Source organism: Macaca nemestrina, chromosome 6 (assembly GCF_043159975.1).
Source record: "Macaca nemestrina isolate mMacNem1 chromosome 6, mMacNem.hap1, whole genome shotgun sequence".
Taxonomy (NCBI): domain Eukaryota; kingdom Metazoa; phylum Chordata; class Mammalia; order Primates; family Cercopithecidae; genus Macaca; species Macaca nemestrina.
Genome location: NC_092130.1, coordinates 73350791 through 73494969, shown reverse-complemented (window position 1 = coordinate 73494969; position 144179 = coordinate 73350791). Strand labels below are relative to the sequence as shown.

The 144179-nt window shown below is 35.5% G+C and overlaps 1 long non-coding RNA gene across 1 annotated transcript; it reads right to left on the bottom strand.

The window, feature by feature from the left end:
• Positions 1–43822: 43822 nt before the first annotated feature.
• On the bottom strand, positions 43823–114215 carry LOC105471087 (uncharacterized). The gene is made up of 7 exons (XR_980977.2): positions 114149–114215; positions 108584–108809; positions 92478–92525; positions 84536–84797; positions 80642–80688; positions 61457–61533; positions 43823–44038 (listed from the first exon to the last, which is right to left on the bottom strand). It is a non-coding gene; the product is annotated as an uncharacterized lncRNA (long non-coding RNA).
• Between the last annotated feature and the right edge of the window lie 29964 nt (positions 114216–144179).

Below are 144179 nucleotides of genomic sequence, written 5' to 3'. Positions count from 1 at the left end.
CCATAACAAGAGGAAGATTCTTTAGAAAAAAACTTCAAAATCAGTTCCTCTTAAGTTGAGGTTAAAAGAAACCCCATTTTACCTTTTTGAGGGATGTTACTATAGAAAGAAAAAAGTTAAATTTATGCTAAAAAGCATGAATGAAGACATTTGGTTAATTTGAGCAGATAATGAATTTTTAACATGAAATGTTGTGCCTACCCATTACACAAAGTGTCACCTTATCTAAGTTTCTTTGATTAAATGGCACCAGAGAGTATTCGAATTGGTTTCTGGACCGTTTCATTATCATTCTTCAGAACATTAGGGAATGTATTAGATATATTCTTTGACCTTTTGAGTAACATATTGAATTATAGAATGAAACACAGTACAAGCAGCCATAATTTTTTTTCATATTATTAAGCTATATCACATTTCATTTTTCTTCTTTTATCCTGATTAATCCTTACAAAAATGAACATGCTGTGTTTCAAAGACACGAAGAAAGCATTTCTCTTGAATATAGACACTTACAAATTCATCTCCAAATATCAGGCAGAAAGGGGGACCAGTCACTACGTGTAAGTGGCCAAAGTGATTAAAGGGATGTGTACAGGGTATTTAGATTACTGCTTCTCCAACTTTAGAGTGCCTAAGAAACACCTGGGATCTTGCTAAAATTCAGAGAGTAATTCACAAGGTCTGGGGTGGGGTCTAAAATTTTTTAATTTCTAACAAACTCCCATGTGAGAAAGGCTATTTTCAGTCACCCACTTACTAAGTATAAGCACTATTCAGACAGAAGGATACACAGGGCTAAGATTCTCATCTGCATCTTTGAAAGAAAGAGGTGGCATCTAGGTCAGTATGAAAGTTTTCATAAGTCCCTATCAATACTGGAGAAGCTCTCTATGAATCTTCCCACAGGCTTTTCAACACAATACTACTCACAAATACTCTCTTCCAGCATAAATGCATGAACACCATCATATCATAATTACTATTAGCTAGTATGTATTCTGCTATTCCTAGGTGCAGGAAATGGTAATAAGAACACAAGCAGAAAAGAAGTACGTGGAAGCCCTTACCCTCGGGTTCTTAAAAGCCAAGTGCCTGCGTGTGTTCCAGTTGTGGATATGGGTTCTGCCATTGGAAATTTAACGTCTAGTTGCAGAAACAAACAAAAGAGGGTAGCTATTAATATGAGATTGTTCATGCTAAGGACCAACTGAAAGGGGATATGGTACTTGACTGTGAAGGAGAAAAATGGTAACTGAGAGAGAATAGTGGTAATAAGGAATCAGAGACACAGAGAAGGTGACTGGGACTGGATACAGATATTAAAGAAATGGTGAGACTTGGTTAAAAAAAAAAGAACACAAATATGTCTTTATAATATATGAGAGCTATTATGTTCTATACTTTTAGTACAATTTTACCAAGAAATACATCTTCCCACAAGATACTGCTTAAATGTCCTATTTATTCTATAACAAGGCAACTGTAAAAGGAGAGATTAAACAGCCTTCTTATTGAATGGGCACTTTCACTATACCAAAAATGTGTCTTTTGGGAGTATCTTAGACTTTTCTTTATGAGGAAAAGAATGATATGCAAGATAGACACAGAGACACAGAGACGACAGTGAGTCAACTTGCGGAAGAAACCCAAAGTCTCCAGGGAGAGGAAGGACTGATCTCAGAGACCTAAGGAAAGGAAACCAGGATGTGGACCAGAGTGGAGTGATAGGAATTCTCAGGCAGAAAAGGCACCAAAGATGCAAGAAGCCATATCTATTAAGAGGACATTGGGAATTGAGTTTGGAGAGCTGGGCTCTTTGGGCAATGTGATGGCTTATTAGGGTGGCTGATGGTGAAATTCATATAGACCCAGACACCCTGGAATAGTGGTTTTGTTAAGGGAGAAATAGCTGAACTTAAAATATGCACCAAAACGAGGTATAGTGCTGGTCCCTGGAGTGAGGCACCACTGTGCCCTGAGCATCAGCCGAGAGAAGCCATTGTTCCCAGAATTCTGTAGGGCCACTCTGTATACACTATATGTCTGCAGAAAGCTAGCACTCGAATTGCTCTTGTTCTCATCATACTGATTTTTAAAAGCAAAATTTTATGCACCCACCCTCAATTAAATATGCTTCTGAAGTTCTTAAACAAATTAGAAGTTCAGGGGAAGGCATTAAAATAAGGATAATTGAATTTTCTGCTACTAGGACATGTATAATTAATTAGAAAAATTAAAAAAGATAACAGTATAATTATATCAGTTTATATAAATTATAACTTTTTTCATCCACAAATATATGTGGATATAGGCATAGTACTAAGTACAAAGATTAAGAAGAGAACAAGATAATGAAACACCTTATTTTTGTAAATTTTACTGTCTAGAGAACCTCTTCATGAGGCCGGTCCCGGAAAAGCTTCCAATCACATATGGCTATCTGGACTGATTAGCTGCTGAAAAAGAGCTAACATGCTCTCCTCCTGTCATTATGTAAAAGACTAGAGCCCTCAAGCACATTACAAACTCTCTCCCTTTAGGTCAACGAATGCTACTAATTCTGAAAAGGGTGATATTCCATATAGGAGAACCTAGACCCACAGTCCCTGCTAGAGGGAAAAATGAGGCAGGGAGTGTTAAGGTAGTCACATGGCAGGTAATCTTTTAACTTTGTGAAACATATATACAACCCATTTTCAAAGAATCAACCAAAATCAACATATTTATGAAAACACCAGAGGACAAAGAACACATGGAAGGACCAATTTGCCTTATAGCATGTTTTATCCACAGACAACTTTAGTCACTGAGATAAACTGTGCATATTAAACTCTCTCATAGTTACAAATATTTTTCTTTCTAAGGCTGCTGCCATCAACTGATATCAAATAATTAGTGAACTAAAAGGCTAGTTTCAAAGACTTGTAAAACGTTGGCCACTAAGGCACTTAATGACTGGCAGATGCTCAAAACTAATACTGCACGTCAAGCTACAATTTAACAAGTTTAAAACTAAATGAACACAGATTATCTTCTGCGGGTGGTGTGTCCAAAAACAATTTGAGTCATGCAATTTTTCATTTTCTGTGTCTGGTTTATATTTTTAAAGCATATCAAGTAGCAGCAGATAAGGAGACATTATGTGTTCTTTGGGTAAAAGGTTTGTTACATGCCAAGTTTCCACTCAATGAAAAAGACTTTTATAAAGGTGTGTGCTTACAGCTGGATATTTATTTTACTATATCCAAACTCAAGATTTGTAATTCAGGCTAAATAGCATAAGCCATTCTCTAAAGAATCTAATGTATCATTTGCAGACAGAAGAATAGGGATAGAGGAGTGGAGAAAGAGAAAACTGTGGAGGCATTTCCAGGCTCACAGACTTATGAGCCTTAATAATGAGACCAACTATGATAAGAATCCATTTCCATTGACAATAATCCATGGCTATCAAACCAGCTGGAACCAACACTCCTGTTGTTAAATGACACATTCTAATCATCACCTCAGAGAAGAATTACAGAACATATATACAAGCATAAGTGTCTTCTTAGCCTTCACAATATTCCCTTCACATTGAGATGCAAACTCAGCATCAGCACACAGCCTGCTATTTTCTTATTGACTTTAAAGTTTGCACATTCTGTGTAGGGCACAATACTCATTGCAACAAAATTAAGTAGTACACAATTTAGCTGATGGATTATGAATTCAGGTTTTGAAGATTTAATCTAACTTACATGAGATCAGGTCTGCCCTCTTAAAACCTATGTTGCTGATGGCCCCAATACTCTGGTGTCCCATTTGCCCCCTTTTATAATTACAATTCCAATTGGCACCCAGTACCAAAACCTGTATACACTGTACAAGTCCATCCAAAATAGCCAAGAGAGTAATGTGCATATTGGTTAAGAGCATATACTTTGCGATCAAGCAAACTGAGTTCAAATTTTGGTAAAGCAACATTGGTTGACATGGGGTAAGTCAATTAGCCTATCTATGCCTCAATATCTTAAACTTACAAAGGGAATAATTATGTCTCAAACGGTTGATTTGAGAATCAAATTGGACAGTACATGCGAAGCATTTAGCATAGTTCTTTATGTGAAGAATGACAATACTTGTTATTATTACAGCTCATACTAAGCAGACCAATGCTACTAGCAAGACTTTAATTTCTCTACACTCCCTCTAGTTTCCATTCCAGCCTAAGTTTTGTGTCATTTCTCCAAAGCTGTATTATTTGTGGACATAAAAAAGAAAAATAAAGCTTATCAGAGAATATGGCAACATGTTGTGGTGGATAATTTAGCAGTTGGGGTCAAAAACCTTAAAAATGTGCATAATTTTGTATCTAGTTAATTCATTGCTAAGAAATAAATATGAAGGTCAATAGAGGGTTTTTTTTGTAAGAGTGCTTTTTTGAGCATGTTTATAATAGAAAAGATTTAGAAAACAAATGTCCAATAATACTTGCTATGATGAATGAATATGAGGCACACTCAACAGCATACTTGGTAGCCATTAAAATGGTATAAAGAATATTTAGTGAATTGAATGGTATAAAGAATATTATTGAACATCATGAAAAGATGTTCAATAAATAAATAAATGGGGCATATACTATGCATGAGGCAAGTTTTGTAAAATAATAATCTGTGTGTAAATATATTTACCACAGGACAGAATTTACCTAGTTGGGGGACCAATTTTTGAAAACTCTAGATGGTTTTGTCTATTTTGCAGGGTTTTATAAAATAAACATATATTAAGGTTGTACGCAAAAATTTTGAAATTTTTTAACATCCTAGGCCTCTGGAATGCCCTTGTTAATGTGAACCTGATAGTGGGATTCTCAGACAAGGTACTGAAAAAAAGGATATTGGTTTATTTGGCTTCCCAAACTATATTGCTCCAAATCAGCCACAGTTCCAAGTCTAGCTCATTAATAATAAAAGTAGATGAATTCTATTATCACATTATATTCTGTATAAAATAGATGTTCTTGGAAAAATTAATAAATGCTTTTCTCTCATGAAAAGACCTTCTAAATGTCTTTAACTGAATACATTTGTTCTAACCACAATCTTAAACTCATTTAAATTTAGACACTCCTGCTATATTATTTTAACTAAGTTAAATGTTGATATAACCAATATATTTGAGGAATGTGATGAAGCAAGTCGTAAGTCATATGTATGGTCATAATAATGTTCCCTTTGGGGACAGTTTCATAAAATATCAAACATCGCCATCTCTTATGGCATCCTGAAGCAGATAAATTTGTTGACAAAATCTTATTGCATTAGGGACATGACCACCACTTCCAGGTGCTAATTCTTCACAGTGAGTCCTTCTTACATTTGCTCTTCCCTGAACCCCTCTAATTGAGGTGCAGTCCTACAGGTAAAGGAAGTATTAAAGTTTTAGAGACTATAACCACTGAAGAAGTTATAGTATCTTATATGTACACACACACCCCTCCATAAATAACTGTATGGATGTTCAACAAGGTTTGAATTTGTCTACAATGATGACTTATTTGATGTACCATTTGAAATTAACTTTATATCTAAATAATTTTTAAAATTTTATTTATTTTTGTTTTGGTTTTCTTATTTTCTTCCAAGAGCCCTGCTTTGTTAGTGTCCCAAATGTTCGCTTAGCTTGCCCACTGCATAAATTTAGTACTAGGCAGCCTGAATAGTAATTGAATAATGAACCTATGGTAATAATTATTTGAGACTAGGTATTTGGGGGATGGTAAGAGAAAAAATATCTTCCAACATTATTACATGTTGTTTAGGCAGTCATTCATCTAATGTTCAAATATGAAATGGACTGTGAATGGAGGAATGGTCAACCAGGAAGGAAAAAATGGAAATCATGTCCTCCCTTCCTTTTCAATGTCAGCATTCACTCAGTCGCCGGAAGGTCAAGCACTTCTATGCCAATCAGCTGCATCCAAGGGGTACTTAAGTGTCTCACATACATTTACCACTTTAAGCCTAGAGGCCCCTGAAATCACCTACTTTTGTAATATTTTAAGAATGCAACACCATGTTATATAGTGTTACAGTTAAGAATTCATTTTTCAAAGCCCATCTGCCCACATTTGAAACCTGGTCTCACAATTTTTTTTTTTTTTTTTTTTTTTTTTTTTTTTTTTTTTTGTGAGATGGAGTTTCATTCTGTCACCCAGGCTAGAGTGCAGTGGCACAATCTTGGCTCACTGAAACCTCTGCCTCCCGAGTTCAAGTGATTCTCCTGCCCAGCCTCCTAAGCAGCTGGGACTACAGGTGCATGCCACCATGTCCTGCTAATTTTTGTATTTTTAGTAGAGACAGGGTTTCACCAGTGTTGGCTAGGCTGGTCTTGAACTCCTGAACTCAAGTGATTCACCTGCCTCAGCCTCCCAAAGTGCTGAGATTACAGGTGTGAGCCACTGCACCTGGCCACAATTTATTCTTTAGAGGACCTCTCTGTGCCTCAGTTTTCTCAGGTGTAACACAAGACTCATGATAGTACTAATCCATAGGCTAGTGTGAGGGTTATAAATTACCTGAATCAATAGATAGAAAGTGTGAAGCATTGCCTGAAACATAGCAAACACAGAGAATAAGTGGACCACCACTGGATATTGCAAAAAGAAAAGTGATAGGAATTTAGTTGATTGAGGCAGGCAGGGTCTGGATCATATAGGGTTTTGTAGGGTCTGACATGAAATTTGGATTTTTTTCTCTAGTGTAATATGACTTTATTGCAGATTATGGGGTTAAATCAGATCATAAATACTAGGTATCTAGTATAACGCCTAAAATATTAAAGACATGGCTTTAATGATCAAATATAAGTTTAACATAATAAGTATGTGTGTGTGTGTTTGTGTATATCTCTGCCACCACACCGGCCAGCAAATAATTACTGCAGGTCATTGGAAACCTGCTAGGAACCTCTAGACCCGAAAGAAAATCAGTTGGTGGACTCTGAACGACTGATTGCTTCTTTTTGTTTTTTTTGTTTTTGTTTTTGTTTTTGAGACGGAGTTTCGCTCTGTCGCCCAGGCTGGAGTGCAGTGGCCGGATCTCAGCTCACTGCAAGCTCCGCCTCCTGGGTTCGCTCCGCCTCCTGGGTTCACGCCATTCTCCTGCCTCAGCCTCCCGAGTAGCTGGGACTACAGGCGCCCGCCACCTCGCCCGGCTAGTTTTTTGTATTTTTTTTAGTAGATACGGGGTTTCACCGTGTTAGCCAGGATGGTCTCGATCTCCTGACCTCGTGATCCGCCCGTCTCGGCCTCCCAAAGTGCTGGGATTACAGGCTTGAGCCACCGCGCCCGGCCGACTGATTGCTTCTTAACAGCAATAAGACATGGAGTACTGGCCTATCTGAAGATTCAGAGGTTGGATTCAGGAAACCTGCCTATTTACGTAAGGTTTTTGCCAATCCTAGTACAAGCAAAGGTAAATTCCATAATGTGAATGTCTACTCTCTTAATATGAACAGCTCCACAGGATCAAAGAAAAAGTGTTTTCTCTCTCTCTACTCAATCCTTTAACACAAAGTGCCTTGGGGAGCAGACAATGTTACTGCTTCCAGAAAGTGAAATGGCATTCCCATTTAACATAAATGGATCTTATTAGAAGGCAAAATAATGGCTATTTACAGTTATGCCAACTATTGATTAAAAAGAAACTATAAGCCCAGGCAACCTGAGCCTGCTGCGCACCAAGTCTCAACACAAGTGATCCGGTCAAAAAGAGCTGCAGGGTTCCCGGGACCTGCACTACTTTGGACATGAGAGGAGTGGTCTCCAAGCCTGGGACTATGGAGAGAGAATATGCCCACTTGAATGGTAAACACAACTCCCAGTTGCTCAGAAAATCAAGTTTGTGAAAGTCAGAAAGAAAAGGCAGGTCTGCATTGCAGTACTTTAAAAAAATGCACACAAACATTTTAAAATGAAAATTATACGGGGTCTCCCTACCATATAAAGTAGAATTTTAGAGCTTTTCATCTCAGAGATTATTTAAGAGTTTAGCCTCAGGAACAATGTGACAAACAAAACTTAGCAGTTTGTATTAATATATGAAGCAAGATTATGAATTACCAACAACTAGCAAAGTCTGAGTATAACTGATTTCTGTTAAAAAGTAAACTTTCATTTTCAGGGAATGTAAGTATTAATGATATTCAAAAGACAAACACAGATATATTATACAGGTGAGAAGACAATTGTAAAGATAATATTAATTGGTATGACATTCATCATTGCATTAGTCCTGATGCTGGGTAATTTATTAGGCTGGTGCAAATGTAATTGCCATTACTTTTAATGGTCAAAACCACAATTACATTTGTACTAACCTAACATAAAGGAAGGAAGTTTAGTTGACTCACAGTTCTGCATGGCTGGGGAGGCTAAAGGAAACTTGTAATCATGGTGGAAGGTGAGGAGGAAGCAAGGTTCTTCACATGGCACAAGAGAGAAAAGCACAAGCAGGGGAAAGGCCAGACTCATAAAACTGTCAGATCTCGTGAGAACTCACTCACTGTCACGAGAACAGCATGGGGGAAACTGTCCCCATGATCCAATCACCTCTCGCCCTCTACTAGTGAGAATTACAGGTCCCTACCTCAACACCTAGGGATTGAGATGAGATGTGAGTAAGGACAAAGAACCAAGCCATATCAATCAAATTTTGTTAACTACGAAAACAAGTTCCAGATCAGCACATATATCATACCCTCATGTTTAGAAAATACATTTCTTATAGATCTGCATAGGAGAAAGTCTGGAAGGATACACAGATACACATTGAATTATTAACTGTTCTTATCTTGTAGAAATGACATATCTGACTTTTTTCATTTTTTCTGTGTATTCAATAATATACACACACATTTATATGATGTAGTTAAAATCACAAACCTTTACATCAGATTGTAGATAGAAACTAAACTGTCCAAAAGTTTTGGAAATTTGAATTCCCAAATCAAATGAACAGGTTCACAATAGATTGAAATCCTTAATTGCTGCAGCATGAAAATATCCCGAGAATTCATTTAAGTGCCATACTGAATATGGATTCCTTCGTTTCATATTCCTGTGGCTTGGGCCTAGCGCTGTAACTAGAGATGACTGTGCTGTCGGGAAGACAGCTGCTGGCTGGCCAGACAGCATGCTCATCTGGCCATCTTGAGGGAAATGTGGTTACTGACAACGCTAGGAAATGCACACTGTGAGCCCAGGAAAAAGATCTGGATCAAGGCCAGCAAGTTCTTCTTCCCCAGATATCCGATGAATGCTAAATTAATACTTGCTGAATGACTGACTATTTAACCAAGATGTAATTGGAGAAACCTTAGACATTGCAACAGATGTACCTCTCCTCCAGTATGCCTTAGAGAGCTTTGTGATTTCACAGGCACCTGCCCATGCATGACACAATCACATGCTTTGCATCCACATGTACACTCAACTCTGAATGGCTTAAGTCAAAATCTGGTATCAATGGAACAGTGTAATCATGTCTACATCTTTTAGAACCCCACATCAGGGGGTATTGCTTACACGTGCAATCTGTGTTAATCTAAAATTCACATGTATATTGTTCAAACAAGCTCATTTTTCCACAAAACAGGCTTCTATTGCAGCTCCTAGAGAAGTCTCATTTCAGGATTTCCAGAAAAATGTATTAAATGTCTAGCAATATTAAGGAACTTTACGTATATACATTTCTTGCCTTTTAATATAGAAAATACAAAATTAAAATACTTTAAAAATAAAACAAGTAAAACAGAAATGTAAAAAGAAGAGTAAAATGTGTCCTCATTCACCCAGGGCTGCCACTATCCTGAATAGTATCTTTATGTGAATTTACAATATGTTACCTTTTCTCAAGGTAAAAACCAAAAACTTAAATTAGTGCTTTCTCACGCAATCTAAACCATATAACATGTTTAGGTAATGCCTGAGTATGGTTTGCATAAGAAATGTCCATACCAGTCTCTACGGATCAGTGAGGACGTGTTAGTGTGTGCTCCTGAGTGTGCATGTGAACACATGCGCCAGGCTGGGCTCTCCTCCACTACGCCAGCACTCAACCAAAAGTCCTGGAACCACCGAGACTGCCTGCACACTTTAACACATATAAGTTAAAATACGTGTACAATGTGACTCATAGCAGAGAAAATAGGAGTATATGTATAGATGAAGTCCTTTGTAATTTGGAAATTAATGACAGAACCCACCAGAGACTCTCTTTTGTATATGTAAAACTCCACTGGATCTACATTAAGGAAAAACAGACTTTTTAACACAATCTCTTTCAAAGTCTAAATGCCACAATGCAGCTTCAAGTGGCAGATGTTAACACAGCTTGTACTTTCCCCTACCTATACTTGAAACACACTTGCAAACTCAAGGGAAACTTTTCCATTCTATATTCAAATGGCAATAGGGAGATGTCGTAATACATGTCTGTATCAAATTTGGTGTGAAAATGTGTTTTGTGGAACTTGTGAAAACTCACATTTGAGGCATCTTTCTAAATAGAACCATGCGGAGCACATTTTATACCCACCAGGTTCTTAGACTTGATATCTCTAAGTGACAGCATATGGATTTCAGATCAAATTAAATAAAATGCTTAGGGTCTTCTTCCCATGCATTCTAAGATTCTATTTTCAATAGGAACATCAGAGCTTAACATTGCATTTCTATATGAATAAAATGAACCCTGAATGAATAAAACAGATAATAAATGTTTTGTTTTATCATTCTTTCTACTAAACCATCAGAAACCAGTTTCAGATATGTTTTATAAATGTGAAGAATTACTGAAATGAATTCTTCAAAATCTACCTCTACATGTAGTAAGGATGCAATCCAATGATTTCTCTCTCTCTCTCTCCTTTTTTTTTTTTCTTTGGTTTCTACTTTGTTATTATCTGGAAACAACCTAATTATCACCAACAGAAAAGTTTGTACTAAAACTCTTTGTAGTCGTGTAATAAAGAAAATCTTTGCATAGTTAATGTAAAAAAAATATATATATATATGCTGGCTATACACACACATACACACACACACACACACACGCACACACATATGCTGGATTCTTTTCTACTCACTTGTTTAGGAAAAGATTGATCTCAGATCTGGTTTTGAAAGAGCTCCTTTTTCTCACCCTGCCCCCTCACTAGCTCCCCACAGCCATTCTTTCCCTGATTCTCCTTCCCTCTCTCTCCTGTTCCGCTGGCCCTTCTGCTCACCTCCTCTTTCTCAGACACTTCGCCCCCTCCTCATTTCCTGAGGACTCCGACTTATGCAAGCTATTTTGATAAACTAATTCAGATTGAGGCAATTCTGATGAAAATATCAAAATGTGTTACTGCTCCAGCAACATTTAATTACATTTATCAGTGGCTAAAACTGGTTACAGCCAAAAAAAAAAAAAGTAATGTGAGGAATGTGGTGTCTTTATGTCTAAGGAAGAGAGAGATGAAGGGCAAAAGGCTCTTCAATTCAACACATACGTGTTTCACACCATCTTCATGGACACATCCGTATTTCTGTCTCAGGAAAGGCACTACTACTTTAAAAAATCACAGTATTTGATTTTCAGATTGAAAACAAGATTGGAGGACTTCCACACATTAGAGATTGGACCTGCAGACACAGGCAGTGAACCAAGACCAATTTTCATAGGTGGCATTCAGCATAAATGAACGCACTCGTCACAAGGACGCAGCCAGACACACCATTTAGGCTAATAATTGAAATAGATTGGATTCCTCTTCTGACTTGAATCCTAAATTCATAGAAATTTGGCAACTCCAGTCAGAGTGCTGGAGAAGCAATTTACTAAATGACACCCCAGTGGCCTGGAAGCAGGAATGTTTCTCCCAAAGCTCTGAATTTCCATCTACGTATTTCTTTACTTGGTACTTCTCATTAAATAGACATGATGGAAATACCAGTTACTCTTAGAGTCCTAATCTCAATATTTCCTGTTTTACTTCAATTATTATCTAAAAGTGACTACCACATGTTAGAGCTTAGTAATACAGGTAAGTTGAAATTGAAAAATTCAAATGCCAAACTCTCTACATTTGGATTCTTAGAAAAAGACTTATTCTGTACTTACCTATTTATCTGAAACCAAAAAATGAAATGCAACCACCACATTGTACAGTCCATGCGTGGAAAAGAAGTCAGGGGAGCAAAATCCAGCTCTCATATAATTAAAAAGGAAATCCAATATTTAATTCAGACTTCAAAGGGACATTAAAGGTAATCCAATTTTTACTTACAAAGACACCTAATCAAATCCCTTTTCCCCAAACCCATTTCTTCTGTAAACTGCAGCCACCTCAGACCTCGTCACCCTACAACCTCCAAGGTTTTAACCACTTTTTATTCTGCTCTCTCATCATTTCTGCCTCTTCCTTCTCTCCACTATGTCAGCTTCCTCTGCCTGGCTTCGTGTCCCCAGTCTCCATGCCACATCTCTACTCTAGTTTCATGCTACTCCTTCCTCTGGTTGTGTATCAAAAAACATTCAGAAACAAGGTTGTCAGGGGGTGGCTTAAAAAAAAATAAATAAATAAATCATATTCCTCTTCTCCATTTTTAAAATATACAAACTCAGGACGAAGAAACAGTCTCTCACAGCAGAAATTCAAATCATGCTCTGTCTTCAACCTAGCTCATTATATATAGTCTTTGGTCCTAGATAAGTCATCATAGTCATATTCCTATTAGTATTTACATAACACTTTTAACTGTTCTAAGTACTTTTGCATCTATCATTTAGTAATCCCGTGAGGAGGAAAGGCAGACACTGTCACCTGGGGTGAGACCAGGCAATACTTGGACAGAGAGGCTCTATGACATTTAGGCAGACACAGACATTGCCTTGGAGCTCAAATTTTTGCCCAATGGAGTTGTACTTTTCAGCTTACCCCTTGGGTGGAAGTTCCTTTGATTACTTTTCCAGCTGTTCTAATTATATCCCATTCGCCACCAAAAAAAGGTCAGATAAGGACACAGTGAAGAGGCACCAAAACCAATCCTGATATTCAAATAACGGCCTTTACTAGAAAGAAACAGACTACTTGGAAATGTCATTAATAAAAAATCATGTGCCAAGAGTAAACTTTAAGCAGATACATGAAAACATTTTGAGAAAATTTTGTTTAGTAGCCAGCCACCCCCCAACCCTTACCCTCAGGGAATAACTTCCAAGACCCTGAGTGGATGCCTGAAGCCACAGATAGTACCACAGTTTACATATACCATGATGTTTCCTATACATACATACCTATGATAAAGTTTAATTTATAAATTAGGCACAGTAAGAGATTAATAACAATAATAATAAAATAGCACAATTATAACAATATACTATAACAAAAGTTACGTGAATGTGGTCCCTCTCTCATTCTCTCAAAATATCTTATTGTAGTATATTCATAGTATACTCACCAACTTTAGGACCATGGGTGACCTCGGGTAACTGGAACTGCAGAAAGTGAAACTGTGGAGAAGGGGAGACTACTGTCACTGACATAGCAGGACCAAATTGTGCTTGACATAGCGAGGATGCCCATGAGTACCAGAACAACCCAAAAAGAAAAATAAGGGCTGGACTACAGGAGAGACAATATTTGACTCAACCACTCCTGGCTAAGTTTCCTACCAATACCTCATGAGGAAAACACAGACAATCATATAAGAGCTTAACAGTGTATTTATTTAATAAATAAGTAACTATACAGGTAACTAACATTATTCCACTGTTTTTATTCTGCAGTGTGAGTTCATCTATTCTCTTATCATCGTAAAGCCCTGAGCTAATAAATCCTTTATGTGTACAGATATCTAGACCAGAGGGGCTCCTCCTTATTTACCACTCTTACATTTACAGTGCACAACACAAAAAAAAGCATCATTCTTTAAAGAGTATTGCTTTCATGGTTTTTATTCCTATTTGAGTTTGCTGCATGTCACAGAGTAATGATTAGAAAATAAATTCATTCAACAAACATTTAATGGAAACCCATTACATGCCAGGCTTTATGCATGTCCTGGGGATACAGGCATGAGCCCTTCGGGAGCTCAGTGATTTTAAAGACAGACATGTACACAGGTAACTTATAGTTCAAGTTCTAAATGCTATGACTGAGCTACAAAGGCAATGTCACAGAGTAGAGAGAGTGAGGGGGACAAGGAGAGGTGGAAAGTTACTATAGAATTCCAAAAACAGAGACACTATCCCCTTGTTTTATTTTAGCCGTATCACTTAACACCAGCTTAAATTATTTTGTTCATTTTTAAGGATAATGTGTCATCTGTCTCTCCCAATTCATGGAGAGAGACAAATCCTCAATACCTGAATTTTAAGCTCCATGAAATAGCAGTCTCTCCCAACACATGGTGTCCTTGGCATCTATAACGGTGCTTGACACATAGTAGGAGCTTCTTATGGGTTGACTTGCATCCTCTAAAATACATACACACACATGCATGCATCTGTGTTTGTGTGTGTGTGTGTGTGTGAGAGAGAGAGAGAGAAAAAGAGAGAGACAATCCTAACACTTGAGATCTCAGAATATGACCTTATTGAGAGAAGGTATTTAATAAAAGTAATACAATTAAAGTGAGATCATTAGGGAGGGCCCCAATCCAACAGCAATAGTGTTCTTATAAAAGGGGGACATTTGGACAAAGAGATAGACATCCAGTCGAGGGAAGATGAAGAAATATAGGGAGAAGATGGCTATCACAGGCCTCAGAAGGAACCAACTCTCCCAAAACCCTGATTTCAAACCTTTTAGCCTCCAGAACTGTGAGACAATACATTTCTGTTGTTCAAGCCACCTAGCTTGTGGTACCTTGTTATGGCTTCTCTAGCAAACTAATACAGAGTTTAAGGTTTGTGAAATGAAGAAAGGAAGCAGATAAACTAAATTAGAGAAGATGTAGAGTAAATAGCAGATATAAAAGATAGTTCCAACTGGTCCTTGTGATAAATTGGGTCAGGGAGTTAGAGAGAATGAGAAGTCAAGTATAATTTAATACTAATTCCTATAGGAAAGATTAAGAATACAGAAGAGAAACAAGTTTTGGTTGTCTATGTGCATGTTTGGGTATGTTTGTAGGAGGTAAGGAGATTCGGTGCCCAGAGTTTAGCTATAGATAAGCACCTGCACAATTTCCATATGAATATATGCAGAAAGCAGTGGGGAATATGGGTCTGGTGCCAGGAGGATGAGAAATGTTGATTTGGGAGTCCTCCAGAATTGTAAATTGTGTTTGATAAGTGCAAATTAGAGTTACTAAGGAGAGCATACATGTTGTGAATAGAAGTGGATCAAAGGTGAGTCTTTTGGGGGAAAAAAATCTTATTATTCATGGATAGGATAAGAAATAAGGAGAAAGAAGAACAGAAGGAAGAACATGATAAATGGGAGAAAATCCTGTAAGACTCAAATAAAGAGAAGTTTTCAAGAAGTTAGGGATTGTCAGTTGTATCAAATCCTAAAGCTGGTTCATGAAGAGTGAAAATGTCCCTTTAGATTGGATTATATACCTGGATTATGCGTGGAGTGTTTAAGTCAGAAGCCAGTCAGTGGCGGGTGTGGAGGGGCGCTTGAGAAGTGAAGGAATGTGAGGAAAGACAAACCGTATCTCTAAAAAAGAGTTCTGAAAATTCTAAATTCTCAGACTAATAAAGACCAGGGCCAATTCAACAAGGAATCCGAGAAGATATAAGCAATTCCTAGCTTGTATTGTGTCCAATTGTATGGTATATGGTGTCCGATCTGGGACATTCTGCCAAAGTTTATGAACAATTCCAAAATGCTTAAAACATATTTGTCAAAGAAAATACTTCATCAATTTAAATTCAATGTGTGAAAACGGTTATGGTAACATCATTAGAAATTTGATCATTATTAGTATATGCATTTTACTAATTTTTCATGGGAACTTTTATTTCTTAACATGGAGAATCCAAAGACTTTCAAAATCTGAAGACTTTGAGTAGGACACTGGAGAGATAAAATTTAAAAGATCCATTATCATAAAAGTGTTTACAATATTTTTGACTAGTTTCAGAATAAATTATTTATTACTAATAAAGTTCCCCATTATAATTTTTGATAGTATACTCCATGAAGTCAGAAACCTCATCTGCTTAGTACACTATTATATTTACATAATGCAGAACCTGGCTCAAAATGAATACAAATAAATACATGGTGAATATTTATAGTGCTCACCTCGGTTACACTGTTCATTCACATGCATATTCTCATTGGGCCTAAATATATCTAAATTTTTTGTTTTAGAAAGAGTGAGACAAATAATTGATATGTAGTATATTAAAATTTATGTGTGTCCAGGCTTATCTACTAAAACATCAGAAAGCATAAATGAGTATTTGTAGAAATTTTATTGGCATCAGATTCCAGATAAAGTTTACCAAAGCAGAACAATATGAATCTAATTCAATTTTTAAACTTCAAGTTTCAATAAACAACATTAAATGTTACTGCAACAATATCATTCTCAGCACAGTATGACTTCTTATAGCATCGCAGAGAAAGATAACCAAATTTGAGGTCAAGATAGGTTTGTTTTTATTTTAAGTTTCATATAAAATTATTTCACTCAATACACTTAAGGTGAAGATGGTCATTTCAACAACCAGCTTTTTACTTTGGCTCCAAACTTAGTAGAAGACCTTTAACTTCCAACACATTTGATCATTGTATATCATTTCTACAAAGATAAATTGCACAAAATGATAATCTTTCAAATATGGATATGAAACAAAATAATAAAGATATATTTAAATTTGATAAAGGGCCAGGCACAGTGGCTCACACCTGTAATCCCAGCACTTTGAGAGGCAAAGGCAGGAGGCTCTCTTGAGGTCAGGAGTTTGAGACCACCCTGGCAACATGGCAAGCCCATCAACACACACAATTTAAAAGTTAGCTAAGTTTGGTAGCATGCACCTGTTGTCCTTGCTACTTGAGAGGCTGAGGTGGGAGGATTGCCTGGGCCCAGGAGTTCAAGGGTGCAGTGGGTCATGACCGAGCCACTGCACTCCAGCCTGGACAACAGAGTGAGACTCTGTCTCTAAAAAACAAACGAAACAAAGTGATTAAAATGTTTGTATCAGTCCACTCTCACATTGCCATAAAGAAATACCTGAGACTGGATAATTTATAAAAAAAAGAGTTTTCATTGGCTCACAGTTCTGCAGACTGTACAGGAAGCATAGTGGCTTCTGTGAAGACCTCGGGAAACTGAATCATGGCAGAAAGAGAAAAGGAAGCAGACACAACGTACATAGCCAAAGCAGGAGGAAGGGAGTGGAGGCGCCACACACTTCAGACAACCAGACCTCATGACAACTCACTCACTAGCATGAGAACATCACTCAGGGGAAATTTGCCCCGATGATCCAATCACCTCCCACCCAAACTGCACCTCCAACGTTGGGGATTACAATTCAACATGAGATTTGGGAGGAAACACAGATCCAAACCATATCAATGTTCAAATTTAATTCTGTATAACTCTGAGATGTCTTCAAAAGTATAGGTTGGGAAAGTAGTTCATTTTCACTTACACTTAAGAGCAAGGATAAAAACTTTGGGTGGAAGAACAAAAACATCATTATAGTCATTCTCACTATTTTATTCTTTCAGAGTGTATCAGGAGAAATGTACCACGAGAGTGAGAACAGTTAATAAAAAAGGATATGTTACAATGCAGTGTTCCAAATAGGTCCTGGAATTGTTGAACTATTTTTATGTTTTCTTTTAAAATAAACTGATATGATTACCCCCCATTGAAAATAAAAAATAATGTAAAACCCTTATTCAGTATGGAAAAGATAGAGAAATATATTACACATTAGGCACACTCAAACTTCTTTACCCCTTTATTAAACTTTGTTTGAATTGAGAAGCATGAATAATTCTTTTTTATTCACACTTTCACAGTGACTCATATTCTATCTTTTCTGTGCCATAAACTAGTATTATAGCATTTTCATGAATGGATGCATTAATAATAATATGGCCATTTATATTCAGACTTTAGCAAACCTCACCTTGAGGGACCTTTTGTCTCATTGACTTGATTCATTATTAGTCTAACTAACAGGATCCCAGTTTCTCAGTATCAGTGTCCTATTTAGTTCTAATTTGTAACATCATAACCTTTGCTTAACCTCTCATTCAGGGAAGTCTTACAGTTCCTCTTCTAGACTGAAACATTGCATAAATATTTAAATGTTAATTCAGAGTATGTAAGAATGATGTCAAAATGTCCCTTAGAGCCAAAATTTCGTTGGATTTGGAGTAGTAGCATTATGATATGATCTAAAAATTCAAAAGGTGTCAATTCTTCCCCTCTGGCTGAAGTAGTGTTTATTCATGAAAGATTTTTTAAATGCCTCGAAGGTCTGAGGGTGTTCTCCCTGTAGTCCTTTTATTTTAAAGACAAATGAGAACTTGTCAAACAGTTCAGAAAATTGTGCAAATAATTATGCAGATGCCAGTCAAGAAAGCTGCATTTCCTTACTTCTCAAAATGTGGCTTTGATAAGTCAAAAAACTTTTCTCCCTGCTTATCTTGTACATTACGCCCACAAAATCCCTGAACTAATCATAGCTTATGAAACCATGTTGTCAAAATAAAAAAAAATTATAAAGGTATATAGACTTGATATTAGATTAATTTCAGCAGTCATTCAAAGTAGTAATTTAAATACTGAATTTGAGATAAATGCTTCCAGTATTAGGTAGAGATCTTATTTTAAAAGAGTAATATGAGAATGCTTGACATGCCAAGAGATCAAGTTTAAAAGAACTATATATGAGAGTTTTCGATTTGGCAAGATTGCATACTCAAAAATAAATTGACATTCCACAAGAAAATTTATTCCAATAAAAATATTGTTGAACTCACCGATTTTCATCTTTTGCACTAACATTACATAGTGTAAGACCTTTTTGGTTCAAAATGATAGAGGTAATGATTGCTCCTACTTCAATTTTAAAGAGTCATTTCTCTTCATGTCTTCTTCAGGATCCTAGATTCTTACTGACCAAATTATGATTTGCAGGTTTGACAACTTGTGGTTTCTGTACCACATGCTCACGCTGTAATCCATGTTGGTTAGTGGTCACTGAAGTCCATTGTGTCACTGAAAGAATCAAATGACAGAGTTCAGATGAGATAAGAAAGTGGTAATGATATGATACAGTATTGTTGCAGAAGGTCAAGAAGGTACACTGAGGATTGCTTATGGGCACAAATGGAACTTCGAGGTTTAAAGATAAGTTAGCACTGGGTGGCTGACTAACCCTCTCTCAAAACTGAAATTAAACAACATAGTTAACAAGACACAGTCAACCAAAGTAACTAGTTGTATTTACGGAGCAGGAATACATGTGAGAAACTAGAAGTTATGTCATGAATGCAGTATTGCCTATGCACTTGGTACCAGACCTATTTCACAAATGAAGGAATTGAGACTTATACATGCTCAAGAACACATAGCTATTAATTGACAGAGCCAAATCAATCCCAGTCCTCCTGACAGTAAGTCCACTGCTCTTCCCACCAGACCACTTATCTTCATCCATGGATTCGAAAACTTCTCCAAAATATGTGGGAGGCCACCATAGCATCACTAATATTTCTTTTGCCAAGAACATTAAAATGCAAACAAAAAAGGCCTGCCTCCAATCATCATCAGTTCACAAAAGAAAGAACATTTTACTCTTTAAATAAATTTATTGTTGTGAAAAGTTGAGTATTCCCCCCTTTCTTTGTCATTTCACCACACATTGGTAAAATGTCTGCCTCGGAATGGAGTGGTTCATAGATCACTATCTAGGGTCCTGTCCTGTGCCACAGCTACCTTCCAGTATCAGCCCAGAATCAGTGCTGGAATTTTATTATAGCTGAATCATCTGCAGACAAATTTTGGAACACTCTCCAGAATATGTATCATATTTCTTTGATTCTAAATCACATTTTAATTTTTTAAAATTGGGATGTGACTAAAAATTTCAATAGACATTTAATATAATTATTGATTTTCCTCCACAAATGCTGTATTTAATTCAGCAATGCATCTTTATAATCACTGATATCATAGTCTACAAAAATGCTGTATGTTTTGAATGAACTGATGTATGTTCAGACAAAAAAATATTTAAAATATATTTAACAATTTCCAATTCTCAATTTCCAGTAACAGGAAAAGAGCACTCACTCAATAACTGTCTGTTACTTAGAAGTGAAATAAAGAGAGAGACAGATTTCTATGCCTCTCCAGATACCTTTGCAGGATTCTAATGTAGAACTAACATCCCCTAAGAAACTGAAGGTTAACAAAAAGCAGTCAGAACGTGAGGTTTAATTTATTTATTTTTGCCTATAAATAACTCTCTTATCTAGGGTATCGGGAAATGATGTGTTCTGGTTAATAAAATATTCTGGTTAATAGATTATTACCCTACTTAATTCCATGCATATATCACTGATTATGAAAAATTAAGCCACAATAATGTATACTTAGCACAAAATTAGACTGAAGTAAAGTATTATCTTTTCCTTGATGACTTAAGATGTACTTCAAAGCCTCAAGTTTATCATTATGGAAAATCAAGTGCTGTAGTGTATAGATGAACCAGGTAATAGAACTCTTCTGCTTAACAAGACATTAAATAAACTATATTTTTCAAATTTCATGCTCTTTAATAGATTAATCCAAAATAACATTGCAATTATGAAGAGTATATGATCTCAAAAACGGACTTTTTTCCAATTTTGTTTTCTTCTCTATATGTTTTGCAGAGATATAATGATCTATAATGTATCCTATATTTTTAACTGACTATTGCTCCACAAATATTTTCCAGGTTTAGTGGCAAAGTCTTGATATTTACAACTTTCAGTAACTGAATAATATTCCCTCGGGTTGATTCACCATTATTTATTCAAACTTTTCTCAATTTTTGGCCATTTTCATTCTGCTGACATGAACATCTTACCTTTCAGTACATTTCTTCAAAGCACTTACTGCTATCTGAAATTATTTGCTTAATGAATTGTTTTTGTCTTTATTAATAGAATAGAGTTTCCAGGAGGACAAGAACTGTGTGTATCTTGTTTATTGCTGAATCCCCAGAATGTAGTACAATACCAAAGATATCGTATGAGACCCAGAAACACATTGGAACATGAATGAGTCGATGAATCATTGTGCATATTTTTATTTGTTTAGGAATATTTCTCAAAAATGGGAACTTGGGCCTTGGTGTTTTTTGCTTTTAGTTCCATGTACACTCAAGTTACAAGTCTAGGTAGGAAAGTGGAAATCCTGAGTAGTTCTTTTTTTTTTTTTTTTTTTTTTTTTTTTTTTTTTTTTTTGAGATGGAGTCTCGCTCTGTCGCCCAGGCTGGAGTGCAGTGGCCGGATCTCAGCTCACTGCAAGCTCCGCCTCCCGGGTTTACGCCATTCTCCTGCCTCAGCCTCTCGAGTAGCTGGGACTACAGGCGCCCACCACCTCTCCCGGCTAGTTTTTTGTATTTTTTTTTTTTAGTAGAGACAAGGTTTCACCGGATTAGCCAGGATCGTCTCGATCTCCTGACCTAGTGATCCGCCCGTCTCGGCCTCCCAAAGTGCTGGGATTACAAGCTTGAGCCACCGCGCCCGGCCAACCCTGAGTAGTTCTTATAAGGAGCTTTGTAAAACTCAAAATTGGTAAAGAAAATGATATGAGAAAGAGAGAATGACAGTGAGGATGAACAAGCAAGATTCTGATAGTGGAAGAAAGCTTAAGAGCCTGAGGGAAGCAACAGTGAACAAAATGTGGGGGAGTCAAGGGGATCAGACAATAAGAATTATCAATGAAAATGGGGTCCTTGGGGAATCATTACTGAGTAAAATTGAAAAGTCTAGGGGAGACAAAACGGAGTCAAAATAAAGAACAGAAAATTATCAGTAAATTACCCAATGAATCCCCAAACCAAGCTGATTATTGGACTCTCCTAAAAACATTTTTTTCTCCTTTTTAATAAAAATTACAAGCTTCACCCCTGGAAATTCTAATTCAGAATGGCTGAATATTGACCTATGAATTTGTATTTTGAAAATATGCCCTGGATATTAAATTAAATGATATCACTAGTTATAGAATACAAAAGATATGTAATAAGAAGAAAAATTATGCTAATAATTTTAGGCTAATAATGCTAATATTTGTCACTTATATTGTACCTGGATTGTGAGGATTTTTATAGGTATCAGAGAATTCTAAAAATAATTATATCTACTCCTGTATCTAATTGTCAAAAATACTTCAATTCTTTTATTCAAGCTCTATTATATACACATCAAGTGTTAGTAATTAAATAATGGCACACTGTCATAAAACAATTTCGATTCGTCTCTTCTTCAGCATGTGATTTTCTGAGCTCTAAGTTGAAACCATCAAGTATATTTCATTCAACTGACAGAAGAGCTATAATGGTTTTTATAGCCCATTATTGAATTTTTATAGACTGCTTGCTTTAAACATGCAACTTCTATTAAAGTCAACGGAATCATACCAAGGATGCCTTGGAAAAATCTGAAAACATTAATACAAAGTGTCTTCTAGTCAATCTGCCCCAGTATCTGGTTGTTTTTATGTAATTGTGTCTTCAAATTCAAATCATCTCAGTTACTGACCATAAAATATGACTTTTTGCCAAGTTCAAATTTGTTCTTAGTTACAGACTGCTTTTCATTTATCTTCTCTAAAGTATCTAACTGATGGGAATAAGATGGTCTAACTCTGAAATCTCCTCGAAAAAGCTGCTCTCACAAGATCTGCAGGTCTATTTTATAGATCAAACCATTTGGCTTTGCCCTGAATAAACAAACCACCAACCTCTTAGAACCTATAAGGTGACATCAATTTTTGAAAATGGGAATCAAGCTTACCTAAGAATAGTTTTGACATGATGCTAGAGTATACATTGGGAATTCAAACTGAAGGTTTAGAAACATTTCAGGAAATACATAAACTCTATGCTTTGAACTATTCATAGCCATTATCAATTTCAAATGATGTTTAGATATCTTTTCATAAAGACTTTTCAGTAATTTATTTGGATGAGTAAAAACCATATTTAGTTCCACAGAAAACAAGCAATGTAAGAATTTATAGAGACCTTTCACTTAAAATCAGACAAGTTGACTTCTATTCCTCTTTTTATTTCCTCTTGGCAGAGTGACCATAAACGGGGAACATTATGTCTGAGTCTCAGTTGCCTCATGGGTAAATGGGTGTAATTTCATCTCCCCCTACCTAGGCTATGTCCATGTGAGACTAAATGAGCAGACATGTGAACATGACAAAAATGTAAAAAGCTATACAAATTTAAGAAATTTTATTGTTATGTTCTAGTAAGGCAGCATAAATGTAAATGTTTTGTTGGATTTTTCAATACATTTTCACAGTAAGTTTAATAGTGGAGAGCTTCTATAAGAGACTCTGAAATGCATCAAGACTGGTAATGAAAGTAATTCCACTAAACATGTGTAGTTCATTAAGTTATTCCACATGGCACTCAAATCATTAGTATCTTAGATGTAGCAAGGAAGATTGTGAACTAGTGGTGACAGATATAAATCTACTACAAAGACAGGGTTACTTTACATGGAGTATTACTCTAACTCTTGCTATGACTACAAAACACTTCTATTTATTTGCTTTTTTAAAAACCCAAGAGTTCCCATTTAGTTTTGAAATGTTAAAGAGTTTCCTCACAACCCTAGTTGGATCTTTTTTCTTTTTTTTTTTTACAAAACACATGGTGCAAATTGACTGTTAAACATCCACATCTAGTTCATTTAGCACAGAGCACTGAATCACTGTCTTGGCAATAATGAATTTGCTTTCCAGATTAAATCAAACTAATTATATTCTGGTTACTTGACTGTGAAGTCATATGACACCACTCTTAATTTGTTTATGCCATATTACTCATTGGTTAAGCGACGATCTATTCATACGGTGTTCAGTGGAGAAGGTCGTTGCCATTATACACGCATTAACATACTCATGATTCAAAGATGTTGCTCCTGATGGGTTTATTCCCTCCTGTGAGCAAGGTTTGACTTGAGACGCTTCTGCCAGTGATAACTCTTAACCACATAATTCAAAAATTATAATGTGCAAGCTTGTAGCCATTTGTATGCTATAAGCTTAAGTTAAACTTTGTCAATACTGTTTTCAATTCATCTAGAATAGAAGAGAAAGAGAGACAAAGTGAATTTATCATAGCTAATATATGACATGAACATCTGCTCATAATAAGCTAGTCAAAGTTAGTTTAAGTCTATCAGGCACAAGGAGAATTTAAATGGTCCAAGACAAGGTATCCAGGCTAATGAAGAGACTGCTGTAAGAATATCGCTGAGATTCTTTAATTCTTTTTTATTATCTGCCAGCCATACCCTTCTTTAAATCCCAGGTTGAGACTGACACATTGACATTTCACATTCCTCTCTCCACTCCTTAGGCTGGCTACTAGACCCAGAAACAAGAATTGTGATGTGATTTTTTTTTTCAATATTCTTCTCGCATTTGCTTTCCATCTCATTTTTACTTTTTTTCTTCTTTTTAATTTAATCCCATAATCTCCTTGAACTTTACTACAGGATATTTTCCACTGATCCATCATTTTTAGCAAAAGCCTCCCTATCAGATGGTGACAGATTCTCATAATTTGAGGGGACAGTTTTAGCGAAGCAAATCTGCTTGTAAACTTTCTCCTCTTCAAATCACTTCTTCCACTCTTCCATGACTTCTGTCCTAAGGCAGTTTGAAAGCAACACAGAAGACTTTCAAATTAGCCCCCTGAGATTTCAAATCCTGCCAACACCACTTTTAAGTGTCTGTGGCCTAGATAAGTTGCTTAACTATTCTGAATTTCAGTTTATTTGTAAAAGAGAGATGAACAATATTCACCTCATGAGAGAGTGATAAGGATTAAAAGTGATCAAGCATGTGAAAAATATTGATACGTAATATATTACTCTATAGGTTGTCATCATTGAACTTGAAGTTAACACCTTTCACTTCAATTGTGCCAGTTCTCTCCAATGTAATAATTCTAAAACATTGCTTACAATTGAATTCATACTATCACTTCAAAAACGACTTCATGTGTGTCAGTCAGCTTCTGATGTGTAAGTCACCCTAAAACTTAGTTGTGTAAGACAATGGTGAATAATTATATCTCTTTATTATCCATAATTGTGTAGACTGGTCAGAGTGGTCTTCTGATCCAGCCTCAACGGTGGTGTAGAATGGCCTCACTTATATGCTTGGTGCCTCAGCTGGAGTAGTTGTGATGACTTGGTTAGAACAGCTGGGACCTTTCTCACCTCATGTCCTTATCTTCCAGCAGGCCAGCCCAAATTTCTTCACATCATGGTAGAAAGATTCCCATCAACAAAAAAGAAGAAGCCCCAACGTTTGTGTCACATTAGTGTTACATTTTCAGGTACAGAGAAAACACCCAAAGACTATATTTGAAGCCTGACAACTCTCGGGTTAATACTCCATTTCTGCTACTAATTCTTGGAATGATCTTGAGCAAGCTATTTATCTTCCATACAAACCAGTCTCCTCCTCTGAAAAGTAATTGAATAGTACAGGATTAGTGACAGAGTAAAATAGGATAACGTGAATAATTTCATTGATTTAGCACTTAGCAATTGGTAGAATAAATGGTAGTTTCCTTCTAGTACCACCTGCCCTTTGAGGTTTTTTTTTTTTTTTTTTTTTTTTTTGGTATTACCACAAACACAATTACAACTCCGTTACTTCACTTAAAAACTCAAAATATCACAATGTTCCTTATCTGATAACTGAATATTGCTGTAGTTATTATATGAGATTAAAATGTTAATCCAGAATCATGAAATCCACATTTTTATACTTAGAACAAGACATAATATTTATCAGAACTACTCCTAATTAGTTAATATTAAATTTCCCTCTAATTATTAGCTATTGTAAAGCTAAGGCTTCCACAGGTAAACATTAAAGAATAAATGGCACAATTAAATGGGTCTGGTTTCTCTAGTGCCTTAAAATAAATACATTTTATAAACAAACAAACCAGAAAATCTATGAACCAAAATATTGAGAAATGTTTTCTGTGTTAGAATTCCTTAAAGATACATAAAAATCCTTATTTAAGCACATGCAGGGATGCATTTAATAAATATGGAAAACTATTCACAAATTACTTGAGGTCATTAGGGTATTTTCTGTTGATAATACTTTAGTGCTGTAAAAATTAATAGTAAAGAAAACAAACGTACAAATGAGCAAGACCAATATTAAGGACATTTAGCTATTAGAAAGAAGAAGAGAGCACAATACTTTACAATTTCTTTGAAGATAATAAACTTGATTTGACCGTTACATATCAGTAATGATGCAAACATCTGTGTGCCACACTACTTTATATCTAAAACCAGGGGTTAATCTCATAAGAGAACTCATTTTAACCTCTAATGGGAAGAAAAATCTGCCTTTTCACTTCCCAAATCAGAGATGTCTCTCCTCTCTCCCCATATTGCAATCCCCTGCCCCACCTCTCCCTCCTGAGAGGAGAAAACTAATAGGCTTGGTCACATTTAGGACACTGTTTCACTGCATTTACTATTGAGCAGAAACTCACAGGCCTCCAGGGAATGGGATTGGTAAACAAGGCCAAGACCCTTTAGGGCCACGTCATCTTGTCCTCTTCTTCCTTCTTCTCGCACGTAGACTTGGTCCCTTGGGAGTTTTCACCTACGGGGATTTAGCAGCTGAGTAAGAATGAAATTAAGTCTTAGGCGATACGTAGAATACTAACTGGTCATGCACCTGAGACAGTTTCTCTCTGACACAGCTGACCAGAGAGCTCAACTTTGCAGCATCAGACTACTAGCCAAGTCCACATAAAACAGCCCATGCTATCTCATTTTTCATTGTTCCTTGTGGGCATAGCTTCTTCAAGAACTTCATAAAATTAAAGTGATTGACAAGGCCTTGTTTGGGCATTTTCTATTCCTTGATGATAACACTGAGTGCCACCACAATCCGTTTGGTATTTATCAATATTCATCGTAGACAACATTTCAATACTTCTTTCATTAAAAACACTGACATTAAAATACTGGCAGAATATCTCACAATAAACACTTTCTTTAGTTCTTCTGAACCTACTGAAATCTTGATATAAAAGATATCCATGGCATGGTTTTACATTGCTATCATGGAAATCTGGAAGGAAGATGGAATCCCAGATTTTCCTAAGCCCCAGCAGTGTAGCTTGTTTAGCCAGAAAATAAGATTTGCCATAGAAAAGGCAGAACAAAAACTAACACCCACAGAACACTGACTATAAACCAGGCACTGCTCTAAGACATCTGCATTATGTCCTTTTTTAATACTCACAAGAATGTGAGGCTTTGATGAAGTTTTGTGATTAACCCAAGATGTCGAAGGGGTGGAAATCAGGATTCAAACCTGTTTAATTCTAGAGTGTAAACTCTTGACTGTTCCCCAGTGCTGTCTCTAATGGACAAATCTTTCAGTGGACAATACTTATTCAATCATTAAATATGTGAGAAACTTCTACTTGCAAAACAATCTGATGGATGCTGCATAAAATACAATAATGCATAAGTTATGGTGCCTGTCATGAAGGAGTTGATAAACTTGTAATGCAGTGATGCATCACAAGTATCTCACATCAAAAATGTACATAAATATGAGTAACGATATGGAAGAAGGTGTAAGGTATGGAAAAGGGAAAAGGCTATTGCCTAACAGGAAGATCTTGGCCAAATCCTCCTCAGCGATTTCCTTCAAAGTACTAAAGACAATCTTAGATCACGAGTTAGACTTTAGTATGACAGAAAAATAAATGGCAGGAATTTTTCTGATCCACAGCTGCAGAAGAATTGTCAGAAACATGCTTTATCCTGATGGAAGTTAAAAAACCAGCTAGTCACTTCAAATTTAGATGGTTCAACATATGATGACCATATGTGTTTTGAAGTATTTAATAATCAACTGTAAATAAGGGAATAAGATCAAACCCTTCACTAGCTACTTGGTTTTGATGAGTTGTCATCGCTTACTCCTGTTTTCTATAAATAGATTAGGCACAATGACTTCAATTCAGTGTATAATTATTCCACATCTACTGTGTACAAAGCATGGCAGGTAAGTCTGGTCACATGGCAGTAGGGCACATGCAGGTAAAATAGATCATTGATTGCCCCAAGGGACAGAATTCACTAACCTAGAAGGCTAGGGAGTACATACAGTTATTTTAAACACTACCAAAAAAGAGACCACAAAAAGCCTAAATTTTAAATGGTCAGAACACCATCTGTCTGTGTTCCTTTCATCTTGGCCGCAAACTTCAGTAATTTGTATTCATGAGATCATATTCTCAGAGTTCTTTGTGTTCCACAATGAAAAAAATGATGTGAACTTGAGTAAGCATCACTCAGATTGCGTGAACAATAAGGATGATCATTTATGTATAGCTATTTAAATGTTCATAATTGTGTTGAGTCAAATGTAGTTTATATTATTGTTATTATTTTGAGACAGAGTCTTGTTCTGTTACCCAGGCTGGAGTGCAGTGGTGCAATCTCGGCTCACTGCAACCTCCACCTCCTGAGTTCAAGCAATTCTCCTGCCTCAGCCTCCTGAGTAGCTGGAATTATGGGCTCCCACCACCATGCCCATCTAATTTCTTGTGTTTTAGTACAGATGGGATTTTGCCATGTTGGCAGAGCTGATCTCGAATTCCTGACTTCAGGTGATCCACCCACTTTGGCCTCCCAAAGTGATGGAATTACAGGCATGAGCCACCACACCCGGCCTATTATTATTATTATTATTATTATTATTATTATTATTTAATGCAGTTGCTTTCCAAGATTTTGTTTCTGCCTTTGCTCTGTCCTGGAGGTCACAGTCACAATAATATCATTGCATTAGTTCTTTCCCCTTCTTAGTCATTTCTTCCTGTCTATTGTTGAAGTTCCTTAACCCTTCAATTTTCCATGACATGATGGCTTTCCTTACCAAATTTGATCTATCAGAATGTTCCAGAGATGTGAATCAAAATAATAATAATAAACTATTATTCCTTAAACTTTATGATCTTTCAAAGTTCCTCATTTCCCAAATTTGTTCAGATGTTGCTATTAAAAAAATAAATTGGACAGGTGTAACAATAGAAATTAAGCATAGTATCGAGGAAGGCATTTCCATAACCATTAAAGAGAATAGGTTCAGAATTGCAAAAGGCAGGACAAGTGATCATAGAAGACTAGCATATTTCATTCTAAAATGCCTCATCCTCACTCTTCTTTCAAAGGAATGTTAAAAATAAATTTGCCAGCCGGGCGTGGTGGCTCACGCCTGTAATCCCAGCACTTTGGGAGGCCAAGGCGGTGGATCACGAGGTCAGGAGATCGAGACCATCCTGGCTAACACGGTGAAACCCTGTCTCTACTAAAAGTACAAAAAACTATCCGGGGAGGTGGCGGGCGCCTGTAGTCCCAGCTACTCGGGAAGCTGAGGCAGGAGAATGGCGTAAACCCGGGAGGCGGAGCTTGCAGTGAGCCGAGATGGCGCGGCAGCACTCCAGTCTGGGAAACAGAGCGAGACTCCGTCTCAAAAATAAATAAATAAATAAATAAATAAATTTACCAGTAGTACTAAAAATAAGCTGTTCTTACCTTGCTATGGTAATAAACTCAGGAAAAGAATAACACATATATGCAGAAGAGAAAAGGAAGAAAAGGCTATTAGTATTCTATGAAGGAAGGGAATATCACAGGAGAACTTAAGCAAATTTCACAATGTAATAGACCAACTATTCAAACTTTCCACTGAAATATGTGTTGGCAAACATAGCCTAGATTCTGGTACCTGCTATGTATGACCTGGGACATAGCATTGTCTCCCCTGAGTTTCCTCTCTTTACTTCCATAGATCTGAAGAAAGTTTCCTCTGGATTGGCAAACACTCTATAAACAAAAGTTTTATCACTGAAAACCACCTATCATTACAATAACTAAAGAAAACTAATCCAAATGATTTAATAAGACAAAATTATATATACAAAGTACACATGTCTTGGTTTTGTTTAAGTATAGATTAGATGACTTACTTGAAAGGTTTACAATAACTTTGCAACTTGTTTTTATCTCTAGCTAAAAAAAAAAAAAAAAAAGGTTCCTATATAGCTGGCTAATGACCTTGGAGTGGATTGTTGGCTGAATTTCTACAAGATATTTTTTTGTTTGTTTTTATTTGTTCGTTTTGGTTTGTAAGAAAGAAGAAAAATTATTTACTTTTGAACCAACTTCTATCTAGTCAACCAACTTCTATCTAGTCTAGTCAGCTTGACTTTTACCGAGGTTCTCTGGGCTAGCTCTAAAGAATTTCCCTCTAGCTGAGAGTAAGAATCTTTTTTGCCCTCATCTACAAAAATCAGTCTGCAATTGACCTCAGGCATTTCAGAAGAATAATTATTGAGCACCAAACTTCCTTGTTTGTTCGGAGACAGGAGGTGAATCAGTTGTATTTCAATATCTTTTCTCTGAAGGGCATTGCTAGTATTTCTGAGAAGTATATGTTGGATGATTTTGCTAATAAAAGAAGAAGGAAATAGAAACATGAAAGACAAAAATGAAGATCATCTTGGGTTTAACTCCAGGTCCAGGGACAATTACATCTTCGACTCAATCATCAAAAAGTGAGAACATTTCAAGAGAATCTCTGGCCCAGAGGAAATGAATCAACATTACTTTTACTAATCAGATTACCATATATCTTGATGAAGATCAGCAGCAACACAAATCTGCAATTTCCTTAGCAAACAATAAAAGCTTATAGAAGGCTATGTTCACAGCTGTCAAAATAGCACATTCCTTTACCTAATGGCTTTTGGGAATTTAATGAAAAGCTAGCTACAAAAACAAACAACAACAACAAACAAAAACACCTCTGAGCTTCATGATACATAGTAGCCTAATAATAGAAATGTAAGACAATCTAATATGAATCCACCATTAGGTTTTCAGTTGGACATATGCTACAAATAATTTCACTATTTTCAACTTTATTTTTCTATGTGAAATTAGGGAATAAAATCATATATTACACATATGTAGAGCACCAGAAAAGACACTTGCATAATAGTAAAGAAACTTCTTTAATTGGAGAAAATAAAGCCAAAACAGAATTTCCAAAGACACTGACTTTTCTTTCTCTAGAACACCAACCTTTTCTCGGCCACCAAATATACTTTTTAACCTCAGGGAAACAAGCTATTGTAGATGCTGGAGGAATTACAATGATATCAGTACTTGCAAAGTTTCCAAATTGTAGAATGGAAAACAAAACAACAATAACAAAAAAAAGAAAAAAGGAAAAGAAAACTACAGAAATTCAGCAAATCACAATTACTATGGATATCAAAGAAATATAGTTTATCTATGGGAAAAAACAAAACATATAAACATATATATTAGCCATAAAAAAGAATGAACTTACGTCATTTGCAACAACATGGATGGAACTGTCGGTCATTATGTTAAATTATATATGTGAAAGTAACAAAAATGGAGCTTTAAAAAATAAAGCTATTATAAACTAAGGAAAACTAAACCATGAGAAAAATCACTGATAGTTTATTAATAGATCTGAATCTATATGAGCTACATAAGAGTAAAATCTGAATATAATCTGTGCAACATTTAGATAATTATCTTGCCTGACATTTTTCCTAACTCCTTCCTTATAGAGAAAGACAGCTGTCTGTCCACCTATCCATCTCACCACCTGGGAAGATATATGACACCAATTGATATATAAAATTTCACTGAATTCAGCTTATACTAGATAACATCAAGGAAAAGAATTAGCAAGAGGGAATTTAAAATACTCAAAGGGAACATTTTACTTAGGAAAGGAGTACCTGAGATCTAGGCCACTAATAATGAAAGTAATTAAAGTAGCACTTAAGTTGCTGAGTATCACAACAAAGTAAAACTGTGGACAGGTTTAAAGTTTAGAAAGCTTTTGACACCAGTTAAGGACTGGAGATTTTCACTGTTGCGCTGTTTTCTTAATTTTTTCCCTTTTACTTAATTGACATAAGCTTTTCCACTTGACCTTTGTCATAAGATATGTTTAAACTTACCTCAGTACATTTCTTAGTACACAATAGAAGTCAATCATCTTCTTAGTCCTAAAACAACAAAATGGACCAAAGTGTACTGAAATGATCTGTTTGACATTATAGCTCTCCTAGTCCAAAACTCTCATTATGATTTATGTCAATGTACACTTTCCAAGACATTAAAATAAAACCCATAAGTTTGTAAATTGAAGAAATACCTTGAAATTCTATAAGCAAGGAACTTAATGAGATTAGAACAATTACCATTTTGCCACAACACAAAGAAAATCCAGTGAGGCAAAAAACCTGGTCTTATAGAAAGGACTTCCCAAGTGCATATGCTGACTGATAACACAACTTCAAGAAGTCAAATCCGTCCTCAGCTGATACTAGAATAGGACAGACAGTTCCCAAGTTTGCTTCTGGAAGGATAACATAACTCGACCACTTTTGAAAATAGTGAACTTTCACATTTCCAGTCAGGTTGCCTATATTCTCTGAGTAGCCACAGATAAATAGGACCTCTGACATCTGCAGAACATTACAATTACCCAAATAGAACCTAGAATAGGATTCTTAAAATTTCTCAGCAACGTCAGCATTACCTGGGTATATGTACAAAATGAATTTGGAGGTTCCACCCAGAGGGACTGAATCAGAAACTCTGGAGGTTGGAGTCGAGGAATCTCTGGTTCAACAAGCCTTGCAGGTGATTCTGATGCTGTTGAAGTGTGAGAGCTACTAAACAAATAGTTGTTTAATTCAGTATTCATTCCAAAGCAAACTTATAGTTTAATAATATGACAAGCTGAGTAAAGAGCTGAGTCAGGAGGGTGGCACCAAGATGGCCGAATAGGAACACCTCCAGCCTCCAGCTCCCAGTGTGAGTGACACAGAAGATGGGTGATTTCTGCATTTCCAACTGAGGTACCGAGTTCATCTCACTGGGGAGTGTCAGTCAGTGGGTGCAGGACAGTGGGTACAGCCCAACGAGCGAGCCGAAGGAGGACGAGGCATTGCCTCACCCGGGAAGCTCAAGGGAGAAGGGAATTCCCTTTCCTAGGCAAGGGAAACCATGACACACAACATCTGGAAAATCGAGCCACTCCCACTCTAATACTGTGCTTTACCAAGGGTCTTAGCAAGTGGCACACCAGGAGATTATATCCCACACCTGGCCCGAAGGGTCCCAAGCCTATGGAGCCTCCCTCATTGCTAGCACAGCAGTCTGAGATCTAACTGCAAGGCAGCAGCGAGGCTGGGGGAGGGGCGCCTACCATTGCTGAGGCTTAAGTAGGTAAACAAAGCCGCCAAGAAGCTCCAACTGGGTGGAGCCCACCACGGCTCAAGGAGGCCTGCTTGCCTCTGTAGACTCCACCTCTGGGGACAAGGCATAGCCAAACAAAAGGCAGGAGAAACCTCTGCAGATGTAAATGTCCCTGTCTGACAGCTTTGAAGAGAGTAGTGTTTCTCCCAGCATGGAGTTTGAGAACTGAGAACGGACAGACTGCCTGCTCAAGTGGGTCCCTTACCCCTGAGTAGCCTAACTGGGAGATATTCCCCACCAGGGGCAGACTGACACCTCACACCTCACATAGCTGGGTACACCTCTGAGATGAAGCTTCCAGAGGAATGATCAGACAGCAACATTTGCTGTTCAGCAATATTCACTCTTCTGCAGCCTCCACTGCTAATACCCAGGCAAACGGGGTCTGGAGTGGACCTCAAGCAAACTCCAACTGACCTGCAGCTGACGGTCCTGAATGTTAGAAGGAAAACTAAAAAACAGAAAGGACATCCACACCAAAACCCCATCTGCACGTGACCATCATCAAAGACCAAAGGTAGATTAAATAACAAAGATGAGGAAAAAGCAGTGCAGAAAAGCTGAAAATTCTAATAATCAGAGTGCCTCTCCCCCTCCAAAGGAACGCAGCTCCTCGCCAGCAAAACTGGACAGAGAATGACTTTGACGAGTTGAAAGAAGAAGGCTTCAGACAATCAAACTTCTCGAGCTAAAGGAGGAAGTACGAACCCAGCACAAAGAAAATAAAAACCTTGAAGAAAGATTTGACGAATAGTTAACTAGAATAACCAATGTAGAGAAGCCCTTAATGACCTGATAGAGATGAAAACCATGACATGAGAACTATGTGACAAATGCACAAGATTCAGTAACTGACTCGATCAACTGGAAGAAAGGGTATCAGTGATTGAAGATCAAATGAATGAAATTAAGCAAGAAGAGAAGATTAGAGAAAAAAGAGTTAAAAGAAATGAATAAAGACTCCAAGAAATATGGGACTATGTGAAAATACCAAATCTATGTCTGATTGGTGTACCTGAAAGTGACGGGGAAAATGGAACCAAGTTGGAAAACACGCTGCAGGAGATTATCCAGGAGAACTTCCACAACCTTGCAAGGCAGGCCAACATTCAAATTCGGGAAATGCGGAGAACGCCACAAAGATACTCCTCAAGAAGAGCAACTCCAAGACACATAATTGTCAGATTCACCAAAGTTGAAATGAGGGAAAAAATGTTAAGGGCAGTCAGAGAGAAAGGTTGGGTTACCCACAAAGGGAAGCCCATCAGATTAACAGTGGATCTCTCGGAAGAAACTCTACAAGCCAGAAGAGAGTGGGGGCCAATATTCAACATTCTTAAAGAATTTTCAAGACAGAATTTTATATCCAGCCAAACTAAGCTTCATAAGTGAAGGAGAAATAAAATCCTTTACAGACAAGCAAATGCTTAGAGATTTTGTCACCACCAGGCCTGCCCTACAGGAGCTCCTGAAGGAAGCACTAAACATGGAAAGGAACAACCAGTGCCAGCCACTGCAAAAGCATGCCAAAATGTAAAGACCATTGATGCTAGGAAGACATTGTATCAATAACAAGCCAAATAACCAGCTAACATCATAATGACAGGATCAAGTTCACACATAACAATATTAACCTTAAATGTAAGTGGGATAAATGGTCCAATTAAAAGACACAGACTGGCATATTGGATAAAGAGTCAAGACCCATCAGTGTGCTGTATTCAGGAGACCCATCTCACATGCAGAGACACACATAGGCTCAAAATGAAGGGATGGAAGAAGATCTACCAAGCAAATGGAAAACAAAAAAATGGTAGGGGTTGCGATCCTAGTCTCTGATAAAACAGACTTCAAACCAACAAAGATCAAAAGAGACAAAGAAGGCTATTACATAATGGTAAAGGGATCAATTCAACAAGAAGAGCTAACTATCCTAAATATATATGCACCCAATACAGGAGCACTCAGATTCATAAAGCAAGTCCTTAGAGACTTACAAAGAGACTTAGACTCCCACGCAATAAAAATGGGAGACTTTAACACAGCACTGTCAACATTAGACAGATCAACAAGACAGAAAGTTAATAAGGATATCCATGAATTGAACTCAACTCTGCACCAAGCGGACTTAATAGACATCTACAGAACTCTCCATCCCAAATCAAAAGAATATACATTCTTCTCAGCACCACATCGCACTTATTCCAAAATTGACCACATAGTTGGAAGTAAAGGACTCCTCAGCAAATGTAAAAGAACAGAAATTATAACAAACTGTCTCTCAGACAACAGTGCAATCAAACTAGAACTCAGGATTCAGAAACTCAATCAAAACCACACAACTACATGGAAACTGAACAACCTCCTACTGAATGACTACTGGGTACCTAACGAAATGAAGGTAGAAATAAAGATATTCCTTGAAATCAATGAGAACAAAGATACAACATACTAGAATTTATGGGACACATATAAAGAAGTGTGTAGAGGGAAATTTATAGCACTAAATGCCCATAAGAGAAAGGAGGAAAGATCTAAAATTGACACCCTAACATCACAATTAAAAGAACTAGAGAAGCAAGATCAAACACATTCAAAAACTAGCAGAAGGCAAGAAATAACTAAGATCAGAGAAGAACTGAAGGAGATAGAGACATAAAAAACCCTTCAAAAAATCAATGAATCCAGGAGCTGGTTTTTTAAAAAGATCAACAAAATAGATGGACAACTAGCAAGACTAATAAAGAAGAAAAGAGAGAAAAATCAAATAGATGCAATCAAAAATGATAAAGGGGATATCAGCACTGACCCCACAGAAATACAAACTACCATCAAAGAATACTATAAATACCTCTGTGCAAATAAACTAGAAAACCTAGAAGAAATGGATAAATTCCTGGACACATACACTCTCCCAAGACTAAACCAGGAAGAACTTGAATCCCTGAATAGACCAATAGCAGGCTCTGAAATTGAGGTGATAATTAACAGCCTACTAACCAAAAAAAGTCCAGGATGAGATGGATTAACAGCCAAATTCTACCAAAGGTACAAGGAGGAGCTGTTACCATTCCTTCTGAAATTATTCCAATCAATAGGAAAAGAGGGAATCTTCCCTAACTCATTTTATGAGGCCACCATCATCTGGATACCAAAGCCTGGCAGAGACATATCAAACAAAGAGAATTTTAGACCACTATCCCTGATGAACATGGATGCAGAAATCCTCAATAAAATATTGGCAAACCGAATCCAGCAGCACATCAAAAAGCTTATCCACTATGATCAACTGGGCTTCATCCCTGGGATGCAAGGTTGGTCAAACATATGCAAATAAATAAACGTCATCCAGCTTATAAACAGAACCAAAGACAAAAACCACGATTATCTCAATAGATGCAGAAAAGGCCTTTGACAAAATTCAACCGCTCTTCATGCTAAAAACTCTCAATAAATTTGATATTGATGGAACGTATCTCAAAATAATAAGAGCTATTTATGACAAACGCACAGCCAATATCATACTAAATGGGCAAAAACTGGAAGCATTCCCCTTGAAAACTGGCACAAGACAGGGATGCCCTCTCTCACCACTCCTATTCAACATAGTGTTGGAAGTTCTGGCCAGGGCAATCAGGCAAGAGAAAGAAATAAAGTGTATTCAATTAGGAAAACAGGAAGCCAAATTGTCCCTGTTTACAGATGACATGATTGTATATTTAGAAAACCCCATTATCTCAGCCCAAAATCTCCTTAAGCTGATAAGCAACTTCAGCAAAGTCTCAGGATACAAAATCAATGTGCAAAAATCAGAAGCATCCATATATACGAATCACAGACAAACAGAAAGCCAAATCATGAATGAATCCCATTCACAATTGCTTCAAAGAGAATAAAATACCTAAGAATCCAAGTTACAAGGCATGTGAAGGACCTCTTCAAGGAGAACTACAAACCACTGCTCAATGAAATAAAAGAGGACACAAACAAATGGAAGAACATTCCTTGCTCATGGATAGGAAGAATCAATATCATGAAAATGACCATACTGTCCAAGGTAATTTATATATTCAATGCCATCCCCATCAAGCTACCAATGACTTTCTTCACAGAAATGGAAAAAACTGCTTTAAAGTTCATAGGAAACCAAAAAAGAGCCTGCATTGCCAAGACAATTCTAAGCCCAAAGAACAAAGCTGGAGGCATCACGCTACCTGACTACAAACCATACTACAAGGCTACAGTAACCAAAACAGCATGGTACTGGTACCAAAACAGAGATATAGACCAATGGAACAGAACAGAGCCCTCAGAAATAATACCACACATCTACAGCCATCTGACCTTTGACAAACCTGACAAAAACAAGAAATGGGGAAAGGATTCCCTATTAAATAAATGGTGCTGGGAAAACTGGCTAGCCATAAGTAGAAAGCTGAAACTGGATCCCTTCCGTACACTTTATACAAAAATTATTTCAAGATGGATTAGAGACTTAAATGTTAGACCTAAAACCATAAAAACCCTAGAAGAAAACCTAGGCAATACCATTCAGGACATAGGCATGAGCAAGGACTTCATGTCTAAAACACCAAAAGCAATGGCAACAAAAGCCAAAATTGACAAATGGGATCTAATTAAACTAAAGAGCTTCTGCACAGCAAAAGAAATAGTGAACAGGCAACGTGCAGAATGGGAGAACATTTTTGCAATCTACTCATCAGACAAAGGGCTAATATCCAGAACCTACAAAGAACTCAAACAAATTGAAAAGAAAAATACAAACAACCCCATCAAAAAGTGGGCAAAGGATATGAACAGATACTTCTCAAAAGAAGACATTTATGCAGCCAACAGACACATGAAAAAATGCTCATCATCACTAGCCATCAGAGAAATGCAAATCAAAACCACAATGAGATACCATCTCACACCAGTTAGAATGGCGATCATTAAAAAGTCAGGAAATAACAGGTGCTGGAGAGGATGTGGAGAAACAGGAACACTTTTACACTGTTGGTGGGACTGTAAACTAGTTCAACCATTGTGGAAGACAGTGTGGAGATTCCTCAAGGATCTAGAACTAGAAATACCATTTGACCCAGTCATCCCATTACTGGCTATATACCCAAAGGATTATAAATCATGCTGCTATAAAGACACATGCACACGTATGTTTATTGCGGCACTATTCACAATAGCAAAGACTTGGAACCAACCCAGATGTCCATCAGTGACAGACTGTATTAAGAAAAATGTGGCACATATACACCATGGAATACTATGCAGCCATAGAAAAGGATCAGTTTATGTCCCTTGTAGGGACATGGATGCAGCTGGAAACCATCATTCTCAGCAAACTATCGCAAGAACAGAAAACCAAACACTGCATGTTCTCACTCATAGGTGGTAATTGAACAATGAGAACACTTGGACACAGGAAAGGGAATATCACACACTGGGGCCTGTTGTAGGGTGGGGGGAGGGGAGAGGGATAGCATTAGGAGATATACCTAATGTAAATGACAAGTTACTGGGTGCAGAACACCAACATGGTGCATGTATACATATGTAACAAACCTGCACGTTGTGCACATGTACCCTAGAACATAAAGTATAAGGAAAAAAAAAAAAAACTCCAATAAATAGAATGGTTCAATATGAAAGAAACTTTCAATGGAGAAGAGAGGCATGTCTAGCTCAGAAAAAGGCCCCCACATAGTCCTGGCATTCAAGCTCTTGGGAGGTCAGAGTCCCTTCAGCTCTTCTGTCTCCATGCTCTTGTTCTAACAAGTTCGAAAGACTTTGTTACCATGCATATAAATTTAGTTAGTATATTTCAAAATAAAACAATTATTTTCTTGTTAAAAAAAAAAAAAAAAAAGAGCTGAGTCAGGTAAAGCTTGGGTATTACTCCAATAAATGTTACCCACGAATCATCCTGGTCACTAATGATTATAAGATAGTTGTTATAAATGAAGACAATATTTCACCATTGTAACTTGCTTTTGATTCTAGTGTGCTCTGTTACTTATGAATGAAGCATAATTTAAAATAGTTTAAAGGGAAAGTTTCTATTTATAAATAAGGTCTGGCCCATTTAATCATTTCATATTTTTCCTTATGATAAGGAACTGCAGATATATGGTGTTATGACATTTAAATTAATATGCACACGCTGAAACTCTAAACAAGCATGTTATTAAAATTTTCACTGAAATCAAAGGCCAGACCCAATAGTTATAGCCTTTCTAGCTGTAAAATTATTCCTCAGCTAGAAAAGAAAGACTTCTGTTTAGTTTTATTTTGTTTTATAGCTATCACCCTAATACAACACAAAGCTCATTATTAAAACATTATAAAGAAATTTGTGATTCCTAGATGGCTTTTTCTCAGAATATTTGCATAATCTTAAAATTCAAGAACCGTTAAGAAACATACTGCATAATGAGAGTTGTGAAATACTCAATACATTTCAGGTCTGAGTGAGTGTCTCTGTCATCTTAACTATAGAACAGGTTGTAGACTGTAGATAGATTGCAGCAAAGCTCCATGTGCATCAGGAATTAGATGGGGGGACTATTCTAAAGCAGTGGTTCTCAAAGTCTCATCCTCAGAAGAACAGCATCAGCATTACCAAGAAACTTATTGAAAATACAAATTCTACATCTTAGACCATTATATCAGACAATTTGGGGAGAGGGCCCAGCAAGCTGTTGTAACAAGCCCTTCAGGTGATTCTGCAACACACTCAACTTTGAGAATCACTATTCCAGTGAAGTGGCTACATATGCTTCTGTCTTTTAAGACATAATATAATTTTCTTATGAATTATGGTAGCCTTTCTCAAAATGAAATGTTTTATTTACTCATTCATTCAGCTAGTATTTATTGACTATCTGCTGTATACCTGTTGTTCCTTCCCTTCTAGTAACTTTGTTAACACCTCTGCTTGATGCTTAAAGCTACAGGAATACAGCAGACCCCTTAATGAAAGTCCAGAGTCCATAATGGTATTTGTAAGAACATGAAAAGCTAACTTGCTATGTGGTGTTAAAATATAACCTCCCTTTATTCATAATCTTCAAATTTTTAGTAAAATTAAGACACACCAAAACCTTATGTTGGTAGCATAATGGTTTCTAGGGTGTAGCAAAGTTACAATTGGTAATATGGCTTATCTAAACAGGAGAAGAGCTTGGTCCATCTGTCTACTAACAAAAAAAGTACATCTTGGGAAGAATGAAACTAACAAGATATTACTACCATAGTCCAGAAGAAATAAGGATGACTACACTGGGAAACAGTATAGAGATTTCTCAAAAATCTAAAAATAGAACTACCACACAATCCATCAATCCAACTACTGGGTATTTGTCCAAAGGAAAAAAAACATATCAAATGGATATCTGCAATCCCACATTTATGGCAGCACTATTCACAATAACAAATATTTAGAATCAACCAAATTGCCCTATCAACAGAAAAATGAATAAATAAAATACAGTGTATATACACAATGGAATACTATTCAGCCATAACAAAGAATGAGCTTATGTCATTTGCAGCAACATGGATAGAACTGGAGGTTATTATGTGAAGTGAAATAAGCCAGGCATAGAAAGACAAATATCATGTGTTCCCACTCATATGTGGGAGCTAAAAAAGGTTGATCTCATGAAGGTAGAAAGTAGAATGATAAGTATCACAGTTTAGGAAAGGTATGTGTTGGGGGACTGGGGGGATGAAGAGAGGTTGGTTCATGGATACAAATACACAGTTAGATGGAAGAAATCAGTTTTAATATGCGGTAGCAGAGTAGGATGACTACAGATAACAACAATGTATTGTATATTTCAAAGCAGCTGGAAGAAAGAACTTAAAAGGTTTCTGTATGAGTCTGTTTTTACACTGTTATAAAGAAATACCTGAGACTGGGTAATTTATAAAGGAAAGAGATTTAATTGACTCACAGTTCCACATGGCTGGGGAGGCCTCAAGAAACTTAACAATCATAATGGAAGGGGAAGCAAACATGACCTTCTTCACAAGGCAGCTGGAGAGAGAAGTGCAGAGTGAAGGGGGAAGAGCCCCTTATAAAACCATCAGATCTCATGGGAACTTACTCACTATCACAAGAAAAGCATGGGAGAACCAACCCCATCATCCAGTCACCTACCATGAGGTCCCTCCTCCAACACATGGGGATTACAATTCAGATTATAACTCAAGATGAGATTTGGGTGGGGACATAGAGCCAGACTGTATCAGTTCCAAACACATGGAAATTAGAAATATGCAAGGTGGTGGATATCCCAAATACCCTGATTGGTCATTACACAGTCTATGCATATAACAAAATTTCACATGGACCCCCATACATATGGATAAATCTATCAATTGAAAAATGAAAAACAAAACTTCTAGGTGATTTTTAAAAAGAGAGAGATACAGGTAGCTACTCACAAAGCCCCTTGGACACCCACTGGCCACCATCAACATGGAGTCATGGAATCTCTCTGGGAGACCTCATCTATCTCCAGTACTGTACAAATGCATGGGTGACAAAGAACTGAGAGGCAAGAAAGAATGGCAAAGAATGAGTTAAAAGGTTGTCCTGCCATCTCCACACAGCGCATGCCACCACAATGTCTGGGAAAGGTGTGTTTGCTGATTCTTTAAAACCTCCATTTATATACAGAATACCATCTTTTTTACTAAGAATTTTCTTCTTCATTCACATTGTCAAGATATTTATTTTAATAATAAATGCTGCTTTATTTGATTTGCTTCAGCAGATATGCTATAGTAGTCTGCTTTTATAGAAAGAGCAGTTCCATTATATTTCTGTTTTCCTCAGATTTTATGAAAGTATATGTATGTACATATATACACATAAATGGCATATATATGTTATTTTATATATAATATACATAATATGTTTATGTATGTACATATATACACATAAATGGCATATATATGTTATTTTATATATATAATATACATAATAAATATGCATGGCCTCCTATATATGCAGCCCTGTCCTCTCAAACTAGAATAATAATGTATACAACTCACTATGTAACATCTCTAGGTAGATGTATCAGAGCCATTTCAAACCTAATACAGCCAAAAGTATGTAAGTATAATCATAAATCGACATAATTATCCCTTCACATTTGCACTTTCTCAATCTTTACCACTTAGTAAGTAGTACCACTATCCAGTCAGTTGCTCGAATAAAATCCTAGGTGTTTCCTTTGATCCTTTTTTGTTATTCTTCTTTTCTCCTTATCTATTCCATCATCATGTACTAAAATTCCACATGTAAAAAGATATTCCTAAAAGTGTACAATTCAGATCCAAGCCACTGTCATATTTCCCATTGGTTATCATGATGACATTCTAACAGGCCTCCTTATTCTGCTCTTGCTGCCTTAGCAGCATTCTCTACCTAGCAACAAAAATGGTATTGTTAAGATATAAATCAGATTGTGCCGCTGCCTTATGTACAATATCTTGATAATTTCCAATCCACTTTGAATCACAACCAACTCCTCCTTTACTCTAGTTACATTTCAAGTACCTAACAGCCACATGAGGTTAGAGGCTACAGTATTGGGCAGCTCAGAGAAGATTTCTATAACTGCAGATAGTTCTACTGGATGGTGCAGCTGTAGACAAACTAGCTTATTCACCCTCTGTTTCTTGAATATTCCAGGTTTGTCCCCACTGCCAAGTCTTTACCCTTGTTCTTCTTTCCCTATGGGTTGATCTCCCCGAGTCTGTGTGTATAGTTTCTCTTTTTTGGTATCTCAGCTGGGGGAGAAAGAATATCTCTTTCTTATCATTACAAGGCTCTTGGCTGAGATCCCTATAACAAAAGACAGATTAACAAGAAAAAAAGCATCACAATTTATTTTATATATATATATATATTTTTTTTTTTTTTTTTTTTTTTTTGAGACGGAGTCTTGCTCTGTCGCCCAGGCTGGAGTGCAGTGGCCGGATCTCGGCTCACTGCAAGTTCCGCTTCCCGGGTTTATACCATTCTCCTGCCTCAGCCTCCCGAGTAGGTGGGACCACAGGCACCCGCCACCTCGCCCGGCTAGTTTTTTTGAATATACGTTTTATGTAACGTAGAAAACTTCAGAAATGAAGACACAAAGAAACAAGTAAATCTGTGTACTTTTATGGACAGTCTTGCAGAAGTCCGATTGGAGAACAAAAGAGTATGCTCTAATGGTGACAAATTGAAGGGAACTTAGCAAGGTCTGTTTGTTCAGACTCTTCTTGGTGCCTTTATGTGATGTCCACTCCCTCCAGGTATAGGATAGGACACCTGTATCATGAGGGTCTTCAGGGAAGAAGGTCGGGGAGTGGCCTTCCAAGGTTTTATGACCTCCTGCAGGAAAGAAGGGGGAGGTGAGAGTGGCCTTCCTGCTTCTGCTGTATTCCCAAATGCCCAACAGCCATATTTTAGGGTAGTAGATCCTGAATCCTGTCACAGTGTGAATGTCATCTTTCCAGATCAATCTACAGCTACACCCAGGTAGTCCCTTTATATCACCCAATTCAAACTTCTGCACAGCATTTATGGCTGCTTCATATATCTCTTGACCAAATGTGTTTGTTGTCTATCTTCCCCACAAGAATTTAATCTTCATGGTACTGAGACTTCAACTGTCTTGTGTTCATGTCTGTATTACCTGTATGTAAACTAGTGGCTGGCAGATAATAGTCACTCAATAAATATTGTAGAAGGAAGGGAGGTGGGGGGAAATGTCACTTACAGGACATATCACTTAAAATATATTAATACTACTTACTACTACTACTTACAGGACATATCACTTCAAATATATTAATATTCAGAAGAAAACATCTCACAAAAATAAAGGAAAAGCACCTGATATATATAATACTGAATTCAGTAAGTACATCTTGAACTGAATTAGAAGTCCAATGCTTATATTCCAGCTCTGCCACTATCTTGGACATATTTTGCTTCTAAGAGCTTCCATCTTATTTATTAAAAAAAAATTCAGACTGCAGTTAAAAGATTCATTACAGTTCCAAATTCTGTTTTTTAATGAAGATATTGAACCCAAGAGAAATATGCAATACTTTTAATATATCTAGAAAAATACTTGTTTATATACCGTTTCTTCTGCCAATAGTTTGTGAATATTTTAACTACGTTTTAAATCATCATCATATTGCATAGTCTTAAGCTGCTTAAATGTTCATAGAGTAAAATTTTAAAAAGCAAATTTAATCACATAACATTACAGAAAGTTTTGCTATAAAGACATTGAGCTAGTGATTAAATTGGAATTTACAGACACATCTGCTTATGGATATTTAATTAACCACAACCTAATTGATTGTTAAGCAATTGATAAGATCAAATTAGAACAATCAAGACCCTTACATCATTCTGCGGTAGGTAGGTCAAGTCACATAGATACAGCCAAAGAGCCATGTGAAAAAAACCCTATCCTTATGAGAATTTCCTTTAGAAGTTTCTAGGTGTGGAAACCACATTCATTGCTCAAACAGAACTGGTTTACACAGTTGGGCTTTTATATACCTGGTCATAACAGTTCTACTTAAAAGAAAGAAATTCTCCAAGGAACTTACTTAGAAGGATATTCATGTCATAAAACTCAGAAAAGGCCCACTGTGGTATACTCCATGAAACTTATTAACATGAAGATTTCCTTAAGTAGTTATAAGCTGAGGTTTTATCATACTCATTTTTGTGTCATCCCCAGGAACGAAGACATTACACTGAATATTAGATTAACTACAAATACTTAAGTAATCAATGTGTAAAGGGAAATGATGTAAAATAGCATATCATTGTCTTTTTAGATGAGGTTGTATAACTCCAATAAAACTTCTGGCCATTCATAGAGCTTCTGTTAAATTTCTCATATCCCTCATAGGCACTCGTGAAGGAGGCTCAGACTATTTTCAGAAGAAACACATGTGGGCTGCATTTCCCAGTACAGGGTCTTCCAATGGAAACACAGTGATGAGATAAGAATCATCTTCATATCCAAACTGCTGAATAAGAGCAAGTTCCACAGGGAAAGATCCACACTGCCAAAGATAGCTTGCTACTGGAGCATTGTAATACTTGAGATTTACTGCTTATTAAAATGCAAAAGGCCATTACTTCCCCTAGAACAAATTTTGTGAACAGTGATGAACCTAGGAAGCTTTTAGGCCATTTCCTGAATCATAAACAAAGAGCTCCATACACAGCAACTCTACAAGATGTAAAGGGGAGTATATTATATGATCCTTATTGGATTACTCAAAGCCTCAGTGAAGCTCCCTTCAAAAGTGATATAAATCAAAGCTAACTGCTTCCATAGAAAAGCAATCAAGTTTTCAAGAGAATATCTTTGTTCCCTGAGGTTGCACAGTAAGATTTAGATGCTTCTATTAGGACCTCTGCAATGGAGCATGCTTCAGTAATTATAAAAATCTAGCCTGGAAAAACACCTGGACAGACTCCCAAGGGAATCAAATGGAGCTTTTGGTTTCAAGTTTTGTATACGTTATCAAAATATTTTCCCATCTGCCCTATGAAAACACACACACACACACACACACACACACACACACACACACACCCCTACTTTCACTACATTAAATTAGGATATTAAGTACGGTGAGTTCTAGAATCTTTTACTCTTTAGTATTATTTTCCGGTTTGAAATAAGCTCTGTTATGTACTTCCATAAAGAAATGAACCCCTAAAAAAGCTTAAATTTGAGGAAAACTTATACCAAAAGAAAATGTATCTTTGGGAATATTGGGGAAGATATTTAGGAATATGAAATCATTCCTTCTCCAGAGCCTTTTATATTAATCAAGATGGGGTTCCACTATCTTACTGAAAGATGCCTTTAAAACTAGGCCAAACAATAGTGACATCTTGGCTAAAAATAACTCCCTCCAAGGTGTTAAAGTCCTCAGAGGGTCCATAAGAAGGCCTTCATTTTTCTTTCTATCTCAGCCACGTGGTCAAATATTTAACAATGCTCTAAGTTTAAGAACACATGCAAATCTTGCTCTGTTTTGAAGCTGACTTTTGCTGCTTAGAATTGTAAAAATCACATTCCATAATTAAAAGTTAAAAGAACTGACATTTATTTGTTGCTTACTTTGAGAATTTGAGCAAATCAATATGCCTTCCAGATTTTGTCTTTTTTAGAAAATATATGTGCGAAATCAGTAACAAATTTTCCCCTTCTGTAGTCTCTAAAAATGAATAATTATCTAGTTGAAAAGTACTGACTTGTACTTTTGTGCCTAGAACTGTGCTAGATTATAGAAAATGCAAATTAACCACGTTACAGTTTATGACATCAAGGAGCCTGTAGTTCAGTGGGCAAAGATAACACATAAAAATATGTGAATAATACAAGGTAATAAATATCTGTTAAATTCTGTGGCAAAATTACAGGTGTTATAAGAATTCAGAGACATGAAAAATCAATAGAGCTTATCAGGGTTGGAGAATTTTGTAAAGAAAGTGCAACTTAACTTGTAGAGAGGGATTTAGACTTGATGTGATAAATTGTTCAGAGTAATTGTAGGTTTTTGAGCAGGGGAGTGACAGATGAAACCAACACTAGAGGAAAATTTATGGGGCATCAGTATGCAGGAAGTCTTAGATGATAGAAGAACATATGCTAACTAGAAACCTAAAAAAATACCTCAGGGAAAATATGATAAAGGCTTGGACTGCAAGGTGGGTTGTGGGAATAGAAAATTGACATTTTGAAGAAAAAATTGATAGGTCTTCATAACTACGTGGAAATAGTAGAGAGGGATTATATTATAACTTAGAATATATACTACATGAATGTACAACCAGGCACCCATAAAACATAATAACACTGTCTTAGTTTACGTTCCTCGGAAAGCACAGCCTGAGACAAGAGCATGGATACAGGTCGTTTACTTGAGAAAAATCCCTAGGAAGGAAAGAGTGAGAAAGTGGGGAGAGAGCAGCAGAGAAAGGATAAAAGGCAGCGAATGGTACCATTAATGAGCTGCCTAGCAATGTGGATGAATAGGGCTCGATTCTACCGGGAGCCTCCACAGAAACCATGACTAGCATGTTTGAGAATTGCCCTGCCAGAAGCTGGGGAGGCTAAGGAATTCATCCGCTGACTTCCTCACCCTTGGCTTAGGGTTGCCCCCAGTGGCATCATCTTCCCTGTACGTCTTTGTATACCTACCTATGGATTGAAGCTTTCTTTTGCCTTGGAGAAGGCAAGCAGAGCAGGGACACTCAGTGATGCAGGCCCAACCAGTAATGCTAGCAATGGCACTTTATAGCCACAGCTGCACAGAAATCAGGTGAGGACTCAGAATGTTGCACCGTGAGTGAGCCTCTGCAATAATCAATGCAATTGAATACTTGACATAAGAATACCACATAGACAAAAGTCAGGGAGAGAGACAGATGTTAGTGGGTTACTCAGGCTCTGGACTCGGAGGTCTTTGAATAGGTATTCAGTGTTCTCCTCTGCAAGACTTTAGGTAAGTTATACTTTACTTCCTCTAAACTTCTTCAAGTCCCTCTACTGCTAAGTGATGACAATAATATTACCTAGCTGGTTGTTACAAGAACTCAATGAATCAATGCGTATAAAATAATTAGAACAGTGCAAAAACAATCCCCAAAAATATTGGATCATAGAAGTAGATTTTTAAAATTCGAATTCTTAGGGAAATTTATCAACAACATTAAATTAGTAGGGATTGTCAACATAAGATACCCCAAATTAAAATAAGTATATGTATTCTTATTCCAATGACAAGATTGTTGAGAGCCCTAATTAAGGTACTTAAAAAGCTCTGAAATGATACTAGCATGTGCCTAATGGCTGAATACTACCTTCTTCAATTAAAATTCTCACTTTCATCAAACTTTAATAAAGAATCGTTCCATAGCCACTGCTTCTTGTCTCTGGTAGCTGGAAAGTGTCTCTCTACAGCACTTCACAGGTAGTGCAACTGTATTCCTTCCCAGACTCTGAATAGCTGTCAGCACCAAGGAGGGCAGCAGTTACTCTGTGAACTCAAGCAGTCCTCCTCATGTGTATTCTCTTTTAGACTTGACAAACACTATTCATTCCAGGTATGACACATGCATGTTATGAGTTCCATCATACACACCCATGTGCAGCAGATAGTAGTAAGGAAACGAATTTTACAGTTAGTGAAAGAGCAACTAAAGAGCAATCTGCCTCCATAATTGTGTTCAATGTCCACCTCATCCTTTATTGATTGTTAAGTCTCAAAGTCAGTAAGTTCTATAGAAGTACTACAGTAGTTTAACTGGAGGGATCTCAGATAAATATTTATAGACTCATAAAAAGGTCCATAACACACTTCCACAAAATATTAAGTCCAGAAATGACCTCCAGATCCAGACTTTTCATTATAAACAGAGGAAACAAATATAAAAAATATTTGCCCATAGTCATACACTGGTCTCATCACCAGACAAACCATACAGACCTCATGCCAGCCAAACAGGGCTCCTCCTTGCTCACCGGATTGCCTCTCAGATCCCTCCTCTGCACCATGTCCATGGCCCTACCCATGCCCACACCTCCATGACCCATGGAGAGAAAGGCGAGGTAAGTTCATTACTTAGATTATTTATCCAGTAACATTGGAAGACATTTTTGTGACAAAGGATTTCCACATCCAGTGTATTCCACTGATGGGCCTCATAGTGTATCTGGAAGAGTGTCCACATGTGCAACGTGAACTTCATTCATAAATACGTAAGTGAACGTGAGACTTTGCACAAATGCAAAGATACAAGTTAGGATAGAAGGGCTGGAGAGAAGGGGGAGATGGAAAATCTTCATGGCAAAGTAGTAGAGGAAAGGAAGGAAACATACGGTGTTCAAATATAGTACCAGAGTGAGAATATATAGCTTGTCCTTTTCAAGGATTCTTTTTCTAACTATGAAAATAATACACAAACATTATAGAGAATTTTTTAAAATAAGAAGACAAATATCAAATATTATCCTACTTCTTAATATTGTCTACTGCTAACGGCTTTTTTTGTTTCCCTTTTTTGTTTCTTTGAAAACATACAAAATAATTTACAAATTGGTATATAGCTTTTCCACCTAATTTTATATTGTAAACATTTTCCTCTATTTCTCTACAAAATGGTATAAAAATAGTTTGTAGTAGATATACTCACTAGGAAGGATGGAGAAGTAAGTCTCCTGAAATAACATTTTTTAAATCTGGCATCTAATCAGAAATAAAGCTAAGTTTTCCTCCATAATACACTAAAAATGACAGTTTTATGGAGTACTTAGATATTCTCCCTCTCACTTATTTTGTTACTATTTAGGTGAAATGTAAAGTAATATTTCTGCATTCTATATGGTGACCAGAAAAGGAACATAGGGAGATTAGGCATCTCCCTAATCTTAAGCATATGAAAGATGGTTATTCAAATGGTTCCAATAAAGCTGTTATCTCTACATGGTGCCTGAATTCCCTTACCAGGAAATAAAGCCTTTTATTCTACAACAAGAGTCAAAATGAAAATAACCCTAAGGGGGAAAAAATGATGCTGTTTCATACTATTGACTGATAGCAGAGGCTTTTCTGAGGGCAGATGTGGACCAGAGACATGATAAACAAAATGTGATAAACTAAGTACCTCAAGGAAAGTGTAGACCTTCTCAGGACACAAGAGTTACCTTTCCAAGGCACAAATAATCTGTTGCAAACAGAAATCAAAGATACTAAAGACAAGTATGGAGTTAGACAAGCCAGTCCTCTTCTTTTCAAATAAGGCCTCAATAAGCCTTGCCCAGAGGTCGACTGCCACAGCGTAAGTGAATATCATGGGACTGGTATGAAGGAGTTACAAGGAACCAGGGAAATCATCCCTCCCACTCATCTGTCCCAACCCAACCTCCTTAGCTCATCCAGTTTTAGGCATGTCTAAATCTCAAATATTTATTATTGAGTCAAAAGTTTTGTTTTCCTGACTCTCACCGTCTGATCTGAATTCCTTCCTCTAGAGCCAAAAGAAAATCTACTCCCTGGAAGAAATGTCAATCTTTTAGACACTTAAAAGGAACTACCATATGTCCCCCTAAGGCTTTTCTGCAAGCTACACATTTCTGGTTTCTCTCATTCCTTCTACTTGGTGGTATCCCTCATCAGTGTTGTAATGTTAAATAACCTGCAGTTATCAATGAACTTCTTTTAACCAGTGTCCAGAACTGTTCACATTATCCAAGATCTTATCTGACCAACACAGAATTTAGTAGCAATTACTCTTGTGATATTGAAATTATATTTTCTTGTTTGTCCTCAATATGAGTTAACATTGTTCATATGTCTCACATTAGTTTCATAGTCACACTGCCATCTTCTTCATTCAAATTTTCTTAGGATCATATTCTCACAACATATTTCAAAATCTCTACATCAATGCATACAACATGGATGAATGTCAAAAATATGATGCTAACTGGAGGAAGCCAGACACAAAGATCGCATATTGTATGATTTTATTTATATGAAATATCCAGACTAGAAAAATCTATAGAGATAGCAGTGATGGTTGCACAGCATTGGAAATATACTAAAAACCACAGAATTTTACACTTTAAAATGGTTAAAAGATCAATTTCAAGTTCAATTAATTTGATCTCAATTTTTAAAAAGTAAACGATAATGTGATAGGGAAAAACAAGGATAAGGACATAAACTTTAACGAAGATATACTCACGAAATATAATATTATTCAGTAAAGGAATGAAGTACTCATACATGGCACGATATGGATGAAACTTGAAAGCTTAGTGAAAAAAGTCAGGCATAAAAGGCCACGTAATAATTGATTGTATGTACATATCATTCTATGTAAATAAAATATCCATAGTAGGTACATTCACAGAGACTGAGCATAGATAATTGCCAGGGGATCAGGGAGAGTGGAGTTAGGAGTGACTGTTAATAGGTGCAGAGTTTCTTTTGGGGGTGATGGAAAGGACCTGTTCAGAAAGCTGGAGAAAAGCACATCTCTTTCTTCCTCAACCCTCTAAAGCCTCACCTTGCAAGTTGAACCATACATGTCTGCAGGGTACTGAACAAATCCTCAAACGATTTTTACTCCCTGTGAAAAGCTGGATTAAACAAGCCTAACAAAATAGCATTAACAACATAATAATAATGCCAATTGCTACTTCATAAGTAACAAGTAATGATTAAGCTCTGAATATTAATAGAAAAGTCAGATTTTTATATATTCACTCCACAAGTACTTATTGAGTACCTATTATGTCAGGCATTATGAGGTAGTGCAGTGAATAAGTTACAGCCTCTAAAATCTATTTTAATGATTTTATTTGTATACCTGTGTACTATTACAAATCCACATTTTTATAGATGGGAACATGAACAGACAAAGCTAATAAAGTTGCTTATATCACATCAGATTCCAAGGTGCCTGTTGCTGAAGTTTTCTAGGCAAACCTTCATAGTCACATAGTAGAGAAATTTTGATTAAATGATCTTGACAGGCCGGGCGCGGTGGTTCAAGCTTGTAATCCCAGCACTTTGGGAGGCCGAGATGGGCGGATCACGAGGTCAGGAGATCGAGACCATCCTGGCTAACACGGTGAAACCCCGTCTCTACTAAAAAATACAAAAAACTAGCCGGGCGAGGTGGCGGGCGCCTGTAGTCCCAGCTACTCGGGAGGCTGAGGCAGGAGAATGGCGTAAACCCGGGAGGCGGAGCTTGCAGTGAGCTGAGATCCGGCCACTGCACTCCAGCCTGGGCGACAGAGCGAGACTCCGTCTCAAAAAAAAAAAAAAAAAAAAAAAGATCTTGACAAAGTGATCACAACTTAGAGTATCATTTAGTCTAAATTTGTTTTATATTGGTTGTATAGGCTACTCAACATTGTTATGTTATTAGTATATAAGACTAACAATTTTTGTATTATGATCCTTTTACAAATGATATTTTTGGAAAAACAATACTCCCCAAGTTAATCTAAAGGTTATCTCTAAAGTTAAAACTCTGCACGAGTAGAAAAAATTTTCACTTTGATAAAATTAAAATTTTAAATGAATCGTGTACCTAACAGTGGTTCTAGATGTATGTAATATCAGGAGATTTTTTACTTTGAATCAATTTGCACTGTTTTAAGTTCGAGCCCTTCTTTGTTAATTGGTCATTGTTTAATTGGTCATTGTTTAATGACCAATTAACATATGTGGAAGTTATAATAAGTTATAAGAATTTCTTTCCTCGTTGGCAAGAAAAATTCAATAGAGCATTATTTAATGACTGCATTATTTAATGACTGCAAACAACTGTCCTAATTTTGACTTTCTAATTAATTACTTTCAGGATGGAAATAGACTAGGTATCATTCACAATACCAGAAGAAACAGTGTTTTCTTTCTTTTTTTAATTCATAATCATTTTGCTCTAAATATTTTTCTAAAATATGAGTGACTCATTATAAGATCTAGAAAACAATCTGCTGATCCTCAGTAAACATAAACATATATTTTGTGTTATTTATTGAATTCGATCAATAATCCCAATAATTTGACTTTTGAAATGTTTGTATGTTTTTAAGCTATTTCACAGTGCAACACAGCAGATCTCTTGATTTCACCACACAACCACGAGGTACAGTCCAAGTTGTGCTGACTTGGGAGTTAAAGCCTACTTTGGAGGAAGGAAGAGGTACTTTACATATCCTGAATACTTGCTACCATTTTCCAGTGGATTGGGCTAAACTGTTCCATATAAATTATCGTGAAAATACTTTATTTGACCTGAAATACACTACCATTAAGCCTTGATCAGATGTTACAGATAAAGATAAATTGTGATGTTTAACCAGTTCTAGTCAATCAAGGACTTTCGTGGTGAAAGTGAACCAGAAAGAATCAACTATCATCAACTAAGAGAATTCTCTTGGTGGAAGAGGGATGGAAATGTCTTTATATAGCAGATAATATTTTTAAGCTTGACAAAGAACAGTGAGAACTGGTTCATGAAATTGAAGAAGCTAGTTTATTACCATGAAAATATTTATTAACTTATGTAAGCCAAGATAGAGTAATCTAGAACAAGCAGCATTTCTGTTGTATCTTTTCCACTGAAATTCTACACCTGACATTTGATTCCTATCTAATCCAAAGGATCAGTCACATTTGTGCAGGTTCATTAAGGTTGTTAATATTTCTGAGTTTCCTAACCACTTACTTATCTCAGGCTTCCTAGTAAATAGTCTGCATGGAATACAAGGCAGAAAGATTAGCTCCAGGTGAATGGCCAGTCACTTAAAAACACAGTCATCTTTTGGTCACCAATAACTCCTTACACAGAAAAAAAAATTGATAAATTCTGAGTTAATTAATTTGTTAATTCAGTCAATAACAAATATCTCTTGGGAAAATACTTGGTGTCAAGCTGAATAAAAAGAGATATTCTCATACCTCAGACACATATTTATGAGGAAACTTAGCAATACAGACAATGACAAAACTGAGACCATATTGAATGGGAGCTAGGAAGAACTATTCCCGTTTGATACTCATTCCACAGTATCACAAAGGAAGTGGTTAGGATTGTAATATATACTGACCAAAAAAACCTAAGAGTATACAGCTTGAATTAGGCAACTGTAATATTTCAGGGTTTTTTTTACCAGTAAGTTGGGCACAGTAGGAGATGGAATTGAGTGACAAACAGTAATACATAACATCAAATGGGTCTTTGATGTTTTTGAGTGGACAGTGATCAACATAGCTGTGGTTACTGGTCACATGTTTCTACGTTACTATAGGAGAAAATAAAATCTGGAACCTAGTAAAACTATTCACAGTTAAATCAAGGTTTTGGCTTTAGCTAGAGTGGTGATTTGAAAACCAAGTAATGTAGCAGAGCATGATGATAGCAAAATCCTAATATGTTGTGTTTCTGTTAATATAGATTCAAAATACATAAAGCAAAAACCAACCAAAAATACACTGATATGGTTTGGCTGTGTCCCCACCCAAATCTCATCTTGAATTATAGCTCCCGTAATTCCCACGTGTCATGGGAGAGACCCCTGTGAGAGGTAATTGAATTACGGAGGTAGGTCTTTCCCTTGCTTTTCTTATAAATGAATAAGTCTCACGAGATCTGATGGTTTTATAAAGGGGAGCTCCCCTTCACAAATTATCTTGCCTGCTGTCATGTAAGACATGACTTTGCTCTTCATTCACCTTCCACCATGATTGGGAGGCCTCCCCAGCCATGTGGAACTGTGAGTTAACTAAACCTCTTTGCATTATAAATTACCCAGTCTTGAGTATATCTTTATTAGCAGCGTGAGAACAGACTAATACATCTACCAAGGAATAACAGATACATCCATAACTATATTGGACCTGTGAAACAACATAAAATAGTCCAACACATAAGTAACTGAAATCTCAGAAAGAGAGAATAAAGAGATTAATGTCAAAAAAATTAAAATGGCTAAAATTGTCCAAATACTAAAAAATCTTGAACCCACAAGTCAAAAAAATTTAATGAGCCATAAGAATAATGACTATAAAATAACTAAATCCAGGCAAATAATAATTAATTTTATAAAAACCATAGATATGGCCTAAGGAAAGGGGACTTCATGATGCTAAAGAAGTCATTTTCCAATGGTAAAAGGATGTGTTCAACACACAGCTTGAGAAAAAGAATGCACTATAAACAGGAGACCAACAATAACATTTGACTTCTTATCAGAAACAATGTGAGTCAAAGACAATGGAATAAATGCTTACAGTGCTGGGAGGAAAAAAATCTCTCAACCTCGAATTCTGTATCTAAGAATTAAAGGTTAAAATACCTTTAAAAAACAAAATCAAATTAAGGCATCTTCAGATAAACACAAGCTGGGAAAATTTGTCACAAACAGAGCAGAACTGCACACAAAAAATAATAAGGGAAGTTTTTCAGTTTGAAGAAAAATGCAGCAATGAGATGAAGAATGCAGAATGATTAAAATGTGGCAAATGTAAGATGCTTTTCCTCGTTTTGTTGTTTCTTTACAAAATAATAGATAATTCAAAACAAAAAATAAAAGTCGTATGTTATGGGATTTATAGGATATGTAGAAGTAAATGTACACCGACAACAATACAGAGGACAGAAGTCAAGTAAATGAAACTATGATATCATAAGTTTTTAATGCATAGAATGATGTCATATTCAGGGTAGTATTTGATAAGTTAAGTGTGCATATTTGGATCCCTCAAAGGAGCTGGTAAAAATAAAAATTCAAAAAGTTAAATTAAAAAGCCAATTCAGAGAATAAAAAGAAGTAATTAAAAGCAGCCAGAAAGCCAGGAGAGGGGAAGAGAAGGTAACAATGAGCAAACAGGACAAAGAGAAAACTGGTACAAGATAGTAGGCTGAAACCTAACTATACTAAAACTTCAGTAGATACACAGTAAAATTATAGTCAATGTATGAAACCAATTATGAGTCAGAAACTGTCACAGCAGTTTTTAAAAGGAACCCAAACATATTCTGTTTATAAGTACCTTAAATAAATAAATACAGAGATAATGAAAATCAAAGAAAAGAAGAAGATATACCATATAGTCTATAAGCATAAGAAAGCAGGAGAAGCTATGCTAATATTAGGCAAATACACTTCAAGACATAAAATATTACCAAGAGTAAAAGGGATTTTTCATAATCATAAAAGAATATGTTCACCATAAAAGCAAAAACATTCTAATAACACTACTAAAAGAGCATGAAAATACACGGAGAAAAAAACCCAAAAAACTGAAGAGAAAAACATATAAATATACAATTATAGTTAGAGACTTTAATTCTGCCCTCATTAATTGATAGACTAAGTAGACAAAAAGTTAGTAAGAATATAATACTTGAAAAACATTATGAATCAATTTGACCTAATAGTTGTGGAGAATAGCATCTATTAATACATAATGCCCACTCTTTTCAAGTCTGCATAAATAATTCACCAACATAAATAGACCATAAGTTGGACCATAAAACAAGTCACAATATTTTTAAAGGATTAAAATCACAGAGCATATTCTCTGACCCAGTAAGATTAAAATAGAAATTAGTAGCAAAAATACACCTGAAAATTTCCCAAATATTTACAAATTAAGAAAAACCCTCCTTAATAATCCATGGATCAAAGAAAAAATTCTTAAGATAAATTAAAAGGCATTTCCAAGTGAATAATAATATTTTAAAAAAAGAAATTCCAAGGAAAGATTATAGAAATTGTATAAAAATTTTATGGCTAAAAAAGATTTTAACTAAAACTTCCCACCTTAAGAAGCTATAAAAAGAAAAGAAAAGAAAATTCAGTAAGTCAAAGAAAATGAAGTAAATAATAAAGGTAATAGCTGATATCAAAATAGTGGACAAAGTTCAGAGAGAAAAATACGTAAAAACAATAGGTTGTCTTGAAGTGATTAGCAAAACTGATAAACCCCTAGCTAAACCAACATAAAAATAAAACACAAATTATCAATTATAGAAATAGTGAAGAGGCCATCACAACAAATATTAAACAGATAAGAATATATTATGCACACATTTATTCCAAGAGATTTGACAAATTAGAGGAAATGGATATGTTATTTGAAAGAAACAAATTATCAAAATAATAATTACCAAAACTGATACAAGAAGAAATAGAAACTCTGTATGTTCCTGTATTTGTTGTAGAAAGTGCTTTTGGAATTAAAGCATTTCTACAGGGAAAATGTGAAGGTACAAGTGAATTCTAGCAAACACTTGATGAAGAAATAATACCAAAACCATCAACATTTTTCAAAATACAGAAGCGGAAAAAATATTTTACAACTAATCATCCTGATGCTAAAACCTGATGAGTATATTAGAGAACAAATAACATAGGCACAAAAAGTCTTAATAAAATATTAGCAAATAAGATTTGGCAACATATAAAAAGGATAACACCACATAACCAAATGGGGTTGATTCCAGGAGTACAAAGTGCGTTCAAAAATATTTTTAAAAATCAATGCAATATACATATTATAAATTATATTGATTATAATTTATAATCTATATTAACAGAATGAAGAAAAACTATATATGCTTATCTCAATTGCTACAGAAAAATGATTTACAATATGCAACACTTAATGATAAAAACTCTCAATAAGCTAGGAATAGAAGGGAACTTCTCAGTCAGCTAAAGACATCTATGAAAAGTCTATAGTTGCCAGGCACAGTGCCTCAGGCCTGTAATCCCAGCACTTTGGGAGGCCGAGGCAGGCAGATCCCCTGAGGTCGGCAGTTCGAGACTAGCCTGACCAACATGGAGAAACGCCGTGTCTTTTAAAAATACAAAATTAACCGGGTGTGATGGCGTATGCCTGTAATCCTAGCTACTCAGACGGCTGAGGCAAGAGAATCGCTCGAACCCGGGAAGCAGGAAGCGGAGGTTGCAGTGAGCCGAGATTGTGCCATTGTAATGAGCCGAGATTGCACCATTGCACTTCAGCCTGGGCAACAAGAGTGAAACCGCTCCCCTCTCCGACCAAAAAAAAAAAATAAAAAGTCTGCAGTTAGCACCACACTTAGTGGTGAAATATTGAACGAGTTCCTCCTAAGATTGAGAAAAGGCTAAGATGCTCACCCAAACTTCTCATCTATTCGATAATTTACTGGAGTAATCTCACAATGTAATAAAGTAAGAACCAGCAATAAATGCATAAAGTTCAGAAAGGAAGAAATAAAATTCTCTTTATTCACAGTCAATATGATTGCTTTACATAAAAATTCTAAGTAAAAATTTTTTAGATTAAAAACACTAGAACTAATTAATTTAATACATCATCGATGTCAGTATTTTAAAAGTAAATTCTAATTCTGTGTGTTAGTAAGAATTGGAAAATATAATGTTTAAAATGTCATTTTGAATAATTAAAAGCAAATCTATACACACATACCCTTAACAATAAATTCAGTGAAAGTTGTACAAGACTTCACTATTACGCTTATAAAAACTATGCTAAAAAAATAAAGACTAAAACAAAGAAATATGCCATAAATGGAAATATTGGTATTGTTATAAAGGCAATTCTTTCCCCAACTGATCTTCAGATATGTTACCATCACAATCAGCATCCCAGCAGCTATTTTTACATAATTGACAAGTTGTTTCTAAAATTTACATGAAAATGCAAAGGATGTAAAAGGAAAATAATCAATCTTGAAAAAGAAGAACAAATTAGAGGACTTACAAAATGTGATTTTAATGCTCTTAAAACAAAGCTCTAAAAACCAAATAATTGTGGTGTTGGCCTAAGGATAGACAAACAGATAAAAGGAACTAAATCAAAACTCTAGAAATATACATGCTTTTGACTTGAGACATCTGTTTCAAAGCAATTTAATAATAAAAAAAGAAGTTTTCCAACAAATAGTGCTGGGAAAAAGTGGTAGGACCCCAACTCACACCATTTATAAATTTGATGTAATAGAAATTATAGATATAAGTATTAAAACTAAAATTTAATACCTCTGGGGAAAAAAGGAAAATATTTTTATGACCTGGAATATGCAATGAATGTTTTTATACCAAGCACAGAAAACACATTATCCCTAAAAGTAAATAATTGATGACATGGGTTTCGCCAAAATTAAAAAAATCTGCTCATTAAAATAAACCATTACCAAAATGAATGGCAAGTCACAGATTGGGTAAAGTATTTGTAAAACATTTATTTGTGAAAGAATCCTTATCTAGGTTGGGCACGGTGGCTCACACCTGTAATCCCAACACTTTGGGAGGACAAGGCAGGTGGATCACAAGGTCAAGAGATCGAGACCATCTTGGTCAACATGGTGAAATCCCGTCTCTATTAAAAATACAAAAATTCACCAGGTGTGGTGGCATGCTGTGAGCTGCCACCCATCTACTCGGGAGGCTGAGGCAGGAGAATTGCTTGAACCCGGGAGGCAGAGGTTGCAGTGACCTGAGATTGTCCCACTGCACTTCAGCCTGGCAACAGAGCGAGACTCCATCTCAATTAAAAAAAAAAAAAAAAAAATGAACCCTCATCTAGAATATATAAAGAATGTCTACAACTTAATAATAATTAACAACAAAAAAAGCAAATTAAAAAAAATTGATAAAAGACCTGAAACTGAAACTTTACAAAGGGAGATTCACAAATATGCAGTAAGCAGTTAATAATTCTTGAACATTATTGGGCAGCAGGGAAATGCAAATTAAATTCAGTAAGATGTCCCTATCTACTCAAAAGAATAGCTATCAAAATATTGGTAACCTTAAATTTTGGCAAGGATGAAGAGGAAATTGAAATTTTATGTCTTGTTAGTAAACATGAAACATGGTACAACTACATTAGAAAACCGTACGGAAATTTCTTATTAAGTTGAAGAGTAAATAAAAGTTTGGTCCAGCAGTTTCACTCCTAGCTATGTACCCAAAAGAAATAGAGCTAATATCCACGGATAAGACAGATACAACAGTTATCATAGCAGCTCTATTCATAAAAGCCAAAATCTTTTTGTAAACTGCCTATTCACAAATTGTGGCATATTCAAACAACTATTACTCAACCATAAAAATGTACAAGCTGATATTTACAACAACATGGATGAAACCAGAAACAAAAGAGTATGTACCACATAATTACATTTATATAAAATTTTAGGACAGCAAACTAAACTGTGGTAATAAAATCAAAACAGTGATTGCCCCTTTGGGTTGGGGAGGGGGATCAACTTGGAAGGAGACATAAGAATTTCCTTAGCTTATAAAAGTATTCTGTACTTTGATAGAGAAGTGGCTAACATAGGTGGCTGCACTGCCAAAACTTATCATATTGTACACTTAAGATCTGTGTGTTTTGCTTTATGTCAAATATGTTCCAATTAAAAATAAAAAGGGGAAAATAAACTCTGATAAATATTAGAAACCTGATTTTAATAGCTCACATCTTCTAAACATATTTTAAACAAATTAGTAATTTTTTATTCTGCTATTGTTTTTCCCTGCTATGACTATAAATGATCCTTCATCACCACTCAGTAATCTGCCTTTAAGACTGGAAATTACTGAGAAAATCCCTAAATTTTCTTAGCTACCAAAGCTTAGGTTTGTTTCATTAAATATTAATGGAAACAAAGAAAGTATTAGGTAAAACATAAAGTATCATTTGAATTTGGTCTTAGTGAAATACGGTCTAATACTAAACAAAAAGTTATTTCATTCTAATGCTAAGTTCAGTACAAAGAAAATAGGTTTTAATAATTTAAAATATGACTTGTAAACTTCTGAATTGTTTTGCTTATCTGTTTACAAAGGTTAACTTAAACATTGACTACATTTATTTATCAATACCTTTTGTTTCTCAAATACTCCTTCCTGTCATTATTTGCAAAACTTAGTAAATTGTGATTTCAAGTTCAACCATCTTTGGAACACAGATATGACTTGGGTTACCTTTGGAGGTTCTCCTTGATTATCTATTCAAAAAAAGCTAATTTTGACCTTCCATTTTATGGGCTTTCTTCCCTAAAGTGGGAAACCTTTTTATTCATTCAATGGCAGTTTCTTTGTATTCCATATTCCAAGGTGTCTGAGGCTGGTGATGAGACCTTTTTAATATAGAACTAAGATTTCTCCACTGTATAACAGGAACAAATTAGGGCATTCATCTAAAAAAAGCAAAGTACCTGAATAGTGCAATCTCTGACGAAGAATGGGCAAAAATGGCACTTGAGTCCTCTAAATTAGAGCATTAGTTCTTGTCCTTTAGAAGGAAAAAAATCAGAAGAACATTAGACTAAACTAAATTGAACAGAAAAGCCAATAGTGAAGAATAAACTGGAAGGTGCTCAAATCAGGAGAGTGAAGGTGAATGCTGAGAACATAACAAGTTTCAAAGGTAGGATGCTTAACACCCAGGGATCTGAATCACATGACACACTATATTCAGTCGAGTCCAATCTAAGCTTCACAGTTTCTCAAGATAGAAAAAACAGTGTTACCAATTCAGACCGCAGATGCCCAAGAAAAGCTGTTGATGTCAGATGTTAAAATGGGGCCAGGACCTTAAGCAAAATGAAATGAAAGAGTAAGAAAATTATCTGGATACTTCAGGTTAAAATGTGTGTTTTTATTAAAGCAAATGAAGATTTTTTAGCTTATGAGTTTAAAAATAAGTGGATTACAGGATTTGTGAGTCTGTTCTGATTGCTAGAGTACGTGTTTATCACCTCAAATATCAGAATATTTCAAGCAAAGATGTTTGGGGCCTGGGTATTCATATCACAATTTTTCAATTAACTTTGCACATGTAGGCACAATCTCACTGGTGATTTGTATCCCATTTGGGCACCGTTTTAGTTTGGTGGAAATGGCCCCAAGGAATACTCTCTGTGGAAACCCTAGACTATGACACATTTACAGAGCTGGACTAGCAGTGAAATACAGAGGTTTGAGGGCCATATATTTTCTGTGTAATTAAGGAAAAAAAGAGCTATGATGCCAAGATTCTGAATTTAAAATTAAAATATTCCTTGCTTTCTACAATACCTTCAAAATAAGGTTTTAAGCATCAGATGACTTATTCAAATAGATAAGCAACAGAATTGTTTTTTCTGGCCTGTCTCTCATAATTCAGAGAATTATATAACTCTAATCCATAACTACCATAGAAGCATAAATATTATGATTATGTGTTTAATATAAATAATTTTATATTTAGAACAATTAAAATTCAGATGAAATATGGAAAACACACAAAGCGAAGAAAGGGACCCCTTAAATCTGTTTTTAACCAAGTGCACAGTAATCAGTACTTTTAAATGTATTTCTTTGTAAAGCCAGAAAATCAAATCATAATGAGATTTTCTCTTAAAAAGATGACTAGGTTATTACATGTAGTTCAGAAAGAGACTAGAGATATCTTTCAACTACCAAAGGAAGCTTCTTGAAGGCAGGAACCCAACTGTATTCCTCTTTTTCTCTCATAGCACCTTCCTCACAGAAACTGCTCAAGACATGGTATCCTATCTGAATTGAAGACGGAGTATATATCCACACTAGCAGGGGTGTTGAGCTTCTCAAACACTCTCTCTAAAAATTTACTTGAAGCTTATGTTACAGATTCAGCCTGGGTGCAGTGGCTCATGCCTGTAATCCCAGCACTTTGGGAGGTTGAGAAGGGTGGATCATGAGGTCAAGAGATTGAGATCATCCTCGCCAACATGGTGAAATCCCATATCTACTAAAAATACAAAAATCTGGTGTGGTGGCATGCACCTGTAGTCCCAGCTACTCGGGAGGCTCAGGCAGGAGAATGACTTGAACCCAGGAGGCAGAGGTTGCAGTGAGCCGAGATTGCACCACTGCACTCCAAACTGGCGACAGAGCAAGACTCCATCTCAAAAAAAAAAAAAAAAAAAAAGATTCAGATTGCCCAGTTCTGCCCCAGAGTCCCAGAATCAGAATTTTCAGAGTGGAGCCAGGAAATCCATTTAACAAGCACCCTCTGTGATTCTAATGATCAAGCAAGCTAGAAAATAGCACAGTGTGAGATTAAACCAGAAGTCTCTCAACAAGAAGAGACAGGTCTGTAAAATTCCAATTCAACATTTTAAGGGCTCTATAATTTCACCCTACCTTAACTTTCCAACATTATCTCCCTTAATTCAAACAAAAACCTTTATGGAGTTCAGGCTGGTGTACTCAAGGCAAGCACAGTGGGTGTGGGCAGAAAGTATGGCATTACCATCAATATACCAGGTTGGAATCATGGCTTATATTAGAAAATAGTTTTGTAATTCTGGCATCATTAGTAACATAGCTTGTTTCTACACACAAGGGCTTGGCCATGATTAATGACTAGGACAATATACCCTTCACTTAGCAGTTTAACCAGGAGAAAATGTTCTGGCTCTTACTGCAATGAAGACAACTGATCTGGACTCGCCCTGTTGCCTGAAGTCCAGCCAACTGCTTACTCTCTCTCTACCTCACTTTTTCCTAATGTTGGGAGGTATGATTGTGTCAGTGCTTACTATGCCACTGGCCAAATCAAGTGCCGACTTTCTAGTTTTGTTGGAACTATAAATTTGACTCAAATAAAGCACCTTGTTGATACCTACTAGTTCTATAGAGACATGTGTCACTTCAGCACTACAGCACCAATTTATGATTCCCTAACATTTGACCATTCCGATGTCTGAATGCCAGACTTAGAATGAGCAAGTAGTTGTGATACAAGAAGCACTGACTGCTCCAGAGAACCCAAAAAATCCCTAAGGCCACAGCTGATACTTCATGTTGAATTAGACTGAAGTTAAGGCAAACCGTGTATTTGAGTGAATAACCCTTTGTGAGTCATATGCAGATATGCTTGGGCAAGAAAGTATTTGAACCTCCCTGAGATAACAGTGAAATGGGAATAATAATACCAATAGAGTTGTTTGGAATAAAGTGCCTGGCGTAGACATCAGAACATAGCAGGAAATCTGAGATTGTTCGCTCCTTTCCTTATTATACCCTGAACACTCCCTGTCCACTTCCCATATTTGAAGCTTTGCTCATGCAGAACTCAGCTTCTGGCCTACCTCCATCTAGTCCATTTAAATCAATTTAGCCTTAAAGGTCCAATTAAACTCCATTGTATGACCCCTCTGCCTTTGTTAATTCGCTCTAGGCCATAGGAGTCTTTTAGTATTCAGGGTTCATATAAAAACAAATTAGACACTAATCAAATATTGATATAAATTTCCAACACATTGTATGTGTACATTTATTCTACTGAATGAGCTTGTAAGGGAAGGGACAATATCATATTCTTCTGCATATCTTCTGAATGAAAGTACTGTGAAATATGAAAAGAAAAAGATAAAATAAGAAGTAATCACTCTTATGCCATTCTTAGTAGGACTGATAATTTAATCAGAAAAGAGGAAGTTCTTCATATATAGCCCAGATACTCCTTGTGACTTTTTAATAAATAACAAATCTAAATTCACCGACACTATTTTCTATATTAAAAATCTTACAACGTACATTTAAAAATTAGCAGGAGGCTGCTAGAGGGAGTAGAGGTTGCTGCACCCTTGCAGTAGGGAAATGAAGCAGTTATGTGCTGTGGCACAAGTCTTATGCAAGGTGCGACCCCTTTCACCCAGGAATTCCACTTTGAGAAACTTACCCAAAAGAATTACAACCGTGTTTAAAAAACAATGTCCATGGAAGTTATGTTTAAAATGAAGAAAATATGGAAAGAACCTAAAATATCCTCAGTATAAAATCGGTTCAATGAAAGACAATGCATCCATTTAAAGTAAGGTCATAAAGGAATACCTAACGACATGGAAGAATATTTGTGGTACTTATTAGTGTAAGTAGCTGTTTATATGAAAATATTATATAATGTTCTAATGTTTTGCAAAAATATAAATGCATACTTGTTCACAGAAAATTGATGAAATGGCTCTGCAAAGATGATAACTACTGTTTTGAAGAATTATGGATGGGAATTTCTCTTCTTGTCATATCCTGTATATTCCAAATCTATAAACTTTGATATCCTGCATTGACACTAACATATTTTTAAAGGAATTTCATTGAAGAAAATATAAATGAACTGAAGTGAAATTTTTCTATATTTCTAGTTCCATAGCTCTCCAGTTAATAATATTATTTTTATTTAGCATGAATCAGAATGGTGAAATACAACTGATATAATTCAGACATTGAATTGGTCTAAATGTAATTTTAAAATTTTGAATAATTGAACTAACCTTTTTTATAAATTCATTTATTTTTAATATAAATTTTTGCATTATAAAAAATAACATAATGTTACATATCTATGCAAATTTATTTTTCAGACTGTGAAGAATGCCTGGTATGTATCTCAGTTTAGGCACCTCTTCCCATAAATCCAAAATCCAAAGATTTCCAAATTTCTTGACCTTAAAAATGGGGACATGATTAGTCTAGAGTCTAACCACTTCAGTTTTGAGTTACTCTGTATTATAATGCAGCACTTAATTTGCTCTATTTGTAAAAGAAATCAATCATTTGAGAAGACAATCTCTTTTTTTTATTGTTATACTTTATGTTTTAGGGTACATGTGCACAACATGCAGGTTTGTTACATATGTACACATGTGCCATGTGGGTGTGCTGCACCCATTAAGTCGTCATTTACATTAGGTATATCTCCTAATGCTATCCCTCTCCCCTCCCCCCACTCCATGACAGGCCACAGTGTGTGATGTTCCCCTTCCTGTGTCCAAGTGCTCTCATTGTTCAATTACCACCTATGAGTGAGAACATGCAGTGTTTGGTTTTCTGTTCTTGCGATAGTTTGCTGAGAATGATGGTTTCCAGCTTCATCCATGTCCCTACAAAGGACATGAACTCATCCTTTTTTATGACTGCATAGTATTCCATGCTGTATATGTGCCACATTTTCTTAATACAGTCTGTCATTGATGGACACTTGGGTTGGTTCCAAGTCTTTGCTATTGTGAATAGTGCCGCAATAAACATACGTGTGCATGTGTCTTTATAGCAGCATGATTTATAATCCTTTGGGTATATAGCCAGTAATGGGATGACTGGGTCAAATGGTATTTCTAGTTTTAGATCCTTGAGGAATCTCCACACTGTCTTCCACAATGGTTGAACTAGTTTACAGTCCCACCAACAGTGTAAAAGTGTTCCTATTTCTCCACATCCTCTCCAGCACCTGTTATTTCCTGACTTTTTAATGATCGCCATTCTAACTGGTGTGAGATGGTATCTCATTGTGGTTTTGATTTGCATTTCTCTGATGGCTAGTGATGATGAGCATTTTTTCATGTGTCTGTTGGCTGCATAAATGTCTTCTTTTGAGAAGTGTCTGTTCATATCCTTTGCCCACTTTTTGATGGGGTTGTTTGTTTTTTTCTTGTAAATTTGTTGGAGTTCTTTGTACGTTCTGGATATTAGCCCTTTGTCAGATGAGTAGATTGCAAAAATGTTCTCCCATTCTGTACGTTGCCTGTTCACTCTGATGGTAGTTTCTTTTGCTGTGCAGAAGCTCTTTAGTTTAATTAGATCCCATTTGTCAATTTTGGCTTTTGTTGCCATTGCTTTTGGTGTTTTAGACATGAAGTCCTTGCTCATGCCTATGTCCTGAATGGTATTGCCTAGGTTTTCTTCTAGGGTTTTTATGGTTTTAGGTCTAACATTTAAGTCTCTAATCCATCTTGAAATAATTTTTGTATAAGATGTAAGGAAGGGATCCAGTTTCAGCTTTCTACTTACGGCTAGCCAGTTTTCCCAGCACCATTTATTTAATAGGGAATCCTTTCCCCATTTCTTGTTTTTGTCAGGTTTGTCAAAGATCAGATGGTTGTAGATGTGTGATATTATTTCTGAGGGCTCTGTTCTGTTCCATTGGTTTATAGCTCTGTTGTGGTATCAGTACCATGCTGTTTTGGTTACTGTAGCCTTGTAGTATAGTTTGAAGCCTAGTAGCATGATGCCTCCAGCTTTGTTCTTTTGGCTTAGGATTGTCTTGGCAATGCTGGCTCTTTTTTGGTTCCATATGAACTTTAAAGTAGTTTTTTCCAATTCTGTGAAGAAAGTCATTGGTAGCTTAATGGGGATGGCATTGAATCTAGAAATTACCTTGGGCAGTATGGCCATTTTCATGATATTGATTCTTCCTATCCATGAGCAAGGAATGTTCTTCCATTTGTTTGTGTCCTCTTTTATTTCATTGAGCAGTGGTTTGTAGTTCTCCTTGAAGAGGTCCTTCACATGCCTTGTAAGCTGGATTCCTAGGTATTTTATTCTCTTTGAAGCTATTATGGATGGGAGTTCATTCATGATTCGGCTCTCTGTTTGTCTATTATTGGTGTACAAGAATGCTTGTGTTTTTTGCACATTGATTTTGTATCCTGAGACTTTGCTGAAGTTGCTTATCAGCTTAAGGAGATTTGGGGCTGAGATGATGGCGTTTTCTAAATATACAATCATGTCATCTGCAAACAAGAACAATTTGACTTCCTCTTTTCCTAATTGAATACACTTTATTTCTTTCTCTTGCCTGATTGCCCTGGCCAGAACTTCCAACACTATGTTGAATAGGACTGGTGAGAGAGGGCATCCCTGTCTTGTGCCAGTTTTCAAGGGGAATGCTTCCAGTTTTTGCCCATTCAGCATGATATTGGCTGTGGGTTTGTCATAAATAGCTCTTATTATTTTGAGAACTAATTTTCTTTAATGAGATGATTTAATATATGTCTAGAAAAAGTGACAGAAGATCAGGAAATATATAAGGAGGTGTCAAAGAAGAGCATACTATTCCTCTATCTAAACTGTTACTTGGGAAATTAAACATCACAAATTCCCACATGGGAATTGATTTAAGATAATAGAGAGTCCCAGCATTGTGATTGGTATAGTCAATCCTTCTTCCCTGTTTTGTTGATACTGTTAGTTTAACAGAGCAGATAGATAAAAAGTAAAAGCAAATAGGATAAGACAGGTCATAGACCCTATAATAAATGTAGTTTATGTTAATATTTTATGTGAATTCAACTTATCTTGTTAACACTTTAATGAAACCACAGATGATAGCAAAAAGAAAACAAGCAATATTCTTCCTCTAATACCTAATCGTGTCGTCTGTACTTCATGGATGCCCAATAAATTCTAATGACTGGCTTTACATTGAATGTTTCCTTATTTGTAGGACAAAGCAATGTAGGGAAGGTAAGCCAAACAGATGGGTAGGAACAACTACACCTATTCCAGAAATAAACACAGTGGAGCTTTTTCTTGTGGTTACAAAGATAAAGGCCTAGGAGGAAGATCAAGCCAAACAGAAAACTGACTATGAAAATCTGGTCATTGGGTTTCAGTAATTAGGAAGAAAGCTTGAACAGAGAGACAAATTTGCATTTCTGGGAGAAACCACACTCTTTCTAGCTGTTGCTAGATCATCAAACTGACATGAAGTTCTATGAATATCGCAGAAGGTCATTCTAACAAGATCCTGAAGGACAGGGTCTTGGATCCAGAAATAATACAGACATTATTCTTTGAGGTATTTACCAAATAGACACATTATTCCAAAATCAAGAGTCAGTAAGAGAAATAAAATCCACACACAACTGAGTGAAAATTTGTATAACAAACATAAAAGAAAGAAATAAAATCTGCTTTGGGAAAACATTTACTAAGGAAGCAAATTTCCTATAGCATCAGTTTGTACTGTCTTTTAAATTCAAGAGCATATTTGCTCTCCAAAATAAAAATGAACCATAAAATATTTTTTTAAAAAACTGGCTGAAGGGCAGGGATAAATTTTTGAAAAAAGAGCTAAATAAAATGGGGCCAGAATATAAGAAAACTGTTGATTCTGGAGCAGAACCAAAAGTTGCAAAAAGTACTAAAAGAGAAAACTACACCGAAATAGAAGAAAAACTTGAGAATATAAACCTGATTCATTATCAATTACCTTCTAGGCTCAAGGCAGTAGAAGGCAATGATTTTTCATTAATGAACCTATTAATTTTGACAACTTCATAAAGGAAGCACTATTATTATATCCAATAATAAGAGAAAACTGAGCTTTAGAAAAACAATAACAGAGCATATGGTAGACTGACATTGATGTGGCTTTCTTCTACTAAATACTTAGAAATGCTTAATAAAACACAAATCATTAAATGAAATAAAAGTAGGCCTGGTGCAGTGGCTCATGCCTGTAATTCCAATACTTGGGAGGGCAAGGCAGGTGGATCACTTGATGTTGGGAGTTCAAGACCAGCCTGACCAACATGGTGAAACCTCACCTCTACTAAAAATCCAAAAATTAGCCAGTGTGGTGACAGTCACCTGTAATCCCAGCTACTCAGGAGGCTGAGGCAGCGTCGTTAAATTGATACCCATATATACATTATAGCACTTTGTTAACTAATCTAGGAAAAATGGCCAGGGTGCCAAGTGCCAATAAGGTAATTTGTGGGGCGGTGGGGGAAGTACAAAACTCATAGTAACTCGGCACAGACCAAATGTAGCTGTGGCATATTAACTTAAACCATCTGCATTGTCTAGAAATCCTAACATAAGAAATTAAAATAAAAACATTTGAATCCTCTGAATTTCTATCAGTATCCACTGTAAAAACTTTCTGTGAGGCCACTCCTACGGCGAAGCCTCACAGGACAACCACATAGTGTTGCCAGATAATATACAAGGCGCCCAGTAATATTTAAATTGTACAAAAATAATGGATAAATATATTCCGATATTAACTATTGAAAGATAAAACTACACTAAAAGACAAATGTATGTGTGACATAATTGTACTAAAAAACAAATTGTCTAAACAGGAAGAAATAAAAGGTATAAAAATATTATAAAGGAAAAAATAAACCTTTTTTGCAGACAACATACCCAGACTTTTTGTTTTAATTCATTAGGATTTGTCAGTTTGTTACTGCAACATAATTTAATCTATTAAAAGTAATACACAATATCAAGATGCTATTTAGAAATATGGAAGTTTTCCATATATATGAGAAAAGCTAAGAACAAGCAAAAATAATTTTGTTTGAAGATGGGATTTGGGGGCAAAAGAGGTAGAAGAATGAATTTTGGTTTTTATTATATGGTGTTGTATATCGATTATTAGCCATTTTGCTTTGTTGTAAGACAATCATCTATTGACAATTCATATTTCAACTCATTTCACAAGCAAGACACTGGCTAACCTTTGTTGCAAACTATGGTAAGTGAGAAGGGATTTCTTTTCTCACACGTTGCTAGGTTCATGTCTTAGGCTCCTCAAGCAAAAAACAAACTAACAAGAGAAAAGGATACCAACTTATTTAATACAAATTTTACAAGACATGAGAGTCTTCAGAAATGAAGAATCAAAGAAACAGGAAACCTGTGTATTTTTATGCCTAGGTTTGATGAATAGTTGACAGTAAGGCAGGAGTATGATTGGACAAAGAGGATATAATCTAATACTAATAAACTGGGGGGGGGGGCGGGAACTTAGCAAGACAGCTTTGTTCAGATTCTTCTATACGCCTCTGTGTCTTCAGAGATAAGAATGTTCCTTTTCTCTGAGTATAGAGAGGGTATCTCTTACATGAGGATCTTAGGACCTATTAATACATTAGGGGAAGATCAGATAATTATTTTTTGACCTGCTTCAGGGAAGAAGGGTGGGAGAATGTCAGAGGGAGGTTCTTGCTTCAGCTGTTTTGTTAATTGCCAATGTGCCATATTTTGGGGGAGCACATCCCATAACTATCTTTTAAAAATTTTTGTATAACAAATAGCCTTGGCATAAAGAGATAGTATGTCCCCAGTATAGGGCAGGTTTGTTTACAGTCTTGGAAGATACAATGTTCTCCTTACAGGCCTGCTTATTGCCCATTATAAAGACTCATATTCTCTTATTTGGCCTATAACTTTTACAGGAGTTTCTTTCTTATAATGCAACCACCTGCATTTACAGGTGTCATCTCCCTCTCTCTGTTTTGTCCTGTGGGAATTGAGGATCTATTAAGTAGCACAAAAATAATTCTGGGACTCTGGCTACTGCTGTTGCTATGAGTAATATATTGTTCATCTCTGACCCAGAAGTCTGGAATCTTCTATCAGCATCCATGAAACTGTGCTGGGCTAACTTGACAGTTTGTATGTAGGGTAAAATATCAGATCTTTCAAAGTCCTTTATATCCTTATTATACTTTTATTAAGATTTTTTATACATTTTTAAACTAAAAAAGTCGAAGTGAAAATGTAAAATGTGAGAATTTATCTATCTCAGTTAAGAGGAGACTTTCCACAGATAAAAAATAAAGGAAAGGCAAATTGAAAATAGATTGTTTTAATTTCACAATATTTTTAACTAACCTGCATTATCAAATACCATCAACAAAATTAAGAAACTTGAGGTGGGGCCCAGCACGTTGGCTCATACCTATAATCCTAGTGCTTTGGGAGGCTAAGGTGGGAGGATCACTTGAGACTATGAGTTGGAGACTAGCCTGGGCAACACAGCAAGACCTCATTTTTACAAAAAATTTAAAAATTACCTTGGCATGGTGGCACATACCTGTAGTCCTAGCTACTTGGGTGACCGAGGAGGGAGGATTGCTTGAGCTCAGGAGTTCAAGGCGGCAGTGAGCTATGATTGTGCCACTGCACTCCAGTCTGGGCAACAGAGCAAGATACTGTCTCAAAAAGAAGAAAAAAAAAAGGGGAGAGAGAGAGAGAGAGAAAGAGAGACAGAAAGGAGGGAGGAAACTGAAAGAAGGAAGGAAGGAAGGAAGGAAGGAAGGAAGGAAGGAAGGAAGGAAGGAAGGAAGGAAGGAAGGAAGGAAAGAAGGAAGGCAGGCAGGCAGGCAGGCAAACTTGGAAAAAAAATAAACTATTTGCAATATTTTTTAAATAGCACCTATTTAATATTTAAAGAGCACTTTCAAACACAATTTTTAAAGGATGAATATAACCCATTAGAACAAAGGAAGCAATACTAATAGCCAATTACCTTGTGAAAAAATTCAGACAAATTGCAAATAAAATTAATTTAGATTTAAGATTATTGAGATGTTTTCCATATAGTTGGTTAAAAAAAGAAAAAGAAGTGAAAGAAAATAAATAATAAAAATGATAAAAATGTCTTGAGAGCAGAAAAAAGTGCATCATATTGTTAAAATTGGAAATATTTATCAAAAGTCTTAAAAAATACCTTTTACCTTTTGACTCAATGATTTCTGTTCTCAGAAATCATGTTAAAGAGATAAAGAAGAAAATAATCAAAAAATTACCTGCAAAAATCTAGGTATTAAAAGGTTAATTATAGTAACACATCCCTAATATTTAACAATAGGAAATTTTTTCAAGAATATGCTACACTCACAAAATCATGTACACTTTAGCCATTATCATCCTGTAAACTGATATTTTTGAAATGAAAAGTTATATATAGAATTGAGAAAAAATTTTAATATTATATACAGAATGATTTCATTTGTCACAGCTAAAAAGTCCCAAATAACATGTACCAGGTTGTAACAAACACACATTTTTTCTTTTTCCTTTTTTTTTTTTTTTATTATATTTTAAGTTCTAGGGTACATGTGCACAACATGCAGGTTTGTTACAAATGTATACATGTGCCATGTTGGTTTGCTGCACCCATTAACTCGTCATTTACATTAGGTATTTCTCCTAATGCTGTCCCTCCCCAGTCCCCCCACCCGACAACAGGCCCCAGAGTGTGATGTTCCTCTCCCTGTGTCCAAGTGTTCTCATCGTTCAATTCTCACCTATGAGTGAGAACGTGTGCAAACACACATTTTTTCTTGGCTCACACAGTAATAATAATTTGTCACTAATATGTATTTTCTGATTTATCCAAAATAATGTCTATTACTTTTACTCTAAGAAAATATTTTATTTTTTAAATACAAAATATAAACATGCTGATCCCTTTGGGGGTGTATCCTAAAAAGTTAATGAGATGTGCACACTGATTTAAGTTTGTGAAGATCCATAAACATTTCATCTATCTGCCAATAGGGGACTGATCAAATTGTGTAACAACCTCATAATGAAACCCAAAGCAGACATTAGGTACCATATTGTAGAAAAATATCATTATGTGAGAAACTGTTAATGACACATTAAGTAAAAGAAAATTATGAAGTAGTATGTAGAGTATGAAGCTAATATTTTTAATGTGCAACAACAGAAATATGCTAGAAGAAATATATTAAATAGCCACAGTATTTTTCTAATAAAATAACAAGTAATTTTAGTTTCCTTTTCTTTGAATTCCACATTCTCCAGATTCTCTACAATGAACATACCTTGCTTCATTTTATGATAATAATACTATTAACAAGCCCAGCCCTGCAATAAAGAGAACCAGAAGAAAGAGAGTAGATGTGGGGAGGAAAGCTGGATAAAACATAGTGGGGAATGGTCAGGAGAATTTATTGGATTTGGTAATCTATTGTAATGAAGAAAATGGAAGGAAGAAATGAAGAAATTGGTTTGAGTAAACAACATCATTATTTTTTTAATTTGGGAATTCAGGGAAAGGAACCAATTTAAAGACAAGATTTTACACTTCTGGGGTTTTTTCTTCCAAAGTTTTTGTGAAACATGTAGGTGGATGTACCCAGTGGACAGGAAAACCAGTAGACAGCCATGTGATCAATCAAGTATAACTATAGATTTGGAAGCCAACAACATACTGGGTAGGGTTAAAATCACCGCATGCATACAATTACCTAGGAATAACGAAATATAAGAAAATAAGAAAGCATAGAAGAGCACCTTGAAGAGTCCCAACCAACTGTTACCAAGTAGGCTAAAGCTGGCATGGCAGATATGGCTGCACACTGGTCAAGAAGGTGAACTTTAGCCTCAACCAGACCTGAATGAAAGTCTGTAACTCATCACCTGTGTGGCTTTTTGTGTGTTATTCAAACTCTCTAAGCTGCATTTTCTTATTTGTTAGGTAATAATAACAATAATATCTGCCTCGTAGGGTTCCAGCATGTCTTCACTATGGCAGGAAGGCTCAATAAATAGTGGCTAATATTAATAGTAGGCCTTGTCCTCTTAGTGGTAGCAGATAAAAAGTAAAGAACAATAAGGAACTATCAGAAAGGGATGAAACACCAGGGGAAAAAAAGTGATGTCTGTAAAGACAAAGAAGGGGAATTTCAATGGCAGTAATCAATGGAGTCAAATCCAAATAAAATGCAAACCAAATCCAATGGCATTGAAATTTAGGAGGTCATTTGAGATGTTTGCCAAAATAATTATATCTGATTTTTAGTCATATTTCTTTGAAAAAAGAAAAACACTCAACAAATGGTTACTACTATTTCTTGATGTTTCTCATTTTGTGATTCATCCACTTTTAATTCATAAATAATGGGAATTTTGTCAGATAAAGTTAATAAATTATTAAAGTAAAAATTTGCCACTGAGCGACTATGAAAGAGTTAAGGTTTTACTTTGGGTTGTTGTGTTTCCTTTCTACCTAATGTTGCTGGGTGCATGTCCCTCACAAAAGAGCTTTACAATGGTTTCTGAAAGTCTTTCAGAGTTACAAGCCAGAAACATATTTGTCATAGAAATATTACTCTTAAAAATACTGATAGTGCGTCTGTTCTATCAATCTCTCCACAGGACTCATGGTGAGAAAGAAAGAGATGAGAAGACATGTCTGTGTAGGAAACTTCTTTCTTTGAATGTCTTGACTGGTTTTTCTTTTCTTTTTTTGAGGCAGCATAGTTGGAAGCACCTTAGGTCTGAAAGGGATTGAGTGAGAGAAACACACCATGAAACCAGAGCAAATACTAAAATATTTAAGGTAGGATAGGAAAGTCCAAGGACTAAAATTAGATCGGCAAAAGCAAAAGAACAAACAAACAAAAAGGGAATATTTGGGAGCACCGAGATTCAGCCAAGACTTGGCGCTGGTTCTCAGTGAATGCCCCAGACCGTGTGCCCTGGCAGCAAGTTGCTGAGGCCGGGGCCCAGGAATGCCTGGTACTGCTAACAAGTACGCTGTGCAAGTATCTTCAAAGTGAGAGAAAAGAAGGGCACTTCCACGTGAGATGAGTTTTCCAAAGCCCTCATAGCTGTAGTCCTCACACTTTTCTGGTCTTCTTTGTCATTGGGGTTAGAGAGGGCTAGGAACTGAAAGCAGGGAAGACAGACCAAATAGGCGCACAAAAGTCCATTGTAAAAGGTATGATTTTCAAGCTGAGGCTGCATATAATACATTCATAGAACGGGAATACCAGCCTAATCATCATGGAAATGGTTATTTCATATTTAACACCCTGAGAGAATGTGAAAAGCGAATCCGCATATGATTCACTTTTATTCCACACATTCTTAATTGAAGAGACAGAAAGATGCTGTTCTTTACAAAGTAAACTGTCCATCTTAGAGAAGTCATCTGAAAAATAGCAGTCGTTTATATTAAAATCAGTGAAAAAAATCTATGTTTCATATGACTAAATATGACTGCTCCTTTTTAAACTCCAGATAAAGCAGTAGAAAGGCAATATTCTCAGGTCTTTGAACTTGAAGGCAGCTGTAAAACCAAAAGAAACAGAAATGGGCAGGTGAGGGGGACAAAGAGGGAGAAATTGAGGGAAACCCATTAAGTGTGCAGAATATTATTCTGACTGCCATATCCTTGGTTGTTAAATGAATAAATTCTGTTTCCTGCCTAAATTTGGTACACATTCTTACCTTACAAATTTCCTTTATTTTGCTCTATATTTTCTATTTCAAATATAGTTCTGAATTTTAAATTTTATGGATTAGTTTAAAGAACACCAATCTTATTGCAATATATTTCAAGGATATTATCAGAAACTAACATGAGAAATGCAATTGTATTTTTACTGCAATGAAACTCTATTAGAATGACACAGGACTTTTTTGCCACCTACAAATGTTTCCTTTTTTTCTTTTTGTTGTCACTACATCCAACATTTATTTTTGAAATATATATTATTCATTATAAGAGTTTTCGAGTTCATATTTATTTATCAGTTGTATATATTGTTTTTCTATTTCTTTTTTTGGTGGAGGGAGTCTTTCTTAAAAAAAAAAATTCTGATAGATCCTTTCTTCTAAACTGTTCTATTTTTTCCTAAAAGTAACCCCTTTATTGTGTTAATAAATTAAAATCCAAAGAGCTTTATTCAAGGGTTTCAGACATTTTAAAAATCTGTCCTATTGTAATAAGAAACCTTGGAGACTCATTGAAATAGCAGCAAAGGCACAAGTTTCTTTTTATTATGAAAGATGTTTATGTGAAGAACAAAATAGACAAGAGAAAGTAACTGCTTCAGAATACTTGATGGGCACTTTAATCTTCTATTAATATGCAAATTTTGTTCTTTAGAACCCCAATAAGAGATTTCTTTTTCCACCAGGCTATTTGAAAGTAGTCCTATTCTCCCAAAGGTCCTTCTTGCATGAGTCTAAGTGAAACGGTGTTTTTTATGCTAATTCCCAAGATGCTCTTATATGCATCATTTTCTTTTGAAATTATATGGAGTTTATTGAACCACATTTGTAAAACATTCCACAGTTGATTTCATTCTAAAGATCTCCTTTAATAGAAATGATTCCCCTGTTGATCTGTGTCATAGGAGAATGTTAAAGAAAATCAGTTTTAACAACATGGTAGAAATAAGAAAGGGCTTGTGTACAGAAATGAAGATACCAGCTTGTGAACAGGAAAAGAACAATTTCTGTTGTGTAATTAACCTCATCAAGAATTTGAGCCTACTAGAAACTACTCTGTTGATATTACAAATCACAATTATCAAGTACCACTTCATAAACATATATCTCAAGAATAATCACTAAGGTACATGCCCACAGTCTTTTGGCTTTTTTGGAAACATTTATTCATATTACATTTTATTTCAATACGTTGCCTTTTCAAAAGAGGTTGTGATTATAACAACAATGTCACAACAATTCCTTTATGGGTGTAGAAATTAGGCTGAATAATAAAATTATTTTTATATAGTCATATTGTCCTCCATGCACCAACCACTTCAGTTACCTAGTTTATATTAAAAAGAATAAAACATTTTGCATTATCTCTTCTTGTCTTATTGATAAAGAGGGAAGCCTCAAACACCTTTTCAATATGGTATCCAGACTTTGATCTAATTATTTTTCCAGGGAATGGATATTTATTTACCCACATTGTTAAATAGTTTTAAATAAATTATAATATCTGGAAAAGCTTTGAGTAAATAGTATTTCTTCTGAACTGAAAAGGTTATCATACCTTTTTAAATTTATGTATTTATAGAAGTTATGACCTCTCCTCCTCCAAAATTCATTCTTACTTCAGAAATATTGACTCTTCATTTTTTCTGGCATAAAAATTCCCTTCACAGTAAGTTATGATCCAGGCATAAAATTCAATCTCATCATACCTCTTTTTTAAAACCACAAAACTGTACCCTTCACCTTTATTATCCAATCCATGTACCTGAAATTGGGTTGTAAATGACATATGTTACCTTAAAGATTAAAATCACACTGAAAGAGAAGTTTTACTAACATGAAGGAAAAAGGGGCAGGCTTTCACCTGACATTGTGCCCTTTTAAATATTTTGGAAATATTGGAGATTTGGTTCTAGACCACCACCACAGTAAAGCAAATGTAGGAACAAAGCAAGTCACACAAATTATTTGGTTTTTCAATGCCTATAAATGTTTACACTGTATTATAGCCTACTACGTGTGCAAAATTATGTTTAAAAAATAATGTGCATACCTTAATTTCAAAATACTTTTATTGCTAAAAATTCTAACAATCATCTGACCCTTTGGTGAGCCCTAATCTTTTGCTGGTGGAGGGTCTTGACTTGATGTTGATGGCAGCTGAACAATCAGGGTGATGGTTGCCTAAGGTCAGGGTGCCTGCCGTAATTTCTTAAAATAAAACAACAAAGTTTGCAACATTGCTTGATTCTTCCTGTCATAAAAGATTTCTCTGTCATTTGAACGTGTTTTATCCTCAGTAGAACTTCTTTTAAAATTAGAGTCAGTCCTCCCCAACCTTGTTACTGCTTTATCAACTCAAGTTTTCATAATATTCTAAGTCCTTTATTGCCAGTTCAACAATGTTCACATCTTCTTCACCACGAAGAGATTCCATCTCAGAAATCATTTTATTTCTTCATCCATGGGAAGCAACTCCTCATCTTTTCAAGTTTTACAATAAGAATGCAGCAATTCAGTTACATCTTCAAGATCTACTTTTAACTCTAGTTCTCATCATTTTCACTTCATCTGCAGTTACTTCCTCCTCTGAAGTCCTGAACCCCTCAAAATCATCAATGAGGTTGAAATCAATGTCTTTCAAAGTCCTCTGACATCAATATTTTGACATCCTCCCATGAATCTCAAACGTTCTTATTGGCATCTGGAATGCTAATTCCTTTCCAGAGATTTTCTATTTACTTTGCTCAGATCCAACAGAGGAATCACCATCTAGGACAGCTGTAGCTTTATTAAATGTATTTCTTAAATAATAGGACTTGAAAGTCAAAATTACTCCTTGGTCCATTGACTGCAGAATGAATATTATGTTAGCAGGTATGAAAACAATATTTATTTTCTTGTACATCTTTAGAAGAGATCTGATATGACAAGGTGCATTGTTAGTGAGCAGTTATACTTTGAAAACTACCTTTCTTCTGAGCAGTAGGTCTCAACGGTAGGCTTAAAATATTTGGTAAACCATGATATAAACAGATGTGCTATTATCTAGGCTTTGTTGTTCCATTTATAGAAGACAGGCAAAATAGATTTAGTATGATTCTTAAGAGCCCAAGAATTTTCAAAACGGAAAATGAACATTAGCTTCAACTTAGTCACCAGCTGCGCTGGCCCCTAATAAGAAAGTCAGCCTGCCCTTTGAAGCTTTGAAGCCATGCGTTAACTTCTCCTCTCTAGCTGTAATAGTTTTAGATGGCAACTTCTTCCAGTGGAAGGCTGTTTGGTCTACATTGAAAATCTGCTGTTTAGTGTAACCACTTTCATCAACAATCTCACCTTGATCTTCTGGATACTTCTTGCAGTTTTCTGTCAGCACTTGTTGCTTCACCTTGCACTTTTATATCATGGAAACAGTTTCTTTCCTTAAACCACATGAACCAACCTCTACTAGCTTCACACTTTTCTGCAGCTTCCTTGCCTCTGTCAGCCTTCATAGAATAGAAGAGTTAGGGCCTTGCTCCGAATTAGGCTCTGGCTTAAGGGAATGTTGTGGCCTGTTTGACCTTCTATCTGAACCACTAAAACTTTTTCCATATAAGAAATAAGGTTGTTGTACTTTCTTATCATTAGTGTATTCAGTAGAGTAGTAATTTTAATTTCCTTCTGGAACTTTTCTTTTACATTCACAACTTTGCTGTTTGTCACGAGAGGCCTAGCTTTCTGCCTGTCTTGGCTTTCAACATGCCTTCCTCACTAAAGTTAACCATTTCTAGGTTTTGATTTAAAGCATGGGTGTCCAATCTTTTGGCTTCCCTGGGCCACATTGGAAGAAGAAAAAGAATTGTCTTCGGCCACACATAAAATACACTAACACTTAATAGCCGATGAGCTTTAAAAAATTGTAAAAAAAAAAACAAAAACAAACAAAAAAAAAAACCCTCATAACTTTAAGAAAGTTTACATACTTGTGTTGGGCCACATTCAAAGCTGTCCTGGGCTGCAGGCAGCCCACAGGCTGTGGGTTGGACAAGGGTGATTTAAAGTGAGAGATGTGTGACTCTTCCTTGTACTTGAACACTTAGGGGCCAAATTTCAATATTGTTGTATTACAGAGATTGGCAGGGGGCCTGAAGGCAGGGAAAGAGATTGAATAATGGCTTGTTGGTAGAGCAGTCAGAAGACACACAACACTTATTGATTAAATTTGCCATCTCATAGGGATACAGTTGAGGTGCCCCAAAACAATTACAATAGTCACATCAAAGACCATTTATCACCAATAACTCCAGCAGATACAATAATATAGAAAGCAATGAAATATCACGAGAATTACTAAAATATGACACAGAGACACCAAGTAAGCACATGCTGTTAGTAAAATGTGTTGATGATCTTGCTCAATTCAGGAGTGCTGCAAACCTGCAATCTGTAAAAGATGTAATACCTGTGAAGCACAATAAAGCAAAGTGCAATAAAACAAGGTATGTTTATAATTTCCCTTTGACTAAAGAGTCTTTCCCCGTCTTTTATACTTGGAAAGATTCCTCAGGATATAAGCCATATACCTTCACCCTCTTACAGACCTTTCCTTGATCCTTCCACTCTCTTCAGGTAAAATAGATCATTCCATCTGTTGAACACAAATAAAACAACAAAAATTACTCACAGTGTCTCTTACATATCTCTATCCCAATAGTTAATACATAGATTTGTAAACTTTTTGTTTACATGCCAATTTCCTCTAATAAAGTGCAGCCATCTGTCTTTTTTATCTTTTTAATCTCGAGAACATACTTAAGACTCAATAATTTACTTGCCTAGCCAGTGTATGGGCTAGACTACTACTGTTTTAAAAATGAAAATGTGTAGGGGTAAAGGTTCAGGGATAGAACTTATCCTCATCTCTATAATGTTTTCTGACTAGGTTAGTTGTAAAATCTAAAGATCTACTGGTGCTATTTTTAAATGGAAAGCTCACTTTTACAGTGTAAATATTAGGTAGAGTTCTAGCGGTGTAATCAATTACATAGTGTTAGGTTCATTAGAAAGAAAAAAATCCCTACAGCACTGAAATCTATAGCAACTCCTTCAAAATTTGCCAGTTGAGATCTATAGAACTAGCCTGACAATGAAAAAAAATCATTTCTTAGCAATAAAAATTGTGGTGTATTGATAAAGAATACTTTAAATCTCCGCAGATTTAACAAACAGTACCTACTGCTTTGGAACCTAGATGCAGTGAAAAGCATGTGATTTTAGCAATAGCAAGCAACAGGAACTAACACTAGTCACACACAAAAATTGATGGAGTGGGTTTGAGGATTGGTTTAGAAAGCACAGAGCTGACTGAGTTATTGCCACTTGGTGCAGCCAGTACATTAGGGATAATAGCTGTGCAGACCCTGGATAGTTATAGATACTAGCTCAGCAGAATCTAATCTCACCTAGAGAGAAATATTTATATTTGGCATACAAGTTTTTTTCAAAGGCATGAAAAGGGAGTCCACAATACACATTTGGATGGAATTTCTTCCATGGATGAGAGTAAAAAATACTATCTTAAATGGATTACCTGTGGGCATTAGAACCTGGGAGCTAGCAAAGCTACTAGCCGAAACCTTGATCAAAATGTAGTCATTACAACTGTGTTTCCTGAGATAAATCAGAGTAAAAAATCCAATACAGTGCATACAATAGCATCCCTGAGAAAGCTCTCACCATGCAGATATGATCCACTTAGGAATAAAGGATGTGTCTAATATATTTAGCAACAATTAATGCTGGCTTTTGTCATCATCTTTGAAGTTGAAGTAGTTGGCCTCTGTCAACCCTTGTCTTCAAAGTTAAGAATTTGTCATATTTAAGTTTTTCAACCATGACTAAATGCATTCCTTAAGGATATGTGTTCCTACTACTGAACTTTCTTAGAAAATTGGTGGGCCTGCAAAGTAAATTATAATTTTCAATGATTTTCCTGATAAAACAACTAACTTTTGCTTTATGCACTAGGAACTTCCTTAGGAAAGAGAAACTATAGAGAATTAGGTAAATTTCTTCTCTCATTATAAAGTGATATGCATTAAAAATAAAATAATCAATGATGACAGTTTGAAATTATTTCTACAATCTGGAGCATTAGATTCACCATTTGCGCTCTGTGCTCATTTCTACTGAAGCTCAAGGCTGGAGAAATAATGTTTAAACCTGTAGTCAGAGAGAAAAGTTAGTCTAGAAACAGATTTAGAAAACAAACTTTACATGTACCAGAATGGAAATATATGAACTTTTAAGGACAAGCCCCATCAGAGTAAGAATAATCCCAAAGTGTAACAAATGACACGACATAGTGAGTCTTGTTTTGGTAACATCAAGCATAATATTTTACATAGTATTGGTAAAGAGACAACTGGGTGTTTGTTGAGGTATTGAGTTCACGTTGTCATGTGTACTACAGGGAAATTTCTCAGTAAATGACAAATTCTTCAGATAGCTTGTAATGTCCTTACCAGCCAACCAGAGAATTAAATTGCTACCCATGCTTAGCAAAGTTCAACAGGGCAGTTATGGGGTCAAATTTTCTAGGACCTTTGTAGCTAATTAGTAGGAATTCAAAGGTTATTCTCTGGAACTCTAAGGAAGTTGCTGACTTGTCTCTATTTCTCCTTTCTGGCACTCTTTCCCATAAGCTAAGGTATTTTATGATACTTTTTTTTCATTTCTACCATTTAGATCCTATTGTGAAGCTACACTTGCAATGCAACTTCAAATACAAAACCACTTTTTCTAATCCAAAACAGAAATAAATTTGATTCATAAAAGGCTAATGGGACATTTTTGAGATGCTGCATACATATTGGGAACTCTTTCTGCTTATAGGTTAGTAATTTATCTACCCACCGGTAACTGTTAACCATGCACAGAGGCCTATCTATTGTGTAGTAATAGTATTACTGTCACATAATTTTATTAGTTCCTCAAAACCACTTTGGAGATGATTGCTCAGAATTCTGGGATCAGGGATACAAGTATCTTGTCTTATCCCAATTAGAGAGGGACAATCTTTTAAACAAATGACACTCCTAATCCATGTATAGCTAGCATCACCAAAATCAAACTTGTTTTTTCCTTTTGTTTTTGAGACACTTTCAGTCTTGTCACCCAGACTGGAGTGCAATGGTGTGATCCTGGCTCACTGCAACCTCTGCCTCCTTGATTCAAGCAATTCTTCTGCCTCAGCCTCCCAAGTAGTGGTGATTACAGGCATGCACCACCACACACAGCGTAAGTTGTATTTTTAGTAGAGATGGGGTTTCACCATGTTGGTCAGGCTGGTCTTGAACTCCTGACCTCAGGTGATCTGCCTGCCTTGGCCTCCTAAAGTGCGGGATTACAGGTGTGAGCCACTGCACCCAGCCCAAAATCAAACTCTTGATTACACCAACTCCATGTCCATCCCAAGCCATTCCTTCTCTATTCCCCATTTCAGTATGTGATATACAACACCCAGTTGCTCCAGACAAAATCTTTGAATTATCATTGATTCTTGCTTTGCCCTCAATTTTCCCATTCAAACTATCAACAAGTCCTGTTAGTACTATTACCAAAATATATCTTGAACCCATCTATCTATCTTCATAGTCAATACCTGTGATTTCAACCTCATTATTACAATCATCTCCTACACTGCCTACTTCTACCCCTGCCTGCCTATAATATGTCCTTTGCCTGCTGTTGTTTGGGATTCAAAATGCAAATCCGCTAATCTTTCTCAGCTTTAGAAAACCCTTATGTGACTTATCATTGAACCTTGGATAAAATCAAACTTCCTTATAGCAATGCAACTTCAAGTGTGTTTTATGAACTGGTGCCAATCTATGAAATGATAAGTACAAAAATTAAGATAAATGACGAGTTAATGGGTGCAGCACACCAACATGGCACATGTATACATATGTAACAAACCTACACATTGTGCACATGTACCCTAGAACTTAAAGTATAATAATTAAAAAAAAGATAATCATTTAGAATGTTTATACTAATTTGACAGTACTATGACATCTATCTATGGGAGCAGTGAACTCGTTGTGTTGCAATAGTATAGACCAGTTCTAGTGTTGCTGGGATCATAGGTTAGGTTGTGTGTGGTTTGGTGGGCACACAGGTTTTGAAGAATAGACCCCCATGTCATTCTACTACAAATCATAGATTTTAAGAGAATAGTCTTTCACCACAAAGGGTTTGAGAAACTCTTTCTGCCATCTGTAATCTGGTACCAGCCCCTTTCCATTCCTTCTTGGACCACTTGCCTCCTCCTTTTCTGTACTGGACCACAGGAGCCTTCTGACTTCCAAAACAGTTAAAGATCTTTCTCCCCTCAGCCTTTTGCACTTGCAGTTCCTCGTGCCTGTAATAATCATCATCCCATCCCATCAATTGCTTTGATATACTCTTACATATAAGAGTTCTCTTTGTACCTTCTGTTTAGAGAAATTCCACATGCTTTATTTCTTCCACAAATGTTCTTTTTCCAATTTCCTCTCTTGTTTTGAAGAACTGTCTGTTTCTTTTCATTTGCTTTGAAGACTTTTTTTTCCTTCTTTTTTTTTTTTTTTTTCTTTTCTTTACTACTCCCTTGTCTTTAGCAGTTGTCTTCTAGGACATGCTTCTGGACATGAAGTGGTTTCTTTCGCTTTATGTCTTTGGGCTGACATGCGTCCATTTCATTCTTTCAGCATTCTGAAATACAGCGAAAAAAAGGCATATTTCTTTTCCACTTTTCCAAAGCTCAGCTCATTTCAGTTAGACAATCAAGTTGTTGCCAAAGTTTGCCTTTGTTGCTCTGCCGACACGAAGAGGGGAGTATTCTGAGTGTCAAGTGTAAAACAGTCCAGTTTGTGAGAAAAAAGACAGGCAGAGATTACTGTAACATAGGGAGACAAGGAGTGAGGGGAAAACTAAAAAGGAAACCAATAAGAAGAACAAATGGCAGCTCCAGACAAAGCTATACGTTTCTAGCATCATTTAATACTATGAAAAGCTAATATATATTCCTTAGGTTCTTCATTGATTTAAAACTTTAATAGTACATTTATGGACCTCAACCAAAATGAATTGCTGACCTTTGATTTTGATATTGTTTTAGGTGTTCTGCAGGACCAGATATAATCCCTGCAGAAAATAAAACTAAGTCTTGGGTGAAATCCATGTGAGAATAATTTCTTGTCAATATATGACTTTGAAAAAAATTGCAATTAAATATACTGGATTGATTCATGTAATAATACTTCATGGAAGGTTATTTTTTCCAATTAAATCTACCATTCCAAAACCCATTGCAAGCATTACTAAACTCAAGGATTTTTATAGACAGGTGCAAATTATTTAAAGATCTCTCTTTTTAAAATTTTAAGTGCTATAATTCTTGGGGGTATAATAAACAGTAGGAAATGTTAAATTTCCTAGTTCAATACAGAAAAGGAAATTTTGCAATTCTTTGATTTTTAGGAATATTACTACAGGGAAAAGAATAGCATGTGTCTACAAGCAGCCAAGCTGTTGATTACTAGACTAAGCAGTATTTAATGGAAAAAAAAGGAAAAAAAAATAGAAATAGGCTGGGTGTGGTGGCTCACACCTGTAATCCCAGAACTTTGGGAGACGGAGGCAAGAAAATTGCTTGAGCTCAGGAGTTCAAAATAAGCCTGGGAAACATAGCAAGACCCAGTCTCTACTAAGATTAAAAATAAAAATCAGTTGGTCATGGTGGCACCCGCTTGTAGTCCAAGCTACCAGGGTGGCTAAGGTGAGAGGATCACTTAAGCCCAGGAGATTGAGGCTGCATTGTGCTGTCATCATGTCACTGCACTCCAGCCTGGGTGACACAGCAGCCCTTATCCAAAAAAAAAAAAAATTGAAAAAGGGTAATAAACAATGCTTTAATTTTATAACAGTGACATTATTAAAGAGGGAATGGGGAACAGAAAAAGGCTGAGTCTTTGTCCCGGTGCTTCTTTTCCAGGGCCAATGTCATATCAGGAAGGTATTGTGCCAAAGGTCAGAAGAAATGTTGGGAAAAACTACCCCATCTTATTCCAAATGATGAAATTCTCTTGCTAACTGTTCTGTTTCCTCCTCTTCCATTGTCACCGGAATGCTACCATTCACTCTCACCTGGACCACTGCAATAGCCTCCTTTCTGTCTCTTAACTTCCAAATGTATCTTTTTCTAATTTGTTATTCTCCTTCAATCACTGTTTTTCGTGCAAGATATAAATTGATCTGCTTAAATCTGTCAGTACTTTCCAATTGCCGGTATACTATTTCTTTAGCCATAGAAAGGACATAGGATGCAAAGTCTGGCCCTCACGTCTCTGTAACGCTCTCTATAACTCATTCTATCCCATTCTTTCTTGGTTCTCCATGTGCCTTTTTACGGGGTAGGAGGGGTTCTGAATAAGAACCCCCCAAAAAAGAGGAAAGGAGGAGGGGTAGGAGAAAAAGGAGGAAGAAGGGGAAAAGAAAAAGAGGAAAGAAGAAGAGGAGGAGGAGATGAAAGAGGAAGAGAGAGAAAAGGGGAAGGGGAGGAGAGGGAGAGAAAAGAGAAGAAAGGAAAGAAATGGGAGGGCATGGGGGATGGAGGGAAGGGGAGGAGGAGGAGAGGAGGAGGAAGGAGAGGAGGAAGAGTGAAAGAGAATTTAAATAGGAGAGAATGGGGTAGTGTTGAGGAGTATTTGAGAAAAGATCTGTTTCTTGTTTGCTTCCCAAATGGTAAGTTGGCTGAGTACTAAGATCATATCTATTTTTCCCATCATCGAATACTTAGAGCCTAGCATGGTACCTGACACATAATAGACACTCAATAAATATATACTCATGAATGCATTTGTTCTAAATTTGCAAAATCTAGTGAAATGGCTTAGTCCTTTGTAATTACTTTTCAGCACTTTTGTCTATTGAACAGCAACATAATGTCATTTATAGAAATCACAAAAGATACAAAGAAAGAAGTATAAGGTAGTGAAAATCAATAATATTGACACCTTCCAAAGAATAATTATGACTAACATTTGCTATATATCTTTTGGAAATTGCACTAGTCAAACTTTGTTTTCTGCCTTTCTTATCCTATTTTTTAAGTCATACTATATGCAATGATAGGTTGTTCCGATTTCTTCCAATAGTATAACATAGATATTTTCAATATGGCATACATTTATTTTAAAAAAAAAACTTTCATTGGATAAATAATATCTCTGGATCACTTATTTTAGCTTCAAATAATTTGAAAAAAAAATGACTTTTTATCTTAGTGCCTCCTATACTTACTCTGCCCCCATATCCATCCCCACTGCCAACGACATGATGTTTGACAATGGACAGTTGAAAGGAAATTCTCTAATTTCTTCATGCACCTGTTTACACTGGTTGGAAGTGCCATGGTTAATCTGAACAACCCCATTTTGTGGAATCAGCCAGATCCCTTGAATATGTCCAAAACTTTTCTACCTGATATGGAAGAGCCTCGCTGCACCCCATCAGACTCTTTTAACAAGCAGAGCTCTACTGCCAGGAAAAAAATGAGCAATAGATGAAGCCAGCTTTTCTCTTTTTGTCCCTATCTTCTTACCTCAAAGTAAGGAGTTTCCTAGATCTGCTATATGGACAGGAAATAATAACATACATGACTGCCTCTACCCTCAGGTCATTGGTCCCGGAGCCTCAAGAAAGAAAACACTGAACAAAAAGCAGTCTTATTTAAGACCTTATATTTTAAGTGCAGAAGTATGCTGGTTACATTTATTTTCTATTTTAAAAATGGAAATTTTTGAAAAGATTTACATAATGGTAAGAAAGATTGTTTATAACATCATCAAGTTAAAAGCAAGAAATAAAATTCTATTTTCAGCAGCATATTATATTTAAGTGCACAGTACATGGAGGCAGTTTGCCTGAGTTTGTATCCTAAATCTGCAACTTACTAGCCTTGTAATCTTGGGCAAATTACTTAAACTCTTTCTGCCTCAGTTTCTTTCTGTATTCTTAATTGAGGTGAAATTCATATAACACAATTAACCATTTTTCACTGTACAATTCAGTGACACTTAGTGCATACACAATACTTTGCAACCATCACCTCTCTCTAGTTTCAAAACTATTTTCATTACCCCGGAAAAGCACTGTATCACATTGAGTTATTCCATACTACCTTCTCCCCTTCATTTCCTAGCAATTAATTTATTTTCTGTCCCTTTTTACACATTCTAGATATTTCATATAAAAGGAATCATATAATGCATAAGCTTTTCACCTGGCTTCTTCACCTAACATAATGTTTTCAAGTTTGATCCACATTGCAGAATTTAAAAAAGCAGTATGTACTCCATTATTTTCCATGGCAGAATAATATTCCATTGTACAGCTATACCAAATTTTGCTTATCTATTTATCCATTAATGAACATTGAAGTTAATTTGCTTAATAGTCCTTATCTTATAGGGTTCTTATGAAGATCTAACTAATTAATATTTGGACAGTACATAAAATATTGCTTGTTTCTATGTTTCTTAAAATGGATATAGTTCTATACTTGTAACTGTATATGTTATTCATATTTGTATATTTATGGAAATCACTGGTCAAAAATATGCCAAATAGATAACAATTACTTTCCTAACTGTTGATATTGTGAATGGCTTTTATATTTTCTGAGGGTTTTATACTTTTTGAAACTTTAAATAAATGTATCCCTTTTACGTAAAGTACATAAAAATTAAAATTACTTTGTGAGATACACTTAATCATTAGTCATTGTAATTTAGCATCATGTATATCTATTTAGAATTTGTCTAATAAACAAATAGTTTCATGAGTAATGTGCACATGGAATTTAATGTTCTTTTTAAACTATATTTTTGTATTTTCCAGTGGCAATTGTGCTATGTAAAATTTGCCCTAGATATTGTCTGCAGCTATCTTTTCCTGTGTGTTATTGCAGTTCTAAAGCTCATGATTTGAGAAACCTCTTGTCCAGGACCCTCAGCCTCCTCTATCTTATCTAGCACCCATGAGGGTATATTGTTGGTGTTCCAAAGAGAGCATCATCAGGTTGAAAGCTGCATCACAGAGCCACACTGCAGTGGCTGGTATGAGTCACTTTTTCCTAAAGGGACCATTACACTGACCCTAAACAGGCTTGTATCGGTATTGGTATCCGTTCTACTAAGTGTTGAAAACTGCAAGTGAGGCCCATTGGCTGCCAGTAGGAGTGAGAAAGAGGAGAACAGCAGTGGTTATAGACTCATCCATTATAAGTGTAACCCATGACAGCATGTAACCTACTCATCCTAAGTCCATGTTGCAGAAACCCAATGTAAAGCTTCTGGTGTCTTCTTTAGACAATAACCTAGTAATTGTACTATACCTTAGTCTCTTGTAGAATGAAACTTAGGATATAGAAAACAAATACCCTACTTTTCCTTTTGTGATTGAAACCAGTTATATAATGTCAGAAAACTACATAATACCTTTAATATGCATATATGAAATTTACAAAATAGTCTCTCTACTCCTTGATTGTGTATCCAGAAAATAAATAAATGCCACTTAATTATAAGATCTGGCTTTTTGTGGTACCCATATTCAGATGCTCTATTCTCCACTGTACTGAACAGAATAGGCCAAAGTGATACTCTGTGACGCATGTAAAAACAAGTTAGGTGCATCACTTTTTTATTCTGATTTTCTACAGCATTTTTTGAAACACTATGTCAAAAACAATTTCTATCATTATCACTTGAGACTATATAAAAATTTCTGCATGCTGTCCTTTGCAATTCATTTCTATCAATAAATATATTTCTACTGGACCTTAAAAAGTATGGCTGTTGCTTTCTTTCTTGTGACTACTATGAATAAAGGGTGGAGATGAAACCACAAACAACTGGAACATTTTCATAAAACTGAAGAGTTATGTCAATAATAATATCCCTAAAAACTAAACAGACTTCTTGAAAACAATATGAAGTAAAAAGAGAGGGCCACTTTCAGAGAAACCAAGTATCTTCTTACTCTTTTTCATTTTAATTAAAATGAATGAAAAAAATTGAGATAGGAGAAATCATACCTTACTTTCTACATAGTCCTTCAGGCAAGTTTACTAAATGACACTGGGCAAAATTGAATAAAGGATCTTATAAATTACACTCCTGGAATTCATGACATGATCTCGTATCTCACCAGTGCAATGTTGCATAAGGCTGCAGGAAATCGCCCAGTTCTGTGGTACCATTGTATACTATTATTAGGAACAATGTAACAATTCAAAGTACATCACATTAAAAAGGTTCAATGACTTTACCATATCAAAAGGCCCCTTGAGGCTGGGTGTGATGGCTCACGCCTATAATACCAGCACTTTTAGTTGGGTGGATCACCTGAGGTCAGCAGCTGGAGGCCAACCTGGCCAACATGGTGAAACCCTGTCTCTACTGAAAAAAACAAAAATTAGCCAGGCGTGGTGGCAGGTGCCTGTAATCCCATCTACTCTGGAGGCTGAGGCAGGAGAATCACTTGAACCTGGGAGACGGAGGGTGCAGTGAGCCGAGATCACACCACTGCACACCAGCCTGGGTGACAGAGTGACAGTATGTCTCCATCCAAAAAAAAAAAAAAACCCTGAAATATCACGTTATATCATGTATCATGTAATGTTAGATTTTTTTAATTTTCATTTCAGAATGAATTTAACGAATAATCATCAAAATCCAAATATGCTTAACTCTATATGAGGTAAACATAAGTTAGTATTTTGTCAAAAGCAAATGTAAGTAAAAGATTAAGATAGCATATATGTCAAAGATTTGTGGACAAAAAATTATTCTGTTCTTTCATAGAGAGGTATAAATGGAGGTAAAGCTACTCACCTAGCGTGTATCTGCCAAAGGTCAACTCAAAGAACCCATGGAGCACACATCTTCTTTCCCATGACCCCAGTTCTCATTCTCCACATTGAAGCCAGAATGAATTTTCTAAGCATGATTAAGCTTCTGTTATTCCCTGGCTTATAGATGGCTTTCAATCATAAATAAATTCAAATTCTTTTTCTTGCCCATAAGGATCAATATCTCTGTCCCCTGCCTGCCACTCTGAATTCATCTTGCACTGCCTTCTGCTCTAGTCACTGTGCTCTGGCCAGCTAGGCTTTCTGATCTGGACATGATTAGCTCATGTACGCCTAAGGGCCACCCAGTTACTCTCCTATCACTTTGCCTTATTTTCTTCCCAGAATTTATTAACAGAAAACTCATTATCTTCCCATATTGGCCTCCCAACTAAATTTCAAGAGTAAGAATTTTGCCTATCTTACCTAATTCTTGCTACATAGTAGATTCTCAAATAATATTTGTGCTCTGGATAACCATATATAATGACCAATGACTTTGTATCCAATTTTTCAGAAGGTTCCTCCAATACGTATTTATCCAAGTATGGAATTGAACAGCAATTGTAAGAAGAAAAGAACTGGGCCGGGCGTGGTGGCCCAAGCCTGTAATCCCAGCACTTTGGGAGGCTGAGACAGGAGGATCACGAGGTCAGGAGATCGAGACCATCCTGGCTAACATGGTGAAACCCCGTCTCTGCTAAAAAATACAAAAGAACTAGCCGGGTGAGGTGGCGGGTGCCTGTAGTCCTAGCTACTCCGGAGGCTGAGGCAGGAGAATGACTTAAACCCGGGAGGCGGAGCTTGCAGTGAGCTGAGATCCAGCCATTGCACTCCAGCCTGGGTGACAGAGCGAGACTCTGTCTCAAAAAAAATAAAAAATTAAAAAAAAATTAAAAATTAAAAAAAAAAAAAGGATCAGGATCTCTTCTGATTACTTTTAAGATATAGTCTTAGTGAAAGTGAACACCCTTAATAGAAAAAAAAATGCAGATAAAGCCAAGAAGGAAGCAAGGCCAAGACAACAGCAGAAACATGGCAGAAAACAAATAGCCCTCTCCCACTAATCGTACTTTAGGATCCTGTGGACACACTGGTGAGAAGTGGAAATGTTTCCATAAGCCAAATTTTTTTGTATATTGAAATTACAAAACATTCTATTCTTTAAAATGAATTCTAAGGACTAACACGATGACACTTCAGAAAGAATATCAAGATCTTAGCAACTCAAAACACACACAGGTTATACTGTATGAATGAGAAAAGATCAGCCAATAGTTGTGTTTAGTCACATAACTACTTAGTATGCAACTATAATGTTTCTTTTTAAAACTATACTACTAATCTTAAAATTATTTTACTTTTAAGCATACAACCACATGTGTGCACACACAGGCGATATAAATTATGACCTTGAACAAATTAACTTGTTTGTGTCTCAGTTTTCTCATCAGCAAAATATAGAAAATAGTACTCACCTCATAAAGTTGTTAAAAGTATTAAATAACTTCATACATGTAGAACACCTAGAGGAGATCATGACACAAGTAAAGAATATAAATTAACTAACTATTTAAAAATAGATTTTGGAAACACATGAAATATGCATATTCTCATTAGACTGTAGTTATTGTATCATGCATACCAGTAGTAAACATTCAGTAACTGCTTAATGCCTAACCAATCATAAGTATTTACATTAATCTGGAAAAGGGATCACAAACACTTAAGAGAAAATGATTTAAAGAACAAATATAGAGAGGTTAATCTAGTACTAATAAAATCAATCCATTCATAAGATTAAGTTAATTCAATCCTAAGGGAAAAACACACTAATAGCATTAGTAAAATGCTTAGCAGTTAACAAGCATTTTCACACACATTATCTCATTTAAGCTCCATAATTATACTTATGATGACTAAAATTTAAAGTGTTTATGGGATTTACTTGTGATCACATTTCTAATAAATACTGATGCCATTCCAAATCCTGGACAGGTGTTGCTTTCATAACATTTTATATTTCCTTCAAATTCACTAAAGAAAAAGCACACAAACTATGATAGTTTCATTTCATATTATTCTTTCAATAAATATGTATTCAATACTACTATGTGCCAAGCATTATTCTAAGTATAGGAGATAGAGTGGTTTTTAAAAAGTCAAAATATCTTGCCTTTAATAGAGTTTATTCTCTACATTCTAGTGCAGAAAATAGACACTCCAAAAGATAAGTAAAATAATGAAATTTTAGATGGTGCTAAATGCTATATAGAGTCAAAAAATCAGAAAAGGGAGTTAAGGTGTGCCTGAGAAATGAGGGTGTTATGACTTAAAAAAAAAAAAAAAGTCAGTATGGTGTTTAGGAAGTCCTCACTAACAAGGTGATATTTGATAAAATACTTTAAACTAGCTTTGTAGGCCTTGTAGATATTTTGAGGAAGCTCATGTCAGTCAAAGAGAAAACCCACATAGAAGAGTGTCTGACATTTTTAAGGACATCAATGGACTACAGCCAAATGAGTGAGGAGTGAAGCAAGAGAAAAAGTCAAAAAGGTTATGGGAAGCCAGATCAGTTATGACCTTCTTGGTCATTGTAAAACCTTTGGTTATTTTCCAAGTGAGATGGGAATGGAGAATTCCATGAAGAGGAGTGTCATGACTTGACTATGTCTCAAAAGAATGACAACATGATGACTCCTGCTGGCGAGTTGACTGGAGTGAAGGGAAGCAGGGAGGTGACAAGGACAAAAGATCAATATTACAAGACTACTGCTGTAACCAAGGGGAAAGATGAGGATGGCTTGATGCAAGGAATTAGCAATGAAGGTGGTAGGAATAGGTGGATTCTGAATATATTTAAAAGGTAAACTCATTAAAATTGGATGGCAAATGAGATATGAGGTATAAAAGAAAGAGAAAAGCCAAGGATGATTTAAGTCTGATCCCCTAAAAGAATGGAGTTCCCATTAACTAAGATGGGACAGTCTACTGAGAAGTCAGGCTTGGGCAGGGATATGCTTTATTTCAGACATGTAAAGTTTGAAATTCAAATTAGATAGTTAAGTGGAGGCGTTGAGTAGGCAATTGGATATCTACGTCTACAGTTCAGAAAAAGGTTCAAACTAAAATTATAAATGTAAAATATATATGTATATATATGCCAAAAATATACATATACACATGCATGCACATGCCCACACACACACACACACACACACACACACGCATATATTTAAGACTGAGCCTGGAAGAGAACAGCAAAGGGGTAAGAATACAGAAGGGAGGCTAGGAGCAGTGGCTCACACCTGTAATCCAAGCACTTTGGAAGGCCGAGGCGGGTGGATCACCTGAGGTCAGGAGTTTGAGACTAGCCTGGCTAACATAGTGAAACCCTGTCTCTACTAAAATACAAAAATTAGCCAGGCATGGTGGTGGGTGCCTATAATCCCACATACTCAGGAGGCCAAGACAGGATCATCACTTGAACCCAGGGAGTGGAGGTTGCAGTGAGCCACTTCATTCCAATTCAGCCTAGGTGAAAGAGCAAAACTCCATTTCAAATAAAAAAATAGAGAAAGGAACCATGGTCAAAGACCAAGCCTGGGACTTTTCATATTAAAATGTGGGAGGGAGAAGGAATCAATAATTTGTTCCACATGGCCATTGATGTCAGCAAAACTTATTTAGAGGAGAGTGAGCAATCATTAAGTGAAATGCATGCAATGAGATATATACATAATGGTTCACTAAAGAAAACTAGAGAAATGTTAGTCAACCCCAAGTCCTGTATTTTCACCATTTATCTAGGGTTCATAGGCAAAATGGCAAAATAATACAATTTATAATGTGCAAAAAATTATGAAAAAAAATGAAAATGTGATATTATAACAGAAACCTTATGACTAAATAACTTATATTTTTTCTTCACATTACACCCAATGCAAGGTAAGTGGGAGCGGTGAGCAATTTCAGTCAATGTGGCACCAGGAGATAACACTGAGAACACATGAAAATGGTAAAAAGGGCTCGGCTTTTTCCTCTGTCCTTATAGATCTTACCATGGTCATTTTAGCTTGGAAAGAACCAGTCTTATAAATTTCCTTCACCCCAAAAATGATGCATAAATTGTTCCAACTATGATTCTTTGTAGCCTTAAATGTATTTTGCTAATTTTGGAAGATATTCAGAAGTAGGACATCAAGCAACCAGCCTAATTATTTTTTGAAGATAATCATCGCTACTGCAACACATACATTTCCTATTTGCCAAAGTCACCACCCAAGCTCCCTTAGAACATTATTTTTATTTATCAAATAATCTGTTTATAATTAAAACATAATTCTGAAGTGATTAAGAGATTTGTGGGGTTTTTTTCTAACTTAAAAAGGATAAAGGTTTGAATGGTGGTGGTAATGGTAATATTCATAAAAGTTATAAGGTAGTTGTTCCAACTGAGAAAAGGTTAGAAAATTTGAGAAAGAAGAGCTCTGCCAGAAGGGCCGATGTGAAGGTTTCATGTAAGGAAGTAAGAAATATCCCTTTGAACGTAAGTTTTGTTCAAACCTCAATGTTGTTGTTTTTTTTTTTTCTTCTATCCTGCTTTCTATTTAATCATTCAAGATTAATAAAAACAGAAAAAGAACAGATGCAACCCCAGAAATACAGACTGAACACTTTCCAGTGATTCATTTTGTAAGTAAATTCACCAATATAATTTTCTCTGTTATTTATATCAATGCAGATCAATTTATACTTAAAACATACTGCTCTTGCCACTTACAAACTGACAGAAAGAAACCAAAAGATACAGATGATCTCTCCATATGACTGCCAGTCAAGCATTCAAGAATGGGCCCTAAATGCTGCCTTGGATATCACTTTTTACAGCATGACAATATGTATGTCCCACTTCAAGTTCAAATTGTTATAAAATATTTATCACCATAAAAATAAAATTGAAATTTATAAAGATAACTGAGAATCAAATCGTACTCTAAAAGAATTTCCTGGGGTCTCAAGTTATCCCTTTATTTAACATTCTCACGAATATATTGTTGTCTAAAAGCAACATCACAGGATGTCTGTCATTTTTGCTTTGTTCCACAAAGTAAAAAATACTTGAGGATACAAAAAAAAAATTAAGTTTCCAAAAATTTATCAACACCAAAAAGTGAAGTCTTATTTTAGTACAAATAAGGGGAAAATATACATTGTTTTTTCTAAATCAGCACATATTTACTTTATACCCGGGGGAAGAATGCCATTCATTTCTCATAAGTTATACAAGGAGTCAATGGCAGGTGTTAAGCATGAGATAGAAACGAAAAATCTTCAAAGCAATAACAGACACAAGAAACACATCCCAAAGGGAAATAGGAGAACCACAGAAAAGAAATCAAGTGAAGTGAATACAACTTCACAACTAGTGCAAATCCCTCAGGAATTCTCCTAATACGAACCGTTAAAGCCATGTGTTTAACATTTGATAAATCTAAGTTCTTATTTGTCAAATGGGGAAGCTTCAGGCACAGCAAGCATTAACCTGATCCATAAAAGGCATTAAATTGTCTGTCTTTGCATTTCATTGCATAATAACTTCACAAACATGCACATCCAAATCTTGCTTCTATGTTCATTCTTATAAGTCAAATAAATAGATGACTTTCTTATTTGAACATTAGGTTCAAGGAGCTCATTCTTTACAAAGATGGTTACTGAAATAAATCATGGCCATGTCTACCTAATAGAAACATTGGAACAATCTCTTCCATGCTTTGCTCCACACACCCTATTTTCCTCAATCAACATGACATTCTAAAAGGATTCAATGAGAAAATGAACTTCTCTGGTATCTTCACAGCAGATTTGTTACCAAGCATGTTTCACCCCTACTGAGAAGTTGCCAGAAATAAAAATAGAGAGATGAGTAATAGGAATGTATGTGTGATGGTATGACCCAGAACTTAGAAAATGGACATGGAGAGTATTGTTCTAGATGTTTCATTAAGTGGCCTTCAGAAAATCACAGTCTTATTTTAGATTTCAGCTCTTCATCTATAACATGAAATTGTCGACTAAACAGTCTTTAAGGCCCTTCCATCTCTAACACTGTATTTCTAAATTATCCCAAGCTGCCATTAAACAGAAAGAGAATGAGCTAAGATTGTAAATTCTGGTGCATCGGGCTGTCCATCCCCTGTCCCTATCCAGGTACAGGCACTTGTTGCATACCAGGAGGGATGGTGGTAAATTCTTAACAAAATATTTACTCATTCAATGCTCATAACAACTCTATAAGAAAGATTTTGTCATTCCTTTCCTCTAGTTTACAGATGAGGAAAAAGAAAAATTAAATACCCTGCCCCAAACTCTATATCGAATTCAGTATAAAATCCATAACAACTCCATTCTCTACTGTCTTCCAATCAGACAGATAAAGAAACAATTCTGCCAAGGAAGAGAAAGCTCAACCAAGCCCTCTGAAATAGCTCAAATAGTAAATAAAGTGATTAAGAGTCTTATTTGGAAGTCAGGAAAGCAAAATTGATTTTACAAAATAGGGACAAACTGACATGGATTAAGACTCCCATTTCCAATTAATTTCTTAGCTGCAGAGATTTTGGTTGAAATCCTGGAGACTGACTAGAACGGTGCCCCAGTAACCCCATGACAAGTGAAGAAGCAATTGAAGTGTGATAATAAGGACACCTTAATAGGATCCATGCATTAGAATTTTGGACTAAAACAGAAGAAGGAATTAACATTTACTCAGCCAGATCCATGTCTCTAAATCCAAGCCCTTTGTCTTATAACAGTTAGACTTTTTCTTCTTCTGTCACTGTAATTCCCTCCATCAGCTTGCAAAACATCTCAATTCAAAATTCTGTAATATCAGGAATAAAAACTATCCACGGCATGAGTACTCAGAGCAATACTTTGCCACAGTATTTTTCCAGAATGGTCTCAAATTCTAAGACTGTCCTAGTTGAGGCTGCTTCTCTTGCCAGAAACATTTTCAACCCAGATTTGCCTGGGAGTTTATTTTTATGTTTAAGGATACAGTGGAGATAACTAGAATATTATTTCAAAGAACTTTCTATTTTTAAAATGATTATTTAAATAGAGTTAATTATGATACAATTTTAGATCTCACAAACCACATGGAGGAGGTCAGGGACAGAAGCACACTTGAGAAATGATTGAAAAAAATATATCACTTTATTCAGGGAACAAGCTATGTAAACCTTCCCTTCATGAAACAGTCTGAGATTGTAATCTAAAATTCAAAGAATCATGACAGTGTTTTTGGAGGCTTTTAAAGTTAGTATCCCTTTCCTTTAAAATACTTCAGTGGGCTCTCCAAAGTAGTAAGACAAGATGCTTTTACAGTGATTTATATGGTATTTTCCATCTTAACAGCTGGACTCTTTATGTTTGTAGTACTGCCATGTGGCATGCTGTTCAAAGCAATGGAGTTTTAGAAGTCCTGAAAACAGGATGTTCACTTAAGGACTATACAGAACATGTTACAAATTTAAAATATGAAAAGGAAAGGAATTTAGTTGCAAAGAGCCTGAAACCTGAATCCACAAGCTTTTCCAACGCTTTTAAATGCAGTCAAAAGGGGATGAGAAATGTTCGTTCTTCCAACTGTCAGCAAACATATGTACGCAGCTTAACTGGCCTCATACTCCCTTAGGGGTTTTTTCCTTGTTTTAGCTTCATTTTCCAACAGGTTTTAAGAATCGATACTATTTTTAAGCAGCTCCTATCTCTTGCAACAAATCTTTTGTTTTCTTTGGAAAAAAGATGTAAATATTTTAGATTAGTGCTTATAATCTGCAAGGTATTCAGAACTCCTAGTTTATATATGAATAAATACGTATATATTCTAGTATGTACACAAAACTTTAATATACATTGAACAAAACATAAGGGCAAAGTATATTTTGATTATAAAGAATGATGATTTTGTTAGAAAAAAGTTTAAAAAACTTAACACTATAAACTACACAAATAAAAAGTTATTAATAATACTACATATTAGAGAATAATTTCTTGTCTTCGTCACTTAACCAAAAAATAACTTCTGGAAATAAAACAGAAAGAAATATTAGTCTCAAATATGTACACTTCTTAATCTTGAAACTATGTACAAAACAAGTTATGTGAGTACAAATTTCAAATACTTTCCACTTTTGGATCTAAAAATCCCAGATGATCAAAAATATTAGTATTAATGTTCATATAATTTTTTGCTTTAATCATTTTTATTCATTTTTATCACCATTTGAATCCAAATGTTTTATGGATTATATGCTAGAAATAATTAAAGATGTGACATAAATAACCCATGCAAAATTTCCCAAAATTTATCTACGTTCCTTAAAAGATTCAACAGCATATAAAGGAGACATAATATGGTCAAAGAAGATATTTCAAACTACATCTTTTTAGAAAATGGTAGACACATGGCAAACTTGATCTGAGACTGCTTACTATATCAACTTCAACTTTCTTCAAAATTGGTAACTGAACTTCAATACAAGATAAAATATAAAAAGAGAATTGGAAAAAAAATACTTAAACACAAAACTTATTTGTATCTGGAGTTTGCACATGTTAAAAGGAAAATCAAAATATAAAGATCGATGACTCATAGATATACACAGATAACATGCCACATCTAACAAAATGTCTACACTAAACTTTTTCATCCCTTTTGCTTGTGTGTTCTCCAACAACATGACAGTTCTGGAAGCAGACTATGCTCTCATACTTGTTCCTGGGTCCAGCTTTTATCTTCTCTGCAATCACTCTGTAGATCCAATAAATCAAAATATAAAACAAAAATATTTTACATAATGCTTAAATATATTAAGAGGAAGTGATTATGGAGGTGACAGGAAAGGAAAGAGGGGTTCTTGTCACAGTATCCATAACCTCTGGCACAGTCTCAATTTTCAAGTTTACTACAACTCGTGTATTCTTTCATTCTTTCACTCAACAAATAATTATTGAACATCTCTTATGTGCCCCATGCTGTCCTAAGCACTACAGACAGAACAGTGGGTTCTATAAATAATGTCTCTATTCTTCTTACCTTATGTTATAGTGTGAGGAAGACAGAAAATAATAACATAATAATTAGCAACAGATAAGATTATTTCAGACAGTTGTAAGAGCTGTGAAAACATTAAATAGAGAAATGTGATGAAGAATGATTGAAGGGATGCAAGTTAGGTGGACAGGAAAGATGTCTGTGGAAAGGTTATATTTGAGCTAAAACATAGTGAGAAGGTAGTCATGCCCATATTTTGGTGAGACATTTTGTGTAGCACGAGGAACAAATATAAAAGCCTTCATGCAACATGAACATATGCTTAAAAAGCAGAAACAAGAAACATAAAGAAGGTTAGTGGAGCATAGTAAGCAAGGCAAAAGGAATGAGGTTACTAGATCAAGTCAGATAGACAGGCATACGGGGCTGCTGCTTATGGTTGGGTCTTCTATAGGCATGGCTCTTCCTGAAGTTTTGAAGGGCACCACTAAGTAATACGCAGTGGAGTGGATTCATTAAGGTTCTCTTTTTGAAGAGAAAGCAGGAAATTCAGTACCACAGATGTGTGCAAGCTTCCTGAGGTCTTACACCAACCAGAACTTCAGGGAGCCTCCCAAAATTCCATGAGGACCTATTCATACTACTTACCACTGAATAAACTCATCATCCCAGGATATTTTTACAACTGATGACTCAAGAGTTCCTGTGCTTCATTTGGGGAGTAGGTATTTTTCATAGGCTAGGAGCCTGTATGCCTGGCATCTGGCCTCCTGGGTGTTACTGAGTACTATCAACTGATCATGTGCTACAACATACCAGAGGATAGACTGGTATCCTCCTTTTAATCTAAGGGAATGTCAATGTCTTCTACATTTTCATCTTTCCCAGTGAACTAATAGTGAAGGTGCCATTTTCTTAGATATGTTTACTCTGTTTTCTAATCATTAACCTCAGAAATCAAACAATTAAAAGAGGAAATTTCTGATATAGCTCTGAATGATACATCAATATAAATAATATAAATGGAAGATAATGTAAATTCAAATATATCATGGAAATTTCACATCTCAATACATATTCCTAAGCCTTAAAATAGTCTCAGAATATGCTAATATAGGTTATACAAAAATACTTAAATATAAAATATTTTCTATATATGGTAAGCTAATAAAGCTTTTTTTAAAAATTACACCTAAGTGTTAATTACTACAATTTTTAAATGTTTTTCCAATTACAGAAGACATGCAATAATCATGCAGAAAATTTAGAAAGTATAAAAGAAATAAGAAAATAGGAATTAAGGTGAATTCTAACAGAGATAAGCAGTCTTAATATTTTATAACTTATCATTGATTTTTTGCACATCTACATATTATAGGTGGAGACCACATAGTTTCAGCCTACACTCTGCTTTTATTCTACAACTGTTTTACATAAAGCATCTCCAACCAATTTAAAATTCTCCAAACCCTCAATCCTAATATTTATAAAATATTTCATTTATAATTATACCATAAATTTTATAAATCTCTCCTTTCACTAAGCAGAAACTTTATTCCCAATTTTTTCCTGTTGTAAAAATAATGCATGAAAATTATTGAATTAAAATCATTTTGCATTATTTCACAATAATTCCTAAAAGTAGTAGTAGACATCTACTTTTTTTGTTTTTAACATGTATTGCTAAATAACTCTACACTCTACAAATAAATTAACACTCTACAAAGTGTTAATTTATCCAAGTATCTGCACGATATGAGAATAGCCATAACATTACTTCAGAAAGAATACTATGAAATTTTAACTGTCTGAGATTGACATTATGGTAAGTGTTATCATGTTGTCTAACTTGGACTTCCTTACTCACTACAGAGGCTGAAACCATTTTTGTATATTTCTAGACTGTAAGGTGCACCATTTTTCTTTCTCATTATCTTCCAGGCTGCAACACATATGTGATTGTTGGATGGACTGAGAAATGTCCTTGAAGATAGCCCCCTCAAGTGAGAACAGTACAGATAAAATCTGAAACAAAACTGGACATTGATAATACTCAGGATCCACCATACCAACCTTGGAATTCTTTTCTCCATACATACTTATGGTCAAAAAAATAATCAGATAGGAGAATTACCTTGGCTCCTCTTCAGGACCCCTTGTAAAGGGGGTGGCTCATTTATTTGGTTATCATGCACTCAAACCACTTATGGGAGAGGGAGCCCACAGGTGAGCCACAGCGTGTGCTTTTGAGCTCCGGCCCCATGGCAGTGTCAAGGGATGTTATAATGCTCTTTTAGCTTTGCCACCCGTGGATGGCTAAGTGTTAACCACTGGAGAGTCAGGGTGACAGCCTTTTACACCTTGACCTCTTGGTACCCGGGTCCTTGTCTGGCATCCAGGAAGAAACAAGTCACATGGACTTTGAAGGATGGTGAATATGGGAATTTTATTGAGTGATGGAGGTGGCTCTCAGCAGGATGGATGGGGAACTGGAAAGGGCATGGAGTGGGAAGATGATCATCCCCTGGAGTTCAGCCATCCCATGGCCAATCTCCTCTCCAACTCTCCCCAGCCAAATCCCCCTCAATGTTCAAATGCTCCTTCTCTGCTGTGCAGCTCTGTTCTGCCAGTGGAGCTTGGGGTTTATATGGGCACAAGATAGGGGTGTGGCAGGCCAGAGTGGTCTTGGAAAAGGCAACAGTTGGATGTGAAAATAGAAATGCCTGTTCCCATTTAGGGCCTTTGCTGGGAAACTGCCCTCTTCTACCCAGTATTTCCTTGCCTCCCATCTCTATAAATAAACTTCTACCTTGTTTAACTTATTCTTCTCTTTATTGTTGGTCTCAGCTATTCAAAGCTGAACACAATTTCTAATTTATACAACTTGAAAGGTTGAGCATGATGTATCTATTTTTAATTTTCTATTTTTGATGTATCCATTTTTTAAATGATACAAAACAGTATCATTTACAATATGATTTGGGTTGTTGTTTTAAGAGAGAGAGAAATTTACACCAAGATGTTGACAATAGGGTGGTTCAATTATGAGTGATTTATTTAATCCTTGTTTTAATTTTTACCGTTCACTTGTTCTTATTTTTTCTATCACATGATTTAACTTAGGAAAACCTGTTATATTCACAATGTTCAACATTTCTATCCAGGAACATAGCGCAGTTCTTCATGTGCTATCCTTCTCTGATAGCTACCCATACACATGAGTAGCTTGCTTCACATGCTCTACCATTTAAATCATTAGGATTTTTCTTTACTATTTTATATTATTTATATTAATGAGAAAATAGTCTTTTTAACTATCATTACTTCTATTTTTGTTGTAAAGAAAAGCTGTGAATTTTTATATATTTATTTTACATCTTTCAATTTTGCAGAATTCAATGAGTTACAAACTTCTATAAGTTAAAATGTTTTCAACAGATGTAAGCAAACTATATAAAAATTACTATTTTTGCCCTCTTCAGTCAATCATTATTCTCTTATTTTTGTTTTAAATAATAAATGTTGGCTGGAATTTTTATTAAAAAGTTAGAAAATATTACTCATGTAATATCACATTTTTAATCATTTCAGTGGCAATAACTCCACTGTTTCCCAGTTAAATATCATGTTGGCTCTGTTAAAAGAGATAGTCTTTATTATACTAAACAATATAGCCCTATTTGTCTACATTTAAAGGATATAGCTCTTAAAATAGTAGTTAATATTTATTTCATACTTTAAGTCACTGTTAACATATTAACTAAATTAATATATTTAATTCCCACAACAAAGTTCTGAGGCACATGCCATTAGTATTTGCATTTTACAAATGAAGAACTTGGAGCACAGATAGGTTGTCTACTGATATTCTATGATTGTATTAAAATTCCTTTTGAAGAGGCTTCTATTAAAATTCTCATATGGATAGTTTTGTTTATAATGATGATGCAATGATCACAAGAGAAAACTAAAAATTTGTTACATTTGGGGGATCAATCCTACTTGGTTTGGGTGAGTAATTCTGCCAGTGTTTCCTAGTATTACATTCCATTTATAATTTTGTGTCTACATTAATATGAAAAAGTGTTCTTTAATTTTTTGTGCGTGATGTCTTCTTCTTTATGGTTTTGGTATCAAGGTTATGCTAGTTTCATAACATGAATTGGATAGCTTTCTATCTTTTTTCTATCTTCTGGTACAGATAATATTTTCTTAATACTCTACAAATGCAGTTTTGATCTCCTCTTTGATCCAAGTTAGTTAGAAAAGTGATTTTAAATTTCATAGTGTATTTAAGTAGAAATCAATTAACAAAAGCTCAGATGAACAAAAAGTTATTTGCTTGGTTGTTTAAGCTTTTGCTAATAAGGTCATCTCTATCACATTATGAGGAGAAAATACTGAGTAAGTAAATACTATTTTCTACAACAATTGAAAATTGTTTAAAGTGTTTGTCCAACCATCGTACATTTGCCAAATAATCTGTCTGCTTATAGAATAGTAAGCTATATAATTTGTATATACACAGAATTATATCATGTTAAAAATCTTACACTTATTAGAGTTATATATGCTTATAAGAAATGTCAAACCTTGTTTAAGGTTATATGAGCTCTCTATGACCTGATTTTTTTATTCCACCATCTATCAAAGATTAAGAGAACATCTTTAATGTCTGTATGCAATAATTGTACCTTTTGTAAAATTATCTGTTCTTTGCCTTCTTTTTCCTTTATGTATTTTGATATTATAGCATGAAAGGGTCATAAAATTCATGATTTCATCAGAATTGTAGAATGTATTTCATCAATTTAAAATTACCCTCTTGGTTATATTTACTTATTGGTTACCAACTAAGCTACTCTTTATTTAAATTTTTAATTTTCCTAATAAATTTTCAACATTCTTTAATTTCAGACAGGTGTGTAATTTGGATTTTGGTTTGTCTATTTTAAATAGCAGATAATAGCATGTTGCTTTTTAATTCAACACTTAAGGTTTTATCTTTATATAACATCATTTAGAGAGTTTACATATATTTTTAGATTATTGATATATATCTATTCTTATATCTGGCACCCTCATTCTTAATTTCTACTTTTCTAGGCTTTTTTGCTTTTTTCATTGTTTTCTATTCTATGATGTTTATACTATTTGACTTTTTCCTTTTTTGCATATTATATTTTATATAAATAAAAATGATATTTCTGGAGTTTCTCAAAATAGAGAAATTACCTTATTTCTTCTCTGCCTCACTCATAGTCTTAATAGTCTTAATTAATAAAATATGATATTTTTGAATCAGATTTCTGTTAAAATTAATATTTCACATTATATATCTTCTTTGAAAGAATTTTGAAATTTGTATTTATTTTATAAGCATATTCTCAGCTAATTATATTTTATAATATGGGTTTAATGTCACTTTCGTTCCTTTTTTTTTTTTGGAGACCGAGTCTCACTCTGTCACCTCGGCTGGAGTGCAGTGGCGCGATTTCGGCTTATTGAACCGCCACCTCCCAGGTTCAAACAATTCTCCTACAGGCGCCTACCACCACACCTGGCTAATTTTTGTACTTTTAGTAGAGATGGGGTTTCACCATATTGGTCAGCTGGTCTCAAACTCATGATCTCAAGTGATTCACCCACCTTGGCCTCCCAAAGTGCTGGGATCACAGGCGTGAGCCACCACACCTGGCCAATTCCTTTTATAACAATATTTTACTATGAACTATTTCAAACATACAGGAAAGAAGTAATTATGGCTCACGTTTACTAAGCAACTACTATTGGCACTACTACTATATTGGCACTATTCCAAGTACTTTAAAATAATTAACTTATTTAATTCTTATAATAACTTTTTGAGATAGAAGATAATTTTATTTCCATTTTGTAGTTGAGGAAACTAGGACATAGAAAAGTTATGTCATTTGCAAAAAGTAATGCAGCTAAAAATGCAGAGCTCACATTCAAACCTGGGCTCTCTGTCTACTATGCCCACACTCCCCACTCTGCCATTAAGCCTTCCACTGCAGGAAAGATAGAATCACTTCTGTTCTAGAGTTTATTCTATTTGGGATTTATTCATTTAAGGTTTCTTCTTGATTTTATTTCTTACTCACCTTTTATTTCACTATTTCTACCTACTGGATAGTTTTCCTTCTTTTGCTTCTTTGAAGCTCCATACTATACTTATTCCAAAGCTCTATACATTTTTATTTTATCTGCTTTGAATTAAAATTCCAACTGTTAGTGTTTATTTTATTGGTTCTCTACCTTAATTTAGTTTTCTTCATGGGTTTTGGGATTTATGGGTTTTTAGATAAAATAAATTGACAAGTATTTATGTTTTTGTAACTTCCCATTCCTTCACTCTCTCTTCCTCTTTCTATTCTTTCTCTTCCCCTGCCTCCTCTTCGCCACCACTTCCCAACTCCTACTCCATCTAGCACATATTGCCATCAAGACCCAGGTCTTTTCTTTTGAAGATACTCTCACTGAGTACTTTCGGTGACCCTGCCATAAGATTACATTATGAAAGAAATAGAAAATAGCTTGGGGAATCTTTCATTGTCCACACAAACACTCATCTGTGTCCCAGAGCTTCAAACACTAAGATTCTCAGCAAACCATAGGGAGATTCTGAAGACTAGGGAAATCTGCAAATGCTAATTATATGCCTTTTAAGATGTAATTAGCATTCCTTTTTCCCTAGATAGGACGTGATTAAGTGGATTTGCTATTATCCAACATGGAACATTCAGTCCATGGAACAAAATTTTGTTACCACTCTACTTTAGATTAAATATTTATCTATAGGCTAGGTCTTTGGTCCCAGCACAAACTTGCTGGCCTGAGTCATAGCATCTATTAAATACAGAGATTAAAGGAGATGCTTTTGTTAAGGAAGAACTGTAAAGGTATGGAGATCTGTAGATATCTTTTGAAACACCTATTCCTGACCTCTTAGTTTTGTGTCACGTCTCAGTACGTTTTCTATATGTTTTAGTTTATATCTGCATCTGTCACAACCTTATTATTCTTTTCAGTATGCTGTATCTGTTCTGTAGTTGCTCAGATTTTAAAAAGTTTGGGAATCTCTGGCCTCGCGTATTTACTAATAACACAGCTAATTAGATCCACTGTATTTCTGTTTTGAATCTACATATGTTTATTCCCTAAAATTTCACAACTAAAGCTATGGTGCAAGAAAAATGAACAATTACATAATTAGCTGGTAAATGTACTGGGAATTAGGAAAATGTTAGTGTAAAAATTAACTTGAATTTGAATCATCTAGATTGGTTGGACCGGATGTCTGAACTTCCGTGTGTAACTGCCCAAATTTATGACTCTAGCTGTATGACATGCGGTACACATTTTCATAAAGGCCAAAGACTTGTATAGAGCAGGAAAATGATTCTCTTGAAGGAAAACTAAAGGTGCTTGTTTTTTAAAATAATAAATGTTGGACCAAATGTTCACCCTTTATTATTCTCCCATAGGAGTTTTACAAGATGAGAATCTGGCATTTATTAGCAGGTCATTTGGGGGTCAGTGGCTGTGGGAACCCAGACTCTTTGTCTGCATTTTATCTTCACCATATGATTTTTGTATAAGTAGTTAAGTCTTGTAAAGTATAATATGTCATGAATATTTAATAATTACATTTTTAAAATAACACAAATTAAATCACCTGTCTGTTATACTGCTCTATTGCCAATAAATATCCATTTAATTCTTCATTAGGGATTTAAAAAATATTTGTGACTTGAACACTCATTTAGTTCTGGGTATGTGTGTGTGTGTGTGTATGTGTGTGAGTGTGGGTGTGTCTGTGTCTATATGCCATTATGCTATGAATGATTTCAACTATTAAATATGATTTTATCTTTTGTTTCCTTAGTTGAATGTTTTGAATATACAAACAATTTTAGATTCCATGTAAAATTTTTAAATGGTTTTAAGATAAATAATATAATGTAGGTATAAAGCGTATTTGCTAAACAGCTAGATAATCAGATACATCGACACTAAAATATTTCTGCTCAATTGGGAGTCTCAGCCAAGTCTACTTGGATAAATAAAGGAGAAAGATAAGCCTGCTGTTACAATGTTTCATCAAAAGTATTTAGAAAACATCTACTGGAACTTTGTGCTATATAAAATCCAACCTGCGAAGGCATGATTCCTGACTTCTGATTGCTTTAACAAAAAATTCACAATGAAGTTATAAAGAAAATATTAAGGCAGTTTCAAGTAGAACACACAATGGCATCATAGTAAAAACACAAGACAGGGTATGAAGAGGAGCCTCTGTCTTTTGGTTTTGCTACTTATTGTGAAAACTTGGGCAAATCACTTAACCTCTCTTGGTCCCAATTTCTTCTGTTTTAAAGTGTTCTTGGGATAACGTGTATAGCATATGATTGTAAATCTGCTACCCAGCCCTTTGCTCACAAGACTCCTGCCAGACTGAATGGCTTGCTATTCCTTAAATATACCAAGCACCTGTACCTTGGGGCCTTTGGAGATGTTCTTCCTCCTTTCTGGAATGCTTGTCCCCCCAGATCTGTTTGTGGACAACTTCCTCTCTTCTTTCAAATTTTACTCAATATTCCCATAGTGGCCTGGATTGCACGCATGTTCCACAGGAATCCTGTAAAGCAGGTAGCTGCAGCTTTCATCTTTCATATGGGAGACTGCCTCTACTCCTTCCAAGACCCAAAAGATGAAGAATTCCCTTGGGCAAACAAAACATTAACAACTTTGATTACAAATATCGAGATGCTCCAAAACTCTTCAGACAATTACCACCAATATTATGTGTAAATTCAGAAATATCTAAAAAATGAGTAACAGTCCATTAAGAGTCACCCAAATAATAATTAAAACTTAAGAATATAAAAGAGCCAGATAGGCCGGGCGCGGTGGCTCACGCCTGTAATCCCAGCACTTTGGGAGGCCGAGGCAGGCGGATCACAAGGTCAGGAGATCGAGACCACGGTGAAACCCCGTCTCTACTAAAAATACAAAAAATTAGCCGGGCGCGGTTGTGGGCGCCTGTAGTCCCAGCTACTCGGGAGACTGAGGCAGGAGAATGGCGTGAACCCGGGAGGCGAGATCGCGCCACTGCACTCCAGCCTGGGCGACAGAGCGAGACTCCGTCTCAAAAAAAAAAAAAAAAAAAAAAAAAAAAAAAAAAAAAAAAAAAAAAAAAAAGAGCCAGATAAAATGTCTTGAAAATTACTGTCTTCCCAGAGTGTTGCTCTGGTCAGTCACCCAAGAAGAGTTTATGGTCCCCAGGAAGATGTGACTTCTAAGAGAACATTCTTGGCATTTAGGGAGTCACATGGCTTTTACATACTCAGTTCTTGTACTTTTACTCCTTCCCTAACGAATAATAGTTTGTACCATTAAAAAATTATGAAATCAAACTAGACTTATTTAAGTTATTTATTTGAATAGATTGATTACTTTGTGAGTCTATGTAGGTCAATATTTCAATTTGTTCGGATAATGGCATAAAAACCTTATTGAACAGACATTACATATTGCACACCCTGATATTTATACATTATTCCTATTCTTTAAACAACCTAAATGATTATCACTATCTGTACAGATGGAAAAACTGAGGTTCAAAGAGATAAAAACAGCTGTCACATGGAATTATATTTTCTGTTCTGCAATTAGTCATTTATTTGGTTCTTATTATGTGTTATCAAGTATAATTATATTTATTCTTTTTTACTAATTTTTCCCATATTTTCCATATTAAGGGGGTACACTAAAAATTATAAAGATGCCCAGAAAAAGAGAAATGAAAGACACTTCTTTGATAAGATCAACTCCAGTTCCAGAATTGTTTAAAAATTTTGCTTCCTCATTTTCCCTGACTATATTTTTCCATTTTTTACCCTGGTTTTTTAAAACATAGTACCAACATATACTTTGGTGCCTCAAATCCTATTAGGCAAGTTTATTTCCATAAATTATTTGATTGCTAAACTATAAATTATGCAAGATATCAAATCACACTTTAATAAAGTATGATTTGATAAAACAAAGCCAAACATAAAACAAAGCAAAAAATATAAATACAAGTTTCTCATTTTTAAAAGTGTAAAATAGAACAGGATAAAAAATATTTGTATACTCTGGCATATATTATGGTATCATGATAGCACTATTTTGGGGTCAGTATGGCTTTGATTTGAATTCAAATGTCAAAACATACTCCCGTCTCTGTAAAGATGAAACAATTCCAACTTTATAAGGTTGCCGCAAGTATTCTGTGAGAACACATACAAGTTCCTAGCACAATGTCTCACACATTATATGCACTAAGTCATGGAGGTGTCTGGTTTATTCCAGTGTGACAATGATGGTACGTCCAGAGTCCTTGAACTATCATTCAGCAGCAGAGCCCCAAACAGGAATGTGCCTTTCATGTTCCATTTAGATCCATCTGTGTTAAAGTAGAACAGCCTGACTTATTTGTTGTTGTTTTGTTTATGGCCATAATCCTTTGCAACTTATTTTGAAAACAGCATCCTAATATTCTCTGAGCCAGGACTTCTCCACAATTCTCAGTCCATGCTGTTTAGGTGCGGATGTCTCACTAAACATGGGACAGCATGGAGATGACAACATGGATGTCTCACCCCATGCTGTTTAGATGAGGATGTCCCTTCTCCTTCAGGAAAAGGGACATGGCCTGGAATGGCCAATATAAGATTGATTAAAGAATGATCATGGGACTCAAAGGATCGGTGGTTGTAATCCCAAGACTTCTGCTGGAAGTGATAGGAAAGAAACACTCTCTTTCCATTGAATTGCTGAACAAGTGGGATAAACATCTGGAGCCATTATGGGCTACCATAAAAGGATAACTTACCTAAGAATAAAACTAACTGGAGTAAAGGTGATGGAAAGAAACTGACATTTGATGGCAACTTTAAAGTTTCTGGATCCATTTGTGCTTGAAGACAAGTTATACTTCACCTTTTCAATTATGTGGGTGAATCTGTGTGGCAGATGACTTTTAAAATGAGCATCAGTAGTCCAACTTTCTAGTAGTCATGGCTTAGTGTAATCCTTCCTCTTGAATATGGGTTAATGATTTACTTTTAAAGAACAGAATAAGGCAAAAGGAATGAGATGTCAACACCATGATTAGGTTACAGAAGGCTGTGACTTCTGTCTTACTAGCATGCTCTCTCAATTGCCTTCTTGGCTTGCAACTGTGAAAAAGCAGCTGCCATGAGGGTGAGATACTTGGTGAGGAACTCAGATGACCTCTGGTCAGTACAAGGGAGGAACTAATGATACAGACAAGGAGGCAGGAGGGCAGGGTCCCTGGTGAGGGCTCCACCCTCAAGCCTGGACCCATGACCCTAAATGAGAACAGTCATTCCTGTTTTCGCACCCGAATGTTACTTTTTGGCCAACCCCTCCCCATTATCCTGTGCCCATATAAACCCCAAACTCCACTGGCAGAGGAACATAGTGGCGCGGCGGAGGAGAGAAGAGAAGCAGCATCTGAATGTCGAAGAGGCAGCTAGATGGTTGGAGATTATCTTCCCACCCCATCCTCTTTCCAGCTCCCCATCCCACTGAGAACCATCTTTATAACTCAATGAAACAGCACATGGAGAGTAATTACTAAATATTAATAAAATATTAATGCAATATGGCTAGTGATCACTAAATATGAATAAAATATTTAATCCAATATGATTTACCGAGTTGCACTATCATTATCTTGCAAGAAAATTCGTATTGTCTTTATGAAAAGAATGAGTCATGTTTAACAATTAAATTCAGTCTAGCATGCCTTACAAAATTTACATTCTGGCTGATAGAATTGCAATAGACACACAAAACTCATCACAGGACAAAGTGGAAAAATACTTTTTAAATACCTGACCCTACAAACAAATATAATTATTATAATTATAAATAATGAAATAACTTGTTATTGTGCTTTTAGGAAATTCTATTGTTTGGAAAAAACATAATGAGAAAGTAAAAAGAGTGATAATTATTACAACTATCATTAATACAAATTAATATATTAATATTAAATTATAAATATTACAGTAGTAAAAATAATAATTGATTTAATTGCTACTATGTGCCATGCATTGCACCTTTTCCTGTAACTGTTTTATTGCTCATAACCACCTGTGCAAAAGATGTCACATTTTTATAAATGAGGAAACTAAAACTCAGAGAGAATAAGTAATGTCACTTAATCAGAGTGAAGTTTCAAATCCAGACCTGCCTGAATTCAAAGACTGAGCTTTTTCTCTCATGCTATAGATGGGTTCAGATAAGACTGCCTTCGAGGTTCTATTAAACTGTTTAGCTCATAAAAACTAGAAAAGTAGAAAACTGAGTTATATTTGTTTATTCTGGCTATAAAGATAACTAATTTTAAGCAGACAGAGGCAGCTTCCATCTCAAATGAGAACCACCTTTATAACTCAATAACACCTCCACATTCACCATCCTTCAAGACCTGATTCTTCCTGGACACTGGACAAGGACCTGGGTACCAAGATGACAGGCTGTAAAAGGCTCTCGCCCTGAGTCTACACTGCTCTGGTTAACACTTAACCATCTGTGGACAGCAACTGCTAAAAGAGCATTATAATACATTTGAACAACCCTGTGGGGCCCACACAGGGCCTGCTCCCACCAGAGAGAAGTGGCCAGTGGTTCCAGCTTTCCTTTGCTCCAGTTTCCGAACTCACTTAATTTGCATGCTCCCTCCTGTGAGGAGTGGCCAGCAGCAGGCTGAGTGAAATGAGCCACTCCAGTTCCTGCTCACAAAGGAGTCAAGGAGCTCCCCAATTTCACTAAGACACTTGTCCAACAGTGGCCCAAGGAACTGAATGTCACCAATAACCACTGAATGATTTAGGTAATGGATCATTTACCATACTAGCTGCCAGATGATACTGCTGACATCTGGCTGACACCATGACTGTAGCCTTGTGAGCGACCATGAAACAGAGAGCCAAGCTAAACTGTGCTCAGATTCCTGACCCAGAGACACCTTCAGACTAACACGTGTGGGTCTTTTTAAGAAGCTCAGTTTCAGAGCAACTAGGGACATAGTAATGGGTAACTAACACAATCCATTTAAGTCACTTCTGTGTCTAGCATCCAAAAGATTCCTGACAATTAGTTTAGAAATATTTTTTCATAGAAGAAGAAAGAAGTAGCAGGATGAACAGCATTAAGAAAAGGTGAACTTTTAGTAACAGTCTAAGTGGCCTTGAAACTGTCTAAACAAGTGACGACACAGTTTGAGTCCTTTTTCAGGGTACCTTGTTTCTTCTTTTTCATTTTAACCACAAAGGAGGCAATCTTTAAATTTTAAAAAAGTCTTGAAAAGTTTAGGAATAATTTAAATGCACTTAACAGTTAAGTACTTTAAAAACTTTCAGGAAAATGTGTAGGATCTAGCAAAAATGAAAAATTCTCCCGGAAGACTTAAAAAAATTATTTTTCCCTTAGGAGTATTAAAAGAGTAAGTAGAAGAAAGACTGAACAAGTTTAAGATAGAAAATAGAAATTCCGTGGTTTCTTTTTCCTTACCAAATCAGAAAATCACTACATAATAGACTGAAAATAACTTGTTTGAAGTTAGGGACATTTTGATGTAGGGAACTTTTTTCAAAAGACTGAAAAGACTCAGTGCAAATGACAAGGTAGGAATAGCACCTCAGCTGAAAAATGTAGATGAAGCAAATGTTTATAAGCAAGCTATAAGTCATATTTCAAGTCCTTACCACCAAAGGGGACATTAGAAATGTTTTAATCCAGTCTAATTCATACTATAGGTGAGAGAACTGAGGCCCAGAATAGTTACAGTACTTTCTAAAGCTCAAGCAATTAGTCAATACAGAGCAAGGGTTTCTTTTATATCTTTGAACTCCAAGTTCATTTCTTTTAGAAAATATTACAACTATATATTACAGACATTTATAATTGAGAGTGCCCTAGGGGAATTGAAGGTGGGGCCCAAAGAACTCCCAATATTCTCCAACTACACATTTTCAGCCTTACCATACCAAACTGCCCTAAAAAACAAACCCAAGGAGGAGACTGCCATAAGAACAAGCCCCATCATCCAAAAGTGGGATTCAGTTTGGAATTACTGATAACAAAATAACAATTTTTCATAACTGGGCTATTATGACACATTGGTGCCCATTGTGACTGGTGAGGGCCCATGCCATACTGGTTGTTAGCAAAATATTTTGAATATCATCCTTGACTACATCTCTGCTTGTCTCAGTCATCACAAGGAGCTCTAAACCTCAGGTCATTCCTTATGACCAAGATTCCCCTCTTCAAAAGGCTCTCTGTAGCTCCTGGTCCAGCCTAATTTCTTATTCCTCCATTACTACAGAAAGTTTTCATTGTAATGTTTGGAACTCATAGTCTGCCATCAGCAAATGACTTCTCTTCTAAATCTCTCCAACAACATTCCTTCCTATTCTAATGCAAACCTGGCTGAAAATGAGAGGATTATTTTTGTTCCTCTGTACCCCACTATTATTTTTCCCTTCATTATTTCCCATCATTATTTTTCCCCTCTCAAAAAAATCAAATGAAACCACTTAGCTACTCTAAAGTTCAGGCCATCAGATTACAGACTCCTCTACCCCTGCTGCCACAGTCATCTTTCATCCTACTGATTATCCCTGCTATGGTTTACATGTATGTGCCTCTCCAAAATTCATATGTTGAAGCTTAACCACAAACATGATAGTATTAAGAGTTGGGGCCTTTAGGGAGTGATTAAGTCATGAGGACAGAACCTTCTTGAATGGGATTAATGACCTTATAAAAGAGGTACAGGAGCACTGTCTCTCTCTCTTTGGCCCTTTCCATCCCTTCTTCCATGTGAGGACACAGTGTTCATTCCTTCTGGAGGATGTAACAAGAAGGAAGCAGAGAGCAGCCCTCACCACACACAATCTCTTCTATGGCGTTGATCTTGGACTTTCTAGCTGCTAAAATTGTGGGTAATAAATAATGATTTATAAATTACCCAGTCTGTGGCATTTTGTTGTATCTGCACAAATGGACTTAGATAATCCCCCTTCACTCACTAAAGACATAAACCCTAGGATTATTGCCTTTTTCTCCACATTCCTTCTATAATCATTTTTAATAATTGCAATGTTCACATAAAAGAACCATCCAGGTATTTCAGTTCCTAGAACTCCTTACATCAGATTTTCTAATTTCCAGCCCACTTCTCCCACCCCACTCCAATGGTCACATCCTAGAAATTATAATCACCGATAGCATACAACCTGTTAAATCACAACCACTTATCATCTTCTCCATCCATTTCCGGAAGCCCCTCCACTCCAACGATTCTTTGACTCCATAAGATCCACAATACCTTGGCCCTAATAAGTTTATCAGCAGTCACTTATCTCGTCCTTTCCTCCTTGTCAAAATAGCCTAGAATTCCATGGTGATTCATCATTTTAATCACAATCAATTCCCTGCATTGACTCTAAATTCTTTGCTCTTTTCTCCTTCTATCTTACACATCTCACAATAAACAACTGAAGAGAAACTAAGTTTACATTTTGTTCTCTTCTTACCCATGAAACTGAACATGGCCAGAAAAAAACTATTGTCATATTGACGGATGGCACTTTAAATTTATGACTACACATTTTAGATAGACTCTCAAGCATTGCCTTCATCTGATCAATTCATTCTCTTACCCTCCAAAATGTTTATTTCACACATTCTTCTCTCTCCTCAGAATTCTTCAAATTTTTCTATTCTCACTCTCAGTTTACCCCTTATTTCACTAAAAAGGAAAATTAAAACAATCCAAAGACATATGTCATATATATGTACTACCAAGTTTACTAATACCTAAGTATCTGTAGCTAAATAATATTTCCTCCTTTGGATGTATTGTACTTACTCCTACCAAAGGTAGTTCCTATACTTGACCATGGGATCTGATTCCCTATCTTCTACTTAAAAAAAAAAAAAAATTGTTCTTATAATAATACCCTGTCTCTTCTCAAACATCATTATTTTCCTCTCTCTCTGTCTCTCTCTCTCTCACACACACACACAGGCACACATCATCATTCCCTTCATTTCATTAGCATGTAAGCAAGCAAAAACAACTGCATCTTAAAATAATCTTTACTGAATAGCCTGCAGACTATTTACCAATTTTTGTAATTGTAAAACTCCTTTAAGACTCCTTAAAATAGTTGTTTATAATCTCTTCTTCAACTTTCTCACTTGCCTTTCTCTCTTTACTCTAAAATGGCTCCATCCTCAGAAAAAACTCTTCTCAAGCTGCATTTATCTAGGTCACCATGCTCTTCCACGTTGCCTAATCCACTGGTCAAGCCTTCGATCTTATTTTACTCTGTCAGCAGCATTTGACATTACTGAGTATTTTCTCCTTCTGGAAAGAGTTTTTGATGGGCTTCCAAGACAACACAATTTCTTAATTTTTCTCCTACTTCAGGACCAACTCTTTTTCAGTCTCATTTGCCCAATTTCTTTTCTCTTTTCTACATCTAAATGTTAGAGAGAGCTTTGGGCTCTTTTCCTATATCTTCTGTCCCCACACACTTCACAGAGGATCTCAACGAGTCCCATATTTTCAAAGGACATCTACAGCCAGACAACTCCCCAAAATATATTTCCAGCCTGGAACTCTCCTCTGAACTTCAGACATGCAGATTTAGCTGATTTCTACTCTTTCTTTTCTCTTACTTGTCTAACAGGCATCTTAAATTCAACAAACAACCATCTCTTAATTTTCCCACCTCATAAGTGAGTCATTCCATTACATTTTGGTAAATAATATCACAAAAATATAGGCACTTATGAAATGTTTAAGTTTTACAAATCCATATAAATCAGGGGCACTATGTAGACCAGTTATCCACTGAAGCAGAGAGAAAAGAGAGAGAACATGCAAGAGAGCACAAGAGAGAAATTTAATAGCCAAGAATAACTAAAAAGTGATTCCATTTTTACTGGACACTTCTACTTCCATCCATGTTAAAGTAACATGGGTCATATTACCTTCCTGCCAAGAAGAACTATAATAGCTTGAATAGAAATTTAAAATTTGACTTTGACAGCATTGAAGTTGAATTCAGTGAGGACTAGAGGAACAAAGATTCTAGCGACAGGAGAATGTATTGAGGAAAGCCCAAATTCACTGAAGTCTTTTCTCTCTAGGCATTTACTGAATCAAGGTATGATATAGCAGTATATGCCAAGATATATGGGACATAGAAGTCAAACAGGAAGTTGGTGGCATACTCCTGCTTAAGGAGGCAAAAATTTGAGTTAGGGCTATCAAGAGAGCACTGCTCAATAGGCCTATGTTCCAGAAAAAAAGGAAGTCCAGGTAAGTAAGCCTGAATTTCTGCATGAAATGTTCCCTCAAATCACTTGCCAGATTTTAAGCTGTGAATCCGCAGAAAAAGGGTCACCAAACCAACACTTATAAGAGGCTAATGTTTGAAGTTTTACAAAGCTAGAGAGATAAAAATTGAAGTTCAGTGCTCATAAGCAAAGAGGGACTCTTGTAGTTACTTCAGGCTCTCCATTGAGACTCTGAAGAGCTCAGCACTGCAAGTGAGGAAAAATCAAAAGGAGAGAAGCCCCTAAATCTAGCTCCACCTAGATCAGTGGGATTTGCCCATACTATGTATGCCTACCAAAAGAAAAGCAAGTCCTCTCTGGAGGAAGATATCATCCAAGACACACAAGATTTGTCTTAGACAATGTTTGGTAATAAATTTTAAAATTACCTGAAAGGCTTGGAAACAACACCTTAAAATACCAAAAATCAAGATAAACAATAACAGTGAGATGATCTAGATATCGTAGACAGTTATCAAGGTAGGAATAAAATATAAATTTTAAGGCAACTATGATTACTACACTCAAAATAGATTAAAAGATTGAGGATTTCCACAAAGAATTTGAATATAAGATAATCAAATGCACATTCTAGAAGTGAAAAATACAATAATCAAAATTAATTTAATAGATTTAACAGCAGAGAAGATATAGAAGAAGTAAGGTTTCTAAATTGGAGGATAGGTAATAGAAAACATCCACATTGAAATGTAAGTGGAAAAAAATAGGAAAAATACATAAAAGTTCAAGGGGACATAATTTAAACACTGAAAAACTCTAACGTGCATCTAATTTGGTCACCAGAAGGAGAAAAGAAAAAGGATAAATCAGACAAAATATTTGGAGAGACACTGCAGATAATTGTTTCAACTTGATGACTATTTCAAGCCACAGAGTCAAGAAACTCTACTAACCAACAACAGGATAAATCATGTTTAGACACACAATAGTGAAACTGATGGGAATCCAAGATATAAAGAGAAACTCTTAAAAGCTGCAGGAGGAGGGCAAAATCACTGGAAAGGGGAAATCTATGAAAAATGAGAAACGATATTTAAAGTGATGAAAGAAAAATAAGTGCCAACTTAGAATTCTATACCCAGAAAACATGACTTTCAGAAATAACAGTGAATTTAAATCATTTCCAAGAAAACTAAAGCTGAGAAAATTCACTGTAGGATATCTAATTAAATGAGATACTAAAAGGAGTCCTGAATAAAAGCAAATGATAGCATGTGGAAGGACAAGTAATGCAGGAAGTAAAGATTATCAAAAAGGGTAGATAAGTAAATAGGTTAGCAAACCTAAATGAAATTTTGGCTGTTTAAAACAATAAGAACACTACTGTGTGGAGTTTTAAATAAAGAGATTATTAAGTATTTGGCAACAATATTATGAAAGGCAGATGGTGGTGAGAGTGATAAATGAAACTAAAGTTTTTCAGGTCCTCTAAGTTGTCTAGAAAGTGATAAAAAAATATATTCCAAGGTAGATTCTAATAATTCAAGGATTCCTGTGGCAAATTCAATGGTAGCCTCTAAAATAATTATAAAGAATCCTAACAAAAGGGGGAAGTGGATTAAGAGAAAAAAATCTTGAATAAACCAAGAGAAGGCAAAAAAGGAGAGTGAAAGGAACAACAACATATGGGATACACATTAAGAGAGTAGAATTAAACCCAAGTCTTTACTAGAGTCTCCAGAAAAATATCTAATCATTTCCAATTCATAATCTCCAATAAACTTCCTACCATCCATCTAGGGCATTCCATCCCACAGCTGTGCTAAGACTCTGCACTCTTTCTCTCTCTACCCCCAAACCATCTCTGTAACAGCTTCACCTTTGAAATCATGAACTATGAACAGAAGTTAAATAATACAGGAACAGATGAAAACAAAAACACCATAGTAATGGAAGTGCAAAAGGAAAAGGAAAAACAAAACTTCCTTCACAACTGCACCCACCACCACAAATTCCTCTCCCTTCATGATATAGATAAATACTGCATTTTTGCTTCCTTTACTTTGGGAGAAGCCATCTGCTCCTCTATCTTCACTCCAATCTGCTCAACTGAGGACAGCTTTCATTCCAAACCAAGAATATTAATTCTCCCTCCTTAAGAAGAGGGGAGATAGAGGAGACTGCAAACATTTATAATGCAATGTCATTTTATATCTGCCCTATTTCCATAGTCTCTTTTTCATTCCTATTCCCCAAAGCCTACTGTATGTTCCCAATACCATGAAATTAATTAGTGTAAGCAGCAGCTTATACCCTTCAAAAACCTGGCCGGGGGTGGGGCGGGGGGAGCGGGGCTATTTCTGTTCATTGAATTTCACAACTAAAAAAAGGAAAGGGGTTACTCCCAATATCCATGTTTTAAAAGAAGGTGAAAGAAGTAACTGAAAAGTTATAGAATATGAAGTCACTTTTTAGCTAGAAGAGAATTGTAATATTTCCAGTACAAAGAAAAGTATTTGAGGTGGTATATATTTCAATTACCCTGATTTGATCATTACACATTGTATACATGTATCAAAATATCACATGTACTCCAAAAATATGTAAAACTATGATATATCAATTTAAAACATTTAAAAAGTAATTTTTATGTTCTCTGACCTATGACCTCCAAAAAGTACTAAATTTCAAATGAAACTCCTAGGTGGAATCTGGGCTCCACCAGTTGACTAGTTTCATGACCTTGGGCAAAGTGGCCCCACACATCTGAACCTCACTTTCTTCATCCATGAAATGGAGACAATAAAACAAGTAAGTGAGGGTAGAAAAAAAATTTGTAAAATACTATGCCTAGATTGCAATATGTGTTCAATAAATGGTAACTCCTCTTCCTTTGCGTAGTTTGGTCAGTATCTGTTTTCATAAGTGAACTAACTGGATATGATTTTTTAAATTTGTGATGTCCAGGATAGCAAGGCTCACACAATGCTCTGCTTCTCCTCCATCTGTCTGCCAACTGACATTCTTTGTTGCTAATCTAAGACCAAGCCATATGTTCTCCGTATGGGAGACTCTTTCCTGCCCAGGTGGGGAAGCAGACACAATGATCTAATAAGTCTTTTCTGTCTCACTAGGGCAAGTCTTGGGAAAACTTCCAAACATTGAGAGGCTCTGATGAGACACCACAAGCTTGGGCGACTATGTTGTTCATCAGTTTTTTTTTTTTACTTTCTTTTTTCCTCCCCTGATACCCAAACCATGTTTCAATCCTGTCATTACCTGTTTCCTTGTCTCTGTTTAGTCTAGCAGACAGGTCAAGACTCTGAAAAAGATTTCAACATGGGATGTCTGTGTGATGTCAAAGACAGTATAGATGAAAATTATACATTAAGAATTAGAGAACTGAGTTGAGTTAGGCTCTGATCTACAAATCCCAAACCTGCAACATCCCAGCCAAAGGAAATATGCCACTTTGGAAAAAGATGTTAAACGTAGTCATAGAGGCAGTGACATTAGGTGGTTAGAGTTTAATGCCACTGTACTCAACCAGAATTGAAATGTACGAACAGAAATTTTTGAAAAGAAAAAACAAATGCCACAGTACTAGAAAGTACAAAAGAATGCAGGGAAAAGACAAAATTATATTCAGAATGGAATGAAAGGAGGAAATAGCACATGGAGAGTAAAGGTAAGTATTTGTTCCCTGGGTCACAAGTAAACAGTGTTAGCCTAGCACATTAATGTGACCCACAGCAGACTGTGAGAGAAATCTCTCAGATGCCCTTGCTATTTTGACAGTTTTAGAAAACAAAAATGAGGCTTTCACTTTATATTTTCTTAATATTGTACTCTTTTCATCCTTTTGAAAATATTGGAAAGCTCATGCTTAAATAATCCTGCAAAGTTAATTTAATTAATAGTAAAATTCAGGAAAAATTTGGGACATATTATTAACAAAGTCATTAATTGCAGATTCAATATGAGTGTGAGTAACTACATTGGCCCCTTATTCTATCCAGCTGCCTTCTACTTTCACAATGTTTAACTTAATTTTCATTGTTTTAGCCCACATGTATGACTTAGGTAAACTACCTACAATCTCTGAGCCTCAATTTCTACACTCACAACACAGTAATTAAAACCTCTGCCAGCTAATTGTCTCATAGGGAGTGTAATAGTAAAAGCATTTTTTCAAAGTGGTTTACCTCTTCTAAGGAATTACACTAAGGAGTTGATTATCACACAGAACAAGCAGAGATTTATGTATCCGTTGAACTGACTTCCTGCAAAGCATGTGACAGGCCTTGACCTCAAACCATGTGACCTGTCTTTAAATATGTATCATGATTTGGATTTGTATTCTGTATGCTAACTGGTCATTATAATCTCCTTAATTATACTCACAGAGAAAAGATTTTTCAGAAAGACTGAAAAATCAGTGTCAGTTTCTCAGATGACGCCACCACAGATCACTAATAACTTTATCTTCCTGCATGCACGAACATGTCCAAGGAAGCTTCCCATCATCATTCCCAGGTCTTTTCACCATACGCTAAGTTACATTATGCTACCATGTCAAAGAAATACACAATTAACAAGAGTATATAATTAGAGTTTATGCTCTGTCCAGACCATCTTGACGTTTTGCACAGGTAGGGACAGGCAATACATGTTCAAAACTTGCATTGCATCTAGGAGGCATGCCACAGATCTTAATATTTTCTGCTTTCACATCTCCAAAAAGAAAATTTAACAGGAAGATGTCTGTAGCATGTTCAGTGACATGACTTTGAATTTATCTGAGGCTCTGTTCTTTAAGGAAAGCATTCCTATGACTGTTCATGAGTGTAGTAACAAAAATTACTTCTGTATTAGGTCGGGAGCTCAGTGTATTTACTACGTACTTCAATTTGTGTAGCTCTAGGCAGCAGGTCTCTACAAGGATTAAAAAAAAGTGAGAGAGATCTGATATTATATTAAAGTACTTCATTTCTTTCCCAAATTAGTTCTTTTTCTGGAAGATAATGCTGGATAGTTATCCATGTAATACTTTCATTATAACAGAATGGCGAAGAATTACATTAGCCTCAAAAGAGATATGAACTGGAAAGGTCATTTTTGTGATAATGGAATTCATCAAGGAGACTGGGGAGACACTAGGAAAAATTCACAAAAGATGTCATTTTTTTCCTCACTGTTTAAAATTTTTTTCTGATTACCAAAAGAACTTAGGTCTTTATAAAAAGTATACTTTTTAATTCACCTGGAACCATGTTTTTGGTTTATCACTGGTCTCACTAAAAAGATATTAGGTATTTTGGTCTAACTGTGAATTACATTGGCTCATCAAGAGGACCTGAATATTTAACATTTAGCAAAGAGGGTTCTCCATCATGTTTGATTTCTAACCATTTATATCCCAAAAATAGCTTTTCTTTTCCAGGCATGAAAGTAGATCTTTGTGGGGATGTCCCAAGCCTTAGGGTTCTAAATTTACCTCAAATCTTTCAGGTTCTACACTAAAGATGTCTTAAACCTTAGAAGCCTACATCTCACTTCCACCTTACAAAATTTTAAATAACATCGAAAGCAACATAAGTTCGTCTTGCAGAGCTTTGGTTGCGCTCTTACAAATGACTTATCACAAACACAGATCACTTTGAGTATTTTCAGGGTTTTCTTAGTCATTGGCAAAGCTCAATGATGTTTTACTAAATACTAAACAATTTATAAGCACTTGAGATAGATTCTCTGTTCTCCCCACATCTAACCTGCAATTATTCCCTCAGTTTCAACCTCTGTTGAGCCTTACTAGCTATGTGATCTTGAGAAAACAATTGAACTTATTTGACTCAGAGTTTTCACCTCTAAAATGGGAAGGATCATTTTCGCCCTATCCATCTCATAGGAATTTGCAGTAAATTATATGAGATTATGTAAAACTCAATGGTGAAATGTGAATTGTCACTTATCAAATGCCATTATTCTTATTTTTCCTTTTTTTCTTTTGAGAGAAGAACCCCACCCACCCCATTTCTAAATCCTTTGTATTTTATTTAATAAAACAAATGATGAGACATATGTCCTTCCCACTCTCAGATTAAAAAAAAAATTCTTCTCTGCACTTTGGGGGAAAAAATTCCACACACATTTTCTGCTATGGACAGAAAATGTTATGCCCTGCAGCTGCCAGCTTGATTTGGAGTCCCTGTAATATCAAAGCAGCACCAGGGATGTCTACAAATTGCGTCAAGATGAGTTTGTGGAGTCAAGCAAAGGGGAAGAGAGATGCTGATGAACAGTCTTCCATCATCTATTCCCTTCTCAGTCACTCCCTTCTCACTCATCATCAGCTTTCAAAGAGAAACAATTTTAATGTAACATTCTAGAAATGCCCAGCGTGTTTCCCAGGAGAAATTGCCCTGCCATCATTGTTTGCTGCTCTGTGCTTAGAATCATTTGATGTGGGCTACTTTCTGTCTACCAGCCAACAAAATAGAGTCAGCTTCTGATATTCCAAAATTTCATTAGGAAGTCATTTGTTCACAACCTCAAAATCATCTGCCTATAATAATAAGAGTAAATAATGCTTAGGTCTCCACACAAGCCTAACAAGCCCATGTTTAACCTGAAATACCATACATATGAAAAAAAATTAGAGCAAAGCAGGGCAAGAATTAAATAACATAAAATTGGACAAAGCAAAAATAAATTAGTTGCATCCTGCTTTTTGAGGAAAACTAGGTTTATTTAGAGAGAAGAGATAGATCAAGTTTTAGGAATTCCGAAAGAAAATTGAAGATAGATTCCAGGACTCTCAGGTTTTAGTGACAATGCTGAGTTTTTGTTGTTGTTGTTTTTGTTTGTTTGTTTCACATAAAGGCTACATAATTTCTTGATGGTGATATGTCCACTCACCCTTATGTAGCTTTTGATTATGGTCACTTGAGAGCTCACAATTGAGACATGCATAAGGAAACAGAGAAAGAAAAGGCAGACAAGAGAGACTTTACAGAAGGACCTGGCAAAAATTACAAGACAAATGCAATACACCCATGTAACAAACCTGCACATGTACCCACTGAAGCTAAAATAGAAGTTGAAAAATAATTACAAGACAAGGGAAAAGAAAAGTTAAAATAAATGCATGAATATATGCGATGAAAAACATATGCCAGAAGTGGTGTTGACTGTGATCTGAAATTAACAAAAGCAAATACCAAGATACTTGTGAATTGGCAAAGACAGATTAAAATCATGACATGCACCAACTACAAGAAAAGAGCATCCTTAAATTTCTTTTGGAAGTCAGAAGCAGGCTGAGAATGAGGGGGATCTGAATTTGAAGGGCAAGGGAAAAGGGCCCAACAGCAAACTGAATTCAAGGATGTTTGCAAATCAAGTTCTTATCATTTGGGGAGTGCCTGCACTTTAAGGCATAAACAATATCTATGCGGGAGACTTGAAAAGCTGCTGAGTGCTCATAAATATATGTATATCAAAATAGATGTTGAAAAGTTAGGATGCTCCCACACATCTTAAGAATGTTTTACACAAAAGGAACAGCAAGCATGCAGAAAGAGTTTGGTAGAATAGAGTGCAAACGTATTAACCATTAGGCCAATAATAGCGTCTAGCATTGTCGATTGTCATGAAATGTCTTGATAAATTTCAGTGGTTAATAAAAGGATATTACCATGTGATAACTGATGTTTTATACCACTATCTGACTGGACTACAAGTTGCTGAAACAGCAAATCATTTTATGAGCACTCTAACAAGCAAGCACTAGAAGCATACTTTCCAGTACTGAGATTTTAAGGGTAGATACAGACTACCTTGCACAACTCCTGTGCTTGACACAGTTTCCCATCAAGAGGGCTGTAGCTGAAACAGCATGGAACCATTATGCATTAGAGAATGTGATAGAAAAGCCAGGGCACTAACAAAAGAGAGGAGAAACAAAGGAGGTGGCATGACATCAGTCTGCCCATAGTAGTAGTAGAAACACCATTTTAATGTCATGAAAATTCTCTGCTATCTGTAAGTCATTTCATTTGTGTTATTTTACATAGTTGATAGTTAACAGCATATTAGTCAAATATTATACATTAGTAAGAAGCAGTTGTTAAGAATCCAATGATTACTAAACATTAATAAAATATTAATGCAATATGTCTAATGATCACTAAATATTAATAAAATATTTAATCCAATATGATTTACCGAGTTGCACTATCATTATCTTGCAAGAAAATTTGTATTGTCTTTATGAAAAGAATGAGTCATGTTTAACAATTAAATTCAGTCTAGCATGCTTTACAAAATTTACATTCTGGCTGATAGGATTGCAATAGATACACAAAACGCATCACAGGACAAAGTGGAAAAATACTTTTTAAATACCTGACCCTACAAACAGATATAATTATTATAATTATAAATAATGAAAAAAGTTGTTATTGTGCTTTTAGGAAATTGTATTGTTTGGAAAAAAACATAATGAGAAAGTAAAAAGTGATAATTATTACTATCTCATACAAATAATATTGTATTAATATTAAATTATAAATATTATAGTAGTAAAAATCATAATTGATTTTATTGCTACTGTGTGCCATGCATTGCACCTTTTCCTGTAATTGTTTTATTGCTCATAACCACCCTGTGCAAAAGATGTCACATTTTTATAAATGAGGAAACTAAAACTCAGAGAGAATAAGTAATGTCACTTAATCAGGGTGAAGTTTCAAATCGAGATCTGACTGAATTCAAGGACTGAGCTTTTTCTCTTATGCTATATAGATAGGTACAAATAAGACTGCCTTTGAGGTTCTATTAAACTACTTAGCTGATAAAAACTAGAAAAGTGGAAAACTGAGTTATTCGTTTATTCTGGCTATAGAGATAACTAATTTTAAGCAGGAAGAGGCAGCTTCCATCTCAGATGATCAGACACTGCCTGGGGAAACTGCTGCTTCTGACCTTGAACCCTTGATGCTACTACCACTCCTACATCAGAACAAGTGGAACAATCTTGCCATTCCTAAGACCACGTGACCCTGTGGAGCTAGAAGGATCGGGGTACAAACCCTAACTCGGCTACTTGCCAACTTTGTATCTGGGAAAACATTATTTCACATTTCTGAATTTCAATGTTCTCATCAAAAAGCAAAGAAATTTAGCACAGGTTTTTGGGCTTGTCACGATTTTGAACATGTTTGAAAAGTACCTCAACAGTTGTTGGAACAAATTAGGAGAATAATGAACTAGGACTTTTATTCTTTCTAAAGCTGCAAATCTTGTGAAGGCTGAGGCCAAGGACTAAAGAATGACCTCAGCTGGAAATGCCCCATGCTGTGTAAGGTATCCTCTGTTAAAGCTCTCTCATAGAGAAAAGAAAAGGGGGACTTAAGCCCAAGGTGGGACTCCTATACTAGCAAATGAGAACAAACTGGCCCACTTTGTCTAGCCTGCTCAAACAGTTGGAGCTGGAAGAAGTTGGCAGTTTGAGCTGACAGCTTTTTTTGTCTTTATATTATTAACTGGCTTCCCCAACTGGTTGTGACTGTTTACTCTCTGAACTGAGTTTTTTGAGCAACATCTCAGGCAGACCTGCAGACCCCAGCCCTACCAGCAAATCCATCACTGGATTCGTTGTCCCTTCTTGATACTTTAATTTTCTCAGTCATATAAACTGACCAGGTGTGGTGCCTCACTCCTATACTCCCAACACTTTGGGAGGCCGAGGCAGGAGAATTGCTTGAACCCAGGAGTTTGAGATCAGCCTGAGCAGCATAGTGAGACCCCTGTCACTACAAAAACTACCAAACAAAATTTTACCCAGTGGCGCATGCCTGTAGTCCCAGCTATTCAGGAGGCTGAGGTGGGTGGATTGTTTAAGCCCAGAGGCTGAGGCTGCAGCGAGCCATCATGGTGCCACTGCACTCCAGCCTGGGTGACAAAGCAAGATCCTATCTCAAAAGAAGGATAATAATATAAACTTAATTAATATGCATAGAATACATCTGTTTTATGTATCAAACGATATCCTCCTGCAACTCAAAGAATTATTTTTGTTTGAATCTTCTAAAGTGCAAATAGTGTTACTATTTCCAAACCAACATTTTCAAATTAACCTTTCAGGTAATATTTTCCCACGGCAACACAGGAAATAAGACAATAAGCAAAACTAGAATTGCTTTACCCACATTCACTTCACAATTTCCCCAAAACTCATTATTTTCAAAAAGGTAACAGTTACACAAAGACTGAGAATGATCTATCAAATATTTGCCATCAAATATTCCTAGTTTTATTGTCAGAATGGGGTCAGCCACAAGGTTTATCCCATAACCTAGTGAGTTTGGAAAACTATAAAAAAAGTTTTAAAAGTAAGAATCAAGGTAATGAAAGAAAAATCTATCTCAACATAGAAAACCTATGTCATATTTAAAAGACATAGGAGTCACTTGTGAGCCTACATGAATAGAAGGTGGCCGAGTGTGTAAAACCTTGTTATCGGATTGAAATGAATGGAATGCTGGTCTTAGGTCTGCCTTCATTATTGGCTTCTGAGAAAACTCGCAGACCTTGAGTACCTTTTATTGAGTTTTCCTTAATTTTAAGAGAGAAAAGTTGAAAAACTGCGATCTTCCTGAACCTTGCCAGAAGCTTCTTCAAACCATTCCCATTTTTAAAATGAGAAACTAAGATGCAGAAATTTTGAATAAATTTAAGCTAAAATAAAGACAGCAAACCCTGCCCTATTTCCTTAGAAGTTTGTTCTGGAGAGGGGAAAATGTATGCAAAAGCTTTTGGATAAGTTAAAAGATGTATTAGTATGCAAAAGTTTGCTTCTATTAAAAAGAAAAATGATCTTGAATCATAGAGGGAAGGTTTCAAGATAGATTTTTTAAATGATGCTGAAATATGCTTTGAGGAAAGGATGTGGGAATTTCTAAAAAGAAAATTATTGAAAGCTATTTCAATAGCTTTGGTGTGGTTTAAGTGCTCATAGAAGACAAGTTAAACTATATGACTTTCTGAAATTTCTCTGAGCCTAGAGTCTTTGAAATTTAACCCAGGAGCTTTCAGACAAGATAGTTCTTTTCTTCATTTATTGACTCACTTGAAAAACATTTGATGAGCATCTACTATGTGCTAGGTCCTGTGCACAGTGCTGGGGCATGCAATGATATACATGATGCTGTAAGACAACTTTCCTGACATACAGACTCTCCCAGAGAGGAGATTGCTACAAGGACAGGACAAAAGTGAACGGCTAAGTAAGCACAGCTGTCTTCATTGTGTTTGCACCAGTCTGTTTTGCAGCTCATTCACTCTCACCTTCCCCACCCCACTTTGATTGTCCCCCACTCAGAAGTGGCCTGTCTTACTAGGTGGTTTAGTCCCATCTATCTCAATTTTCTTCTGCCCTACCCCAGTCTACAAGTATAAGAGAGGACATGCAGCTTTATCAATGCATTTCTAGCAAATATTTAATTCAAAACCATCCTATTGAGGGAAAGAGGATTATAGTTTAAAAAATGACATTTGTTGGCTGGGCCTGGTGGTTTCCACCTGTAATCCCAGCACTTTTGGAGGCTAGGGTGGAAGGATTGCTTGAGCCTAGGATTTCGAGACCAGCCTGGAAAACATAACAAAACCCCATCTCTACAAAAAAATAAAAGTAAAAAATTGGCCGGGCATGGTGGTGTGTGCCTAAAAAATTGGCCGGGCATGGTGGTGTGTGCCTGTAGGCAAACTGAGGTGGAAGGATCATTAGAGCCTGGGAACTTGAGGCTGCCTTGAGCTGTGATTATGCCACTGCACTCTGGCCTGGTAACAGGGCAAGACCCGGTTTCAAAAAAAAAAAAAAAGAATGATATTGATATTTATTAATACAAATTTATTATTCTCTAAGGATACAGGATAGAAAATAAGGTGGAATGAAGAGAAGATACTTATATAGATGTGAGAGACAGTTGATGAAAGATATAATTCTTGGTACTCTTTAAATCACACCGATATAAACTGTGCTCTTATAAAGCCAGCCCTTTACCCTTTTTCCTCAGGGTGCCAAAACTAAGTGCCAAACAGCTGAGGCTCCATAGATCTTTGCCTAAGCATCTTATACCAGTCCCCTACATCATCTTGAATGAATGTACATTTTTTAGTGTTATCTAGATTTCTGTTTCAGTGAAAGAATTTTACTTCTTTTAGGGATCCTAAAAGTATACATTTCCATGATTTAAACTGAAGCTATCTCAGGGGAAACACAATGTATGCACCATTAAAAAAAAAAAAAAGTGTTATTAAAATTCTGTTTGCCCCTTGCCTATTCAACTACCACCCAATTCAAACCACACATAGACATAGCCTAGGTCTATACCATTTGAATGGCAAGTTAAAAATGCTAAGAGACATCTGGATGTTTCCAAGGATCCAAGTGTTTGGCATTATGTAGACAAATACATGGATGACGGCCAGGTTGTTAAAATGCTGGAGATGGTTTATGAAGACGCCTTCTCATTACCCAAAATATTCTACAAAGGGCAAAATATCTTCACCTTAAGTGTTCCTGTGGAGACTATGTAAAAAGTGATTTGGAGAAAAGATAAAGGGGCTTGTCTTCCTGTGTAGTATCAGATACTAGCCCAGAATAAATGCTTTTGGCTAGTCCAATAGGTAAAATTATCTGCTTCTAAATTTCAACGTCTGGCATTTCTCCACTGTAGCTGACCTCATAATACTCTGTTCCCTGAAAGGTATTTCTTTCCTCGTTCAGCTTTCTCCATTAGCCAGGCAAATACGGATAGAACTGATCCTGCAAACAGGTTTCCTAAAAGCAAAGACAAATATAAAGCTTTAGTTCATTAGCATTAATTTTTTAAATTTCTACATTTGGATGAAATTAACCCTATTTGCAGCAAAAAACTGACAAGCCCATACAGACTTTTAGCACCCCATTAATCTTACTTTGTTAGACTGGGGCATATACCAGCCAAAAACTGGAAATTTGATTAGCTGGTCCCATGCATTAACTATCTCATTGGTATGGCATTTTAAAATATTTTCCAGATATACAAAGCCACGTTAGCTTTTTTCAAGATCTAGATGGGGTTAGCAAAAAACATACCAAACAATCTCCTGCTCATGAAATAGTTGCACTTCAGCTACCAAAAAATGGATTTTCTCTTAGGGATTTTTTTTTTCACTGATAAATAATAATCTTGAAGAGGGCTATGCAGGCTGAACTTTGATTTGTGGTAACCTTTCAGCTCAGGGCATTTTTTTTCCCTAATCCTCTAGATTTATCAGGATCTAGTAAATTTTTTTTTCCAGTGGCAATTTGATAATAATTTTCAACTTTATACAATACTCTGGGGTTCTCAGAAAATCCTTCTGATGGACATGAATCCAATTGGAGTCATTTTGAAATGGATAGTCAATTTATTGGATTAGTTGATAAGGTGATGAAAATCTCTTTTAATCAGATGAATACTTTTAATGAATCAAAAAGAGATTTTTCATCCATCTCTAACTCATTAAAAGCCTTTGTAAATCTCATGGAATGACTTAATGGTACATTTTATGTCCCTTTCTTCTTTTGTGATTTTTAAACAGCTTAGCAAATTGTTCATAGAGAAAACTGTGTATCACAGCACAAATGCTTCAGTGCAAAAGCTAATGCAGCCCCTTGCTCCCAGGGAGTTGGCCAACCAAGCCAAAATCAGAAGGACACCAAAGCTAATCTATTTTAAATTTTCTGAGACCAGAAAAATAAGTTGTAATGCACAAGGGCATTTTCTCCTGGAGTTTTCACCTGAGATTTCTATCTCTCCTCTCCTGTCCACATTAAGCAAAAAGAATAGAAGCGTGGCCTGAGGCAAAGCAAGGCCTTTTCTTCTAAACTCCTGAATAGTGTCACAGTTGGTGAAAGCAGCTGATTTAACAGAGTGACTTACAACAGATATATTCACCTGAGGATTCTTTCAGTTTCTCAGCAAAATAACTGGGCAGTTAAAGGCATATGCCCTTTTTTGCTATTCTGTCCTTTAACTGATACTAATTTGCTAAACACTTTTATAGAAACCAGTGTTACCAACAACTATTTTCATTCTATTGGTATTCAAATTAGTATTCACTACCTTTCTTCTCCTGTACCAGTCTGGTATACACTGGTACTGTCGCTAAGAAACCTCTGCTAGGGCCTAAGAAGCTCATAGCTAAACGAGCAATCTCAGTATAGTCAGGCATCACTTAATGAGAGTTATATGTTCTAAGAAATGCATCATAGATAGTTTTGTCATTGTACAGTCACAGAGTGCACTTATACAAACCTAGGGGGCATAGTCTACCACATGTCTAGATTATATGGTATAGCCTGTTGGACCTAGGCTACAAACTCGCATAACATGGTACTGAACTGAATATCGTAAGATAATTGTAATACAATGGTAACTATTTATGTATTGAAATATACGTAAACATAGAGAAGGTAAAGACATGATAATTGTAATCTTATGGGACCACCATAATTAATATGCCCAACATATTGTTGACCAAAATGTCTTCATGCAGCACACAACTATATTCTGAAAAGGTAGCTACATTTACTTCAAATGGGAACAAGGAGGTAATAGCAAACTTAATTGCTTTTCCTGAGTGTCAGGTCACTTCCCATATTATATGGGTCACCAAGGCCCCTGGAAGCCTTTCATCCAACCTATCAGCTCCTCATTCAGCTTCTACTCAATGACAAAGTCACCAAATACCACACTAATGCTGATGACTATTTTTAATCATAAAAGGGATAAAGCTATTATCTTATAATACAAAAAAATCCATCAATCATATGACATTTTGAACATATGTCATTCAAAAATGTGCAAAGTTTTAAGGTTAGCTCCTTTTAAGCATAAGATTCCTTTCTTATAATTTGCATTTCAGAAAACTAACCTAATCACGCGAGAAAGCACAGGTTTTAAATTCGCAAATGCCTTTAAAAGTTGGCTGAGATTTTATAGGAAAATCATAAATTTATGACTCAGAAATATTTTTCTCCATCTGTTTTTTGCCAAGACCATTATATTTTGCTAATAACCAATTTATCACACTATTTACATTTTTAAATATAGATTTTAATATTGAGTTTTAACTGATTTCCTTGGTTCACACATCTCATGTCTTACTTGAAAGAAGTTACATGAACTGGAGCTGAGGAATTTCACATATTCTCATCTTAAGTGCAGTGTCTGCAGGGAATAATTTCCTGTGGGAAGTAACCGTAGGAGTATCTCCACTGTTCTATGGAAAAGTAAGAACAGCTGCAAAATTTTAAAGAATAACCTATATAGAAATATGTCATACTAGGGGCATTTCTACCTTTCCCCTGACTAAACACAGACATCGTTCTTTAAGCACTTACTAAAGGGAAATTTGTTAACCCAGCTGATGTCCAAAAACAGGCTAGATATCACTAAACAGAAATTCAATAGTATTTTTCTCAGCACTATGGAAAAACAAATACCATTTATCAGGTCTGGTTTAAAATAATCAATTAAGCATACATTTCCTTTTTCTTTGTTTCTTTCTCTTTCTCATTCTCTCTTTCTTTAAGGCAGTAATCACATACTGAAGTTATAATACTTCGTTGGTTTCTTGTATACAGAAAAATTGTGTTCAAAGAGATGTTGTCCCACTGTGCTGAATAGAAACAATTTTTAATATGTATATAGCTATATAAATATTATAGCTATTGTACATGTAAAGTTAAAAGTACATAATATTTATTTAATACACAGAAGTAATACCTGAATTTTTCTCATATGAAAATGAAAAAGGTAATTTGTTAAATATTTATCTATCTATAAAATGTTTTTTAAGATAACTTTTTAGTTCCTTAGTTCTTAACACTGAAACATGTGGTAGGGGCAATGTCTGCTTAGGCAAGAGTTGCTCTCTGTTTGGTAAATTGTCAGATAGCACCTAAATTGCACTCCTGGGAATTTCTAAACTGTACTTAGAATTTTGAGTACTCTATTAGGAGAACATCTGTAATTAGTCTGATACATGAGCTCACTTGCAAACATAATGGTATGTTTCAATCCATATTGGTATTTCAAATATGACCCCAGAATATTTTTTAAATATCATTTTGAAATCAGACAGCATAACAAGGATGTAGGTGTCAAAATTAGACACAAATGGAAATGAAGTCATTACTTACACACTAACTTTTAAAAATTACTTTGGGTCTTTTTTTGTTAGGGTCATATACATGTTGTCATTCGCTTTTGAAAGATGGAAAAACAGATTATTTCAAATGTTATGCTGTATATTTCACAGCATTGTCGGGCCAAAGCAAGAATTTCATTTCTGTATAATACACTATAATGCTTCACATTTCCTCTGAAATGGAAAAATAATAAAAATGAAAAATGCCAATATTATAGTAAGATTCAAGGGTCATACACGTTTTTTTAAACAAAAACTGAGAAAAGGAGAAAAATTCTCTAAAATAATCTGAAAGACAGTGTGTAATTCGCTTATTTCTATCTATCCACTTCACAATGTCTCTAACCTCAATGAACAAAACAGGATCATTTCTTTCTGAAACTAAACTACAAAAAAGTTTATTAGACACATAAAAAAGATGCCATACAAATTATTAAGTTTTGACTAGTATGTTATAAAGAAGAAAAGAAACAATAAAGTTTTGACTGGTATGCTATAAAGAAGAAAATAAACAATTGAAGGGGTACCTGAAAATAACAAAAAAAGTTTGGAGAAACAATGTATTCAAAGTTTAAATGTGAACACTGCCCCTAATTAAAGAGAATAGCAATTATGGAACTAAGTATTTGTAGTAGAATCACACTACCTTAAAGGAGAGGCCAAATTTTGCCCCATTTTACTTGAAGACAATGTCAAGAAAACTGGAGAAGTGATTGGATCTTGTGACTTTGGTCAGTTTCATAGATACATGGTCTGTGAGCACATAAAACTTCATTACAAACCTCACTGAAGGGTTCTGTTGGTCTTCCCAGGACCAGAATTAAAGACTATCAGCAAATTAGTCCAAAGAAACAGTGATTAATACTTTCGGTAGACTAATGATGCTACTTTTGCTATAGCTAAACTGTGGATTAAATTTAGGAACCATGTGTCAATGTCTTTTCTGTGTTCTTCGTAGTGCTTAGGGCTGGGCAAACAGAAGATGCTCAAATACTTTTTGACTCACTGCTGTTCAACACCTAGCAGTGCTTCAGACACAGGAACAAAAGACTGAGTAGAATCTGGGTAAACATTCCATGATGTCATCACAGATTTGAAGCCAATGTGAAAATGTTTGGGAAAAAGCACCTCACAAAAGAATAATTTTAAAAGCAAAAAAAGTAACTGAGAAGTCAATATCGGGAGGAAAACTTTTGCAAAAATAGTTTACAATACCTAGAAGAAATCTTTCACTTGAGGAAAATTTTACTTGAATATTTAAGTGGTGTTGAAACTTCAAAATGGCATATGTCTGAACTAAATTGAAAAATCTGTAACCAGGTACTAAGAATTTTAAATGGTACTTTTACTGATAATAATTTATATAAAATATCTAACATTAAAGGAGAAATAAAGGGATGATGTGAAGTAGGACAAGAAAGAGAAAAAGAAGAAATTAGTTCTATCTAATTTTTTGAGAAAGATAATTCAAAGGAGGACCCTTTGTTTGCTTGTATCGGAAGTTAGATAATTTTTTGCTTCAAAATTCTCATAACTGGTCATAACATTTTCTTACATCTATCTAATAAGTGAATAAATGAAGATCAATACTAATGCAAGGATTAATCTCTTTTCATATTAATCTCTTTTTCATGTTAAAATATAAGGTAAATACTAGATGAGGCAAAGAAAAATATACTTGAGCAATATTCAAAAAGTTATACGTTTATCCAATCTTCATAAATATAGTACACAAACTATTTGCAATTGATAAGATGATTTAGAAAATATTTTAAATAGAATTCACTAAAAAGAACTATATTGATCCACTAAGAAATATTCTTGGCAAAAATCTTGTCTCAAGAAATGCTCAGCTATATACAGAGCCCCCAACCAATGCTATTGAATTGTACTGTTTTCTTTCTTGAAAAAAAAAAAAAAAAAAAAAAAAACTGCACAAAGGGAACTAGAGAATGCCAAATGATGAAATATTTTTTTATTTCATATGCTTAGTAAAACTTAAAAGTATTTCATTCATAACCTCAAAACCTATACTATTACATGAGTACCCACAGAATCAGGAAACAAACCCATATAACTTTAAAGTATTTTAAAGAAAGTGTCAAAAAGGTTAATCCAATTCCACACTAAAGCATTCCCTCAAGTCTCCAAAGTAAAGTTTAAAATGTATAATCTAGTCTCCTGTGTCTGTTAATCCTTTGCACTTATGATCAGTTCCTGTTTATGTTAGCAAATAAAAAAGATTTAATGTAGGTCAAAGGTCCTCTGAGCTTGTTTCTTTTTTAAAAAGAAAAATCAATATCTCAAGGAAACCTAACTCTGCTTTTATAGGAACTGATTTTCTCTTAATAATAATAACAATAACATAGTCTAGATGACCTAGTTGAATCAACTGGATTAGTCACAAACTCAAATAAAATCAAAGTTAGCACTAGTTTACAAGGGTCAAACAAATTAAGCTTTCTTTGAGATTTGGACCAGCATCTGAGCCTAGTAACTAGGCTTCTTAATTGAAAATTAAGAACTGTCAAGTGTGAGGAAAACAGTGATGATTATGTAATAGCTTTCTATTGAGATTATTCTTGGCTAGCATCTGGACTATTTCACCTCACACTTCACAAGTTTTGATACTTTTGACATCTTAATCTAATGTAGATACTGTTTAAAATCCTGTGATCACTAAAGTGCTCTAAAATATGAGCTATTTAAATATGTATTTCCTGGCAATTAATGCTCACTGGTGACAGTGACCAAATGTTTTATTACACAATGGTAAATGAAAAGAAGCCATAGCTGATGAGGAACATATGAGAATAAACCTGGACATTTTTCCCCTATACCCTTTCACGTTGCCACAGAATAAACAGATTTAACACAGTAGTTCTTTAATCTTCCTTAAAAGCATGATGATGGGAAATATCCTATGTAAAATATACGGTTTTGAATATAGTTATTAATCAAATTAAATATCCAATTTAGGAATTGCATGAAAGGTTGTCAAATTTACAGAGAAAAGGTCAAGGTAGTTTACATAGCCTGAGTAAATTATTTTCTCATCTGACTATATGATTTTTTCGACACAGACATTGCTTATGAAAACAGAACATTGAATCAGAAAGGGTAAATCTTAACTCACTATGTCTGGAAAGAAAAATATTAATTCACTGAGTTAATGCTACGTCTATTTTAATTACTCAAAAAGTTTAAAGCTGGTAACAGACACAATGTGCACATAGAGCAATATTACATCTACATAAACTAAGAAATTTAACCTTGGAAAAATAAGAACAGAAGAAAATGCACCAAATCATTAACTGTGTGCTTGAATAACAAAAATATCAGTGATTTTGATTCTCTTCCTTTGCTCTACTTCCCACTATCTTAATAAATATGAAGTGTTTTAAAGAACAAGTATGTTTCTGTAAGAAGAACAAGTATTTATGTTTCTTACATGCAATATAATTTTAATTTTTACTGATACTTTTCAAGAAATGTGTGAAACATCTTAAGCTGATGTTTTGTTTCAATGGTTGTTTCTTCAGGAAAAAAAAAATGCAGTGTTTAACAAGTGCAGTTTAGTAGGATAGACAATTCTTCATATATACTGCCTTAATTTAGGAGTTCTAAGGTTCAAATCACAAATTAAATAGCTTCCAGAAACATATTTAATATACACAAGATTAATTCGGTGTTTCAATTTACTTCTCCAAGTATGTTATCTTTTCAGTGGTAAATGTTGGCCTCCTTTCAGTAAACAGTGCATTTGGCAAGAACTGGAGCATTTTCTCTGCTTTGCGAGTGATGATTAATGATTCAGTGCTCAACAACATCATGATCATTTTCACTGGTTCCCTGGTTTAAATTATGTGTATATATAATTTAATTTAATTTTTTATATATACCCCCCACACATACCTATAGTTTATATTTTTATTCTGTAAATTCATATATGTAAAAGAAAGATTAATATTCAGATTGTATCACGTGGCATAGAGATAAAGAATGTATTTAAATGTAAATATTTCATCATCCAGAATCAACTCTACTTCCCCCACTCCCCCCAATTTATGAAAAGTCAAATCTTATATTAATGTATTATGATGCATGTTCTTTAAGTAGCTAAAAATTTAGGATAGCCCTTCCTTTGAGATAAATACTGCTCATATACATACCTATGGAAGCAATAACTTTCCATGTCACCAACACATTCTAAGAAAGTGAATGTGTGAAAATGTGGAAATATATAAAATAATAATAGTGCTTATCATTTATGGAGTGGTTATTAGGTATTGGTGAATGGGCCAGGTACTTACAGATACAGTTCATTGATGCTTTTCTAAATCTCTGAGAATAGGAGTCGTTGCACTCTCTTTATAGATGAAGAAACTGAGACTCCAGAACTTAAACTAATGTTACAGCTCATAAAAGGTAGCGCTGGGAGTTGGAATGTATCCTACTTGATCTCAGGCCCTAGGGCTTTCTGCTATGCTGTGGTACTGCCTTCATGTTGCTGAAATGGGCTACTCATGGCCTGGATTAAGTGGCAGAACTTGGTGAGAGCCTTCAAACAAACATCATAACTGAGATGTTCATTTGCTCTACAGTGGAGCAAATATAAGGAGAAAAATCTTCCAAACTAGAAGAAAATGAAATGCATGTCAGTGGAGAGAGATAGAATAAACAGGTTATACCCTACAGGTTGGCCTACACAGATTTCTTCAAGAGATTTTTAAAAGGAAAAAGTAAATTTCATTTCCTAGCTTTGAGTCATCATAGGTTCTCTCTTCTGGAGGCTGAGCCATGTCAGGTAAGCCTCATATCTAGGGAAAGGGAGTTACTGAGAATTATTTGTCCTGAACCTTCTTTCGGTATTGAGATGAGCTTTTAGGAAAGAGCTTAAGCTAGTATTATTTAATTATTTCTCCCTATCTGCCATTTAAAACATTTGACTTTTGAAGGAAAAATAGACCATTAGAGGGAGAAAACATGTTTTCAAAAGACATGTTTCTCACAAAGACATACACATTTTTAAAAATTGATTGCTTAATAGGGAGATTGGTTTAGTTCTCTGAGGTGTTTGGTCAATAAATCGGAGACTTTTAAAAAATTAGTTTTGTTAAGGTAAAATATACATACATAATTTCCATCTTCACCATTTTTAAGTGTAAAAAAAAACATTTTCTTTTTCTACTTCATCCCCTACCCTCTTTTCCAGCCTCTGGGAATCCACTCTCTATTTTCATGAGATCCACATTTTTAGCTCCCACGTATGAGTAAGAGCATGTGATATTTGTCTTTCTGTGCTTGGCTTATTTCACTTAACAGATTGGAGATTTTTATTATCCCTGAGAGCCAGGAGGAAATTCATTTTAAGCATTTAGTTTTCACAATGATTACAGTTTTATTATTTTTCCTTGATAATTAAAAAATTCAAATAGTCTAAGAGATAAGAAAGACAAACAATATATAAGAGTGAAAAAAAGTAAAACATACCTTGTAATTAATTCTACTACTCTACAAGGGGGATCATTAACACTCTGGTAACTAAACTTACTTGCATTACTTTATGCATAAAAACAGATAGGTAGGAAGGTAGGTAGGTAGAGAGATGATTGATAGATGATTAGATAGATAGATAGATAGATAGATAGATAGATAGATAGATAGATAAAATTTTACATAAATGGAACCATAACATTTAGTGGTTTATTTTTATAATCATTAATGTTTAGTTTTGTCAATTTTCCACTATATTTACATAACACCCATTCACTGCCACCTCTAGATAAGTCACATTTGGAACTTATTTATCTTCTCTATATTTTTCCATTCTTAGGTATCATTTGCAATGACATACAGGGACTTTGCAATTGTTTGTTTCACAAAATTTAAATATTTCTTTTCCCCTTAAAAATATCTTGAGGAAACCTCTTCAAGTGAGTTGACTTAAGCATAATTCATGTTTTTAATAGCTGAATAATGTGCCACTGTATTAGAAGCATAATGTGTTATTTCCCAATGATGATCACGTCAGGTATTTCTATCTTTTACAAATAGTATTAAAAGGAATATCCTTGGGTATCTATGTCTTTGATGTATGAGGCCTTTAGGTTTTTTAAAAAATAAATCTTGTGTATATTTAAGGTATATAACATAATAATATAAATGCATATATGTAGTAAAATGGTTACTACAGCGAAACAAATTAACATATCTATCATCTTACATAATTACCCATTTCCCCCAGACTATGCATTAAGATCTCTACCCATTTAGGAAAATCACAAATACAATACACTCTATTATTAACTATAGACCTTATGTTGTACATTGGATCTTTTGATTTGTTCATCTTACCCATTTGCTATTTTGTATTCCTTGACGAACATGTCCCTGTGTTTCTCCCCCAACCCCTGACCCTGATAACAACCGTTTTATTCTTTATCTTTGTGTGCTTGACTTTTAATTTTTTTAGATTCCACATATAAAAGAGATCATGCCAACTTTTTTGCTGTGTCTGATTAATTTCACTATGCGTGTCCTCCAAGTTTATCCATGTTGTGACAATGTACATATACCACTGTTTATCCATTTGTCCATTGATGGACACCTAGATTATTCCCATATCTTCACTATTATGAATAGTGCTGCAATGAACATGGGAGCAAACATCTTTATGAAGAGTAGTCTCAATACCTTGGGGTATAAATCTAGAAGAGGGATTGCTGTGTCATATTGTAGTTCTATTTTTAATATCTTTAGGAATTTCAAAACTATCTTCCATAATGGCTGCACCAATCTACATTCTCACCAGTAATATACAAAGGTTTCCTTTTCTGTACACCTCGTCAACACTTGCTGTCTCTTGTCTTTTGATAATAGTGATCCTAATAGATGTGAGGTGGTATCTCATAATGATTTTTATTTGCATTTTCCTGATGATTAGTGATGCTGAGCACCTTTTCATATACCTGTAGGCCATTTTTATGTCATCTTTGGAAAAATATCTCCTCAACTCCTTTGTTCATTGTGTTGATTATTCTGATTTATTTATTTTTGTTTTTGTACCCTGAGCTTTTGGTGTGATATCCAAGAAATCATTGCCAAGCTCAATGTCAAAGAGCTTTTCCCCTATGTTTTCTTCCAGGAATTTTATGGTTTGGGGCCTTACATTTAGGTCTTTTATCCAATTTGAGTTGATTTTTGTATATGGTGTAAGGTAAGAGTTCAATTTCATTCTTTTGCTTGTGGAAATCTAGTTTTCCCAACACCATTTATTGAAGAGACCATTCTTTTGCCATTATGTCTTTTTGGTGCCCTGGTTGAAAATTAGTTGACTATATTTGTTTGGATTAATTTCTGTGTTCTCTATTCTGTTCTACTGGTCTGTATATTTTCATGCCAGTACTATTCTGTTTTGATTACTATGGCTTTGTAATATAATTTCAAATCAGGTATTGTTATGCCTCCACATTGTTTTGAATATTTCTTTGGCTAGGTCCTACTTTATGGGACAGATTTTCAGATATGGAGCACAAGGTCAAAAAATATATTATATGTTAATTATACTAGATACTAACAGATGGAATTTTTAAAGGCTGTAAGAAGCTCCATTTAACATGGACATGTTAAGTGACAATGAAATATATATTGTGTTTCTGTTATATAAGTAATGGATATTTAAAATCCCTCTTTCATTCCTTCTTTTGTTCAATCATATGTTTACTGAGCACCTAGATGCCAGGTACAAAACCAGTCTATCACTTCATTTAGAATGACCAGAAATTAAAATTAAAGTGGCTATATCTGAGAATCTCACCCACAGTTTTAACTACTTTGTAATGACTCTCAAAAATATCCCCCAGGGAGCATTTGAGAATCACCTCTTTCATGTGGGATGGTTGGTTGGCCATCCATCCAGTAGGCTGATTTTCAGTCTACTTCACTTCTTAAATTCACAGAATCATCATCACCATGAACCCCTATTATTTATGGGAGTTTATTCTGTTCTTCAGGTGTGTTATGTCAGAAAAAAAAAAGATTAAAAATTAATGCTGCTGCCACTAACCTAACTGAATTCACTGCAAGTTATTGTCTGATTGCAAGAGCTACAGAGTGGTTTTGTCCCTGAAATCGGATGACTTGACTTCCTGTCTACATCCATATACCATTATTTTAGAAATGTTTACTCAATTTAGCTAACCAGGCTTGCTGAAATAAACCAATTTTAAAAGAATTGATACATTCTTTTAAAGCAAAAATATATCATTTTAAATATACATAACAGATTTGATAAGGTACTTTAATAGAAGCCTAAGATAGTTGCACCTCAGAATTCAATAAAGAAATTTTGTAGAATCCACATAACTTACACATGGCTTTGTGTCTGATCATATCATATAAAGCTATTTTGAATTTTATTTTTAACTGACACAGAGGAGAAAATTCTTTATTAATTGAGGAAAGAAATCTTTGAGTAGGAGTAGCATTGACTTTTAAATTATTGGCCTTATCTTGCTCTTTTATGTATGCTCAGAATAGTGACAGCATTTTCAACAGCGTTCCAAAAACCATTTAGCTTACAAGGTAGAATTATTGTGATACAGAACACTTAATGCATTTCTTCTTCATAGCATCTTATTTCATAAAAATCAATTGGATTTTATGCCTTGCATAGAAGGGTGGCTTTCTTCCACAATGAAGTCAGAGTTATTATGGGTAAGCTGGCCAGATATCATCAAATGCACTAGAACCTTTCTATACTATTTATTGTTGTACAGAATGCAGTGTAAGGCACTCCACCACACTACAATAAGTAGCATTTTCTCTAGCATATTTCTCTAGCACAACCCTTTATAGGAAGCTATTAATATTAGAAAGGTAGGCAAGAATATCTTGAAGTTTTTCCAGAGAGTACTTTACTAAAGTAACAAAAAAGCTGCCCTAATACAGGTTTAAACACAGGTGGTACCTAGCATAGTGCCTAGCCCATGGTAGGCATTCATGAGACATTTGTTGAATAAATGAGTGAAAGCAATTATCTGGCACATACATGTAATAAATGAGTGAAAGCAGTTCTCTGGCATGTACAATGATGACACGTACAGGAGTAAGACACCAACAGACACAAAGGACTCAAGCTCCATTGACACAGATAAGAAAATAATACTGGATTTGCACACAGCTAAATAATCAGAGCTGGGGAATGAGGAGCATATTTTAAATTGAAGGACAAACTTCATTGCTCTTTGGAAGCCCAATCAATGAGATCTCAGATTAAAATTCCATCTGGTTCTTCTGAATGCTTGTTTTTTGTTTGCTTTGTTTTGTTTTGTTTGTTGTTGTTTTTGGTGGTGGTGGTGGTGGTTTTTGTTTTTGTTGTTGTTGTTGTTTTCATTCTAAGGGGCCTTATAACTTACTGGCTTCTTTCAATTCTTCCTGGCTTCTTTCAAGACTCAGTCTATGTGCTTGCCTGTTTATCAAATGCCAATGGCTGGTAACAACCATAGTGCATTATTGACCATTTACTGAATACAGGAATATGAGGAAATGTTCTTCAATTTATATATCCAATTATTAATAGGCCTGGGCTTCAAGACTTTTTGAGGCCGATTCCTGCAGCATGAATCAGGAAAGTTTCAGTACATGCTCATTTCCTTTAAATATTCATAGCAGTAAATACAGTACTTTTAAAGGCATTTCTTCCAAACCAATGACCAAAAATAAATGCAAGCATACTTCAGAGATACTGAAGATTTGGTTCTAGACCACCACAATAAAGTGAAGATAACAATAAAGGAAGTCACATAGATTTATATTTATACTATACCGTAGCATATTAAGTATTTATTATATTCTTCTTTTAGGCATAATGAAATAGCATCATGTCTTTAGAAATATACACAAAAACTACTTTATTGGCCAGGTGCAGTGGCTCATGCCGGTAATCCCAGAGCTCTGAGAGGCCAAGACAGGTGGATCACTTGAGATCAGGAGTTCAAGGCCAGCCTGAGCAACATGGTGAAACTCCATCTCTACTAAAAATACAAAATTAGCTGGACGTGGTGGTGCACACCTGTAATCTCAACTACTTGGGAGGCTGAAGCAGGAGAATCACTTGAATCCAGGATGCAGAGGCTACAGTGAGCCAAGATCATGACACTGCACTCCCGCCTGGGCAACAAGGGCGAAACTCCATCTCAAAAAAAAAAACAAAAAAAAAACAAAAAAAAAAAACCTACTTTAGTGCTAAAAATTGCCAACAATCATCTGAGCTTTCAGAGAGTCATAATCTTTTTCCTGAGGAGTGTCTTGCCTTGATGTTGATGACTTAAAATGAGACAATAATAAAGTTGGCCACATCGATTGGCTCTTCATTTCACAAAAGATTTCACTGTAGCATACAATGCTGTTTGGGAGCATTTTACATGCTCTCAGTAGAATATTTTTCAAAATT